This window comes from Aristolochia californica, unplaced genomic scaffold (genome assembly GCF_029961685.1).
Source record: "Aristolochia californica isolate CCGP_79_NKW_82.1479 unplaced genomic scaffold, dmAriCali1.0.hap1 SCAF_8, whole genome shotgun sequence".
NCBI classification, from domain to species: Eukaryota; Viridiplantae; Streptophyta; class Magnoliopsida; order Piperales; family Aristolochiaceae; genus Aristolochia; species Aristolochia californica.
The window spans coordinates 1,883,331-2,020,333 of NW_027182279.1; the positions used below are offsets into that span (position 1 = coordinate 1,883,331).

At 38.4% G+C, this 137,003-nt stretch overlaps 20 protein-coding genes and 1 long non-coding RNA gene across 28 annotated transcripts; 11 read left to right on the top strand and 10 right to left on the bottom strand.

Moving 5' to 3' along the window:
• The first annotated feature begins 1,303 nt into the window (after positions 1–1,303).
• Positions 1,304–6,419, top strand: LOC137939192 (uncharacterized). The gene is made up of 3 exons (XM_068784409.1): positions 1,304–2,376; positions 4,934–5,282; positions 5,991–6,419. The coding sequence occupies exons 1-3, from the start codon at positions 1,349–1,351 to the stop codon at positions 6,255–6,257; spliced, it is 1,644 nt and encodes a 547-aa protein (XP_068640510.1). The 5' UTR covers positions 1,304–1,348; the 3' UTR covers positions 6,258–6,419.
• Positions 6,420–6,951: 532 nt separating this feature from the next.
• LOC137939010 (26S proteasome non-ATPase regulatory subunit 4 homolog) lies at positions 6,952–15,011 on the top strand. 2 transcript variants are annotated; one of them, XM_068784167.1, is made up of 11 exons: positions 6,952–7,040; positions 7,130–7,243; positions 7,434–7,539; positions 8,378–8,492; positions 8,586–8,798; positions 8,902–9,208; positions 10,921–11,056; positions 11,209–11,312; positions 11,390–11,458; positions 14,264–14,348; positions 14,709–15,011. In XM_068784167.1, exons 1-10 carry the CDS (start codon positions 7,029–7,031, stop codon positions 14,306–14,308), a joined length of 1,221 nt encoding a protein of 406 aa, XP_068640268.1. In that variant the 5' UTR covers positions 6,952–7,028; the 3' UTR covers positions 14,309–14,348; positions 14,709–15,011. The 2 variants fall into 2 exon arrangements, with proteins under 2 accessions (XP_068640268.1, XP_068640269.1); XM_068784168.1 differs by having other exon boundaries at positions 8,589–8,798.
• Positions 15,012–16,014: 1,003 nt separating this feature from the next.
• On the top strand, positions 16,015–17,362 carry LOC137938736 (actin-depolymerizing factor 5-like). Its single transcript, XM_068783759.1, has 3 exons — positions 16,015–16,517; positions 16,607–16,866; positions 16,953–17,362. Exons 1-3 carry the CDS (start codon positions 16,497–16,499, stop codon positions 17,101–17,103), a joined length of 432 nt encoding a protein of 143 aa, XP_068639860.1. The 5' UTR covers positions 16,015–16,496; the 3' UTR covers positions 17,104–17,362.
• A 1,323-nt stretch (positions 17,363–18,685) lies between these two features.
• Positions 18,686–19,150, top strand: LOC137939403 (uncharacterized). Its single transcript, XM_068784670.1, has one exon. The coding sequence runs from the start codon at positions 18,686–18,688 to the stop codon at positions 19,148–19,150; it is 465 nt and encodes a 154-aa protein (XP_068640771.1).
• A 3,620-nt stretch (positions 19,151–22,770) lies between these two features.
• On the top strand, positions 22,771–24,651 carry LOC137938770 (E3 ubiquitin-protein ligase CIP8). Its single transcript, XM_068783804.1, has one exon. The coding sequence runs from the start codon at positions 23,076–23,078 to the stop codon at positions 24,090–24,092; it is 1,017 nt and encodes a 338-aa protein (XP_068639905.1). The 5' UTR covers positions 22,771–23,075; the 3' UTR covers positions 24,093–24,651.
• A 103-nt stretch (positions 24,652–24,754) lies between these two features.
• On the bottom strand, positions 24,755–26,657 carry LOC137939404 (uncharacterized). The gene is made up of 8 exons (XM_068784671.1): positions 26,579–26,657; positions 26,337–26,470; positions 26,181–26,252; positions 25,785–25,820; positions 25,438–25,483; positions 25,205–25,295; positions 25,048–25,105; positions 24,755–24,839 (listed from the first exon to the last, which is right to left on the bottom strand). Exons 1-8 carry the CDS (start codon positions 26,655–26,657, stop codon positions 24,780–24,782), a joined length of 576 nt encoding a protein of 191 aa, XP_068640772.1. The 3' UTR covers positions 24,755–24,779.
• Positions 26,658–27,260: 603 nt separating this feature from the next.
• On the top strand, positions 27,261–41,074 carry LOC137938769 (DEAD-box ATP-dependent RNA helicase 28). Its single transcript, XM_068783803.1, has 19 exons — positions 27,261–27,566; positions 27,703–27,885; positions 27,997–28,065; positions 28,152–28,258; positions 30,388–30,466; positions 30,820–30,993; positions 33,151–33,299; positions 34,568–34,663; positions 36,374–36,476; positions 36,807–36,869; positions 37,385–37,446; positions 38,280–38,376; positions 39,077–39,195; positions 39,278–39,320; positions 39,410–39,511; positions 39,742–39,837; positions 39,940–40,023; positions 40,573–40,853; positions 40,949–41,074. Exons 1-19 carry the CDS (start codon positions 27,324–27,326, stop codon positions 40,965–40,967), a joined length of 2,169 nt encoding a protein of 722 aa, XP_068639904.1. The 5' UTR covers positions 27,261–27,323; the 3' UTR covers positions 40,968–41,074.
• Positions 41,075–43,360: 2,286 nt separating this feature from the next.
• On the top strand, positions 43,361–45,933 carry LOC137938768 (subtilisin-like protease SBT1.6). Its single transcript, XM_068783802.1, has one exon. The coding sequence runs from the start codon at positions 43,454–43,456 to the stop codon at positions 45,746–45,748; it is 2,295 nt and encodes a 764-aa protein (XP_068639903.1). The 5' UTR covers positions 43,361–43,453; the 3' UTR covers positions 45,749–45,933.
• A 2,193-nt stretch (positions 45,934–48,126) lies between these two features.
• On the bottom strand, positions 48,127–51,932 carry LOC137938771 (uncharacterized). Of its 2 annotated transcripts, none has more exons than XM_068783806.1 (4): positions 51,880–51,932; positions 49,966–50,454; positions 49,533–49,777; positions 48,127–48,770 (listed from the first exon to the last, which is right to left on the bottom strand). In XM_068783806.1, the coding sequence occupies exons 2-4, from the start codon at positions 50,412–50,414 to the stop codon at positions 48,535–48,537; spliced, it is 930 nt and encodes a 309-aa protein (XP_068639907.1). In that variant the 5' UTR covers positions 50,415–50,454; positions 51,880–51,932; the 3' UTR covers positions 48,127–48,534. The 2 variants fall into 2 exon arrangements, with proteins under 2 accessions (XP_068639907.1, XP_068639906.1); XM_068783805.1 differs by having other exon boundaries at positions 51,875–51,914.
• A 125-nt stretch (positions 51,933–52,057) lies between these two features.
• Positions 52,058–64,375, top strand: LOC137938772 (DNA-directed RNA polymerases I, II, and III subunit RPABC5). Its single transcript, XM_068783807.1, has 4 exons — positions 52,058–52,191; positions 52,685–52,743; positions 63,925–64,019; positions 64,129–64,375. The coding sequence occupies exons 1-4, from the start codon at positions 52,156–52,158 to the stop codon at positions 64,152–64,154; spliced, it is 216 nt and encodes a 71-aa protein (XP_068639908.1). The 5' UTR covers positions 52,058–52,155; the 3' UTR covers positions 64,155–64,375.
• Positions 61,398–62,105, bottom strand: LOC137939320 (uncharacterized). The gene has a single exon (XM_068784601.1). It carries the CDS (start codon positions 62,103–62,105, stop codon positions 61,398–61,400), a length of 708 nt encoding a protein of 235 aa, XP_068640702.1.
• A 1,435-nt stretch (positions 64,376–65,810) lies between the features above and the next one.
• Positions 65,811–72,882, bottom strand: LOC137939063 (uncharacterized). Of its 2 annotated transcripts, none has more exons than XM_068784236.1 (2): positions 72,687–72,882; positions 65,811–69,304 (listed from the first exon to the last, which is right to left on the bottom strand). In XM_068784236.1, exon 2 carries the CDS (start codon positions 69,185–69,187, stop codon positions 66,164–66,166), a length of 3,024 nt encoding a protein of 1,007 aa, XP_068640337.1. In that variant the 5' UTR covers positions 69,188–69,304; positions 72,687–72,882; the 3' UTR covers positions 65,811–66,163. The 2 variants fall into 2 exon arrangements, with proteins under 2 accessions (XP_068640337.1, XP_068640338.1); XM_068784237.1 differs by having other exon boundaries at positions 72,678–72,882.
• A 4,468-nt stretch (positions 72,883–77,350) lies between these two features.
• Positions 77,351–85,092, top strand: LOC137938643 (alpha-mannosidase). 2 transcript variants are annotated; one of them, XM_068783612.1, is made up of 29 exons: positions 77,353–77,647; positions 77,790–77,873; positions 78,269–78,357; positions 78,470–78,644; positions 78,795–78,914; positions 78,995–79,084; positions 79,169–79,240; positions 79,372–79,485; positions 79,689–79,789; positions 80,212–80,305; positions 80,397–80,564; positions 80,657–80,746; positions 80,989–81,054; positions 81,185–81,241; positions 81,378–81,597; positions 81,690–81,820; positions 82,241–82,306; positions 82,452–82,511; positions 82,822–82,893; positions 83,055–83,102; positions 83,225–83,344; positions 83,430–83,495; positions 83,698–83,810; positions 83,893–83,977; positions 84,081–84,191; positions 84,257–84,352; positions 84,432–84,479; positions 84,590–84,658; positions 84,751–85,092. In XM_068783612.1, exons 1-29 carry the CDS (start codon positions 77,438–77,440, stop codon positions 84,940–84,942), a joined length of 3,027 nt encoding a protein of 1,008 aa, XP_068639713.1. In that variant the 5' UTR covers positions 77,353–77,437; the 3' UTR covers positions 84,943–85,092. The 2 variants fall into 2 exon arrangements, with proteins under 2 accessions (XP_068639714.1, XP_068639713.1); XM_068783613.1 differs by lacking the exon at positions 84,257–84,352 and having other exon boundaries at positions 77,351–77,647.
• Positions 85,093–87,203: 2,111 nt separating this feature from the next.
• LOC137938861 (kinesin-like protein KIN-6) lies at positions 87,204–100,985 on the bottom strand. Of its 2 annotated transcripts, XM_068783936.1 has the most exons (20): positions 100,130–100,985; positions 99,800–100,002; positions 99,578–99,719; positions 99,404–99,498; positions 99,083–99,218; positions 98,553–98,618; positions 98,394–98,456; positions 98,227–98,277; positions 98,043–98,125; positions 93,172–93,286; positions 92,260–92,308; positions 91,935–92,131; positions 91,584–91,715; positions 90,631–90,702; positions 90,334–90,442; positions 90,089–90,201; positions 89,311–89,468; positions 88,226–88,298; positions 87,513–87,580; positions 87,204–87,373 (listed from the first exon to the last, which is right to left on the bottom strand). In XM_068783936.1, exons 1-20 carry the CDS (start codon positions 100,607–100,609, stop codon positions 87,352–87,354), a joined length of 2,427 nt encoding a protein of 808 aa, XP_068640037.1. In that variant the 5' UTR covers positions 100,610–100,985; the 3' UTR covers positions 87,204–87,351. The 2 variants fall into 2 exon arrangements, with proteins under 2 accessions (XP_068640037.1, XP_068640038.1); XM_068783937.1 differs by having other exon boundaries at positions 87,204–87,580; positions 99,578–99,701.
• Positions 100,986–102,106: 1,121 nt separating this feature from the next.
• LOC137939405 (pentatricopeptide repeat-containing protein At1g11290, chloroplastic-like) lies at positions 102,107–104,113 on the bottom strand. The gene has a single exon (XM_068784672.1). It carries the CDS (start codon positions 104,111–104,113, stop codon positions 102,107–102,109), a length of 2,007 nt encoding a protein of 668 aa, XP_068640773.1.
• A 1,519-nt stretch (positions 104,114–105,632) lies between these two features.
• LOC137939290 (receptor protein kinase CLAVATA1) lies at positions 105,633–109,131 on the bottom strand. The gene is made up of 2 exons (XM_068784558.1): positions 106,504–109,131; positions 105,633–106,198 (listed from the first exon to the last, which is right to left on the bottom strand). The coding sequence occupies exons 1-2, from the start codon at positions 109,076–109,078 to the stop codon at positions 105,852–105,854; spliced, it is 2,922 nt and encodes a 973-aa protein (XP_068640659.1). The 5' UTR covers positions 109,079–109,131; the 3' UTR covers positions 105,633–105,851.
• An 8,643-nt stretch (positions 109,132–117,774) lies between these two features.
• Positions 117,775–121,719, bottom strand: LOC137939197 (uncharacterized). The gene is made up of 11 exons (XM_068784420.1): positions 121,600–121,719; positions 120,418–120,695; positions 120,233–120,316; positions 119,866–119,999; positions 119,681–119,778; positions 119,198–119,286; positions 118,914–119,028; positions 118,667–118,821; positions 118,502–118,572; positions 118,248–118,362; positions 117,775–118,116 (listed from the first exon to the last, which is right to left on the bottom strand). The coding sequence occupies exons 2-11, from the start codon at positions 120,658–120,660 to the stop codon at positions 117,955–117,957; spliced, it is 1,266 nt and encodes a 421-aa protein (XP_068640521.1). The 5' UTR covers positions 120,661–120,695; positions 121,600–121,719; the 3' UTR covers positions 117,775–117,954.
• Positions 121,720–122,377: 658 nt separating this feature from the next.
• Positions 122,378–123,535, bottom strand: LOC137939535 (protein RGF1 INDUCIBLE TRANSCRIPTION FACTOR 1-like). The gene is made up of 4 exons (XM_068784817.1): positions 123,485–123,535; positions 123,214–123,399; positions 122,862–123,077; positions 122,378–122,715 (listed from the first exon to the last, which is right to left on the bottom strand). Exons 1-4 carry the CDS (start codon positions 123,485–123,487, stop codon positions 122,521–122,523), a joined length of 600 nt encoding a protein of 199 aa, XP_068640918.1. The 5' UTR covers positions 123,488–123,535; the 3' UTR covers positions 122,378–122,520.
• A 4,792-nt stretch (positions 123,536–128,327) lies between these two features.
• Positions 128,328–131,881, top strand: LOC137938757 (protein EARLY-RESPONSIVE TO DEHYDRATION 7, chloroplastic-like). The gene is made up of 4 exons (XM_068783786.1): positions 128,328–129,524; positions 129,943–130,109; positions 131,243–131,327; positions 131,471–131,881. Exons 1-4 carry the CDS (start codon positions 128,527–128,529, stop codon positions 131,655–131,657), a joined length of 1,437 nt encoding a protein of 478 aa, XP_068639887.1. The 5' UTR covers positions 128,328–128,526; the 3' UTR covers positions 131,658–131,881.
• Positions 131,882–132,802: 921 nt separating this feature from the next.
• On the bottom strand, positions 132,803–135,832 carry LOC137938897 (amino acid permease 4-like). Its single transcript, XM_068783993.1, has 8 exons — positions 135,743–135,832; positions 135,490–135,625; positions 135,046–135,279; positions 134,838–134,931; positions 134,249–134,463; positions 134,023–134,162; positions 133,710–133,937; positions 132,803–133,629 (listed from the first exon to the last, which is right to left on the bottom strand). Exons 1-8 carry the CDS (start codon positions 135,788–135,790, stop codon positions 133,213–133,215), a joined length of 1,512 nt encoding a protein of 503 aa, XP_068640094.1. The 5' UTR covers positions 135,791–135,832; the 3' UTR covers positions 132,803–133,212.
• Positions 133,765–136,127, top strand: LOC137938898 (uncharacterized). 3 transcript variants are annotated; one of them, XR_011109912.1, is made up of 3 exons: positions 133,765–133,853; positions 133,979–135,339; positions 135,415–136,127. It is a non-coding gene; the product is annotated as an uncharacterized lncRNA (long non-coding RNA). The 3 variants fall into 3 exon arrangements; XR_011109911.1 differs by having other exon boundaries at positions 133,979–134,201; positions 135,075–136,127; XR_011109910.1 differs by having other exon boundaries at positions 133,979–136,127.
• Positions 136,128–137,003: the final 876 nt, after the last annotated feature.

The window sequence follows — 137,003 nt, forward strand, 5'->3', positions numbered from 1 at the left end:
GGCAGACTAGGGGAGGAAGAAATCGAACCGACAGCGACAAAGGCGGTCGGCGAGCAACTATCGACGGCGATAGCAACAGACGGGAGGGGCTTAGCGGTGACGAGGGGAGGAAGAATTCCCCTCCCACACTCTCGCTCCCGACTCAGCTAGTTAAATTAATTTTATAAGAAATTAATAATTGGCATCAATTTTAGTCAATTATTTTATTATCATATTTTTATTTACTTTTGAATAATTGAGTAATAACCACAACAATCTTAATTATTAAAATGTCTAGTGACATTTAATCTTAGTCGCAAAGTTAATGATATAAAAAATCATGATTAATCATAAAGATATAATAATTTAACCTCATAGGGTAAATATTATATTTAAGTGATTAATCATGAAGGGATAAAAATATTTTAAAAAATAATCTAATTGACCACATACCTAAAAAATTCCATTACAACAAATTTTGATCACATCATAAGGTGATATAAATCACTTATGTGTTATAATCTAAGCCCAAAGGAAACATTATAAAAACATGTTGATTAATTTGTTTGAATTTATTTACATAGATAAATATTCAATATTTGACTTCATTGCCTATTTTAGTATTTTGTAGTTGTTCAAACTTTATATCTTTGTGGTGCATGGAAAGGGAAAATTCTTCTATAGTTGGGGTACATGGACCTTAACTTGTCACTTGAGTGAATGAACTTCCAATGTTTACATAATCTAATACCCAAATCGAGACATATATTTTATGCAACATTTTAAATGTAAGTTATAGCTCGAACCTCGATTCCAATTTTATGTTGGAGGCTTGGCTAGAACTCAAGTTCAAAGAATTTAAATCAAGTTATATTTGAACATATATATAAATTCAAGTTCAGTTCGACTGGATGCCACCCTAGTCAAGACCCTTATGTGACCATATGTGGTATGGTAAGGAAATTTTAATTAACATAAAGCGTAGCATGTCACGCGCACCTGTGCAGTCTTTATTAATAATCAAATAACGATCAACGACAGGACTTCTCTCAGGACCTCTAGAGTCGTGCCGCCGTCTCACCAAGGACATTTAGAATACATTCTTTGATCAAAATACCCATGTTGGATAGTCTATTTACCAAGGAGTCTCGTCTAATTACTCTTAATATGTGGTAGTGATCTTGCGATGTTTAATGGGTACAGCAATGAAGAAATGGGAGATTTCAGAATTGTGGTTTGGGTATTATCGTAATTTACCTTTTGTCTTCCTCATCGCACTGCGCTGCTCAGTTTGTTAATCATTTGATTGTCTTTGTAGATAGAACTGCCGAATTTTCTCTGATCCTCTGTTTCTCTGTTTCTCTCTTCCATGGGCAGCAGTAGCGCAGGAAGCGAGGAGTCTAAACTGCCCAATTTTCACGACCCTTCTTCTTCGCCTTCTCGTCCTCTTTTGTCCAACCCCCCTGAACACGAGGCGATCGAAGCGGATGCGCAGGATTACCCACAAATTACTTATAAGCATGGGTCGAGGACCTTTCAAGACCTCCCCTTTCTCTTTCTATTCATCCTGATATCGTTAGCCACCTTTGTGTTAGGCATCTTTGCTGCTGCCCATCACAACTCCAAATCTGGTGAACTCTCATCTTTTTATTACAACCAGACCACCAATTCGTGCCAGTTAGAAAATTCAACGGGTTACGGAGAATCCCTCGTTTCCCTGTCGTCGTCTTCTTCCTCTGTACTAGTGAAGAATTTGGTGTGGACCCTTGTGATTACTTTAATTCTCTCGGGTCCGGTCGCGTTGTTTGTACTTTGGTCTCTTAGACATTACACCAAACAGATCGTTTACGTCTCTCTTCCTTTCTTTGTCATAATTCCGTCCTTCTTTAATGTCTTTTGGTTCGTCACATGCACTGTCTCCTCCTCTTGCCGGGACGCCTTCCCCTTTGCATACCGAATCTTCGTTCTCCTGTTCATTTTCCTTGTTATTGGGATAATTGTGTGGATAATTATAACGAATTGGCATCGGATAGAATTGACTATTAGAGTCATACAGATTGGGGCTCACGCGCTTGCCAAAAACTTGGGCTTATTAGCTGTTCTTCCGGTTTTGAGCTTCGGGCTCTTGGTCTACTTTGTTCCGTTTGTTGTATTTTTGGTGTTTACGCCGAAGAACGGAAAGATCGTGCCGAAGTTGCACTCACATGGCGAGTATCACTGTGTATGGAAGCAAGACAGCTGGGTGCCCGCCTATTTTGCTCTGGCGATTATTACAATGGTCTGGTCTGCAGCCAGTATGGTGGAAGCTCAGGTGTATGTGATCAGTGGGACTATTGCACAATGGTACTTCTCGAAGGAGGGCTCTCGCCCCAGCCGTGGCATAAGGACTTCAATTAGGTGATTTACTGAACTTTTCTCTGTTTAGGTTCTTTCTGGAGCAGTTTTGCTGCTGAATTGTGAAACTGTGTTAAAGAGGCTGGTCTATGTAGGGGGAGTGGTAATTTCATGCATTTAGTCTAGCTGGTAACAGGTCTTAAGGGGTATTGAGTTGTGTCCTTAATTGGCCAAGCTACAGTGCGTTTATATCTCAGTTACAGTTTTGTTCTTAAATGGCCTGGCTACAGTGCTTTTAAATCTCCTCAGTCTTCTGCTATAAACATGTGATAGTGTTCTTGATTAGCCTGACTAAATCGCATTTACATCTCCTCAGCTATCCGCTTTAACATCTTAGTCGTGTTCTTAATTGGCTTGGCTACAGTGCTTTTACATCAGAGTTCCTTTTTTTTTCTATAAGCATGTGAATTGTGTTCTTAATTGGCCTGACTAAAGTGCTTTTACATCTGCTCAGTTTTCTGCTATAAGCATGTGAGTTGTGTTCTTAACTTGTCTGGCTTCAGTTATTAGTAATTGCTTCTACACTTGCCAAGCTGAATTTATAGAAGATTTCAGTCTATTAAAAGTGTAGAATAGATAGTGGTAGGGACACCACTCGTGTGCCCCGATTACTTGAGTATATGCTAGGAAGCATCGGACTATAGCTTGACCCACCACATTGTGGTTGGGTAGTGATTCATTTAGGATTAATTAGATGATGTTTTGTAATTTTATTATTCACATTTTGGATTGTTCTTAGGAGTAATTATTTCATGTGTTCAGGGGTATTTTTGTCATTTTGAATGATCAATTACGGTTTTGAGTTTCTATTTAAAGCTTGTAATGTTTTGAAATGAGGGAGAGTGGAAAAAAATTCCCTGACTACTCTCTCTTCTCCCCTCTCAGCCTTCGGTTCCTCCTCTTCTCCCTTTCGTCTTCTTCTTCCTCTTCCACTCTTCCTCCACTCATCAGATAGACCTTAAGTTGAGTTGGTCCTTCCTCATCAAGAACAAAGTCCTATCTCTGACTTAGTTAGCAATGTTGACTGCTTTGGAAGTACAAAACAAGAAAAGAGAGTGCATAAATAGAAAAGGTTGCCACTGCTTAAAATATATTACTTGGCCTCTTTCATTTCAAACACGTGGAAAAATTACAGTATCTCCAGCTGCTTGTTATCCCCTCATTAGTTTAAATAAGAAGGGAGTATTTCTTAATAGAGGTTAGAAAGTAATTGGCGGGTTATATTGCTTAGACTTAATATGCCGTCATCTTATGAAGAAAACAAGGGGTACCTTGGAGAACATTAGTTTTAGTACCTCATCAGATGTTCTTAAGGTGATTTTGTGAGATTGATTTTCTGGATGTACTGGTTTTACTTATCTTTTACTGAAGAAGAAAGGTAAACCTGGTGTAGAATGGAATAAGAAAATAACTGGGGGTTGCATACTTTATCATTTACACAGTCAAGTTTTCTGAAACATGATATATAGGTGCTTGATTCATGTAAGCTTTAAAAAAACTAAAAATTTATTGCACATGTTTTTTTTTTTAAATAAATGTGGTGCTTCTTCCTGACAGGATCTGATTGACAAGGCCAAGTTCAGGGATGGTGATTAGTTAAGTGCAGAATTCATCCTTCTTAAAACTAAGTAGAACTAGTGCTTGATCAGGAATTGTAGTTTAGTCTAAGTTTTTACTTTGATTCTCTTGTTGTCACCTTTCCTCTATAGAACGGAATTAGAGACTGTTATATATTTCAAAATTTAAGAGGTTTTGGGTTTTGGTGTGTAGACTTATGTTGGTGTCAGGATGTAGTATATATTGGTCGAGAAACATCTGACAGAAAAAGTGCTTGTATTATATGAAGAAAAATAAAAGATAGATGAACACAATAGGTGATCAGTATCTTCATTTTTTAAGACATTTTTTTATTATCTAAAAATCTTCTTTCTACATTTTCCACAACAGATGTCTTTTTCATCACGTCATCATTGGTAGATTAATGTGGTCCATTTGATTGAAGCAAGGGGAAACTTCCAAGTTAGATGTTTGGGAAGTGAAAAGGAGCATACCCATTTGATTAGGGTCTTACAGTCTATGTTCTAATCTGGGAGTCAGGCTCCAGAAATGAAGTAGATGTTAAATGGAAGTCATGATACATGATGAAATAGTTATTCCTTAGGAACCTTGGGTTGATAGGATGTCAATTTTGTAGGTCATTACAATATTGTTGTTGTTGTAACAGATCATACTGAGGCTTGTTGTTATTAAAGGTGGTGCAGATTTATATCCTCTTGTTGACTCTCCTGCTTTTTGTTTGCCTTCTTAGTTCTTCTGGGTTTTCATGGAATTGCAGTGGCCCTTCTACTTTCCCATATATTGCAGATAAAGGCTAGAAATGCTTGAGACCTGTTTACAAATCATATGATGAAAGAGAAAAGACATTTTTCCTTGTTTCTTTCTTCTTTTCTGAACCACATGACTCCATGTTCACTTGTTATGATTCTATTGGGTTTCTTGCAATGAATCTTTTTGTTTATCTTTTCTGATCAATTACTAATGCCTTGTTAACAAATAACAGAAATGCTTTTGGCCCCTCCTTTGGTACTATATGTTTTTCGGGCTTGATAATGGGTGCAGTCCGATTTGTGAGGGCTGTAGTTGATAGTGCTACACGAGAAGATGCTGCTCAAGGAGTGGTGAACCTCATAATACGGGTTTGCGCCGGTTTCCTTTTATCAGCAATTGATTTTCTCAACAAGTTCACCATCAACTTTGCTGCAATTACCGGTGAAGCCTACTGTTCTTCTGCGAAGATGACGTATGAGCTTCTGAAACGTAACCTGCTCTCTGCTGTCTTTGTGGAGACCATTTCTACTCGAATCCTCGCTGGAATTATTTTTATATTGTCAGCACTATATGCGATTGTGGTAAGTAAAACGGATCAAGACAACTTCTCTTCTCAACATAGTCTGCACAATTGATTAACTTGCATGGGTATGGCATGTAATGTTGAAAGATTCTGGACTTGTAATACGGAATTTCTTTTTCATTGCTAATGTGAAGTAAACCATCAAGTCTTCAGTAGAGGTTTGGATAAGCACAAGGTCACGCTGTCAGTGCCTGCCTTCATCTCTCAAGGATCATTAGACTGCTGATTGGATATTCTTGGCACTGCTTGCATAGTTTAAGGCCAGTCGATCAGTTCAGACTATTTTTTATTCAATTTTGGATACTGGTGTCCATCATTTACACACCTTGTAGATCTGTGGATGCCAAATAGTACATTTGGTGCTAAATCATGGTTAAGCAACTTGCCAGGTTGGCCTGAATTTGGGATGGAGCAAGGGGGGAGGAAGTGTACCTCCCTACTAGCCCCAAGTGTAGCCTATGGCCTTAGGAAAAGCGACCAGACTTGGGCAAAACCTGACCTGGATTTCACCGTTGCCGAGTTGGATCCTTGAGTCCATGTCACTTGGCCAAAAATGGCTTTTGCATCTCTTTTTATCATCCATTGATCCTCTTGACAAACGCAGATCATAGTACTATCATTCAGATCAGTTTTCCAATTTGCTCTGTTTTTCTAACTTATCTTCATGCCTCTAATTGTACTCTTATCTGCTCTGCAATTTGAACAGGCCTGTGTAATCCTTAAAGCAGCTAGTGCTCTTGGAGCTGAGGCATACGTCGTGGCAGCTCTTGCATTTGTATTGCTAATGGCAGTATTAGGTTACTTTGTGCATGTGCTTGAAAATGTCATAGAGACAATCTATGTGTGTTACGCAATAGACAGGGATAAAGGGGATGTCTTTAAACAAGAGGTTCATGAAGTTTATGTTCTTCTTCCCATCAGCAGACAGGATAGACATAACATACCTCCCGGCAGAAACCCTTTACTAGTGTGACTGTAACTGCACCTCTTCTGTAATTTATATAAACTCTTCCCTCCCAACCTCCAAATCTTTTGTGGGCATGAATGTTTTCAGTAGTTTTTTATTAAATTTTCACTTTGTAAAGAATCTGTATCATTTAGTTTTCTTTTACAAAATGAATGGAATATTTTTTTCTCTTTCCTCTTGAGCCAACAATGGCCGTTGTTGAAGACCAGATGGGTCTAGTTCTCAGCCATTTTGAATCAGTTCTTTTCTTCATCCCGCATGTCTGGAGCTCCGTGGAATCTACTGGGTGATGACTTCTCTGAATTTTGAAGCTTGAGGAGCAGGGAGGGTTCTTCCAATTGAATAACTTAATACATGGCCTCCATATAAACCCTTACAAAAATTCTAGTTATTAGCATGTTTACTGATCAAATATATGGTAATTCTAGATGTAAGTTTTTCTAAAAACCCTGGATAAAGAATGGGAAATCATCGAAGTATGATGGGGTGATCCAAGATGAAGAAGTTCTTATGGTTGTCCTATATAAACATTGATCAATAAGCTATTATAGGAAAAATAAACCAAAGAAGCATTAAAGTCTCAAGCAGTGATTCTGGGCCCATTTGACGAGACTCAAGTCTCAGGCCCACTTTCCTAAAAAAAAACCACTTTCTCCGCGAGTTTTTGAGAACAAATCGCTGCCCTCTCTCTCTCTCTCTCTCTCTCTCTCTCTCACAAGTAGACGTTCAAGACTCGTTTTTCTTCCTTCTACCTCGTTCCCTCCCATCACTGCAGCCATGGTTCTCGAGGTAAGCGAGCAATCGCAGTTCTTTCTCTGCAATCTATTCCTGCATCGAGTTTTCTGATCAAGACACTGTTTGCTGGTTTATGTGTTTAGGCGACGATGATCTGTATCGACAATTCTGAGTGGATGAGAAATGGGGATTATTCACCGACAAGGTTTCAAGCGCAGGCCGACGCTGTTAATCTTATTTGTGGAGCTAAAACTCAGGTATCTGGCCTTCGTTTTAAATTCGTTCTTTTAATTTTTCCGGAATGGATGAACTTAGGGTTTTAAGACCGTGGCTATTCTAGGCTGCGTTTCTCTGGTTTTCTATGTTTATGGTGCTTTGAAGTGTAGTGTAGGTTATTTATTTTGTACATCTGTATTCTCCTAAAGGAATGTAGTCGATGTTATGCAGTCTAACCCAGAGAATACCGTCGGTGTTTTGACAATGGCTGGTAAAGGAGTTCGAGTGCTGGTCACTCCCACTAGCGATCTCGGGAAGATTCTGGCGTGCATGCACGGTATTTTCTTTTGCTTTTTCTTTGTTGAAAACCTCCTTCGAGCGTTCCTATTTTATATTTTTATGCGAATAATGCGGGCAGTGGCAGTTAGAATTTTCTCGGTAGTTATTTTCCATGTAATTTATCTTTCATGTAGTCCTAATCCTTTATGTATTGTTGAGCGTCTTGGAGCTTGCCTTTATTGTGTATGCTCTAATTGATTGGTGCTAAATTATACTATACCTGTTAGTGTTTTTTAAGTGGATTTTAGTTCGATATGTTCCCTTTGTACTCTGGGCTGCTCCTTTTGCAGTTTTTTTAGGTTTTCAACTCAATGTTTTTTCTAAGAACAAAGGCAGTACCATCCGTATTATCAAGAACCCTAAACCCTATTAACAAGAGCGAAGGGGAAAATACCACTGATTTGTTATTTTGGATCAGTGGGGTGGTTAAAATCATCAAATAGAGGCGCCAAATTTATTTGTATTTTGTTTATTTTATTAATGAGTAGAATGGACTCAGGGAACTGAACTAGTGAGTTGAACTACATCAGAGAACAATTTAGGTATATTTCTTCTTAAGTGAATCAATGACCATGTAATGGACACTGCTAATTCTAGTATGACTTAGGTTTACTTTTGATAGGCCCTAGTGGTTTCTTTAGCTATATTCACAGTCTGAGGTATAAATATTCTTCTTTTTGGGCTTAATGTTGTAAATATGTCCTCAAGGGCTGCTGACATGCATATATCATTTAGCTAGCTTTTGAATGTTGAGCTATCTCTTTTCTATTTGCTTCCTTGTCCTACTTATGGTGGGGTTATCTCCATCATGAAGATCCTTTTCTTCTTACATGTAGGCTTGGAAATTGGTGGTGAGATGAACTTGACAGCTGGAATCCAGGTTGCTCAGTTAGCTCTTAAGCACCGTCAGAACAAAAAACAGCAGCAGCGGATTATAGTTTTTGCTGGAAGGTAGGTGTACTTTTCAAAAAATATTTTTCTGCCTATTGTATTTTTCATATCCTCTTAGGGCTGCAATGCTTAAATTTCTGCTTGTCCTTGTAGCAGTCCAGTCAAATATGACAAGAAAGTATTGGAGACAATTGGGAGAGAGTTGAAAAAGAATAGTGTTGCCCTTGATATTGTTGAATTTGGTGAAGAAGATGATGGGAAGCATGAAAAGCTGGAGGCCCTTATTGCTGCTGTGAACAGAAATGACAGCAGCCACATTGTTCAAGTCTCTCCAGGCCAAAATGCTCTTTCTGATGTTCTCTTAACGTAAGTGATACTAATTTCATTTGCAGTTTAATTTAGACGTTTTAGGTGCTTTTAGTTTTACTGCATGTCCTCTACATGATATTTTTTATCTTTTTATGTGCAGTACCCCTATATTCACCGGAGATGGGGAGGGAGGAAGTGGTTTTGCTGCAGCTGCTGCAGCTGCTGCCGCAGGTGGTGGTGGTTTCGATTTTGGTGTGGATCCAAACTTAGATCCTGAGCTGGCTCTTGCTCTTAGGGTTTCAATGGAAGAGGAGAGAGCAAGGCAGGAAGCTGCAGCAAAAAAGGCTGCAGAAGAAGCTGCAAGGGAGGAAAAAGGAGGGGAACAGGCTTCGAGTTCTCAGGATGCCGCCATGGCTGAACCTGTTACTACTTCAGATCCTGGGGATAATAAAAGAAATGAGCTAACGGTAATTTCTATGGTTACATTTTGTCATGGAATTTTTACTCTTTTCAGCTATTTGGATGCAGCATGGTTGATTTGCGCGCGTGTTCTAATGAAAATGATTTAGCTTGATAACTAGATTAGTAAAGAATATATATATTCACGCTGATCTGATTTTATAGAAAAGCGTGTATAGGGACTGAATTTGATTAAAAAAAGGGAATGAAGCATTAAGTCAGGAGATTATTTATAAATTGAAGTTTGTGAAAATTTAAACTGTGAAGAGAAATGATAATTTTTTGATGGATTATGCTGTCATCAAATAAGTCAGGTGGAAGAAGAGGAAAGAGAACTAGGATATGATCAGTTAAAATAACTCTTCCATCAATAATCAAGGATACAAAGAGCTAGATACTGACCATCATATGATGGAACCTGAGTTGTATATTACCTGTTATTTGACTCTTTAGTACTAACATAGCACTGGGCTTTTACCTAATGATAATTCTGTGGCTGACTCCTTTGCTAAGAACGGGGTTACCCTTCAATCCCTAGTTGTCATGGGAAACCCGCTAGCTTAAGGTTGCTTTGTTGCTCTTTTTCTTTGCCCTAATTTAATCGAACTTTTTTTTCTAAAAAATATCACTGGTTTTTTTTTATGAAAGTTTAGAAAATGGAAGGGGAAGTGCAATTGCATCCAGTGGATGATAACACATCTGGTGATTGATATGCACATGTCATCTTTTGAACAAAATTACAGAATATGAATACTCCAGCAGTTGCAGATCTGTGCTTTTTAATTTTAACTTTTTTATGAAAGTTTCTAAAACACTTCTATCAGTGCTTTTCTTTGTATTAAATTTCCATGGTGAAATGTTATGTTCAGTTCTTCTTTGCACAACTACATTTTCAAAAAGTTTGTTCTGCTGAGAACCAATTCTTATTTATTATTCATTTTTATTTAAAGAAAGAGACAATAACGACGGCACTGGCTAAGTCTATACTATTGTTTTTTTTTATTGTTGTTTGGAGGAGTACATGGTTGTTTCTTAAACAGTTGAATATTCTGTTTTAAATTCCACTATATCTGGGTAAATCAAACATCAATCATCAATTTCAAATGTTCACTGAGAAGTGAATACAAGTTTGTCTATAATTTTTGCACTAGAGTTGGTTATTTTGCCGATTGAATATTTGGCAGTAAATTTTGTTTAATTCTTTTGTGTTTGTCTAATTTTCTGAGAGTGCAATCTGTAGTAATCTTGTTGTGGTAATATTGATGAACATGTTGATATTCCTAAGGTTTAGAAGAGCACCCACCATTTTCCAGAAATTATTTTAGCCAATTTTCCTAGAAGACAGGTATAGCATCGGAGGTTTTTTTTTTTTTGCCAGTAGTCTATACCTAGAACAGATATTTCTATATGTATTTTTTTTTTCTTAAAAGGTTAAATGTTTCAATAGGAGATCAAAATAGTTGCTTTTTTTTTTTTATTTCTCCTGTTGTATCAAGGCAGAACAGATGTCCTATAAATCTTCTGCAAGTAATCTTTATGTGGTGACATAGAGAGCTATGGATGGATTTTTTTTGACAATTCTGTTGTAATAAGTTTGACCTTTGTCATGTAGTGGTCATTTGATTCATCCTTTGAACATGTGTTTTCTCCCATGCTAAAATCAATTATTTCTATGTGCAAGAGCACAATTCTTAGTTAAACTTTATTGAACATATTGTAGGATTACGAAACAGCCTTACTAGAGCAGGCCCTTGCAATGTCAATGGATGACCCTAGGTCTAATCAATCTGGGGGTGCTGCTGTGGGAGACACAGATATGTCAGAGGCTACAGCAGATGATCAAGAATTGGCTTTTGGTATGTTTTTATGCTCCTCAAATGGTTCATGTATCTGATTTATTTTCATAGCTTGAATGATGTTTAGAAGGTGACTGACTTATATGTATTAATGTACACTGATGTCTTGAAATTTTTGTAAGTGCTGATTTATATGTGTATCTTTTCTGCAGCCCTTCAGATGTCTGTTCAGGACACTGCAAAAGATCAGCCTTCCCAGTCAGAAATGAACAAAGTCTTGGGAGACCAATCTTTTGTATCATCCATTCTTGCCTCAGTATGTATTTTGCCTATAATAATCCAGCTAATTCTAACTTCCAAACTGGTACACACTGATATAATATGCTATTGCAGCTCCCAGGAGTTGACCCTAATGACCCATCAGTGAAGGACTTACTTGCTTCTTTACAAGGTCAATCAGAGGTGAGTCTTTTGAATATCTACCAAGTAATGTTAATCTTTACTGCTTTACATGTCACCCAGGTATACAAAGAATGTCCCAGTTTTGCAGATTGTGGGATGAGACATAAATGTGAGGCTTTCAGCTTTTTGTGGTGTTAGTGACGTCATTTTTGATACACTGAATAGTAAGGAGACATATGAGCCATGCCCTACATGGTCTCAGAATCTCTATATGAATCATTCACATGTGGGTTCCTCCATATTGACAGGGAGCACCATTTTTCAGTCCCCTCATGTTATAAACTGTAATTGTACTACCAAGTTCATTTATCTCATGAATGAAAATTTTCTACTGATGAAATATTCCTATTCCTTCTATCTAAAAAAATGAAAAAAAGAAATAATATGTGAATCATTCACATGTGGGTTCCTCCATATTGACAGGGAGCACCATTTTTCAGTCCCCTCATGTTATAAACTGTAATTGTACTACCAAGTTCATTTATCTCATGAATGAAAAGTTTCTACTGATGAAATATTCCTATTCCTTCTATCTAAAAAAATAAAAAAGAAAGAAATAATATCCACATTGCATGGCTTCGTTCTTCTTTAAATAATTTCTTAGCAAAAACTACCATTTGGAACATATCACTTGATGGATTGTTGTTAAATTCTTCGTTTTTTTGGAAAAAAAGTATTAGTGCATACTGATAAAGAATCAATATGCAGTTATGCTCTTTGAGTTTCTACAATCGGTTTCCGTAGACAGGAGCGGCCAATTTTATCGTTTTGAAGAGTGGATATTCCACGTGATCAAGATTATGCTATTTCTAAGAATTGGTTGAACACGGCAGTGGAAGATGGTTATGGATGCTGTGCTCCTCTACTGCTTATTAGTGTAGACCATTAAGTTTTTTTTTTTTTCTTTTCTTAAATGGTGGTTAGCTTTTATTGCTTTAAAAATTACATGAAGACGGACAAGATTAAGATACAACAGGAAGGAAGTCTCCAACCAATATGGCTGGACACACTCTCCTTAGCCAATACGTCCAAATTACTATTTTACATCTCTCAGTGCATGCTGCCAAGAGACAACTAGTGAACTTCATAAGAATTTCAAAATTCATAAGTGTAACCAAACTGCCAGGGGGGAGGGGGGGCTTCATCCAATGGATTACTACAGCTGAATTGCCTCCCATTAGCTCTAGGATTGAGAAGTTCTGCTTTTATGGTTTCAGGCCTTGAAGTTGTGCCTTAATTTCTTCAGCAGAGTCGGTTATCCTAATAAGACCTGAAAATGATAGAAGAATAGTACTCTCATGGTCTCTAATAATTCCTCCTATACCTGTGGGACCACGATTGCAAAATGAGCTACCATCAAAATTGATCTTAAGGGAGCTAGGCAAGGATGGTTTGCCAGTGAGTGAGATGAGATAAACTTGAGGGGAGAAAGTGGCCATTAATCTCCATTGCCTTTTTCTCTAAAAAAAAAAAAGAAAAAAAATCCATTGCCTGCTAATGGTTTAAAGGGGGAGGGTGGAGCAAGGCCTTTATATTTTTTGGCCCAAATAAATTTATTTGGAAGAGGTGGTGGTGGATCTGTTAAAAGTCTTGCTGTTACAATCTTTGAAAAGAACCAGGGGACAGCTGCAATTGCTTTTTTCCACTGGTCGTACTTGCAACCGGTAAATTCCAAGTGAATTATTGTGCATTGTAATCTGGTAAGAGGAGGGGGAGTAAATGTGGACACCAAATTTATTAAGATTGAATAGCTGAAAGGATTTTGCAGCATTAAGTGATCTAGAGTTTCTTCTTCAGAATTGCATAACTTGTAAAAGGGTTCGATGAGGCAGCCTCTTTTTTGGCAATTCATCACAATTTTGGACTTTTTTATGGGCTGCTGTGCAGATGAAGTGGAGAAAAGGCATGTTCAAAATCATCGTGTTTGGTTCCTGGATTCTACTGGCCTTATTACCTCCGCTTCTCTATAATACCACCTGTTGGAATTCTCTCCTCATGCCCAGTGTATCCTGGGTATGGAAGCTTTTGGGCCACAAAAAGTATTTCATTTCTTATGCACAGCAGCACACATGTAAATACTGACATGTGACAAATTACAAAGGCACAGTTGCCTGATTGTTAATTCTGCAGAGAAAACAGTAGATTCCATGATGCTTCACTGCTCCTTTAGTTTCTCAGTGTGGGGGGCGATTTTTTGCAAATTTCGAGTTCCGAGATGTGTACCTTCCTCCTATCTGGGTTTCATTGCTCAATGATCTTCTTACAATTTGCCAGTATTTGGCCAACACCAGTGGGAGGCTTCTTCCATTGATGATGTCCTGTATTTCTTATGGGATGAGGAAACAAGTGGACCTTTAATCAGAGCTCTTCTTGGACTGATGGTCTTATGGAGAGGCTGTTGTATAACATACTGATTTGGACTGGTATCTTTAAGGGTCTTCCTCTTAAACTGAATTTTGATGGTTGTTCAAGGGGCAATTTGGGCCCTGTGTATTTGGGGCCAACTGTTCACTCTCTTTTATATGTTCTTGAAACCTCGTAAAAAAATGCCATTGAAAAATTTACGTTTATAACATTTTCAAAATAAAGTTCTACTTGTGTTAGGAACAAAGCCCAAGAAAGTTCCATTTATGTTTTTAGATTCCATCAGCATTCTGTGAGGCAAATACTACCTGACATTTCGATCATTCACCAGATTTGACCTATTTTCAGATCTTATATGAGGCTCATGTAGGTTTTAATGCCACAATGTCTTTGTTCTTCATACTAAATGATACTTGGTTTCTTTTCCTTGTTTAATACCAGCAAAAGAAAGATGAAGATCAGCCACCTAAAGAGGAAGAGAAGTGATGGTATACTCAGCCTGCCTGCACATGGATTGGATTGAATGGTAAGTTATATTGAACACCTCAGGACCGTAAGTTATATTGCAAATCAGTAGTTACACACGGAAAAGTGTTATCCTATGTCTAGCTTAGGTTCTTCATTCAGTTCTAATTTAACATAAAAAGAGTTTTAAGGGTTATAATTTTGCTTGCTTGGTCATATTATGGATCCTCGAGTTCAGGGCGCCTGTATGTCCGTTGCTTTTTCATTGCTACGTTCATATCTTATGCTTTTCACAAAATTTGACCTATTAAAGCCAACCTATATAAAGAAGTAAAGAAAAGATAATATTCTTCTGTCGGTGGATGCAGTTTCTTATTCATCTTGGGATCCATCTCAGCATTTTATCCTTTTGTTTTGACAGGTCTGCTCTAGCTTGCAAAGAACTTGGGAGTTATGGAACAATCTGAAGGATGGATGTCCGATCAGTCGAGGATTGGAGGCATGGATTGAATACAAATGTTTGTATGTTTTCTATTAATCCCCAACAAGATTTTTCTTGTTAATTATACTCTTGTTCTGGAGTCTCATAGCAGGTGATGGCGGACAATGCTTCTATGTTTAAGCTTATCACATTTGTTCCTAGTTTGGGATATTAGATACAAATATTTGCATGATACTGAAAACAAGTAATCAATTTCAACGGGTATTTCTTGTCAGTGAGAGTGTGAATTGTGGTCTAATTATAAAGAAAACCTAAACCTGACGTAGTTATTGGATCAGGAGGTCTCCGGCTTCTTATAAATAGAAAAAAAAACAAAAAATTAAAGTAAGCTTTCCATGATTATTCTCCACTAATGTCAGGTCAAATGTATACTGCAGTGATATAATTCATGTAATTGTCTATATTATGATGAACTGTTTGGGTCATATAGTCTCTATCTACTTAAACAAATCAGAGAAGAGATATCGTGTGATCCTAGGCACCTTCCCAGCGCGAATCCTCGCAAAGCTCCACCCACTTGGAAACAGCGAAACCAGATCAAATTACGAAGCAAGAAAAGCCGCGCTCGTCTCTATCCACAATCAACAAAGTCAAAAATCTCATGTTCCCGGCACGCATTCAGGTGGAAGAGCCAGCATGTCTCCTCACTCTCCCTCATCTGCTTGGACTTTTCCGACCAGTTTTTGAGTTTTAGCGTTTGTAGAGACCCCCCTGACTCCTTGATTCTCCCGTCAAACTCACCTGTCCAGAAATCTTTTCATTTTCTTCTCAATAATTTCTCTCTCTCTCTCTCACTCTGCATGTTCCGAGGCTGGATTTAGGAGTTGAGAATTGGGCTACGAGCTAGCGTTTATCGTCTGGTCGTCTCAACGTGGGTAATAAGGGGATGCTTGTTTCTTGGTATTAAGAAGCTTGCAAAGGTAGCTACATCAACCTTGGAAAACCCAAGTGATTACTCTGCAAGAGGTGAGTCTTGCTACGTTAATTTCACATGTTTTCATGATTAGAGTTACATGTGGCTCCAAAATATGAACTTTATATGGCCTCAATGAATCTATCTGAAGGTTGCACTCGGAGAATTGATTCATCATTTCCAAAAATCTTAGTTGACTCAGTGCCTTACTTGAGTGAGTTCCTTTCTTCTCTTTTTTCTAATGCCTTTTGAATATATATATAAGGTGTGAAGGCTCTTTCTTTCCCTTCCTTTTACGCAAAGGTATAAGAGATAAAGATCAGCGGATGTGATTGAGACTCCAGGTGGGCTCATTCTATGCTGGGTCCATACATAAAAGGGATAGTGATTGGATGCTAAATATGGTTCTCCTCCTCATACCCTACCGAAGATGCCTTTGTTTATGACCTGGAGCTGAGCTGAATCAAACGAAGGGCAGCAGGTCCTACAGCTAACAAACATCCTATGATCTAAAAACAGAGCAGTTGGGTCAGATTGTCACATTTGCACACTCCATCAAGGGTGAATGGTGCAAAGACAAAAGGGTCTCACCCTTCTTCAAAGTCACCCTACCCTCCCAGCAGGGACCGGCCGGGCATTTCATCAGAGAACTTGGGCCCTTCTTTCACATTTTTCAATGCCTACTTTTTCTTAATAATCCTATTTTTAATGCATGTGTACTTGGGAAGCTCTTCCTATATATACAGCTCCAAGTCCGACACTCTGCAACACAGAAACACCTCCGATTGACGATCATGGCGATGGCTTTCAAGATGGTAAAAAACATCAGTTTCAGCATCGGGATGTTGTCTTCCAGATGGGGTTTTTCTCCTTTCACTGATTTATTGGTTCTTTATGTCTTTAGGCGACTACGGGCATGAGCGTCACCGACGAGTGCCGGAACTCGTTCATGGAGCTGAAGTGGAAGAAGGTGCACAGATACATCGTGTTCAAGATCGACGAGCGATCCAAGACCGTCACGGTCGACAAGGTCGGCGGACCAGCGGCGAGTTACGACGATCTCGCCGCTTCCCTCCCCGACGACGACTGCCGGTACGCCGTCTTCGATTTCGATTTTGTCACGGTCGACAACTGCCAGAAGAGCAAGATCTTCTTCATCGCGTGGTTAGCCCTCCAACAAACTTAATTCCTTCAATCCCACTCTTTTCTTTATCGTGGGAGAAACATAAATCATGGGTTTCGTTTTGCAGGGCTCCGAGTGCTTCCAGGATCAGAGCAAAGATGCTGTATGCGACGTCGAAGCATGGGTTGCGGAGAGTTCTGGATGGAGTTCACTATGAATTGCAGGCGACTGATCCAACTGAGATGGGTTTCGAAGTCATCAAAGACAGAGCCAAATAGTTTCGATCTTCTCACTGAATTTAATAACTTTTGTCGGTTTAGAAAAAAAAGGGGGAGTGGCCTCAGATCCAAGCCTTGAAAAGAAGCTCGATCGATCAACTGTTTCTTTCTTTTTCTCTTTTTCTTTTTTCAGCTTAAACTTTACGCACTCCACTAATCACCTGTAATAAAAACTGTTCTACTGTGTTATCTCAGAATTACATTAACAGCGATCGAGTAGGGTGAGGAAGATAGGTTTTCCATCTTCTGTATTGGGATATCTACGTAATTTGATCTTCTATTTATTTACAGTTGATGTTTGTTTCGGTCAATATTGCTCCATATTTACAGTTTATGTTGATCAAATACAAGTGAAGCAAAGTTTAATTTCTCCTCATCTAAACCTTCATCTTGATCCATAAAAAAACAAGAATGATAGAAAGAGGAAGATTGAGTAGAATGAGAGGCATCGTCAATCTTTCACTATTCTTTTCCAATCTTCAGAGATTTTAGGCAGAGAAAGACTCTATTATTGCTTCCACTAGAAAGCTTCACATCGGCCTCTATTTGTGGGTGATGATCATGTAACCTACCTTTTTATTGATCATTTCCATTACCACCTCTACACTGATCATCGTTGACTTGTAGCTCCGATTAATTCCATCATCTTATCTCCTTTTAAGAGATTAGCCCTCCTATTAATTTATGAGCTAATATCTTCTGTTTTCTTAGGCCCTCTTAGTGTACTTGATTGAAAATTTATGTCCTAGAAAAAGCTAGAATATGATAAAATCCTATTAGTGTCTTACTAGAAGGAAAATTAAATGGACCTGTTAGTGTCTTTTCCAAGGAAATAAATTGAAATTAATAATCAATCTCATGTATTACCATACTTATCCGATAAATTTTTAGTAAAATAAAATATTAAATACAAAATTGTTTTGTGCTGAAAATATCACAACGTTAATCGTCAAATACTTATTCAAAAAAATTTCATATGGTTTTCTGGCCCCATCTCGGGAGGATGGTAAGAATTTTCAGCTAAAAAAGTATTAAAGAACATGAAGCACTAATGGTCACTAAAATCGTATTTTCATTAGAAATGTCGTTCCAACTTTTTTTGGGAAAAAGGCACTAACAGTGCCTTAGACTCTCACTTTTTCAATTTTAATAAACTTCAGTTTGTCCTATAAGAATAAATTGAGAAACATGAATCGAACATTTAGTTCTTGAGGGATTTGGGTCATTGTAGCTATTAAATTGTGACCTTAAAAGTTGTATGGGTTCAATCTCTAGTAAATTCTCACATTCCATCTCCACTAGCAAGCTTTGAATAAGTTTGTAGATGAAGTAAGAAATGAATTAATCTTAAATACTTTTATTAGGCCCCTGCAGCGGAGGAAGCAATGTTCCCGCGTCACCTTTGAAGACATCAAATTTTCCCCAGGGTTTAGGGTTTAGGCCCCTTCAGCGGAGGAGCAAGTCCGCTTCTGTGCCCTGCAACCCCCCGTCTCTTCCATGCTTCGTCCGGGTTCGACCATTAACGAAGATCTACACGCATTCTGAGTGGTTTCACCCTTGAAGACTTTTGATCACTCTCATCATGTCATCGCCATTGACTGACGACCCCAAATCAGGAACCCTAGAAGAGGAGGCCGCAGCGACATCAGTACCTGCTTCTTCGGACCAGTCCGATACCGCCAATAGCGAAGCGGAGCCGAGGGGCGATAGGGTGGGGGAGGAAGAGGAGGAGGAGGAGGAGGAAGGCGAGTGTGGGTTCTGTTTGTTCATGAAAGGCGGCGGTTGTAGTGAAGTCTTTATTGCGTGGGAGAATTGCGTCGACGAGGCTGAGAAGAACAAGGAAGATATGGTGGAAAAGTGCTTCGAGGTCACTGGTAAGCTTAAGCAGTGCATGGATGCACATGCTGATTACTACGAGCCTATACTTCGCGCTGAGAAAGCTATGGAAGAAGAGGCTGAGCGGCAGGTTAGGGAAGAAACAACTCAGAAATCAGGGACTGAAGCGGCCAGGGAAACGGAGAAGAAGCCAACTCTGGGAGAGAAATAAAGGATGTCTTTTTTTGGGAAAAAATTGCTTTTACTACTATCTAATTACGATTTTTGAGGATTCGCGAGGTAACCTGTGAGATCCCAAACCTTTTTTGTTGTTCTCTGTAAGGGAATAAGCGGCTGATGATTTGTAGCCATCAAACCTGTTGTTAAAAACCGATTCATTAGTTTGGATACCTTCTTTTATTTAGAGAAGAAGGTTTAAATCTGTTATTTAAGGTTAAGATCTTTTGTCTTAACCTTTTGGGAGTGTTGACAAATTATATCTTGTACCCTTTATTCGTGGGATCAGCATGTTGATCAAGGTTAATACTTGAAGCTGCTGTCAGTATTATGTGCTTAGAATGTTCAGATTAAACTGCTTGACATCATTCTCCTGATACAGATTTCAGGGAACGTTCAGGCTTGCCACCACCCATGTTATCCTGCTTGTTGATAAATTCTGGTTGTTTTCATTCCTTATGCAACTATTTCTTTCTTACCACTAACAGTTAAAAGTTAGACAACTTAGAAAACTGTATTTAGTCAGGCCGACCCTCACGCTAAGGAAGGGGTTTTTCTCCAATACCTTGTTGTGAATGTCCCCCCTTCCTAGCTCTTTGTTTCTTTCTTTTTGAATAAAATTCTCACCAAGAAATGATAATTTCTGTCTTGCATCTTGGTGTGCTTCTAAACTTAGAATCTATAGTTGATGATTGATGGGAGCTGCTTTTGTTTGTCTGAAACAAATCATCTTCCCTGAAATTTTTTGTCCAGTGTGTGTTAGTTGTAATTTCTTCTATGAAATTTTTTGTCCAGAGTATTCCAAGTTCAGCTGCTCACAACTCAAGAGGAGTCTGTCCTCAGTCTCATGTCTTGGTCCAATGATTGACATTCCTTCTCTTCATTGCTGGGAGAATAATAAGATCCATTGTTTGTTTGATTCAACATCCTGGTTTCTGTACAAATTTGACTCACTGCAACAAAATCCCAGATCATCTGCTGCTGCAGACGACGAGGCTTTCTCATATAGTCTGCCTATTCATACCAAGTTCGCATTGCACCTTGGTGATTGATTCAGTTTCAGTGTTTATTTTCAAATTTGAAAACTGAAACAATTGAGGTCTTTTGTTCATCTGGCTTATGCAGTGCAAGTGGTTCATGGTGATTTCACCTTGATGAGACAACCAAACCTTTAAGCCAGACCAGTGGTTGTGAAGTATAGAGAGTGCTTAAACATTCAGAAGGCTCTCATTCTCTGGTTCTATGGCCGGAGTCATAGCCTGCTCCATTTTTACAAAATGCATCTGACCCTACAACTTTGATTAATGAAAGTGGATGGATTAATTAGGTCTGTGACCCAGTTCCTCTTCAGGATAAAAGGAACTGGAAGATAGTGGATCTGGGTTTTTTCCTGCGTCACCTTTATATTTTACAAACTCCTCTATTGCCTCTGAGTTTGATTTATCGTGATTGACTCCAACAGAAACCAGCTGATCAGGTTCTAAAACATCAAAGCCAGTGATGGAAGAAGATGTTTCAAGCTAAGAAAGTTTTGGAACTCATGTTTGGTAGCAACATCATAGAGTGGAGAGATGAATGGTGATCGCTTTCACCGGAGTGTGGGGAACCCTGAGCTGGTGCACTCCATAAACCTCAAAGGAAATCTTCTAAAAAAAAAGGTACACTCCACTATCTCCAAAGACACCTTTCTACTTTCTAGTGCCAACAGTTGGGAGGGTCTTATCAGATGTTTTCATATAAGCATTAGGAGTCTAGTCAATTTTGATTAATCTGAAACTTAGTGAAAATATAGGATTTTTCAAACCAAGCCTGGTTTCACAATTTAGAACTGATCCATTCACTTTGAAGTTTCTTTATATTTGTGAGAATTGTTATTTAATAGTTTCCAATGATTATAAACTACGAGACCAGACCTCGATCGTAAGACCAGACACCCTTTCTTAATAACAACTCATTGTCGTTCTTTTCTGATGAATTTTTCTGGTCATAACCAAACTAAGTCTTCAAACATTAGATCCAGTGTCTGCATTATCTATTCATTAATTTCACTGTTCAATTTTAAATTAGGATATAGTATTAAACTAACAAAACTTGAGCCATGACACGTTTGGTACTGAAATCCTTCTTAATCGAGGAAGTGCATTTGTCTAGAGATTTTCTATCAGATACTGCCTAGGCTTAAGAAGAAACTGAACCAGGGGTGAAGCCTTCTCCATGATATGCTGAACCTTGCTGCTCAGAGAGGAGGATGGATCCTTTTACTCGATGAACACATGAAAGAGTAACTCATATATGTTTTTGGCTATAAGGCAATCAATGGAGACTTGGAGACATTCATACTGGTTATACCCTTGAACTCTTGATTGTTGCGATTGACCGGGGTCCCCTAGAGCAGGAAACCCAGCAGAGGATGCAGCAACTTCCAATGGGGAAAGGGAGATGATCAGGGGAGTGAACTGTGACCGGGGAAGGGGAGGAGGAAGAGGAAGGCGAGTGTGGATCTAAAGAAGAGTGCTTTGCGTGGGAGAATTGCCGACAAGAACAAGGCCGACACGATTACTACGGGCCATAACTCCAGACGGAGAAAACCATGGCAGAAGAGGCCGACCGGCAGTTGAAAGAAGAAAAAGCCCAACAGTCGGGGACAAACACGACGGGTACAGACATGGAAGAAGGCGTTGAACAGCAGGTGAATGAAGAAAACACACATCAGTCGGGGACACATGCAAGAGAGGACTGGGAGGAAGAGACAGGTCTGGAGATGGGTCTTTTTCTTTTCTTCTCTTGAAAAAAAAAACTGCTTTTCTTACCATGAATTATACTCTTTCTGAAAACTAGTAGCAAATCCGTAGAGGTAACTTACGAGACCTCAGATTCTCAATTTTCAGAAACAAAAATGCCAGTAAGGCATGGAAACGATTGAAGTTCTTCTCCTTTCGTTTTCTTTGATAAAAACAACAAGAAGAAACGGCTAAAGATTCAAATCGGTAGAGGGAGAGAGACCTCTATTCCATTTTTATACAAGGGTTCAAACCAGAAGCTTAGTCGTAGCAACAGATTAGCTACACAGCACGCTCCATTATTAGGTTGATTTACTTCAAAGGAACCTCTCATCGTGGGTCTTATCAGGTGCTATCTCTTGACCACAAACTATTCTGAAAGCCAAATAATTTCTTCAAAGACTTCTATTTTCAACTGAGTCGGACCAAATCTATTTTGAGTCTATCTCTGCCCTCAACCTGAGTCACATTGAGATTATTCTTTCTTCCAAAAATCATGATGTGGGTGTTCTACTCACGCAAGTAAACTCGCCTTCGGAGGTCCAAGCAGGGTGGAACTGCCCCTTTTGTTTTTGTGATTTCAATCCTAATTGGTGATCCAACCCCGATTCAGACCAATTCCCCGACTCAGGTGATCCAACCCCGATTCAGACCAATTCCCCGAGTCGAGTCCAAAAATTGAAATATCTGGGAATTTTCTTTCTTTTTAATTCTAACTTATATTTATCAAAAAGGGGCAAATCACTTTTCTAATCTTAATTAATATTACGAAATTTTAATTAAATTTTTTGAATAAAGATATTTTAAGCTGTCTGTTTGGTAAGAAACCTGCTTAAACAATAATTGCTTTTGACGTGTAGCATATTAAGTGTCTTATTATTTTGTTAAGGATCCGCAAATAGCACGCTGATTAGAGGGTGTACAAATTTCTTGGGACTCGTCTCGAGAGTACGAACTCCCACTCTCTTATTTGAAGCTTTTACAAGGGGCCCACACAAACGGAGAAAATTGTGGGCTGCTCTCTGTCACGTCTTCTAAAGTCCCGTGGGCTACCGGAACCCCAGAAATTCTCATTTGTCTACGGAATCTCGCTGCGTCGACTTCTTTTCTTCTTCGTCCCGAAGCAGAATCGCCTCCGTTATGGCCGAAACTCCTCCTCCGGTGGCTGCGGCGGTCTCTGAATCGGACTCTTCCACCGCCACACGGTACTGGTGTTACCACTGCGAAAAGCGGGTCTCCGTCGAGAACGTCTCCGATCGGCCGGATGACATCGTCTGCCTCGAATGCAAAAACGGCTTCGTTGAAGCAGTCGCTGGCGTTGCCGCGACTGGCACCGGGACCGAAACGGGAGGCGACGCGTCTCCGGTGACGTCGCCATACGACGGTCCCATGTTCAACCGGCAGTTCCTCCAGGTCCTGCGGTTGATTGCCCAGGCCGCCCGTGAGGAGGATCCACCGATAAATCCTCCTCTTGAACCCATTCCGGACTCGGAGGATTTTCTTCGGATCGAGTTCGATGATTGGGGAGTCCAGGACGAAGACGAGGAGGCGACGGGGGAAAACCGAGGGGAACAGGAAGAGGAGCGGAACGATGCGGCGGAGGAGGAGGAGGAGGAGGAGGAGGAGGAAGCGAGGAGCCGGAGGCGGCGCCGAGATCTGCTGCGGTGGAGAATCAGGGACTTCACAGGAGGTCGCGCCGCCGGGCGGCGGAGGCTGGATCTGGACTGGTCGGAGATACTTCTAGGTTTGGAGGACAACTCGATCGAGTTGCGCGTCGAGATGCCGGAAGGATCCAACCGATACGTTGGGAACCCCGATGATTACCTGGACGCAGCAGGATACGAGGTGTTACTGCAGAATATGGCTGAGAACGACGGTGGGTCCCGGCGCGGGGCTCCACCGGCGGCGAGATCCGCCGTGGCGGTGCTTCCGACTGTAGAGATCGGAGAGGGCGAGAATTACGTCTGCGCGATCTGCAAAGAAGGGATTTTGGTGGGTGAGAAAGGAAAGAAGCTGCCGTGCGAGCACGTCTATCACGGTGACTGTATCGTTCCGTGGCTTGACGCTAGGAATTCGTGCCCGGTTTGTCGGTTCGAGCTACCGACAGACGACGCCGAGTACGAGGAGGAGAGGGGACGGAAGACGACGACGGGCTGAGGCAGAAATTATACTATGTAGGAGGTTACTTTGGGAAAGGCAAGTAATAATGGAACATGTTCTTTTCCTCCTTTTCTGTGGTTCCTGTTTGCTGGTCTATGTGAAATTGTGAACGCTTGCCTTAAAATTGTCCTTAAAATTGTCCTCAAATTTTTTCTTCCTGTAAATATTTAACTTTTATCATCTTCTAATCTCTCTCTCTCTCTCTCTCTCTCTCTCTCTAAATACAAAAACAAAAAAAAGGAGAAACAGAAGAAACCCCCATCTCTTTAATTTCAGAGAATTTTTCTCAATGGTACTGTCAACTGTCAAGACTGAAAAACAAAAACAAAAAAACTAAAGAGTAGGGCAGAAAATAGTGTTATGCAGGTATTTCGGAAGAACTTGTTTTAATCTAGTTTTATAATGTTTTTGTACATATTTGAATGCATAATTGCTGTGTTTGAGCTGGTAATAGGTGTAAGTCGATAAGAAGGTTGTGCACTCCTGCTGGGCTTTGCTCGAGGGAATGCTGCAATCTATTATTTACCTGGGTTTTTGTTTTTGATGATTTCATTTGTGTAAATGCTATATTTCCCTCAAATTACTGTGTAGATTTATGATACACTGTTCAGTGTATATTCAAAGTTCTATACAAAATACAGAAGTGATAAACTATTGAGGGAAGGTTCAATATCAATGAGGGGATTAATCAGCATCAACACTGACTGTAATAGCCTGCCAAATAAAAGCACCAGATAGTAGAATCTGCAGTAGAAAATCTTTCACAAGTCATGGTTTTGGACATGTGAGTGCATTTTAATGCATATTTAGACCTCCAATCACCATTATCATCCTCACCAAGCCTAAGATAGGCTTTGACTGCTGCTATCCTTTTGCTCCGTTCTTATTTACCATTTAGCAGTGCAAATATACTTCAGGAAAGAGTAAATACAGATGAGATGGGTAAGCAAACCTTGATAATTCGATATTCTTTAAGAATGATAGTCGCCCAACCAAGATATGGCAGATAGCTGCATGATATTTTTAAGAAGACAATCAGATTTGATAGAGGAAAAATAACTGAGTCAATAAAGAGTTAAATTCAGACATGAAGAACCTCTGACACTTACCCAGCAGCTCTCCCTATGATATCATTTCTCTGTAGCCATACATGACCATCAGCATATATCCCATATGTGTCATCTTCACGATTATTATCCCCTGAACATATCAAAACAACCAACCCTATGATTTTCAAGCATAAACGATAACAGTGAACAAATCCAAGTGCGCCAGTAAAATTGAAAAAAACAGTTAGCCTGGAGACTTGTGATGCATTCATACATCTTACATAGATCTTAACCTTTTGTAAGGATTTTAATTTCACCGGTGTCCGCATGTTCATGTACCTAAAACAAAAACATATTCAAAAATGAAAATAAAAGAATGAATCTAGAATAGTTTCTTGCACAAGAATAGAAGTGGAGATAGTGGTCAGTTGTAACCATTCCCTCTTTTGATGGCTATTGCGGCTGGAGGTAAGCTTTCTTCCATTTCCATTTTGATTATGAATTTCATGTATGATAGAAATTCGTGTTTTTCTTACAGAAATATGTAATTGAATTCATCACACAAGTCGATCAACTACTTCCCGAGTAGCGAAAGCAATAGCTTGCAAAAATGTGGCTATAACACAAGTTTGGTTTTTACCTTAATTACACGATGAATGATTGGTATGTCCCGTCCCTGAAATGATTACACAGAAGTTATTAGCATGTAAATTTTTGAAAGCAATGATCTAACTTGTAACCTAAAAACATGAACTTGATGGACAAAAAGTAATGAATTATACAAGGGAACTAAGCCATTATCTATACTTTTCAGCAAAAAAATTCATGGGTAGAAATCCTCTAACCAGATAAGATAGCTTGCTAGAGCAATTCTCTGAAAACGGATTTGAACAAAAACATGAGTAATGACAAGATACTAAAAATCACGAGGGATAAAGCTGGTTAATTAGATAAATAGCAACAAAATCACTACTACCGATTCTGAGTTTGTTCATATCAGGAAATGCAAGTAACGTAGGACGAAAAGGCCACTAACCTCGAGATTAAAGAGGACAATTTCCCCTGCACGGATAGGTGCATCGTTCATATGAAGAAGCAGAATATCGCCCTAAAAGAGGAAATTAATCTCACTTTAAAGGAAAAAGTTAAAAAGCAAAGAGCCTCAGATCAGCATAAATTGTATTCTATTTACCCTCCTAAAGCCAGGTTCCATACTCCCCGATATTACGACTGTGACAGGTGACTGGATGCCCGTTAACCAAATTAAAATTTTCCAGATGATCCATGCTGTGCTTATCGCCATCGCTGAAACATTGAAATTCGATTATTTACTGATCACATACATGAAGCACGAGGACAAGTAATTGGAATGCCGTATTGTCTGTGTTGGCACAAATTTGAATATGAAAGGAGGATCAGTGACAAAATCTATACCAAAATTGATCGTCTGAGCTGCAAACCGCCGGGACAAGAATGAAGAGACGGAACCTGCAGCTCCCCTGAGCAATCTCATGTTGCCCTTTTCGTTCTTCGAGAGCAAAGCTCTTTGTTACGAAAGTGAGATGAGATCTGCGTCTTTCTTAAGTAAGGAAGAACAGTGGGACAAGATGGAAGGAAAAATAGGCGAGAGAGACCGGACTACCGTGCGTTGGGACTGCGCGCCTTCGTGCGTAGATGCTTTCTCTTTTGGTTTTTGAACAAGGTTTATGTTCTGACTTCTGACTGCTGCTCGCGGTCATCCGCCCTCGCGCCAAGTCGCCTAGCCAATGGGCACATGCCGCGTGTGTTACGTACGTACTTTAATTTGGACCGTCGATATTGGTTAATTCGAAAACGAGATGAGCTGATATGTCTAAAAACCAGTGTCCTTTAACCGGGTCCGATAACTTATTAACCCGGTAACCGAACAAAACCGGGTCGACCTAGTGGGTTTTGGTCGATCCGACCTATTTCATGTATCCAAGTTGAGTTCCGAGTCCGAATGAGAAAGAAAGCATTCATCATCTGTAGCAGAGCCGGGTTCATGGGCCAGGCGTGATTGAAAGGGAAGCCTAGGCTTGGCGGGATAAGTATGGTCGTTATGATTTATTCAGTGGCTTTTGCGTAAAATCGTCGATTAGGTTTTTATCTTTCTCAGAGTGAAGCTCGTTTCCCTCCTGTCGGCCTGCTCACCGCACTCATGGACCGAAATTTCAAATTCGACGACGGGAGCTCCGACGACGAGATAGAGAACGAGGAAGAGAACAAAGAAGCTCAGTCGCCTTGGGAGTTCGCCTCTTACTATGAGTCGGTCGCTGAAGAACATGCGAGAAGAAGCACAACTTCCATTGATACCAAAATTTCCAAAGCACTTCAGGAGCGGCCTCTGTCATTGCAGGAAGACGCAGATGTAGAAGATGCTGACGATGAACCAGACAAGCAAGTAAATAATATGTTTGATTTATAGTCAGGGAGCCTTTTTTATTTTTTATGTTTTTTAGAGAATGGATCAAGATACTCGTCGTTCAGATTATGGAGGTCTGATAGATATTCATTTGATGTTCTGTTTCAATTTCCAGGAAAATTATGAACCAAGAGATGCTGATGGAAACGATGGAAGTGCAAAGGAAAAGCCCGCCTCTTTCTTCGCCTCGGCTGAGGGTGCTTCTTTTCATGCAAATTCATTTATGGAACTCAACCTTTCCCGACCTTTGCTCAAAGCCTGTGAAGCTTTAGGATATCACAAGCCGACCCCAATTCAGGTTTTTTATTTTGCCTTTTTTTTTTTAACCTCTTGTAACTCTATTCCGTTGATATTATATCTGTCGACACTTGTTTATCTAACCATCATCTTATGTTTATGTATTTTTTAGGCAGCATGTATCCCATTAGCCTTAACTGGACGAGATATCTGCGGGAGTGCCATAACTGGTTCTGGGAAGGTATAGAGTTGATTTTTAGAAACTAATTTTCTTGGTGAAACTTCATGTGACCATTTTTTGTATGTTGTCTTTCCTTTGCTGAATAGACGGCTGCATTCACTTTACCTGTTCTGGAGAGGTTGCTATTTCGTCCTAAAAGGATACCTGCAATCCGGGTGTTGGTGCTTACTCCAACAAGGGAACTGGCTGTACAGTAAGTTCTTAGAGTTTTGGGTTATCATTCGTTTTTATCCTAGTCTGAGAATATGATACACTTTATGACGGGAAATATGTCCAAATATGCAATGGCGACCAATAGGAACCCAAATCTCGACCAAATGAATTTGTAGCCAAAGCATGAACAATACCACACAAGACACATGCATACCCACCAAAAATATGGAAGCCCTTCAATGTGAAGAGGAAAATCATAGGGCAAATCTGATAACAAACCCAAATCCTGAGATTTACATTGTCCAGATAAAAATGTGAATTGGCATAGAATTCTGAAAAATGAGAGGATAAAGTTACTTTGAAATAAAACTACAAAAAAAGGAATAAAGTTACCTAGCAACCCTTGAAGTAAAAACATTTCTAATCTCATATCAAAACCCTGCTAAATCCTTCTATTAGCTTGTTGGAAATAATCGGACATGCACTGAGATCATTCAACTCTTGCTTTCCATCAATTGGCTCAAGAGGGGGTTTCTCGGCTTCATCTTATTGCTGAACCTTCCTTCCCTTTGTAAGGCTATGCATTTTTCCTCCTTTTGTTGTATTCTATATTACTTACTAATAAAAATTCCAAATATAAAGTTGGAATACAAGTAAGAAACCTAATACAAAAACAGAGTTAGAATACAAAGAGGAAGAAGATTTCGGGAGGGGTGGGGGTGGGAGTGTCACTTGATTATGTAAGGGACCAAGGCGGCTCTTGTTCTCTACACTGTTGTATGACAGCAGGGGGGGCGGGACCAATGGGAACCTGAATCTCAACCAAGTGAATTAGAGGCCAAAACATGAACGAAACCACACAAGGCACATGCATACCCACAAAAAATATGGAAGCCCTTCAATACGAAGAGGAAAATCAATGGGCAAATCTTATAACAAACCTAAGTCTTGAGATTAAGATTAAAATGTGAATGGAAATATAATTCTAAAAAAAGAATAAAATTACCTTGAAATAGAATTATAAAAAAAAGAATAAAGTTACCTAGCAATCCTTGAATTTAGAACACTTCTATACACCATTCCAAATATAAAGTTGGAATATAAATAAGAAATCTAATACAAAAATAATGTTAGGATACAAAGAGGAGGAGGTTGAAGGGGATGGGCATCAGATGACATAGGTGGGGTCGGCTCTCGTTCTCTTCACTGTTGTATGATGACAGGGAGGGTGGGAACAATAGGAACCTGGATCTCAACCAAGTAAATTACTAGTCAAAGCATGAATGAAACCACACAAGGCACATGCATACCCACAAAAAGTGCAGAAGCCATTCAATGTGAAGAGGAAAATCATAGGCCAAATCTGTTAGCAAACCAAATCTTGAGATTTACATTGTTCTGATGAAAATGTGAATGGAAATAGAATTCTAAAAAAAAAGAGAGAACAAAGTAAACTTGAAATAGAATTACAAAAAAAAAGTGAGAATAAAGTTATCTAGCAACCCTTGAAGTAAAAACAGTTCTAATCTCACATGACACTACTAAATCCTTTTATTAACGTGGAGAAAATAAATCAGGACGTACACTCAGATTATCCAACTCATACTCTGGTCGGTTAGCTAAGGAGGGGGTGTCTTGGCTTCATCTTATTGCTGAACCCTCCTTCCCTTTTGTAAGGCTATGGGTTTTTTCCTCCTTTTGTTGTATAGGCTATTATTTACTAATAAATATCTATACACCATATCAAATATAAAGTTGAAATACAAATAAGAAGCCTAATACAAAAATAAAGTTAGAATACAAATAAGAAACCTAATACAAAAATTAAAGTTAGAATACAAATAAGAAACCTAATATGAAAGTAGAGTCAGCCAAAAAGGAAAACCAGTCCTAATCCTATACTCTGATCAAACAGAGATCCTATTGCATGCTTACAGTAAAGTAGGAGGCCAGTGAGTATAACGTAAAAAATTTTTAAGCTTAATCAGCAATTAGAAGTAATAATACTTAATAAATATGGACTAGACTCTCTTGCGGTAGCAACATTTGTTTATTTCTAATATTTATCAACCATTTCATGTCTCAAATAAGCACTTTTTGTGGAATGGAGGTGGAAGTCTGATGAACGCCAACATCAAAACTCTGGATAACTTTTCTGTCTAACTGCAGGGTCCACAGTATGACAGAGAAACTTGCACAATTTACGGACATCAGGTGTTCCCTTGTAGTTGGTGGACTTTCATTGAAGGTTTGCGTTTTGTATTCTTTGTTCATGTACACCTGACAATGGATATAAATGTACTTCTTGTGGTTTGTGAAGTTAGAATGTCATCTTCATGTCTGCTGATGTTCAGAAAGGTCCTTTTTGGGTGCTTTACATCTAATGCCTGTGATGCTTCTTGTTTCATGCTCAAATGTTGTAATTTTTCTTGCTGCATGAGTTTAATGAAATTTTCCCATGTATTTTTTCTTTCACTTCAATGGTTTGAGGGGGCATAAATATTTTCTGGGGAACTGTATTAACGTATTAGCATGCTTTTTACTGTCTATGCTCATTTTTATCAATCAGGCTACCTCAACATCATGTCATGTATGTTTCAGGTGCAAGAAGCTGCCTTGAGATCCATGCCAGATATTGTGGTAGCAACACCGGGGCGAATTATTGACCATTTACGCAATTCCCAGTCAGTTGGATTGGAAGATCTTGCTGTTTTAATTCTTGATGAGGCAGATCGCCTTCTGGAACTTGGTTTTAGTGCAGAGATACGTGAACTGGTATCCGTTAACTCTTCCATCACTTTAAGTTCATTTTAGCGAAACAGATATTCGCTTACTTAAGTCGTTGTAGGTTGTTTGACTTTTATTTGCGTTTGGTAACTTGTATTTTATAGGAGTTGCCTATACACCCTTGAAGTATAGATTAATTGTCTACATATTTCTTGGTTTTCAAATTAGTGTGTACATGTCCATGTAATATCACAACTGGCATTGAAAATACTCAGTTGACATTTTTTACTTTTTCATATGAAAAGACAAAAATACCCTCATGAAACACAATGCAATTTTTTTAAATATTTGTGTATGAGTGGCTTTGTGTAGCTCCCATAGATCATCTGGGCCCTGCATAAATAAATTTAGGGGGGTCTCACTTCATTTTTTTAAGAACCCACATTAAAGTGTGACTTTATTTGTATAGGCTCACATTGGACTACTTATAAGCATACTTGAGGGATGAGATATGACATCATTGTTCTAAGGGTCTTTGTATCTTTTAACAAACTAAAGTTAGTACTAATTAACTTTATTTGACAATAAGGGTGGGTGGGCAATTTTGTTAATATTTAGTATATAGCAGTATTTCAAAACCTGGACTGGACCGTCCGGTTGAACTGGGTAAATCAGACCTGGTCGCTAGTTTGTGTCATTAACTAGAAAGACCCAAGTGTGGGTTAAAACCTGACTGATATGATCGCTTTTTCTGGTTTAACAGGTGAACTAGGTGACCTGGCCGGTCAACCAGGTTTGCATTGCATGGGGGAAAATTTCCCCTGCACATAGCATAAAGGGGACGATCGCTCCCTCATTCTTTCACAAAGGTGGGGTAGAGGCTCCCATCATTTTGTGACAGTGGGGAGGGTGGGGGCTCCACCATTGCTGACACCAAAGTAAAGGGGTGGGTTTAGCAGTCCCTTCCCTCTCCTTCTCTTTGTAAAGCTCGAGTCATTACATAGAGGAGGGAGGTTTTGGGGGGTCCTTGTTCTCTTCACTGTTGAACAATGACAGGGAGGGTGGGAGATTCCTCCTCCCCTCTTTTTTTAACATATTGAAAAAAAAAAAACAAAGATCCCTTCCTTTATAGTACAAAATGGGGAAGGGGGGAAGAGCCTCATTCCTGTTTTTCTGCTGATGGGGGAAGGGGGGGCAGGGCATGGCTTTGCCCCTTCCACCGTCTTCCTGGAGATTGGGTGAGACTTCTCCCCTGATAATTTTCATTTAATTTTATTTAAAGATAATGTCATGCTGATGTCAGCAAAGGTCAACTGGTGGTCAAACCCGGATGACCCAGATTCAACTGGACCTTTCTGAGTTGATGACTGGATCAGTTTTTGACATTGATATGTAGGCATTAAAATCAACAGTTATTTAGGAAATTACACCAAGTTTGGGGGGTATGTAGGCATTAACAATATTCTACATTATCCTTGTGGAAGAGATGACTCTTATTTTTTGAGTTTTTTGTGGAATGTGAGGATGCTATCTGTGAGATGAGCCATGTAGGGCCTTGAAGAATATGATTTAGACATCTGCCTGTTCAACATAGATGAGCATATGGCTAATTTGGGTAATGAAAATCCATAAGTTAAAACTCTGCCTTTTCAAGTTGCTTCCTGTTTGATGAATAAAGGTGAATTTTTCTTTGAAATAAATTAAAGTTGAATTTTGATGGAAGCTCTTTTAAAAATCCTGTCCTAAAAGGACTTGGTGGTGTTATTCTTGAACATAATAGTAAATGTATGATATGCTTTTTAAAGGCCTATTGGAAGGTGTAATTTGGTGGAAGTTGAGAGTAGGGTGGACTTAATTTGCGTCAAGCTTTATAGCTAGTGGTTTTTTTATTTGTTAAAATTATAGCCAGAATTTTTATAGTACACTAATTTGTTGAAGAAGATTCATCAATTGCTAAGTTTGTTATTAGGGAAAGCTAATCCCTTGTGGTGTTTAAGGTGATTTTATGATGAAAACGATCAATTTTATCTAATAAAATGTGGAGTAAGAAGAAAGTCTATTTTAGTGTATTTGCATGTTTCATTCAATAATTCTGTTCTCTTTTCTTGGGAACTATTACGAGAGATTTTTAATCTTGTCAAAAGTCTCTAGTTCTTTACTTTCTAGTTCCTCTCTTATAAATTCCATATTGTTCAAAAATTGTAGATTCATCTATGTCCAAAACGCCGACAAACCATGTTGTTTTCAGCCACAATGACAGAAGAGATTGATGAACTTGTGAAGCTGTCTCTAACCAAACCTCTTCGTCTGTCAGCTGATCCATCTACTAAAAGGCCAGCCACTTTGACGGAAGAGTAATCTCCTTTCATAGTTTTCTTTTGGTCTAGCATCATTTGCTCTTTTTTATTAATTGTTTACTCTTAGGTGGTCATTCAATCTGTATACTTTGAAGCATAGACTTAGTGTATCTGTCTTTATTTTAGAGAATGTGTACTATTTGAACATGTAAAATCTCGTATTTGGATGAATTGTTAAACCTTAAATGAAATCTCTTCCCTCCCCTCTCTTCATAGAAAGATTTCTTGGCATACAAATATTTTACTTGGAAGGTTTAAGTGAAGCAGACAATCTTTTGTTTTAGTGACTTTCTTCTAGACCCTACTTATGCTTGAGTTCATGCCTTTTTTTTTTATAATTAGTGAGAATTTCATTGAGGAGAAGAAAACAAATCCATAAAACCTAGTTCAGACATAATTCCAACCAGGTAATTGTCGAGATGCAGGCTTGCATAATAGGATTACTAGTATCTTAGTTGTCATGCTTGTCTGGGTTAGGGAAATTAGGAGAAATTTTCTGTGAGAGGTGAGACTGGAAATATCTGAACTACAGTAGCCTGATTTCTTCAGAAAATTTTTTCTTGTGTCACCCTGTGGGCATCTACCATCTGCCAAACGATATTGATTTTGTTTCTTTTCCTTTTTTGCCTGCAAGGAGTTCTACTTCATAAGCTTGTGCAACAAGTTTTTTGAGTATTCTTGTGCTTATATTTAAACTCTTCCTTGTAATGTTCTTCAATTCTATCAGTGTTACTTAATTCTCCTTTTGACTTCCTGCTGTAAATGTAGAGATGTTGTATCAATTATTTGACTTGGGTGGCTATGTTTCTCCTTATGTATATGTTTATTCTGTGACTTATTGATCACGTTGGTTTATAACTTTTCCCAGTATGGGTTTGCTTAATAGAAGGATATTTTTTTCTAGATATCATGGATATTGTCTCCTCTAGTACTTGTACTTGGTCTTATGTACTTAGATCAGCCAATGCGGCTGCTGACTCTCGTGCTAAATTAGGTCCCTCCCTTCAATCTCTTATTGTTAGGGGATGCCTCCCTTGATGTATTTTCTTTTGTTCCTCTGAAATAAAATCATCACTGTTTCAAAAAAAAGTAGAAGGACATTTTACTTTCTGTTCTAATTGGATTACTAAAATATCAAATGGTTTCCATATATTAATATCTTATAGATAGGGTGATTTGCAAAACAAAATTAGTTGCTTATGAATGTTCACTGGCATTGTATTTTAATTCATCTTTAACCCCTTAATATCACAATGCTCTTGCAGGGTAGTTAGGATCCGTGCCAACCGTGAAGGGAATCAGGAGGCAGTTCTTCTAGCACTATGCACTAAAACCTTCACAAATAAAGTGATCATTTTCAGGTTGTTAAGGAAAATGACCATTATACTTCCTTCATTAGCTTAATGTTCCATTCTTTTGCTTATCTTAACTCATTTTTCTTAAAGTTTGCCTTTTTTCTTTCTTATAGAATTACAAAAAAGTCAATAAACCCCCAGTTCATGTGGTCAATACCTTTTATCTCTCTCTCTCTCTCTCTCTCTCTCTCTCTCTTTTGAGAGCAATGAAAATGGGGAATTCATTGAGAAAGTCCCAAAAGGGCAATTGAAGACAAGAGGTCAAATGCCTTCTCCATGTCCAATTTTATCACCATATATATAAACTATATATATATATATACGTGGCTGATCCAATACAAAAAGTCATTTGTTTGCGAAACATGCGAAACGGCTATTAGCATAGTGAGGTACTTGGTACCCATCTTTCTTCAGTCATGAGGTGGAATTTCATCAGAGAGATAGCCTGGCCTCCAGAGTGATTTCCTTTTTTTTTTTAAAATAGTGAATGATTACTGCGAAAGAGGATCGTAGCCATCCATTGATGACATTGATTGAATTTCCTTCAATCACTATTAGACTGTGGTAATCTTTTTAAAAACAATCTTCAACCTGAGATACGGGCGGATTCAGCTTCTGTTGAGTCACAATCTCCAGCTAGACCAGAGAAGAAGAAAGTTCCACTGTGGTGATGGTCCCTACAGTTTTCTTCTGGACCTGGTTTACCAAGTGGGGAGCTATCATTTTCATTCCATACAGCCTAAACCCTTAATGCAGACAGCCTTCTGGTGGAGGCTGCCGTGGAGTGATGATAAGGAAGATGTAATCCTTACTGATTTGATCCTTTAGACATGATCCTAGAAAACAACCATGAAATACCATTATAGAAAGATATTGGCCTCTTTGAAAGGCAAGCTACTCTCGCATACTGGCCGAGTATCCTAATGAACTTCCCTTTTCAAAAAAAAATCCTACTGAACTTCACTGTCTTGGAACTGCCCAGTCACTTCTTCTCATTGATCCCATGTCCAGCAAGTGTGGCTAACAATTAGGATGATTTAGAGGGTGTTTTATGGTTGTGGGGACCCTCCAATGAATTTAGGTATCTGCTAGTGTGTCGGAATCTGTTTGCAAGAAGAAAGTTGATGGAGGACTGGGCATCAATGACCTAGTCTAGTGAATCATTCTTTACTGGTCAAATTGCATGGAGCTGCAGTTCAGAGTAATATGCTGTTTGGAAATGGGTGCTGAATGGAAAATTGCATACTAAATTTTCTTGGGTCTTTGCTTTCAATAAATTCTCTTGATGGGACGAAGTTTTCATATTCTTCTTTAACATTTGGAGTTTTTAAGGAGTCAGATTTCCTCAGCAAGGTCAATGGAATGAATTTTCCAAAGAATGGCACCTTCCATTGTGGGATAATTGCCATAGCTGTTTTCCTTCTGTTCTTAATTTGTCAAACTGATTCAATTTGGAAAATGGAAATGATGATTATTGAAATTAATTAGGTTATGTAGATGACTTATAGCAAATTGTTCCTTTTCTTCTCTGTGCAGATTTTTATTTGTATTTAATTTATTTTATTTTTCTTGAGAAGGCTCCCTGCTATATAGTTTTTAAGATTTGCAAATATATTGAAAGCTTGTCTCATGGCCAATTCATATCACATGTTGGGTAATTTGTAGTGGACTTGCAAGTCAACAGAAGATATATTAACTTAAACTTTTCTGTGCCAGTGGAACTAAGCAGGCTGCACATAGGATGAAAATCTTGTTTGGCTTGACTGGATTGAAAGCTGCTGAACTTCACGGTAATCTTACCCAGATTCAGCGTCTTGATGTGAGTTATTTTATCCTACTGAACTTATAACTTAATTTCTCTTTGTGCTTTCATTTCATTTTACTTTTTATTATTTAGGCTAATTGTTACAAGGATTTGGTTGAAACTTCATTTGTAAATGTATTAACAGAGCACAATAATTGGTCTAATTGTAAGCGTATTAGATGTAGATACATACATGTGCATACAGCTTAAATTTTGTTGTAAATATAACTTTGTGGGCAAACTTTACTAACCATTCCTTGTAAAATTTTGTGAAGAGTGAACTGCACATGGTTTAAATCTCGTCCCAGTTATATCTGTAAGCAGTTGGGTTGCTTGTTTTTGTAGGCACTGGAGCTGTTCAGGAAGCAAGAAGTGGATTTTCTTATTGCTACTGATGTTGCTGCTCGTGTGAGTCGAAATTCTCTTTCACAATTTTCCAAGCATCTCCTCTCTCTAAATCTTAAGTGTATAAATGCTATTCAGGAATTTCTGCTATGCGTTTATTGGCTTTATTAAGTTTTTTTTTTTTTTTTTTTGTACTGTTGGTTAGAGTTTTGTTGCTCAAAGGGATAATTACAAGAGAAGGGAAACCCTCAGGAATAATAGGGAAGAAATCACCCACAACCCATTGAAGGGAGAGAGATTCCTTCAAAGAATCAGAAGCATTATTGGCAGCCCTAAGCTTATTCTGCCATGAGATCAGAAATGAATTACAAATATCTTTAGTTTCCTCATAGATATATCTAAAATGCCATGGAGCCTACATTTTTTTATTCAGCATATTGTAATTGCTGTTTCACTGAAACAGTTGAGATCTTTGCTGCCAAAAAATCCCATGGGTGATTCTGTTCTATGTGGGTCAATTAAGAATTTTCAATTTTTTAATAATTTTTGGTACTTCTCACTTTGTGGTGGCATTTCAGGGACTTGATATAATTGGAGTTCAAACGGTTATAAACTTTGCCTGCCCACGAGATATTACAAGGTTAGTGTCTTTTGTGACTATTAAAAATAAGGCTTCCATCTCTTTTCTAAACAAGAAACATGTTGAGTAGGAAAAAAACCCATATTGAAAAATGAGAAGAAAAGTTAACGAGTTATAAGGTTGAGCAATAGGTCTCTTTAGTGCTAGTCATTGTGGGATGGAATTGCACTCAACCCAAAAATCCAACATGGTATCAGAGTAGGTTGTGTGTGTGGGCCAATGCTTAGTTTGTGTTCCCCGGGTTATCTGTGTTGTGGGCTCTATGATAGAGTATGTGTACCCCACTAGAGAGTTTGTGCCCACATCTCTAGCCCGTTATATGTAAAGCCTGGACGTGAAGGGGAATGTTGAGTGGGAAAAAGTCCCATGTTGAAAAATGAGAAGAAAAGTTAATAGGTTATAAGGTTGAGTAATAGACCTCCTTAGTGGCTAGTCATTATGGGATGGAACTGGGCTCAATTCAAAAATCCAACAAAACACCTTATTAAGGGTTTTGGTCCCCTGAATGACCTTGACATTCAAATTCCTCTTGTTTATCTAGCTGATGGGGAAAATCACTTTTTTTGGTATTGTTAAGCTATATCTTTCCTCATTTCCCTTCTAGCTTAGAATTTCTACTGCTGCTGTATATGGTCTCATAAACTGCCTGCAAGATTTTACATAAAATTTGTCAGAAAAATGTGTGTAATTGTGGTTTGACTTCTTTTCTATTAGATGGGCTGTAAATTGTTCTCTTTGCTCTCAATGTAGCTTTGAGCATTTTGATGACCGAAAAGTGCTCATGAACCTTCTTTATTGTGTGATGTGATTTATTTTGGTTTTATTAATTGCAGTTATGTGCATCGAGTGGGTCGTACAGCAAGAGCTGGTAGAGAAGGATGCGCTGTAACTTTTGTCACTGATAATGATAGGTCACTTTTAAAGGGTATTGTGAGTATCATATACTTATTTGGTTCATATGTATTTTTTTTTCCCGAGATGCACCAATTGTAAACATTAAAAAATGTAATCAGTTTGATTTTTTTTAAATGGCCATTAGCTTTTTCTTGAGAAATCAAACAAGTTAAGAGTACAACATAGGATACAAACTAGACCAAATCTTAGTAGAAGTTTAGAGATGGCCCAAAACAAAGTGAAACTTTGGATATACCCTCTTTAGCAAGGAAATCAGCAGCTAAGTTGGCTGATCTAGGCACGTGGCTCCTGGCAATACACCAAGCTGAACTGAGATCTGAGATTTCATCAAATATCTGCTTGAGGTTCCATGGGGGTGGGTGGGAGTCTTCTTACTTGCCCAGCCAATAGCCAAGGCTGAGTCACCTTCCACAATTAACAGTCCTTTGAAGTTCTGTTTGAATAATTTAATACTGCCAAAAAATATAATCTGTTTGTTAACATTTCCTTGTATTATTCTTTCTTTTTTTGGAAAATGTGAGTAACTTTTAGTTAAAAAAAAAAGGTAATCTTGTCCCTGCCCTCTGTATCCTTATTTTTGGTATTTACATAAATGTTACAAATGTTTGGGGAGAATAAATTCCTTAATTTTTCTGTGAAAGGTTTTAGTTTAGGTAAATAAACAACTAGCTTTTAACAGTTATAGACAAATTGGTAATCAAGGATGTATCAACAGGCAAAGAGAGCTGGTTCAAAGTTGAGGAGCCGAATAGTTGCAGATCTGTCTATAGCTAAGTGGATCCGTACAATTGACCAAATGGAAGAGCAGGTTGCGGCAGTCTTGCAAGAAGAGAGGTTTGCTTGTGTCTTTAGCACTTGATTTTTCCACTCATTTTCTTCTTACTCTGTCTGAGAAAGCTATTTCAACATTACGCAGGGAAGAGAGGGCACTAAGAAAAGCTGAGATGGAAGCAGCCAAAGTTTGTTGTTCATTATCTATGGTTTATTCTTTCCTGTAGTTCTAGTCTTCCACATTGTTTGTAGGTAATACCTTCTCATGACTTGTCAGGCTGAAAACATGATTGAACACAAAGAGGAAATTTTCTCACGACCTAAAAGAACCTGGTTTGCCACGGAAAAGGAGAAGAAGCTTGTAGCTAAAGCTGCCAAGGTAGTCTCGTCCGTTGCAAGTTACTCTGCAAACTTTTCATCGTGAACTGTTTTTTTGTTATATCTATGATCACTCTCTGAAATTATTAAGCAATAAATATATTTATAAATGGGCGTGGGGAAGTTGAAATATTTGCCTGACAAATATTTTGGTGCATACAGCTTCTGGTTGTCTGGCAATTACTTTACATTATATTCTGTTGTGTTTATTAGTGAAGATATCTTCTGTAGGCATCTAATGAGAGAGGCGATGGGAAGAATGAGGTTATCAGTGCAGAGAAAGCTGAAGAACTTAAATTGAAGGAGAAGAGGAAAAGGGAGCGTGAGGTTATCCCTCATCTCTTATTCTTTTTCAGATTATTTTGTATATAGTAACTTTCTTGTGAATGCTGACATACATTTATTCTCTGCCTGCTTTGTAATGATCAGAAAAATATGCCCCGTAAGAAACGTAGAAGATTACAAGCAGCTCGGGAGATGGCAGAAGAAGATGCGTTTTCAAATGATGAGCAGGTAAGTGGGCTGGGTCTTTTCTATGCCTTTTATGAAAAATTTGTGGGATGATAGTGACTGCAGTTAGGGGTGGCAATTTTACCTGATTAATTGTTCTAACTTTTGTGCCATCCATTTAATGAAGGATACAGAACATAATCTTTGCCTGTGTAAAAATTATCCATGTTTTCACCTATTGTTTATCAAATGGAACGTATACATATTGTGTCCAATAACCCGCATAAAGAGAAGGATTATTTAGCCCCTCCATATGTAAGTATAAGAAAAAAAGTCCCTCTTTAGGATGTCGTTATGTGAAAAATGTGTAGTTTAAAGATAAACTTAATTACATACATAATTAATTTTTAGATTTTTATTGTATTTTTATGTTATATTTTAGGTTTTTTTTTTATAATTTCGTCATGTATGAAAACCAGAGCACCTTTTTATCTGTTGCTATCCTTATCTCCGGAGCTTGGCTTATTAATTTGCTGACTGATAGTTGTATATTTGTAATGAAAGTTATATAGATCCATATCAAATAATGTTAAGAATGTATTTGGACTACAGGAGAGTAAAGATGATACGAAAGGAAAAACCCTGGTTGAGCTGGGCTATCAGCGTGCAAAAGCAGCAAAAGCCATAAACAAGGCAAAAGAAGCTGGTTTGTTTGTCAAGAAGCCAGTGAAAAAATCGAAAAGCACCCATGGAAGAACTCAATCAAGAACCGAGGAGATGAAGGAACTATTCCAAAGAGATATGAGTGAAGTAAAACAGAGGCGGGGTCTTAGGAAAAACACTTCAGGGCCAGTGCGGAAGAAACCTAATCATTCATTCAAGAGCAAATCAAGGTAACAAACTGAATCCTAGATTTCTTGAGGTGCTTTATTTTAAGGTAAATTAGCCCAGAGTGGATCCCCTTACTTCTGGTTGAACTTTCTTGCAGATACAAGCGCAAAAGATAGGATCTTGTAAAAGTTAAAACTTTATGAAGCTTGCCAGAGGTGAAATCTTCTAATTTACATCAATTTTTGTCAAACATTATTATATAATGTAGTTCAGTTTCTCTCTCCCTTCCTTTTTTCCCTCTCTCAAAACCGCACCCAGAATGGTATTGATGCCTCGGTCCACAAGAACAGCACTCCCAATATCACAATTAAGGCTGTGGAAAAAAAAACGAAAAACCTGATTGCAAACTTATCTTAAACTAACAGTGAAAATGCTCGCGGATGAGACATGGACTTACCAGGATTTGGAAAAATCCGGGATACTTCAGGTTACTTCAGAGGTAAAACCAGAAGTCCTCCACCATAGTTGACGGCCTCGAAGACCTGGAGCTTTTAGTTTACCCGTTTCATATAAAAACGGTTTAGTAAGGGAGAAATGGAGTTGACATAAGAACCCCACATCGGAGCTTAGCAGTAGTAGTAGTTACCATATAGTTCTGTCTAGGTTAATCGTTGTTGGCGATTTCCGTGGCCAGAAGATATCACTTTAGACAAAATCTGCATAAGAATTGAAGGGTAAAGTCCAAGGGAAGATCAACGATGGCTGCAAAAAGGAAAGAGAGAGTAGACAGTGCTGTCTCGTGACGATAATCAAGGATCGTCTTCTCCGGGATTATCTGCGAGATGGGGGAGCTCAGATTGGAGTTAAATTGACATTCCTCCGGGATTATCCCTTTTATGATTTCTGTTCTTTAGTCACCGGAATATCAATTTTTGTACTCTCTGCCATAAATCGCGCTGAGTCCATCCGTCACTGCTTTCCAGCTCTAAAGTCAAGTGCGAGTGAAATAAAAAACCAGAGGGCAAACCACTAAACCAAAATAGGCTAAGAAAAAGAACAAATCATCATTATCCTTCATAACTATCACCGTCACCATCATCTCTGTTAATACTCGAATCTCCCTCCGTGTCCAAGTGGGCCCTCATTCAAAAGCTGCCATAAACTTTTGTAGATGAGACTCTACTTGTCCAGACTCCAAGTTAGGTATCTGACCTGACTGGGCCCTCGTAGAAAGCGATAGGGGCGAAAACTTAGACCATAAAGCACTGTGGGCCCACAGATGGGCTCAACCATTGTGGCAGTGGATATCCTACATTCAAGGTCCGTTGTGGCAGTGGATATCCTACATTCAAGGTCCGTTAGTCAATATTGAAGTTAGACTTTGAAATGATTTGATTCAACTTAACTCCTTGTTAGGTGTTAATAGTATAGACGAGTTAGTGCCCCGAAGAGAATGAGTAATTTTTTATTAATATATTAAATTATAAAATATTATATTATATTAATTAATGATTACTGTTTATAATAAATTAATATAATAATTATGTGTGACTAGAATAAGTTAAAAAAATAAATAAATAAAATAAAAATAACAAGAGTGAATATAATAAATAAATAAACTATTTTTTAATAACATTAGATATATATTTAACATTAAAAATCCCTAATTTAATTATAGTAATAAAAAATATAATAAATAAATAAATAAATATTTTTATTAATAACATAATATATATTTTTAAGTATTATTAAATAATAATATATTGCCCCAAAATTTAAAACCATTGGTTTAATTACTTATAGCAATGGGATAATTGAACCAAAATAATTGATCATGTGTTTACTTTAACAATATTTTAATTATTAAATTACTAATTTAATACAGTAATTACAAAATAAATATACTAAGTAAAAATATATTTTATTAATAACAAAAGATGAATTATTTTATAAAATAAATATAATAAAATCATAACTGGTTTAATTTTTTATAATTTAGAAAAAATTAAATCACAGTATCATCTTCCTTATGATGCCGATAACGGTGGGAGACAATGGTAGACTAGCAGGCAACAATGAGGGAGGCAACGCTCCAAATAAGAAAAAATATTTTAGTTAGGGGAGCCGATGACGCCTCCGGCACGAGGATTCAAGCGAAAGATTTGGAAAATCGAAACCCAATTTCATGAATTTCATTTCAAGTGTATTGTTGTCTAACCCCTCAGAAACCGACGCCTCGTGCATTGTCGACTAACCCCTTCGAAACCGACGCCTCCGCACTTGGCTTCAAGCCAAAGATTTGGAAAATCGAAACCCAATTCCATAAATTTCATTTCAAGTGCATTGTTGACTAACCCCTCCCGCACGAGGCTTCAAGATTTGGAAAATCGAAACCCCATTCCATGAACTTCATTTTCATTGTCGACTAACACCTTAGAAACCGTGTTGGGTCGAGAAAAAAAGTGGCAGCTGAGTCAGGAGTCTCGTCTTCTTTGGAAAAGTATCCGTTTTCCAACAACGGTTAATAAAATGGAAAAATGATAATTTAAATATTCGAATTCCTCTGAACATGTGCCTCGGATGTCGGCACTAACCACAACCCTTGCGAAAAGAAAAACCCTCGCCGCTTCACTCTGCTTCCACTCACTCTGAGCTCTCATCCATGGCGTCTTGCCTCTTCTTCTTCTTCTTCTCTGCTCTGTCTCTGCGGGCGATTGCGGAGACCCTACCGCCGCCTTTGGAGAAGACTTACATCGTCCGCATAGATGAGCACTCGAAGCCCTCAGTTTTCCCCACTCACTACAACTGGTACGCCACCAGCTTTGTCTCTTCGCCGGTTCAGATTCTTCATGTGTACGATACAGTGTTTCACGGTTTCTCTGCGAGGTTGAGCTCGGTTGATGCGGATAGTCTCCGTGACCACCCTTCCATTCTCGCGGTCTTTGAGGACCGGAGGCGTTACCTGCACACTACTCGCTCGCCGCAGTTCCTTGGCTTGAGGAACCAGCAGGGTCTTTGGTCGGATTCTGATTACGGATCTGATGTTATTATCGGGATTCTGGATACCGGAATCTGGCCGGAGAGGCGGAGCTTCTCGGATCATAACCTCGGGCCTGTTCCGTCGAGATGGAAAGGCGTTTGCGAAGCTGGGGAGCGGTTTTCGGCTAGGAGCTGCAATAAGAAGCTCGTTGGCGCGAGGTCGTTCTCCAAAGGCCATATCGCAGCTATGACGGGTGCGATTAATGGGAGCGTAGAGTTCCGGTCGCCGAGGGATGCGGATGGGCATGGGACTCATACGGCTTCCACTGCCGCCGGCCGGCATGCGTTTCAGGCGAATATGGCCGGGTATGCTCCCGGAATCGCGAAAGGTGTGGCGCCGAAGTCGCGAATTGCGGTTTATAAGGTCTGCTGGAAGAACTCGGGGTGCTTCGATTCCGACATTCTCGCCGGATTCGATCGCGCTGTCGCTGATGGTGTGAACGTGATTTCTATCTCTATCGGCGGCGGTGATGGAGTGTCCTCGCCGTATTATCTCGATCCAATCGCGATGGGATCGTTCGGGGCTATGGCAAAGGGCGTCTTCGTCTCATCTTCTGCTGGAAACGACGGTCCTTCCGTTATGTCTGTCACGAACCTGGCCCCGTGGCTGACGACCGTCGGCGCCGGGACGATAGATCGGAACTTTCCTGCGGTCATCATCCTCGGCGACGGCCGGCAACTAGCCGGCGTTTCGCTTTATGCCGGTAAGCCTCTTGCTGGTAAACATTACCCTGTTGTGTACCCTGGAAAGACCGGCGGGTTATCGACCACTCTCTGCATGGACAACTCCCTCGACCGGAAGCTTGTAGCCGGAAAAATTGTGATCTGCGACCGTGGTAGCAGTCCACGAGTCGCCAAGGGAATGGTCGTCAAGAAAGCCGGAGGCGTTGGAATGATCCTGGCAAACGGTGTCTCTAACGGCGAAGGTCTCGTCGGCGATGCCCATTTGATCCCCACCTGTGCCGTAGGCGCCGTAGAAGGTAACGCTGTGAAATCCTACGTCGCGACCTCACCGAATCCCACAGCCACCATCGAGTTCCGCGGCACCGTCGTCGGAGTCAAGCCTGCTCCGGTTGTCGCCTCGTTCTCCGGGCGGGGCCCCAACGGGCTCACACCGGAGATTCTCAAACCTGACTTGATCGCGCCCGGTGTTAACATCCTAGCGGCATGGACCGACGCTATGGGACCAACTGGACTCGATACTGACATGAGGAAAACGGAGTTCAACATCCTCTCCGGCACGTCTATGGCCTGTCCTCACGTTAGCGGCGCCGCTGCCCTGCTTAAATCGGCGCACCCGAACTGGAGTCCCGCGGCCATTCGGTCGGCGATGATGACCACGGCGAGCCTAATCGATAACAGGCTTCAACCGATGACCGACGAATCGACCGGGAAACCATCTACACCTTACGATTTCGGCGCCGGTCATCTGAATCTCGACCGGGCAATGGACCCTGGTCTGGTGTACGATATGGGAGTGCCCGACTACGAGTACTTCCTCTGCTCTATCGGGTACAATCCAAAGACAATTCAGGTCATCACGCGAACGCCAGTGACTTGCCCGAGGAAGTCCTCGCCGGAGAATCTCAACTACCCGTCATTCTCTGCGGTTTTCGATAGCACAGCCGTCGGGAAGGCCAGCAAGGTTTTCATCCGAACAGTGACGAATGTGGGATTGCCCAATTCAGTCTACAGGGTAAAGGTGGAAGCCCCGAGGGGAGTGGTGGTGAGCGTGAAGCCATCCAAGCTCATCTTCTCTCCCAAGGTGATGAAGCAGAGCTACGCCGTGACCATATCAGCCGACGCGAGGAATCTCAAACAGGACAAATCTGGTGGGTTGTTCGGGTCATTGTCGTGGTCGGACGGGACGCACGTTGTCCGCAGCCCCATCGTGGTACTCCGCATCGTCCCATTTTAATCGAAACAGGGGGACTGCCGGTGGTTGAGGTGTTAGCGGGAGAGTTTGTTCTGGTTTGCTTTTTACAGCTTTTTACCTCTTTCTTCTTCTTTTGATATTCCGTTACATCCGCCATGTGTATTATAGAAAGCTTGTGTAATACACCTGCAAGGCTACAAATGGATTCCGGGTTCGTGGGAAACTAAGACAGATTATGTTATCTTCTCTGACCCTCGTTTTCTTATAAAATTCAGACCCAGAGAGATCGTTTGTTAGCCCAAAATTGCAGTAGATTTGAACCGCAAGCGTTAAAGCTAAAACAGATGAAGGTGTCATTGGCAACCATGATTTTCTCCAGTCGACTGGTAGTTGAGGCGTTACTGTGGGGTGCTTGGCCTGACTCGCTTCCTTGCTTTTAGTAGATATTCCCTCACAGAGAGCTTGTGTCAAACACCTCAAAAGCATGGTTCTCATATTCTCTCACCTCAAACTCTGTTAAGGTTGAAAGCTGTTCTTTGGTTCTTCTTTGGATCAGTAAACGAGTGACGCGCAAAATTGGAGAAGACGAAGTAAATCGGAGCTTCCCTTGGAAGTAAAGAGCTAATACCCATTTTGTCATTCATCTTTCCACCAAATTCGTGGCTTCATCTTCCCCATTTCACCCAGAAACTGGATTCGCTGGAGCTTCCCTTCTTCCAAGAATGATACAGAAGTCAGTTAAGTTTAACATCTCTGATCAGTTATTTACAATTTCCAAGTTCCCAGGACTCAACGGTCACTGAACATGTCTTTTTACTACTAATTAACTAAAAGAAAGTGACCCTAAATCTCGAGGAAAGCAACTTTGATTTCCAGAATAATGAAGAAGCTCCCGAATTTTTAAAAACAAAGCACTGTTATTAACATCTGCAGGAGGACATGATCCTATTAATGAACTAATTAAATTGTGGAGATGAATGTCAATTTGTCTACTATTCGAAAAAAATGCCTTTAGTTTAAGTAAAAAACTAAATTATCTTTAGACTAAATTGTAGCTTTCCTCGGTTGCCTGAGCAGGCAGGAGGGTGAAGGAGCCCAATCCTCCCCCTCCCTTCCATAGGTGGGGATTGGGCTCAATCGTTTAATGACTCCACAATTGTACTCACTGAATTTAATTAAAATTTCAATCTTTTTTATTATGACAAGGGTTAACTTCAATATTTTGGCTGTAAGGATTCGAGTAGAAGGGCTACGTTAGCTTTTATGTGGATTGAATTGCAGGGACAAGTTCATTTAGAGTTATTGCAGGCCATATACTGCCATGAAATTGTAACAAGCACCACAGACATCTAAATTATAATAAACCCATAATCCAAATCTAATGGAGGGGAAGAAGCAAATGAGAAATCATAGGGAAGGAGATTTTATGGCAAGTTAGAACTTAAAATTCTGAATGGAGAATCTCTGCCATCTTCATGGTTGTGTAGATGAAGGGAGGAGAAGGAGAGAACACACAAAGATGGGGCTCGTGAAGAAGAAAATATTGAGTGGAGAGAGAAGAAAAATAGTGAATCTTCTCAGCTTGCTCTCCAAAACCTCTATTGAGCACGGATTTGCTCATGGAAGGATGGAAATATATTAGTTCTGAAACCATAAACCATGCAAATTTAGAGTCTTTTGAAGAATTTTTTTTTTAATAGAACAACAACTGCACACGAATGAGAAAGGAGCTTTCTACACTTGATATTACAATATGCATTACAAGATGTTGTAAGAAGTAAAAAGATAAAAATCAACATATATGTTCGAGATAGATTCAAACTCAAACTCTGAAGAGTTATAATTAACCTACAATCTCTATTATAATTCTATAAATAGTGTACACCTGATCAATGATAATCACGATGAATATTATTCTAAATTCCTAAATCCAATAACTTTTACAGGCATTGAACATTGTCTTCATTTCAATTTCTGTAACCATTTTCCAGTAAAGAGGTCTGTACCACTCTGTCAAGATGTTTTCCTGATTTGGCTACTTGGAGAAAGCAGGGTAAAGTCTTCATTTCAATTTCTGTGACCAGCTTCCGGTAAACAGGTCTTTAACCTTCTGTCAAGATTTTTCCTGATTTTGCTTCATAGCAAAAGCAGGATAAATTGTCTGTGAAGTGGCTCTTCTAAACCATCTAAAAGCCCAAAAAGGGTCTCAATTGACCCCATCAGTGCCTCCATTAGGATAGTTCAAAAACTCCATCACTGCCACCATTCCTTGATCATGAATCGGAAAACCAGGTTTCACATCCATAATGATGCTGTTTGAACTCCAGATCACCCAGTCAGCATCCCTGGCCATCTTTTACATTCTTAGGTAACAGAATTGTCAAGCACAATTGCTAAATTGGATTCATCAAAAAAATACATTCTCTTGTATAAAGATGGGAGAAAAATGGGTGCAGTGTCTACCAAGACCTGGACTCACAATTTATTATGTGAAAAGGCAGTTCAGAAAAATCAAAATAAATTAAGAGCATTAGAGATAAGCAAAATTTGAATTTTCACTATCACATCAATACTCTCTTTCGCCATCCCAAATTCGAACTGGAGTTTTGAGTGGATGAAGATAGCTTCTGCTTCCTACTTTATCCACATTTTCAATCTTTAGCAGTGTTGCTGGAGGGATATGAAGCAGTCCAATCATAGACCATGCTTCTACTTACATGGTCCTGAAGAAATGAAAGCTGCAGTTGTTCTCAACCGAACATGCTCATAATGGCTAAGACTGAAAATTCTAGTCGCAACAGCAAAACCAGTGATCGATTTAGTCCTCATTAAAAGTATTTCAGCCTCGCAAATGTCAAATAACCAGTGTGACCTTTGCTCTCACTGCAGGGCCTAGCCATGATAGGAGTCGACTCTTCTGTTCCCTTGCTTCTTTGGTTTGAAGAACAATGTCTCCTTTTATGCGGGAGAGAATTCAGAGAAGCTCCTACTTCGACTCCACCACAGCCCGTTGTCCCCTCTTTGACTTCATACGTGCGAAGAAGAACCTCAAAAGTCCTCAAATCTACACAAATAAGTAAAGGAGTTACTGATTGCACATGAATGAACAGATCTTTCAACAAATAAATTTAAGTCAGTTAATGTATTCTGCAACTAGTCGTCAAAATGATCTAATCCCAATGGTTACTAGTTATTTTGAAAACTAATTATCAGATATGACAAGGATTCATGCCAACCAGCTACTGCATAATGAGGAAATAAGATGACCTTGCACCCCAGAGATGAATTAATACAGTAACTTATTGTTGATTATCTCAAGCATCTAAACATAGAAAGTAAGCTACTGATACAGTAATACATCAACAGAAAAATGACTCTTAATTGTCTCCAGGCCTTCTCGCTGTCAGGGACTGCTTCCTCATTGCGGAACAACCTTTTCTCTACTCTTGTATCTTTTCTAAGTAATAAAAGCCAACCACCATCTAATTTTATATTTGAAAAAAAGGGACTCTTATTGCGGGGGCAGAACCAGGATTGCTCCTGAACGGGTAACCTCATATGGCATATATTTCCTGGCGTAGTAGCATAAGGTGGCCCAACTTCCAAGCATTGGGAGCTGCAATGGTCCAAATAATTAAATGATGAGCTTATTGTCTCTTTCAGTTCAGGCATGATAAGCTTACATGTTCAAGGAAGGTGAAAATTTTGGCTTACTTTCCACTTAATTAGCAAGCTTTTTGAGATTAACAAAGACCCTAGCAACTGTAGCATTATCCCCTTTTCTGTGATCAAGATTCTCTCACCTTTAAGAATTGAAGAAGCATACCTGTAAAATTTGATCTCATAGTCTCACAAGAACGCTGAACTTGCTCAATGCATGGAGAAAATGAGCAGAGAACTCCATCTGGCTTCAACATTTTAGCAGCTGAAGGTATAGCCAACCATGGTTGAGGCAGGTCAAGGAACACTGAGTCTGCTCTCTTGGAGAACTCCTCAGGAAATCCTTCACCTTGAATATCTCGAACACCAACTGTGATCAAGCTACTCAAACCAATTTTCTCAAAATCCTCCCTATAGAAAAGACATGCAACTTAAATCACCAATAGTCTTTAACATTGATGGCAGAAAAAATCTGGAAATTTGTTTTATAATTCATAACATTTTTGAGCCATTAAAAAATCTGAAAACTTATTCTAATTTTATGCATCTATTAGAACAGAAAATAAAATTTCTGACCCCAAAGTTGTAAATGAGGTTACCTGGCTAAGGAGGTTCTCTGCTCATGAAAGTCAAATGTATAGACATGGCCTTGAGGTGCAACAGCTCTAGCAATAGAGGTAGTGAGAGAACCACTTCCAGTCCCTGACTCAAGAACCAAACACCCTGGGACAATCTCTAAATATGAGATAACAAAGCTGATATCTGCAATATATAGTATTTGAGTTCTATGGCTTAAAACCAAGGTCCATAGCTCGGGGCTGGGAGCCAGTAGGTAAACAAATCCTCCCTTGTTGCTCAGCACTTTTGACCCAAAAGGCTTCCCAATCCAGTCAGAATGCTTAAAAAACCCAAATCGATTTTGAAGTTCTGAACCCTCACATACTTTTACAGCCTTCATGCTGTCATGCCTCTCATAGACAATAACTAAATCACCATCACAGACTGACCGCTGAAAGGAATTCTTCTTTGTGGGGTCAAGAGGCAACATTACTAACTGCCCTTTTACAAGATCAAATATCAGCACACTTCTGTATGAAAATTAAAATGTAATTAGTGAAGATCAGAAGAATATAAAAAAGCAACAAGACTAATATTAGTAGAATAGCAGGCAATTGTCCCTTATTCCAAGAAGTTTCTGAAGACTCCCAATGAAGTTATGAGACGGCAATGCTTGCAGCATTATTTAAATTCCCAACTGATATCTTTTAAACCATGTATGCATGGCCAACATCAACTGTTTTCTTTGTGGTATGAAACTATAATATTAAACTAAAAGGTACATATACAGGGGCACAAACTCACCTAGTTAGATATTCAACATGCAAAATGGAGTTGGAGAGCAAGCTGCACTTTCAGAATATAGTCTTTCTAGGTTCCAAAAGCATTACTAAATCTCAGATTAAGAAAATATGAAGGTATTTATTGTCAAAAATACAAGTGCTGGAAACAGAAGCAGATATGTATTCTAATACATACATTGTCAGTGTGAATAAGATTCAATCCACTAGCTTAAGGATTTAGCCTCCTGCTCCTTCACCTTGACATTTTCAGCAGGCCAGCTCTACCCATCTACCAACTAACAATAGATTCTGTCCAACTACGACAAGATTTCTCAAAAACAATAGCTTGGTAGCTGGATTTGAATGGCAACAGCTAAATCAATAGGGAGTTTATACCACTTTCTCTTCCATGCAAAAGGCTACTAGAAAAAGCACAAAGGATTTTAGGAAGCCTCAAACTCTTTTCAATGGGAAGAAAGGGATATGTGAACAATGAGTGAAAGAGGTATCAAGAGAGAAAAAAAATAGAAGTCAACTACTTCTCCTTCCATGTAATATACCACAATGCAGGTCCCTCTGTTAGTAAGACTAGTTCCATCAACTTCAAGACAAGAAATTACTATATAAATTTATATGCCTCAAAACTGAATATATAGGTAGATTAACTTGAAAACATCAACTGTGAAGCATAGAAACGTCCAACACATTGTAAGCTCTTACACTAGCCAAGTACTTGGCAGATGAATCTTGAGCATGACCATCACAATAATAGCAAAAGTAAAAAAATATAAAACAACGAAGCTTATTCCCTCTTCCAAAACGCAATGCTTGTCTTCTTTGCGAAGAAAGAGAACATTAGCACTTCTCGGAAACTACCTACAACCATGATGCGGTAGAATTTATTGGAAATATCCATTATGTCATTTTTTTTTCAAGTTACACTTACCTCAAAAGTAAATCAGTTTCCAGCTACAGAGATCAACATCTAAAACGTAAAAGTTAACAAATAACAAAAACTGTTATGGCCCTGTTCAGGAAAGTCGTCAATTTCAGTGAACCATCTCACACGGTGATTCTAAACTCCAAAGAAAACCCTAACTAAATAGTCACCCAGAGAGAAAATATCTCCATAGTAACTCGCTCATGAGAAAACAGGCGAGGGTCATACCTAACCTTATTTACCCAGGAAGACTCCCGCCAGTGCCGACTTACTTCTCCACGATCTGAACTGCCTGGGCGACGAGGGGTCCTGAGAAGAGGAAAGAAAAGGGAAGGCGGGAATTATCAGGGGTGTTTTAGTAATTTACTAATACCTTTTGTCCCGCCAATATATAATGCCCAGCTTTTTCAAGTCTTATTACTGCTCGAAGGTTGCGCATTGAAGGCCTTGCCGGTCGAAACTTGGACTAGACGAAGAGCGGTGAGAAACGCAATTAGGGTTGAGGAAAGATGATAATTCCAGTACGCTGTTTCACCTGTGGAAAAGTAGGTATCTCGTAAGGGTTCCTGGATTTTTTGTCAGAGCTCGAATATGGACAATATTTCTACATTTTTCCGCTATCCTCTACTCTGTGCTGATGTCTTCGAGGAATTAGGAAGATCGTAATCTCTAGTGTTCTAATTTTTTTGACCGACTCTTGAGAGCGAGGTTGCTGTTAAGGCAATTTTCAACTCTATTCTTGATTCTTTTAGTTTAACAGTCAAGAGCCTTTTTCCAGGCAATTTTGTAGCGACGTTGAAGTGTGAGAGTCTGATTTGCATCTGGATGTTAGGTCTCGAAGCATTAATTTGTCTGTCTTTTCTCTTTTTAGGTCATCTGCAGCGTGTGTGTTTTTTGTCTCTTGGTTTATTTTCTATCATTATCCACGTTAAAGTTTTAAGGGGCTTTTCTTTTCTCTTTGTTAATTCTTTCTACCTTGTGATTCGTTGGTTAAAACTTGTGCATTGTGGTAGAGCAGCTGATTTCTTGTGTTTGTAGGTCATTGGTAACAAATGGGATACATATTTGGATCTTCTCCAGGCCGATTACACTGAAGGGTAAGACCTACAGATAAGTTTTCGAAAAAACTCTTTTTACGTTTGAAACCATCCATTGAATGATCAATAAAATATTTTATTAATGGGTCTAGAAAATAATATGGTGTATTTTCTTTTTTATGGTTTGCTGTAGAGTATATTTTCTTATACTGTTCCATGTTGTATTACCTTTCATATTCCTCTAAATAAATTTACTGATATATGATTGCGCCTGCTGAATTATCTCATGAGGCAACTTTCAAACATATTGCTCTTGACTTTCTTTCTCAACGATTCTTCATTTAATAAATTCAAGACTTTTGGTGGTATCAGAGCTGGTTGGAAATCCTTTACGAAAGGAACTACTACCAAGATTCCGGCAGAAGACGTCTCCGATGGAAGGATTTTCTGGCGAAAGAAAATCCAAAAACAGAGACGACGACGTCTCTGTTTTTTTAGCAGCATGAGGAAGACGAACAGTACTGGTGAGTTTTTAAATTTTTTCACTTAACAGTACTGGTCCCGATTTCCGCACGTTCGACTTGTCCCGCACGTTCAGCTCAACTCGTCCATCTAGAGTGCCAAAGTTGTGCACGAACAGACTCGTCCAACCCGGTTTCAACTCGCTGAGTTGACTCAGTAATATTCTGGAGGATTGTAGAAGCTCATCCGATGTCCGATCGGGGTGATTTTGGAGGCGTTGGATTCGTATTTTCGAGAGCTTCGATTTGATAAGGTAGAACCTTTTCAAAAACTATATAAGTTTTTTTCTTTTTGAAAAATGGCAAATAGTGTGACATCTTTCCAAGTTCCGATTCTCAAAAGTGATATTTGTGATAACTGGAGTATCAAAATGAAAGCTCTTCTTGGAGCACATGATGTCTGGGACATCGTTGAAAATGGCTTAAGTGAGCCAGAAAGAAAAGATGCTCTTACATAAGAGCAAAAGACATCTTTAAAGGATTCAAGAAAGAGAGACAAGAAAGCTCTCTATCTCATCTATCAAGCATTAGATGATGATGGGTTTGAAAAGATTTCAAGTGCAACCTCCGCCAGAGAGGCATGGGAGAAGTTGCAAACCTCTTACAAAGGAGTTGAGAAGGTGAAAAAGGTACGTCTCCAAACACTAAGAGGTGAATTTGAATCCTTACATATGAAAGCATCCGAGTTTATTTCGGTTTATTTCTCAAGAGTAGTAGCTGTTTCTAATCAATTGAAAAGAAACAGTGAAAAATTAGAAGATGTGAGAATAGTAGAAAAGATATTCCGTTCATTGGATTCCAAATTTGAGCATATCGTCATGACGATTGAAGAAACAAAAGACTTGGAAGAAATGGCAATAGAGCAACTTCAAGGATCGTTGCAAGCCTATGAAGAAAAGCACAAAAAGAAGCAAGATCTCTCTGAACAATTGTTCAAGACACAGATTAAAGAAAATGATGAAGAACAAGGCTACGCAAGAAATGAGCGTGGTCGAGGAAGAGGTCGAGGCCGTGGACGTGGAAGAGGCCACGACTATGGATGAGGTTGGAATAACAATTTCAACAACAGCAATGAGAGAGGTGAAACCTCAACAAGAGGTCGTGGAAGAGGAAACATGAATTCCAGGTATGACCAATCTCATACTCAATGTTATAATTGCCAGAAATTTGGGCATTATGCTTCAGACTGTAGAGCTCCCAAGAACAAGTTCGTTGAGCAGACAAATTATGTTGAAACAAAGACAGAAGAAAAAGAAACTTTGTTATTAGCATACAGAAACAGCAATGAAGAGCAAGAAAATACTTGGTATCTTGACTCAGGGGCAAACAACCATATGTGTGGAAGAAGAAGTTTGTTTGTAGATCTCAATGAATCGATAAGTGGAAATGTCTCTTTGGGAAATGATTCCACCATGGCGGTACAAGGAAAAGGTAACATTCTTATTCGTGCAAAAGATAGTAGTCATCAATTAATTTCAAATGTCTACTATGTACCAAATATGAAAAATAATATCTTGAGTTTGGGTCAACTCTTATAAAAGGGCTATGACATTCATATGAAAGATTATAGCCTTTTTATAAGAAATGACAGAGGAGATTTGATAACAAAGGTACATATGTCAAAGAATAGAATGTTTCCTTTAAATATACAAAACGATGTTGCAAAGTATTTACAGGCTTGTTATAAAGATACATCGTGGCTGTGACATCTAAATTTTGAAGTTTTAAAGCTATTGTCCAAAAAAGATATGGTGAGAGGCCTACCTCGAATGACTCACCCGAATCAAGTGTGTGAAGGATGTTTATCAGGGAAGCAATTCAGAAAAAGCTTTCCCAAAATATCAAAATCAAGAGCCAAGAAGCTACTCGAGCTAATCTACACAGATGTATGCAGACCTATCAAGCCAAACTCTTTAGGTAAAAGCAACTACTTTCTTCTCTTTATTGATGATTTTTTAAGAAAAACATGGGTATATTTCTTGAAACAAAAATCAAAAGTGTTTGAAGTCTTTAAGAAATTCAAAGCTTCAGTAGAGAAGGAAAGTGGTAAAGAAATCAAAGCCATGAGATCTGATCGAGGAGAAGAATTTACTTCCAAAGAATTTCAGGAATTCTGCGAAGTCAATGGAATTCGTCGACCACTGACAGTTCCTAGATCTCCCTAACAAAATGGAGTGGCAGAAAGAAAGAACCGAACTATTCTCAATATAGTTCGGAGTATGCTTGAAAGCAAGAAATTACCTAAAGAGTTTTGGGCAGAAGTTGTAGCGTGTGCGGTTTATTTATCAAACCGATCTCCAACAAGAAGTGTTTGGGAAAAAATACCACAAGAAGCATGGAATGGAAAAAAGCCTGATATCTCCCACTTAAGAGTCTTTGGGAGTATAACTCATGCACATATACCAGATGAAAGAAGGACCAAACTTGATAACAAAAGAGAAAGTTTTATCTTCATTGGTTATGATGCACATTCCACATGCTATAAGTTGTATAATCCAGACAGTAAGAAGACAGTAATCAGTCGAGACGTGGTGTTTGACGAAGAAGGATCATGGGATTTTGGATCTCATAACAGTGACTTCAATATCTCCCCTCCATCTGAAGATGGACCAATATCGGTCGAACAAAATGGAGAAATGCAACTAGAGCCTACGACTCCATCTATTGCAATTACACACGAAGATGAATCACCTTCGTCACATTCGAGTGGGAGCCAAAGAATTGCACCACGAATACGAAGCCTTCGAGAAATATATGAAGAAACCGAGCCATCTGGTAATCTCACTCTTTTCTGTCTTTTTGTTGATTGTGAACCAATAAGCTTCCACGAAGCCATTTCATGAGAAGAAATGGCAAAATGCCATGGATGAAGAAATTAAGGCTATCGAGAAGAACAATACTTGGGAACTAGTTCCACTCCCTAAAGGGCATAAACCCGTTGGTGTTAAATGGGTGTACAAGACAAAGAGAAATGCCAAGGGAGACATCGAAAAACACAAGGCAAGATTAGTGGCAAAATGTTACAGTCAAAGAGCCAGCATTGACTATGATGAGGTATTTGCCCCTGTTGTTCATTTAGAAACTATAAGACTAATCATTTCTCTTGCAGCACAAAACAAATGGAAAATACATTAAATGGATGTAAAGTCTGCATTCCTAAATAGAATTCTCGAAGAAGAAGCTTACATCGAGCAACCTTTAGGGTATAAAGAGAAGGGAAATGAGGACAAAGTTTTGAAGTTAATTAAGGCTCTTTACGGGCTAAAACAAGCACCAAGATCATGGAATAGCCGGATTGACAAGTATTTCCAAGAGCATGGTTATATAAAATGTCCATACGAGCATGCCCTCTATATCAAGATCAAAGAGGAAGATGTGCTGATTGTGTGCCTATACGTGGATGATTTGATCTTTACAGGTAATAATCCAAACCTGTTTGATAACTTCAAGAAAGAAATGGCCAAAGAATTTGAGATGTCAGATATCAGGTTTATGGCGTATTATCTTGGCATCGAAGTGAAGCAAGAAGAAGATGAAATTTTTATTTCACAGGAAGGCTATGCAAAAGAACTCTTGAAAAAGTTCAAGATGGAAAATTGCAAGCCAACCAACACACCGATGGAATACTGAATCAAGATATCCAAGCATGAAGAAGGAGAAAACGTAGATCCAACTTTTTTCAAAAGTTTGGTAGGCAGTCTACGTTATCTAACTTGTACAAGGTCGGATATTCTTTATGCAGTTGGACTGGTTAGTCGGTACATGGAATCTCCAACAACCACCCATTTCCAGGCCGCAAAGAGAATTCTTCGCTATTTAAAAGGTACTATGCACTTAGGCTTGTTTTATTTAGTTTCTAAAAATTATAAGCTTATTGGATATAGCGATAGCGATTGGGGTGGAGACATAGATAACCAAAGGAGTACTATTGGATTTGTATTTTTCATGGGAAATATTGCCTTTACATGGATGTCAAAGAAACAACAGATTGTTACATTGTCGACTTGTGAAGCGGGATATGTTGCAGCTATTTCATGTGTTTGTCATTCTATTTGGCTCAGAAATCTATTGAAAGAAATAGGCTTAATACAAGAATACCCTACCAAAATCTATGTCGACAACAAGTCAGCCATTGCTCTAGCAAAGAATCCAGTATTCCATGATCGAAGCAAGCACATCGACATTCACTACCACTATATACGGGAGTGCATTGCAAGAAAGGATGTGCAAGCTGAATATGTGAAGTCACAAGATCAAACTGCAGATATTTTTACCAAGCCATTGACAAGTGAAGACTTCATAAGATTAAGGACTCTACTTGGAGTTACAGGATCAAGTTTAAGGGGGAGTGTTGGAGCACAACCTTGATCCATGAAGCCCAGCAAAAAGAAGCTTCGGATTTTCAGTGTGCTAGCACAATCGAGGTCGACAAGAGAGGTCGACAAGAACCATGCGTTGGCAAGTAAGTCGGCAAAGGAGGTCGGCAAGCACAATGCGCTGGCAAGGAAGTGGGCAAAACTAGTAAACGTGTTCGACAAAGATGAGAGGTGTATGTGGTGCCGATTAAATCTAAATGTCTATAAATAGGACCATAAACTATGTAATCTAGAATCTATAAATAAGAGAAAAGTTCAGAGAGCTTTGTTGTCCGAGTGAGTTATAAATTTCTGTGAGAGCGAGCGTCAGTAATATTTCCAACCAAGGTTATGTTCATGGATCAAGGTTATTTTTGGATTCTAGATTACATAGTTTACGGTCCTATTTATAGACATTTAGATTTAATCAGCACCACATACACGTCTCATCTTTGCCGAACACGTTTACTGGTTTTGCCCACTTCCTTGCCAGCGCATTGTGCTTGCCGACCTCCTTTGCCGACTTAATTGCCAGCACACTGAAAATCCGAAGTTTTTTTTTGCTGGGCTTCATGGACTAAGGTTATGTTCCAACACTCTCCCTTAAATTTGATCCTGTAACTCTAAGTAGTCCTTAATCTTATGAAGTCTTCACTTGTCAATGGCTTGGTAAAAATATTTGCAGCTTGATCTTGTGACTTCACATATTCAGCTTGCACATCCTTTCTTGCAATACACTCCCGTATATAGTGGTAGCGAATGTTGATGTGCTTGCTTCGATCAAGGAATACTAGATTCTTTGCTAGAGCAATGGCCGACTTGTTGTCGACATAGATTCTGGTAAGCTCTTCTTTTATTTAGCCTATTTCATTCAATAAATTTCTGAGCCAAATAATATGACAAATGCATGAAGTAGTTGTAACATATTCCGCTTTACAAGTCGACAATGTGACAATCTGTTGTTTCTTTGACATCCATGTGAAGGCGGTATTTCCCATGAAAAATACAAATCCAGTAGTACTTCTTTGGTTGTCTATGTCTCCACCCCAATCGCTATCACTATATCCAATAAGCTTGTAATTTTTAGAAACTGAATAAAACAAGCCTAAGTGTATAGTACCTTTTAAATAGCGAAGAATTCTCTTTGCAGCCTGGAAATGGGTGGTTGTTGGAGATTCCATATAGCAGTTAACCAGTCCAACTGCATAAAGAATATTCGGCCTTGTACAGGTTACATAACGTAGACTGCCTACCAAACTTTTGAAAAAAGTTGGATCTACGCTTTCTCCTTCTTCATGCTTGGATATCTTGATTCTGTATTCCATCGGTGTGTTAGTTGGCTTGCAATTTTCCATTTTGAACTTTTTCAAGAGTTCTTTTGCATAGCCTTCCTGTAAAATAAAAATTTCATCTTCTTCTTGCTTCACTACGATGCCAAGATAATACGCCATTAGCCTGATATTTGACATCTCAAATTCTTTGGCCATTGCTTTCTTGAAGTTATCAAACAAGTTTGGATTATTACCTGTAAAGATCAAATCATCCACGTATAGGCACACAATCAGCATATCTTCCTCTTTGATCTTGATATAGAGGGCATGCTCATATGGACATTTTGTATAACCATGCTCTTGGAAATACTTGTCAATCCGGCTATTCCATGCTCTTGGTGCTTGTTTTAGCCCTTAAAGAGCCTTCTTTAACTTCAAAACTTTGTCTTCATTTCCCCTCTCTTTATACCCTAAAGGTTGCTCGACGTAAACTTCTTCTTCGAGAATTCCATTTAGGAATGTAGACTTTACATCCATTTGATGTATTTTCCATTTGTTTTGTGCTGCAAGAGAAATGATTAGTCTTATAGTTTCTAAATGAGCAACAGGAGCAAATACCTCATCATAGTCAATGCCGGCTCTTTGACTGTATCCTTTTGCCACTAATCTTACCTTGTGTTTTTCAACGTCTCCCTTGGCATTTCTCTTTGTCTTGTACACCTATTTAACACCAACGGGTTTATGCTCTTTAGGGAGTGGAACGAGTTCCCAAGTATTGTTCTTCTCGATAGCCTTAATTTCTTTATCCATGGCATTTTGCCATTTCTTCTCGTGAGCAGCTTCGTGGAAGCTTACTGGTTCACAATCAGCAAAAAGATAGAAAAAAGTGAGATTACCAGATGGCTCGGTTTCTTCATATATTTCTCGAAGACTTTGTATCTGTGGCGCGATTCTTTGGCTCCCACTTGAATGTGACGAAGGTGATTCATTTTCGTGTGTAATTGCAGTAGATGGAGTCGTAGGCTCTAGTTGCATTTCTCCATTTTGTTCGACCGATATTGGTCCATCTTCAGATGGAGGGGAGATATTGAAGTCACTGTTATGAGATCCAAAATCCCATGATCCTTCTTCGTCAAACACCACGTCTCGACTGATTACTGTCTTCTTACTGTTTGGATTATACAACTTATAGCCTGTGGAATGTGCATCATAACCAATGAAGATAAAACTTCTGCTTTTGTTATCAAGCTTGGTTTTTCTTTCATCTGGTATATGTGCATGAGCTATACTCCCAAAAACTATTAAGTGGGAGATGTCAGGCTTTTTTCCATTCCATGTTTCTTGTGGTGTTTTTCCCCAAACACTTCTTGTTGGAGATCGGTTTGATAAATAAACCGCACACGCTACAACTTCTGCCCAAAACTCTTTAGGTAATTTCTTGCTTTCAAGCATACTCCGAACTATATTGAGAATAGTTCGGTTCTTTCTTTCTGCTACTCCATTTTGTTAGGGAGATCTAGGAACTGTCAGTGGTCGACGAATTCCAAATTCTTTGGAAGTAAATTCTCCTCCTCGATCAGATCTCATGGCTTTGATTTCTTTACCACTTTCTTCTCTACTGAAGCTTTGAATTTCTTAAAGACTTCAAACACTTTTGATTTTTGTTTCAAGAAATATACCCATGTTTTTCTTGAAAAATCATCAATAAAGAGAAGAAAGTAGTTGCTTTTACCTAAAGAGTTTGGCTTGATAGGTCCGCATTCATCTGTGTAGATTAGCTCGAGTGGCTTCTTGGCTCTTGATTCTGATATTTTTGGAAAGCTTTTTCTGAATTGTTTCCCTGATAAACCTCATTCACACACTTGATGCCACAGCCACGATGTATCTTTATAACAAGCGTGTAAATACTTTGCAACATCGTTTTGTATATTTAAAGGAAACATTTTATTCTTTGACATATGTACCCTCGTTATCAAATCTCCTCTGTCATTTCTTATAAAAAGGCTATAATCTTTCATATGAATGTCATAGCCCTTTTCTAAGAGTTGACCCATACTCAAGATATTATTTTTCATATTTGGTACATAGTAGACATTTGAAATTAATTGATGACTACTATCTTTTGCACGAATAAGAATGTTACCTTTTCCTTGTATCGCCATGGTGGAATCATTTCCCAGAGAGACATTTTCACTTATCGATTCATTGAGATCTACGAACAAACTTCTTCTTCCACACATATGGTTGTTTGCCCCTGAGTCAAGATACCAAGTATTTTCTTGTTCTTCATTGTTGTTTCTGTATGCTAATAACAACGTTTCTTTTTCTTCTATCTTTGTTTCAACATAATTTGTCTGCTCAACAAACTTGTTCTTGGGAGCTCTACAGTCTGAAGCATAATGCCCAAATTTCTGGCAATTATAACATTGAATATGAGATTGGTCATACCTGGAATTCATGTTTCCTCTTCCACAACCTCTTGTTGAGGTTTAACCTCTCTCATTGCTGTTGTTGGAATTGTTATTCCAACCTCATCCATAGCCGTGGCCTCTTCCATGTCCACGGCCTCAGCCTCTTCCTCGACCACGCTCATTTCTTGCGTAACCTTGTTCTTCATCATTTTCTTTAATCTGTGTCTTGAACAGTTGTTCAGAGAGATCTTGCTTCTTTTTGTGCTTTTCTTCATAGGCTTGCAACGATCCTTGAAGTTGCTTTATTGCCATTTCTTCCAAGTCTTTTATTTCTTCAATCGTCACGACGATATGCTCAAATTTGGGATCCAATGAACGGAGTATCTTTTCTATTATTCTCACATCTTCTAGTTTTTCACTGTTTCTTTTCAATTGATTTGAAACAGCTACTACTCTTGAGAAATAAACCGAAATAGACTCGAATGCTTTCATATGTAAGGATTCAAATTCACCTCTTAGTGTTTGGAGACGTACCTTTTTCACCTTCTCGACTCCTTTGTACGAGTTTTGCAACTTCTCCCACGCCTCTCTGGCGGAGGTTGCACTTGAAATCTTTTCAAACCCATCATCATCTAATGCTTGATAGATGAGATAGAGAGTTTTTTTGTCTCTCTTTATTGAATCCTTTAAAGATGTTTTTTGTTCTTGTGTAAGAGCATATTCTCTTTCTGGCTCACTTAAGCCATTTTCCACGATGTCCCAGACATCATGTGCTCCAAGAAGAGCTTTCATTTTGATACTCCAGTTATCATAAATATCACTTTTGAGAATCGGAACTTGGAAAGATGTCACACTATTTGTCATTTTTCAAAAAGAAAAAAACTTATATAGTTTTTGAAAAGGTTCTACCTTATCAAATCGAAGCTCTCAAAAATACGAATCCAACGCCTCCAAAATCACCCCGATCGGACGTCGGATGAGCTTTCTACAATCCTCCAGAATATTACTGAGTCAATTCAGCGAGTTGAAACCGGCCAGGTCGGACGAGTCTGTCCGTGCGCAACTTTGGCGCTCTGGATGAACGAGTTGAGCTGAACGTGCGGGACGAGTCGAGCGTGCGGAAATTGGGACGAGTTGACTCGATGACCCGAAAATTAAATCGGGACCAGTAGTGTTAAGTGAAAAAATTTTAAAACTCACCAGTAGTGTTCGTCTTCCTCCTTCTGCCAAAAAAACAAAGACGTCATCGTCTCTGTTTTTGGATTTTCTTTTGCCGAAAAATCCTTCCACCGGAGACGTCTTCTGTCGGAATCTTGGCAGCGGTTCCTTTCGTAAAGGATTTCCAACCAGCTCTGATACCACCGTTGGAAATATTACCGACGCTCGCTCTCACAGAAATTTATAACTCTCTCGGACAACAAAACTCTCTGAACTTTTCTCTTATTTCTGGATTCTAGATTACATAGTTTACGGTCCTATTTATAGACATTTAGATTTAATCGGCACCACATACACCTCTCATCTTTGCCAAATTCCTTGCCAGCACATTGTGCTTGCCGACTTACTTGCCAGCGTATGGTTCTTGCCGACCTCGATTGTGCCAGCACACTGAAAATTTGAAGCTTCTTTTTGCTGGGCTTCATGGATCAAGGTTATGTTATATTCAATGGGGGGGGATTTCAGATTGAGAGAACTTGAGCGGAACTAATTGTTTTCCTTTCTCATTTGTCTTGATTCTTCTTCCCTTGGACTAAGCTGAGTTATTTGTGAAAGCTGATGGAAAGCGAGAAAGTTTCCACACTTACATTGTGATTTTAGATTATTTGTTCTACCATCACATAGTTTAGGTATCTACTTGAATCCTTGTCCATTAGTTGCCATTATCAATTGCAGGCTTCCTTGCTAGGGAACACCAAGTACGCTGAAAATAAATGATGAATACAAGAAGCAAATTACCCAGGTAGGTAGATAAATGGACCAATCGGCGAATTCCAAAATAATCCTTGTAGACCCTTTCTCTCTTTTTTTTTTCCCTCTTTTGGAATAACTCAAAGTAGACCCTTTTTTCCCTCGCTGTTTCCAATTTTGATCTAGAACTCCCCTGCTTTCCTTCATTCCCTGTAATTGTAATGTGGTATGTCGGAGATCCCCCCTGCAAATCTACAATCCAAACTTCTTATGGAGATATAGTGCCTTATTCCTAACCTCTGAATTTCCATTTAAAAGACTTAGGGAATAATATACTGTCAGAAATACCTGGAGGATAAGCACTGATTATGGATTCACTAGGTAGATTAGTTATATTTTTCTTCTCCTTAGTGTGAATTTCAGATTAAAAGGTCAATCATCCATGGCTGGTTGGATTTTCCATTGAATAAGCTTATCAAGGTCACCCATTGGGTTGATTTGATCTCTAGTCAATGCTGTTAGATCTCCAACTTCAGTGAACCATATAGTTGTCCTTTCTTGCAGAGCTTATAATCATGTATAGGGGAAAACATTTATCCAGAAAGAGTTCTGGATTTGGTCTCTACTGAATCAGCTACAACATCTTTTTTGTGGACATAACTGGGATGTATTCAATTTCCAATTTCTTTTGCTGCTATTGCATGGTCTTGTTGAGGAAAACAATTAAGAAATAAAATTTATGCTAAGCAATGTCTGGATGATTACTTCATTGCAGAGATGCTCTGGATGCTCTGGGGTTGGTAAGATACTGCTGCAGGCGTATGCTTATGACCCATGTTGATCTCATCGAGAAACTCCTTAACTACAACAGTAATTCTTCTCATCTCTGACTCTATAATGTCATGTTAACGCTGGAACTCCATGTGGTTTTAGTTTTTTAAGCCTTGGCTGCTAACCTAGGCCTACTTTTCGGTTGCAGCTCTGGAGAAAAATGAGACGAGTTAAAGATGCTGTACTGATGATAATGAATCTAGTGGTGCTGACTGTTCGCAAATCACTTATGTGAACCGAGTTAAATGAACGTCTCATATTGTGGAATATTTCTTTGTTTTGTATCCATTTATATCACTGGTTTATGATCGCGATTACTTAAAAAGAAACTCCCATACACATTTTTTTGGAAGAGCTACTTGTATTTATTATATCTCTCACAGATTTTCTTAGCACTAAGACGCGAACTTGGAAAAATCTCAGAGAATCGAGTCACATCTGCAACAGCTATTTTGCAAACTTGAATTCCACGGGGAAAAGAGCTTCAGTATCAGGACACCATTCAGCAGATTCACTTCTAAATATCATCTTATAATTGTTTCCATTTACTTCAAGAAAACAAGTGCGAGCAAATACACCTCAACACTTCGATTCATCCGAACTCATTCATGGATGACAAGAAAACAGAAAACTCATGACCTACCTCTTCCAAACACATTCCTCGAATACTTTTGGTTGTGCCAACAGATACCTCCTCTGCAACTCTCTCCCGGACGCGGCAGGTTTCTTTTATTCGTCACAAAAGATGCGATCAAGAATCCAAGAAGAAACCAAAGACACAGGAGAGCAGCAGAGAGGACGAACATCTTGATGCCGGAGCGTCTTCAAGGTCAGGATATTTACGTCCACAGCAAAACAACTGCGCCAGAAAACCTTCTGCTCCGCATCCCCCCGCCAACTCTGCTGATGTCGCGTCGAGACTTCTGATGATCATCAACATTCATACCACGATAACGCTTCTTTGTCCCTTTGACACGACGTTTGACATTGAAGTATTAAACGATGGATTATAGAAGATCTCCGAAAACTGACTGTGGGTTTTGAATTGTACTACTTGGGATAAGGCGGCATCGGATTTTGTGAACGCACCTGGACAGCGGAAGTACGACTTTAGGTCCAGCGGTAGAAAACATCTGCACGTCTTGTTCTTTCAAGTTTATGTAATTCTATTATTCTTCAATGGGATCACAATACGCAGCGGTTAAGGGTCCTCTTCGCCGCCATGGGACGATGACGAGAAACCGACAAGGGTCTACAGTGAAAAGTGAAAAGTGAAAGTAAAAAGTACGAGTGAATGATCCGGTCTAAAGTAATTTCTAGTGTTCAAAAAGAAATTTTAAGTGAAAAAGAATGAATTTATTAATAAAATACTTTGGATAAATTTAATTTAATTTAATCTAATAAAATAAGAAAAAGAATTTAAATTAAAAATAAAGAAATTAATTAATTACAAAAAATAATATATCTAAACACGGTTATTTTTATGATCTCTTAATTATCACTCTTAAATTAGTAATTTAATCTACTATTAAAAATATTAAATATAATAAATAAATAAATAAGATATTTTATTAATAAAATATTGTTTCACATAAATTAATACAATAATTACAAAATAAAAAATATTAATTTAATCGATTATAAAAAATAGAGTAATTAAAAAATGCTTAATCAAATTCTTTCTTTTATGTTATCTTAATTATGACTCTTAAAAAATAAGTAATCTTTAAGAGTCATGAATATATTAAATAAATAAATAATATTTTATTAATAAAACAATATTATCAACTTATAAGAAATACGATTGAGACTTAAAAAACGGTTAAGTCGTGATGCAGCCGATTATGGTAGCGGCTATCAGTCTTGAACTGTAAGACTCTTCCTTCATTCGGTGTTAGAATATTTTTTATGACAGATTTACAGACATGAACCCATCATTTTAGCGGCTGCAATCGCCTTTCTATAAAACAAGAAGAAAAAACCAATTAAAACCTACTCCTCCTTTCTGGCACTTCTAAATAATTTACCCCTCCCAGCCTTATTCACTTCTGTAGCAAGGCGCCCCCTGTCATTCATTGCCAGTGGCCCCTCTCCTGTTGGGTGAAGCTTCCAATACTTTCCACCTTCAAAAAAAAAAAAACAAAAAATAACGTTGACCCACTGGAACCCTGGGTTTGATAAAACTACCGATGCCATGGTGTCTCCTGTTTGTAGCCAACCATGTTCAGTTCCCACCCACAATCAGGTTCCTTCCTTTTTAGACTCATTCCAGCCCCGCTCGGCTGAAATCCCGGTTTAATCTGATCTTCCATTAGAACACCATGTCTCTGCACAAATAGATGCCTCAACCCACCCATTTCACGGCTTTCTCCCTCCACGGATGTCATCCCTGAATTCAAGTCAAGGCCAGAGGGTGGGGGTTCAAACCCATTCATACCTGACGGGGGACCTGTTACACTCATAAGAAATGGTGGCCTGGAATAAGGTTGAGAAGCACCCGCAGCAGAGCCCATGATCTGAGGTATAACTGTGCCTCCTCCTCTTGGATCTACCATGTATGGGGATGAGGCAGGCCCATACATCTGAGAGAAGGACATTGAGGGTGCCATGCTGAGACCATTATATCCATATGTAGGTAGAGTGCTAGGGTATGCAAGCATGGGCCTCACCCCTACACCACTGCCGCCACCTACTCTCATCATGTTCCCAGCAAAGGAAGTTTCTGCTCCCTGTCCATTTGGAAGCAGGCCTTGAGTTCTTTGGATAAAATCTTTCCTTTCATTCTCTTGTCTAGAACCCATGATTGAGACGAATGGATCATCCATGCGAAAGCCTACATAAGGTTTGTTTTCTTGAGTTGACAGTTTACCAAGGTCCCTTCGAGAATCCTGGAATCCAGAGGCATCAAAAAAAGAAGGGTTATCATTTAAGTCAAAATCCCTCATGGAAGGCTGCCTTGAAGAGGACGAAGAAGCAGGAGATGGACTCCTGTGTCTATTTTTGTGAAGCTGGTGAAATAATCTCCCTTCCACTCTCCTATCTGACACGGGGAATGGGTTGGCTTCTTCATTGTCACCAAGGCGGTTAAGATCCAACTTGAGCCTCTCTCCCTTCTTAGAACTGACTTCAACAGAGGACTCCCCCGATGGAAGGCCAGAGGATACTGGGGCTTGTTTTATTGACCCCAGATCAACCACTGCATCTTCATCACTCTCAGCCACATTGAGGTCAATCTTGAGAAAATTATGCCGCTGTTTTGACCCTTGACTGCTATTATCACCCAAAAAAGACTTGTCTCCATCCACAGTTCTTCGAGGAGATGGTGCCCGAAAAGCACTTGTTGCAGCAGAACCCCTCCACCCAAGTTCTCCTTCAAAGTCAAAACGTGTAACAGGAACATTGGACACTCCTTTGGAAGTTGGAATAACTGGAATAGGTGCAGATAAGGTGCTGCTTGGCTGATTAGTCACTTGTTCAACTGGCCCCTCAGTTTCTTCAGTTAAAAAATCTTCATTGAGATCAAAATCACATTTACTCTTATCAGCATCCCCAATCAATTCTTCTGCGATCCTAGCTGATTGAATAGATTCAAGATCATCATTACCATCTACAGGTTCAGTGTCAGTTTCATTAGATAACCTTAGATGCTTTATCTTGGATCCACCTTCATCAGAAAGTTCCTCCCTGACAGGGGATTCTTTAGGTTCTTCTTGTTCCAAAATGGTTTCATCATGTTTATCGTCATCAGAATCAGGGCTACATGGCTGTGTAATCTCACCTTCTGAATTCTTCTCAGAAGAAGAGCCACAAGACGGTTCCCTATAATCCACAACCTCTCGTTCCACTTCCTTAGCAACCAAGCGAACTACTTCCAGTGCATCCTCGCCATAATCAAGCTCCATTTCTGATCTTCTCCTCTCTATCTTGTCTACATCTTTACTGTCCACCTTTGAATTGAAGCTTCCGCTGAAAAGAATGGAATCCATGACCCTTGTCCCTTTCAAATCTGACCCACTAACAAGCACCTTAGCACCAGCACTGGTTGCAAGGACTTCATTGCTCTTAAAATATGAGTCCCCACCTTGTCGAGAAGTCTTGAGCTCCATCCCATTAGCTGAATACTTTTTCATCATTATATCAGTATTCACATTCTTCAGTTGATGCTCCAGCATAGTGTGCTCACTGCCAGGATCAGCAGATGATGTGCCGCTCCTTGCACAAGACTCGGTGCCTTTAGAATCCGGCGGCACCGAACCCACACATATTTCTTTCTTGCTAGACCTACATGAACTACTTTCTATTGTCTGCTTCTTGTCATTACTTACATCTTTGAGTTCGGGAACCTCAACAGTTTTGTTACCGTCCTCTCTGTCAATGGGGGTAAAGGAACTGTTAGTTACAGAAGAGGCTTTACTTTCTCCATCATGTTTTGAAGATTCTTCTGCCACTATAGACGAACTTTTTTGAGAAGAGTTAGACATGGATGTGGAGCTCAGTAAATTCCCATCACCCAAGAGTGTATCTGCTTCACATCCTTGATTAGATCTAGAAACCTCTAGATCCTTGATAACTGCCACTTCAGATACATTTGAATCTCTTATGATGTTCAAATGATGGATTTTATTTCCACAAGGATCCTCCTGACAACTTCCACCATACCCTTTGTGAGCAATTTTGGTGTCAGGTGAAGATCTCAAAGTTTCATCACAACTGGCCCCACTTTTCTCTCCCGCATCCTGACATGAGCTGTCTTTGCTCACATCCTGAACCCAACTGTCACACAATGCCTTTGCCCTTTCCTGGACTTTAAAATCTGCACAACCAATAAGATGCTCAACAGTCACCCTGACCCCAGAGACATTTATTCTTTTACTGTCCACAGGCAACTTCTCTAACACTCCTAGAACGGCATCAATTGATTCTTCAACAAAATTCTTATTGGAATCATCACTACACTTTTGGGTTTCTTGCAGCCACAAGCTGAGAAACTGGAGTCCATCCAACTGGATAAAGTGATTAAGACAATTTTTGTTCTCTGTAGCAGCTAGAACACCCGCAACCGTTGACCATTGCCTCGCTGCATCTCCTATGTTCTTTATGGCATTACCATTCTCTTTCTGCATAACAGAGATCAGCTCTTCTACTCTAGCAAGGGTTGTGAGCCCACCCTTAATCTCAGTTAGAGTGAAGAAATCTTCGAGAGTCATATTGCAGTCAAACAATACTCAGAAGCTCAAAAATTTCAGCAGCATGTACAAAGGACCTAGATAATGCTTCCATTATCTACACGAGTCAATTCTGTGCGAAGCTCATATGGTTCCAATCTGCAAAAGAGAACATAAAACCCAGCTTAGTTACTTGAAATTGAGATTACCAACAGAATCTTAATTAATTGATATTAATACAGTTAGGTCAGAAATATAAGGATTTCATTTCTCTTTTTTTTAACTGAAATTGTCCAATTTCAGGATAACATGCCACATAAGGTAAACGGAAATTATAGAGATGATGGATTAAAAGACATGGGTAGGAGCAATAATTAACTCTTGCTAAACCAAGTAACGTAACCTCCATAGATGAAACCATCCTATAAAAGAGCTCCTTCAGCAGTTCTATTTTCACAGGAACTGATAGAACTGACTTAGAAGCGACTAACAACAGCTACTAGGGAAAATTACCAGCATAACATTATCTCATAGTGGCAAATCATTGTAGAACAGAACTTAACCCAGTCATATTCACCATAACTCCAGAATAGAAGTTCTGACTCAACTATATCTAACTGTATTTTGTGATGATAAATTAACACTAAAAGGCTAAATAAAGACAGAAGTATCCATAAGACAATCATCACACTATAAAATAATAGCATTTCTACTACTAATTAAATTTACAAAATAAAACTTACTTTCATAATAGTGGTTTTGTATGAATTCTTCCTAGAAATTGCTCCAACCTCAGAAACTCCACATTCATTTAAAAGGAAACACATATAGGGACTGACAGTAAGCAAAATTAAATTCGCACACAAGGCACTCCGGAACAAGAACTCTGTCTCTTCTCTTTTTGCGAAGCAGCAATCAGTACTATAAACAGAAGAAGAAAATACAAAATTGAAAAACTAAAATTGCATCTAGAAGGATATAAGAGAAGAAAAATCAAGACATTAGATCCAACTGATAAGAGTCTACACAACAAGATTTGATAATACTCATCTTTGCAACTAAATTAATCCAACTAAGAGACTATCAGGGTAGAACGGCCTAATTCTTCACATTGAACAAGAAGAAACCAGTCCAATGAAATAGTCAAGTTCTTTCAATTGCTCAGATTTCCCTACCACTATGAACCAACTTCTTCAATTTTTTTTTTTCTTTTTTGGATATTGATCACACAAGGACCTGATATACCCTGAGACTCGTAACCAAGACCTCCCATTAAAGAATTCCTAGTGTAGCTATTTAAAAAAAAAAAACTCTGAATCCAAAAAAGGCACTTTTTAAATGATGGGGACAATTGACAGCTCGAGTGTGTTAATACTCGGAAACTGGGAGTAAAGATAAATAATATCCTAAACACTGAAAAGACGGCATTGAACAATGCATGTACCCTCATCTATTTTATTTTAAATTTTTTGAAATAGATCAATACACGTAATTCACATCTATGCTCAAAGTCAATATTTGAGAAAACCTGAATGACTCTGTTTTTCTAGAACTAGACAGGAAGGAGAACGGAAGGTTAACATATGACCACCGAAAGAGAACACTATTATATAAGCAGTCGTTATTATAATCTTACCTTTTCGAATGAAAAATAAATGGTAGACACACATTAAATAAAAAATAAGTTCAATTGCATTTTGATTTTTTTTTAATGTTGATTACACTACACCCCTTCTCCGGTGAAACTTGTACCTAAGACCTCACATTAGAAACCCCACCATGTGGCCATTCAGCCAAGTGCCAAGCCAATCAATAAACTGTTCTTCGAACATGAACATATCATTAAACATAAAGAAAGAAAGAAATATGTATATAAATATAAAAATGTATCAATTCAGGCTACAATTGTAAATCCAAACAACAGAAGACAATAGGATTATTTTGAAGAAATAAATAAAAACCAAAAAATAATGTAAATGTAACTAGATTGAAAAAGTGAACTCTACCTCAAATACCAACTCAAAAGATTTGTTTAAAATAAAAATATAGAAACTATAACTTAGTTTCCCCAATATCATAGTTTAAATATAGACAATTCATCTTTAGGTTGGCCTGTGGCAACTAATAAAGTCATATAGGCGAAGATGCATTTATCTAAATAGAAATCAAAGCAAAACCTTTTTAAATCAATGAAAACAATCACAATCTCCAACTATCCATGCTCATGAATGAGGGACGGTCTTGATAAAGTAGAAGATAAAATAACATAAAGATACACCAGATAGTGAGATACTAACATAACATTACTAATAACTCTACAATAAATAAATAAATAGACGACCGGATTGAGCATCACTCAATTATGACTGTACGATCCAAGGTCCAGGTTACATTACCTCCAGACACTTTCCTATTACCTTCTAATAACGATAATAGTAGTAGTAGTAATTAGCGCGTGTTGAAAATAACATTTTGGATGTATTGGCTAAGGAAGGAGTTTCTAGGTATTCCTTATCGGTAACATATTCCTCCCCGGTTGTACCCTCATGTTCTCTATCTTTTTCTTTACGCAATAAAAGCTGTCGGCCATTTCAAATAAACCTGTGGTAGTAATAGTAGTGAATAATATTGAAACATTAATAATAACAATCATAACGACAAAGCATAGCAAAAATAAAAATCACATTAACATATGGTAAACAGAAGGATCAACAATAATTTCCAAAGTAATAAAATAGAAATAGTAAGTTATATACCAAATCTGTTGATACAACAGAAAAAGTACAGTCCTTCAAGGGGTTCAATATTTAATAAAACTCAAAGTAGTTAAATAAAAGCTAAAAAAACGTTGTTAAATAAAGATGCACTGAATTCTTGACTCACGTTAAATTTCCATACATACTTTAAGACAGGACTAAATTAAAAGTGGGAACTTCATAGTTAAATTCTCCTACAATTCAGATAAAATCCTACCAAAAGTTGTTCAACAGAGAGAAAAAAAAAAAGGGAAAAAAGGTCGACAAAACACAAAACCCTAAATGAACTACCTGATCAGAATAAATCCCCCGAACAACAAACCACTCATGAAATTGGAGCTAGATTTGAACCGAAGCAAACATCCCCAAACATCACACCAAAAAACACAACCCTCGCAGATCCACCAAACATAAACCCCAGAAAAAACAGAATCAAGGAGAAAACAAACAAAGAGGGAAATTGGATGAAATCACACGAAACCGAAACTAAAACCTCGGAACCAAAATACGAAACATGTCAGCAACAACCCACAAGCACAAAACACAAAGCTGAACAAATAGAGAAACCCACCTCGTTTCCCTGGACGTCCACTAAACAAAAGCGAACAAAAGAAAAGTAAAAAAAACACAAACAAAACGCTGATAGATACACGTTTAACAACAAAGCAAGCAAAAACCGTCCGGAATATGACAAAAGAGAAGACAACCACGAAGCTTCAGTGAATCACATATATTTAAAAGGCAAGCTCAAATTCTAAGGGTACAAAATTCCGTACGAAGCGTACTTTAGTTACACCGCCGTGAAACCCTAGACGAAGATTCCACAGCAGCTCAATCTACAGCCTTCCTCGCGGTCGAACCAACCCTCCCCGACTCTTCTCCCTCTCTCTCTCTCTTCACAAAACCCTCGCTTCCTATCTATCGTCTCCGCTTCAAACGACCCGAGCGTAAACTTCCTCTCCTCTCGCCATTTTTTTTTTTCCCTTTGATGAGAGAGAATGGTATTGGCATCGGCGCACACGCGGAGAGTGAAATGCTCTACTGTACCGTCGGGCCCGCCTGCACATGACATGTGTCCCGTAAGATCAGGTCTGTTTCTACGGCAGCGGGCAATTCCTCGTCTGGGCCCCATGAGTCCAGAACACCCAAAATGTCTTTAAAAAGGCGGAAAGTTGCCGAGATTCTACGAACCGATGGTCCAGATTTCTCGTACTTGGACCAGTAAGCTTCAGCGGGGAGGGCCCGTCCGCGAGTGCGAAAGGAGGTTCGGATGTGTGTAAGGCGCGCGGAGGGGGTGGAGGAGTTGGCCCGGTCGCTATCGGTTGGAGCAAAGTCTTGTGTGGGCCGGGTCGGGGTCTGGGTTTTTTGGTTGGATTCAAGGTTGAAAAGAGTGAGGGTTCAAAAGGGAGATGATGAGCAAGATGATGCCCGTTTTTTTGTTTTGAGTTGGCAGCTGAACTGCTTTGAAGCTGAGTTCATTAGATTTTATTATGACACAAGAAACCAATTTTTTACTTTGATGGGCCGAAAGAGGGCAATTTCGTGTGCGGGCCCTTTCCTGAAATAGAATGGACCCACTTTAGTTTTAAAAAAATTTCAGTTATGCCTTCACTTTTTTAAATTAATTTTTAATAATTAATAATATAAAATATTTATTATATATATCATTTTTATTTCCTAAATTACCCTTTGCCTATCTTTTGTATTTTTATCTTGAAAGCCTATGATATTAAGAAAAACAATGGGCATATATGTAATTATATAAGGCTCACAAATTAGGTCAAGTAGAATTTTAATCTTTGCCCCCACCACACAAGGTGAACATGGAAACCCATAAATAAATAAAATAAATAAATAAATAAAATTGTGAAGCAAAAAATTACTAAATAAGCCTCCATAAGTTCATAAAAGCAGCTTGTATTTTTAATCGATTTAATATTTATTTTGGTGCAAGCACATAAAAACCATACCATGTACCAAATATGTTTTGTGCTTTGAGCCAACACGATCAAAAGGAATTGATTTTAAAGATAATTAATCAATCAAAAAATAAACAACAGATCTTGGAAAATTTTAATAGACTGAGAAATTTTTTACCTAAATTTCCCTTCCCACGAAGTATTAAAAAAATTAATTTCATGTTGCTCCAATAGAAAATAATTAAAAAAAATAAACTAAAAAAAAGTGTAAGCTCAAGAAAACCGATCAAAAGGAATTGGTTTTAATGACAATTAATCGATCCAAAAATAAACAACCGATCCTGGAAAATTTTAATAAATTGGGAAATTTTTTACCTAAATTTCCCTTCCCATAAAGTATTAAAAAAATTAATTTCATGTTGCTCCAATAGAAAATAATTAAAAAAATAAACTAAAAAAAAAAGTGTGAGCTCAAGAAAACCGATCAAAAAGAATTGGTTTTAATGATAATTAATCGATCAAAAAATAAACAACCGATCCTTGGAATTTTTTTACCTAAATTTCTCTTCCCACGAAGTATTAAAAAAATTAATTTCATGTTGCTCCAATAGAAAATAATTAAAAAAATAAACTAAAAAAAAAGTGTAAGCTCAAGAAAACCGATCACAAGGAATTGGTTTTAATGATAATTAATCGATCAAAAAATAAATAACCGATCCGTTTCGATTAAAAATTAATTTCATACTAGGTAGTTAGATTTAGGTGAGCAACAAGATGCATATCCTTCACATTACCGTGTTTCAATTAATAATTGACAAAGGTGCAAGCTGTACCTTGGAAGAATTGTCAAAGGGAAAAGAAAATTGGTTGAACTACCTTGGATGTGCCTTGAAAAGGTTTTCTCAATCAAAATCATGTCTTGATACTTTCAAAAGGGACTAGAGCACACTAGTGAAAGTGACTGAAAAAAGTGGATTCATACGTGATAGCAACAAAATTGGATTACACATTGGACCACTCCAACCCGTGAAAGGTGCCTAAGATGTGGAAATTGAACTAGAATTGGAAGTTTGTTCTTTATGTGTGTATGGATAAAAAAGAAATTAGTTTCAAATTGAATTGTGGGTGTCATTTTTTTAGGGTTTGTATGACATAATTTGAGATATTTTTTTAGTTGACTATCTTTTTGGCATATTTTGGGTATTTTATGGTTTTTTTAAATCTCAATAAATTATTTTTTTATTGGGTATTTAGAGTGTATTTGTTAGCTATTTTTTCGCTTCCAAGAACTTATCATTCTATTTTTTAAAAATATATTTATTTTGAAAAAATAAGAAAATGACAGTTAAATTTTAGATATAGTAACAAAAAAACCTGTCAAATAAAAAAATATTCTTATATAAATTGATATTTGTTAACTAATTACACAATATAATATAATATAAAATTGTTTCAATAACTAGTCCAATAGTTACCACATTGATACATTGTACTAATTGAATCAAACCCAAACTAGTCATGTGGGTCAAGAAAAGTCCCTAAAATGCCAAGATCATGGCCCCATGTCCAAACTTAGCTAACCTTAAATGGACCAAGCTAAGCACATGACCCATCTCACCAACACGAAACCCTACATCACCCAAAGCCATAAAAGGCTCAAATGCCAAATAGTAAAATCTTTTGTTCTTCCATTATTTCATAATCCTTAATCATGGCCAAAACCAAATGGATAATATTTCCCAAAATTTTCATTTCAAAATCTTATTAGTGCCCTAATAGGAAATTGGTTAGAAATTTCATAAGATTGTCTTAATAATTATTAGTATATTTTTCAAAAATAATATTAAAAAAATATGTATTTGTGTATCAGTAAATTGGGTTGAATTCGAGTTTGGGCAATACAAGTTATTGGATTAATTAGGTTAAATACTATATGCAAAAGCTCGACTTGAATTGATTAGACCATTTTTTGTTTAGAGTTATCAGATTGATTATTGTTCAACCAAATAAGGTCCATACAAAATCCGAAAACTAGAGGACAACAAATAGAGATAACCTTGGCAAGTGACATATTGAATTTATTAGGACATCCCATCTTGCCACTAATATGGTATAAAAACGATACGAACTATGACATAATACAAAAATATAAAAATACATACGTATTCTATATTTATAAATAAAAATATTTTAAAACAAAAAATTAAAAACATATTAATATGATATCATGTATATAAATTTAAATTTTTTAATATTATAAAATAATCTAAATTTATTTTATATGGTAATAAAAGTGTAAAATATAATACAATATATAATTTATATAAAATATGTGAATTTATATATATATATATTTAAGATTATTATCCAAAATTTAATAAATCTATTATTTTTAAAATTAATAATAGTAAATATTTTGTAAAGAAAAAGTGAACAACTTCTTCTTTGCCCGACGTAGAGGGGTCCCAACAAAACAACCAAGGTGAGTGGTTTGGGGACCACTAGCCCATTCCTCCTTCCTTCTACACATGCATGTTGCACTAGTACGAGGGCAAAGGACCCTCCCCCACCACATTAAAAGAAGGAGAATGGCTCTGGTCCCCCTCACCCTCTTCACTCTAAGTTGAAGTAGAGAAGAAAGAGAAAAAAAAGAGCTCTAGATGATTTTTCTTAAGAGTGATTATGACCTTTCTTGGCTTGGAATTCTCTATAGAAACATTAAGGCCCCGCTGTCCCTGGTTGGAAATTTATATCCCAGGAAAAACTAAAAATATTTTTCCTAGGATATACATTTCCAAGAAAACTTTAGATAAATTTTTATTAGGGATTTACTAGGAATTTTCTAAAGAAAATTAAATGGACCGGTTAATGCATTTGATAAGGAAATAAATAAAAATTAATAATCAATCTTATACATTACCATACTTATCCGATAATTTTTTTTTAAAATAAAATATCAAATAAAAAATTGTAATGAAAAATTGCCGAAAGTATTACAACATCAATTGTCAAATACTTATTAAAAAATATTCTATATGGTTAAGAATTTCTAGTTAAAAAAATATTTATTATAAAATATGAGTCATTGGACACGTATTATATTAGAAATGTCTTTTCGGCATTTCCTAGAAAAGGCGCCGACAGGCCTAAGTACTATTTTAGGTAAAAAATTTCTAGGAAATAATGTTTCAAGAAAAACCAAAGGGCACTAATGGAGCATTAGGATCATGGAGCTGGGTCAGACTGCCGATGACGCCGTGAAAGTTTTAAAACCGATTATACGTAGCGGCTGGGTCAGACCGCCGATCACGCCATGAAATCCATTGTTACGCTGTAACTGACTCTCTTCACTACTAGCCAGCTCCATTGGAGCTATAAAAGGCCACGGAAATGGCATCGGTGATTCTCACAGAGAATTTCAGTAAGAAAAAGCTCTGCAAAGCTGGTAAAAACCTCTTAGTCAGGCCGGCTGGCAAAGGACAGAAGAAGATATCGAAGCCGACTTGTCTGTACTCGCCATCTTTGTCAACATCAACAAGCCCACACAACTCGACGATAAATTTCTGGGGAAACCGAGAGACTTTGAAGTCTACGATTCCGGATAAATTGGCTGGAAAATGGAGAGACTGGCTGCCATGGCTTCTCTCTGCCTTTTGGTGCTTCTGTGCGGTATTAATGGAGTTCTCGGCGCTTATATCAAGTACAAGAACGCAGCTGGACCGGTCGAGGGGAAACTGAATATCCATTTGGTTCCGCATTCTCACGACGATGTCGGATGGCTTAAGACCATCGATCAGTACTATGTCGGATCAAATAACAGTATTCAGGTAAAAATAACAACTGCATTTTTTTCCGATTTGCCTTTGATTCGTTTTTCCAGTAGTGTGGGTGATCTGCAGACTTAGCACTTCGTTTGTTACTCGCATTTAGTTTAGTTGTGATCGAAATGTGGTCTGTTTGTTGATGTAGGGTGCGTCAGTGAAGAACACACTGGATTCAGTGGTGGTATCATTACTGAAAGATCCAAATCGGAAGTTTGTATTTGCAGAACAGGTATTTATTACTGGAGTTTTGTCTGTTTCCATGGGATTTGACGCTCCTTTTTTATGATAAAGCAACTAATAGTGATTTCGTTTTTCCTGAATATGTACGAATTAGTTGTCTGGTTAAAGTAAATGACGGTAACTTAAATTAAGAGACCGTGGACTTCAATCACTACTAGAAATTATCAGCTGCAGTAACCGCGTTGACATACATTGACATAAATAAGTCTTGCTTCCATTAAAATCCGGAATATAGATATGAGTTTGCGTAAAAGTGTTAACTTTTCACATCATTCTAACTTTTTTAGTTTTGAACTTCTTCCTTTCTTAGGGAAGTTCCGAGTTTCTTTTTTTTTTTTTTTCTTCTTTTTTTTTTTTTTCATAAACGCCAAAATGTTCTTATAGGCCTTTTTCCAAAGATGGTGGGAGGAACAAAGTCCAGAGACACAAATGAAAGTGAGAAAACTGGTCGACTCTGGCCAACTGGAATTTGTGTAAGGAGATCACCCCGTCCCATTACTCGGAAATAAAAAAGCATTTCTTATTTCATTTCTTAGGCCTGTGTTAAAACAAGATTTAACAAATTGTGTTAACATTTTGGGATAGAAATGGCGGTTGGTGCATGCATGATGAAGCAGCCACCCATTACATTGACATGATTGATCAGACAACTCTTGGTCACCGCATGATAAAGAAGCAATTCAACAAGGTTCCTCGAGCGGGATGGCAGATTGATCCTTTTGGACACTCTGCTGTGCAGGCATACTTACTTGGAGCTGAGGTAACACAATTCTTGACATGATATTGTGAAGAGCATCATCTTTTATCCAGAAATTTCTGTTATTCAGCTTGTCTGATAATAAATATGCATGTAATCTTTTGCTTACTATGCTAGCTACTTATGTTTCAACTAGTCACATTGTTCTTGCAGCTTGGTTTCGATTCTTTGCATTTTGCTAGGATTGATTACCAGGACAGAGCTAAACGCAAAGCAGACAAGTCTCTGGAAGTTATATGGCGCGGGTCTAAGACCTTTGGTCCTTCTGCTGAGGTTTTGCCTTCTACTTGCCGAGAATTGCTTCTTTCTTAAAATGCTTCAGCGTTCTGATATATCATACTTCTTTCCACCAGATCTTCACTAATGTCTTTCCAGTGCATTATAGTGCTCCAAGTACTTTTGGTTTTGAGGTTAATGATGATACTGATTGTATTCCTGTCCAGGTATGTATACATTTGTGAGAGAATGTGTCTTTAATTGTTACGTTTCTTTTTCTTTCCCTCTTGTTGATAACAACACAATTGCAGGATGATCTTCGTCTACTTGATTTCAATGTTCAAGAACGTATTAATGATTTTATTAATGTTTCCAAGACACAAGTATGGCAAAACTCTTTTCTATTTTATTCTTTTGAGCTATAATTTTGATGATATTTTTCATTATCTTTCCTGTTGGAGCATATGTGCTGTCAGATTTCTCCTTCTAACTTATGGTTGATCTCAATTAACAGGCTAATGTGACACTAACAAATCATATCATGTGGACAATGGGAGATGATTTCAGATATCAATATGCAGAATCCTGGTTCAAAAATATGGATAAGTTAATCCACTATGTTAACAAGGTATTGTCACTTAAAAAGATTAAATCATCACTGTTGCAATCTGTACCTATCAAAACACCAAGAAACTTGAAATCTTGTTTCTTCCATGTAAAATCTCAACATGCTTTGGCTCTTTTAGTGTAAACGAGACTCATCTACAATTCTCTAGATGCATATTTTGTCTTCATCTTTAGAGATGTTGCTTATATCCCTTACTCTCACAGGATGGCCGGGTAAATGCATTCTATTCCACTCCGTCCATGTACGCTGATGCCAAACATGCAGCAAATGAGACATGGCCCCTAAAAACTGAGGACTTTTTTCCGTGAGTACACTTTCTTTTCTTCCAACCTGAGTGCATCCTCTAGGCTAAGTTCTACTTCTCATAAGGCTCAGTCAGCTGGGTTGTCAACAAAGATAGCAGGCTGAACTCAACACTCTTCAGGTCCTGTCTGTGGTTGAAATTTGAGAAAGACTCTGGCCAAGAGCTATATGCTAAATGGGTTATCACAGACCACAATTGAAGTCAAAATTTATCAGTCTTTGCAATCTTTTTGTTTATTTCCTCTTTTCTCATTTTATTTCATATCTGGCTTATCAGAAACAAACAAACCTTAGCTATGTAATAAGTTCACACTACTGCATTTTACTCTTTTGAACCAATTTTGTACAGTGTTCCACCATTTGACAACTCTAAATATTATCATCAACTTTTATAAGGCTCATAAATATTTATTCAATACACAGATATGCAGATTCACCAAATGCCTACTGGACTGGTTATTTTACTAGTCGACCATCATTTAAGGGATACGTTCGCTTCCTGAGTAGCTATTATCTGGTACCTGTTAAATTAAATCAAAATTCCATTTTTAACAACAAGGATTTTTTATTGAAATCGTTTAAAAAATTTATATTTTCTTGTTTAATAGGCAGCAAGGCAGCTCGAATTTTTTGCTGGAAGGACACCGTCAGGCCCATACACATCCCCTTTAGGGGATGCACTGGGCATAGCACAACACCATGACGGTGTAAGTGGCACTGCTAAACAGCACACAACAAATGACTATTCCAAACGCCTTGCTCTTGGAGCTTCTGAAGTTCGTTGCTAGACCTTACTACTTCAATAACTTTTTTTTTGGTGCATCATTTCCTGATTTTTACAAGTTGCTTCAATGATTTAAATTTGTAGGCTGAAAAGACTGTGAACATGGCTATGGCGTACATTACTGATTCAAACTCAAGCAAACAGAGTATGAAACCAGAAGTACAATTCAGCCAGGTAACATATTCCATAAGATGTTTCCTTTTGTTGTCATTATGCTGATTCCGTCATGAGTGTCCATTTGGTGCAATTGTATGTCTGCATGAGTTTTGAGCCACTTCTATGACCAGTTGTTGATTTTGTTTCAAGTATTTATAGACCTAAGCAACATGCACATCTATTTAATGCTCTATATTGATCTCATGTGTATACTGAGATTTATTTGCCTACTTACTCTGGATTTGCTTTGTTCATTGCAGTGTAACTTGCTTAATATAAGTTATTGTCCACCAACTGAGAAAGAAATCCCTGAAGGAAAAAGCTTAGTAAGTCTTCTATCCACATGTTTAATACCTTCAGAACATGCTTTAATTTTCTTTTTTTGGGAAACGAAACATACATTGATTTTCTGTAAGAAAAATTTGGGAATATTTACTTTATTTGGTTACCGTTCAGGTTGTGGTTGCATACAATCCTCTGGGACAGATTCAAACTAATGTTATTCGAATTCCTGTAAGCATGAACCATCATGTATTCCTAACTTGCTTCTTTTTTAAAAATGTCACTTATTACTGTGAAGGATTTGTACATGTTTTGGTTCTGTGACATTTCTCTCTGTCTTCTTCACTGATTTAAGCCTCTCTTTCAGGTCAACCATGATGATCTTGTTGTAAAAGATTCTAATAGTAATACAGTGGAAGTACAATACGTGGAGGTGGATGACATCACAAGCAACCTCAGAAGCTTTTATACTGAGGCTTATTTAGGACTATCAAGTGAAAAGGCCCCTAAATACTGGCTTGTATTCCAAGCATCAGTCCCACCTCTGGGATGGAGCACTTATTTCATTTCTAAAGCTGGTGGTGAAGGTCAAAAATGCCATTTCCACTTTAGACAGTAATTTGGTTGTCTGTGTTCCAATTACTTATATAGTTATGTACTGTTTCCTCGCCTAAAACAGGAAAGGGAGGAAAAAGATCTGTAGCGGATACTCTACATAATGACACTGTTGTGGTGGGACCAGGGGATCTCAAGATGTACTTCTCAGTATCATCTGGACAACTGAAACGCATGGTCAATCATAAGACTGGGGTGAGATAAGTTTCTAAAAGATAATACTAGAACAATTTCTGTCTTTGGATGTCAATGTGTTTTAGCTTATTTTTAAACATGATAGTGTGGAAAATATTTGAGAGCATATGTTTGTATGCTTACCACCTACTTGATTTTTAATTTTGCACCAATAATAGCCAAATGATATGCTGAAAATTCATACAATTTCATCGTAATTATCCTTCTTATGACGACATACTTTTTATCTTGGAGATATGTGCTGGCTTATCTGGCAGCAGAAGTAAGGCATTTAGTGAATAATGTTATGAACTTTGTGCCTTTGAAATGCAAGCTTGTTTTGTGAAGTTAGATCCTTACTTGCATGGTACCAACTATATCATTATACAAACTCTTTCAAAGGATTATATTGTTTAATGAAGTGATTTTGTGAGGGATCAGATACAACTACCTATACAGCAGAGCTACTTGTGGTATAGTTCAAGCACCGGTGACCAGGATCCCCAGGTACCTTGTTGACTCTACATGAGGTTGAGTTAGTTGCTGTTTATTTCTTATTCATATTTTCTTCCTTTATTTATTTTTATTTTCCCAGTGCTAAAAGAAGGCAATTTTTATCTTCTTCTCATGTTGTTTATCATAATTTTTTAAGGCATCTGGTGCATACATTTTCCGGCCAAATGATTCCCCTCCAGTGGCTGCTGCAATATCGGTAACTAGCTTACACTTTTTTTGTGACTTTTTGTAGCTTATCTGGGCACTGGGCGAGTCATGAGCTTTAAATTAAATAAAGCATAACCAATTTCTCTTTGTGATCTCATCACATGAAATTTTCTCCACTGACAGACAGAATACCACAGAAATTTAGCAAGAAATGTCAATTGTCTATACTTGCATGTATTTCCTATTGACAATTGCTAAAACTTGCTCAAAATGAGCTGCATGAGCTGCCGGTGGAGGGAATGCCACTTTAGCTGTTTGTGAGTTCAAATTTAGGTCCACTAACAGTTTCTTCACTATAGATACCCTTGAACATCATGAGGGGTCCAGTCGTTGATGAAGTTTATCAGAAGTTCAACCCATGGATATATCAGGTTATTTATTTCTGGCATCATTCTAAGGTTCTATTTTTTATAAATGACTAATCCATACTTTTATCTCTGCCACCTTGGTTCAACAATGCAATACACATAGCTATGTATTCTAAGAATCTAATTGACTTTTAGTTCTGAAATGTTTCATTATAATTGTTCAGGTGACGAGACTTTATAAGGATACTAATCATGCCGAAGTTGAATTCACTGTAAGTCTTTCATCTGCATTCCATGATAAACAAGACAGGACTTCAATCTGCCAGCTAACTCATAAAACTCTATCCTAAAGTTTTTCCCTTTTTAGTAATTTTGAAGATATCATAAATTGCAGATTGGTCCCATTCCTACTGATGATGGAGTTGGAAAGGAAGTTATCACGCGCATGACAGCAAACATGGCCACGAACAAGACATTCTATACAGATTCTAATGGAAGAGATTTCATCAAACGGGTAGAGATTCACTGAATACAAAATCATTTACAACAAGCTTCTAAAATTATTTAATTCACTCCAACAGAGGTTTTTAACTTTTCAGGTAAGAGATTATAGAGAAGACTGGCCTCTAGACGTTCATCAGCCTGTTGCAGGGAACTATTATCCAGTAAGCCTTTTCTTCTTTAAATAGGTTTTCTCTGTCTCTGTTTCTCTCTCTCTGTGTACCCATGCTTGCCCCTAGTTTCTAATTGTTCTGCTACTAAAAGACTTAATTTAAGAAAAATATGCAATTACCACTGGGCTCAGTAAGTGTACTCTAACAACAACAAATGGTTCATTTACGATGAGTATTTGTAAAAAAATTTCAGATTAATCTTGGAATATTTATGGCTGATGAGAAGTCAGAATTCTCTGTCTTGGTTGACCGTGCTGTTGGAGGTGCCAGCATTCAAGATGGAGAACTTGAAATGATGCTTCATAGGTTTGTTATGTAATGTTCAGCTTTTTATGTTATTTTGTTCTCCTCATGGGAAAGCTAAGCTTACTTCTCTGATCTAAACAAGGCGTATTCTCAAAGAAGACTTTCGAGGTGTAGGTGAAGCCCTAGATGAAACCGTCTGTGCCAGCAGTACTTGTGAGGGACTCACTGTAAGTTACTCTACTTAAGACATATATTCTTTCCTGATTGGACACCATAATATTAACAACTTAAATGCATTTCCTGATATTAATGTCATCTCATTATGTTCAGATTCGAGGTAAGTACTACATCAGTGTTGACAAGAAGGGAACTGGGGCTCGTTGGCGCCGATCATTCGGTCAACAAATTTACTCTCCACTTGTTCTGGGTTTCACACATGAGGTATGGAGCATATTTAAGTAAGGCAAAATGCACTTTTCTCATTAATTAAAACAAATCTTCTGCAGGAAGAGAACAAATGGAAAGCAAACCATATTACACATTCAACTATGATGGATCCCAACTACAGTGTACCCCCTAATGTCGCAATTATTACTCTTGAGGTGAGAGTCATATCTATTGGGATACCTCATAGTCATATCCTCAAGATTGTTTCTGTAACATTTTTTGACTTATTTTCAGGAGCTGGATGATGGAAGTGTGCTTCTTCGACTTGCACATCTCTATGAGGTTCAACTGTTGACAAGATGTTTCTCACATTTTGCCTTTTTATAACTAAAAGAAAAATATCTAAGTTTGCCTTTGCTGTCCATTCATCTTTGGAATCTGGATTTATGTAGGCTGATGAGGATGCTCAGTATTCAAATATGGCAACAGTGGAACTGAAAAAGATATTTGCAAGTAGGAGGGTAAGTTCCAACTGCCACCTCGACTCTCATACTTGATCTCTGTTAGTAATTAGGATTGCTTTGATTGCTTACATCTTGTTGCTATGGAGCAGATTAAAGAAGTGAAGGAGACCACCTTGTCTGCAAACCAAGACAAGACATCGATGAAGACATTAAAGTGGAGAGTTGAAGGAGATCAAGGAGTAACCTCCAACCCACTAAGAGGCGCTCCCCTCATCGTAACTTCTCTAATTGTTGAGCTCGGCCCGATGGAGATCCGCACTTTTGTGATTAGATTTAGATGAAGCAAGGGCTTTTAGTTCCACTTGTTGCTAAGCACTTTTCTGATTAGAATTAGGTGAAGAAAGGGTTCTTAGTTCCATTTGTGGCTGAATCAGAAATAATAGCCAAATCCTTGAACAGTGAGACAATATTACATGGCCTTTTCCGGTGTATATTCCTCGTGCTATTTTTTTCTCAAGAAAAAGAAAAAGTGCCACTTCAACCTGCCACATTTATCTCAAGAATTATGAGGGGAATTAGAAGAGGTCGTCATTTGAAATCTCTTAATGCTTTCATTTGTATGAACTCACGCCCGGTATTGATACGTGACCCGTTTCTCTAATTCCTTTTGGCCAATCAATCATTTTCATATAAAAATCTCCCCAAGGTCACCAGTTCACAACAAATAAATCTTTGAGAAGAGAGGGAGCTTGAGCTATTTTAATAGCTCACTTAAGTCATATTTTACAGTAATTTCAAAATACAGTTCTCTTAGGTCATCAAGTTTGGCTTAGTATGTTTGAGTTTGACTTGGCATGAATACTTCGAATTCGAGTTCAGCCTCAAACCTAAATTTGGAATTGAGCTTGAACCCAAAATTTTTAATCAAGCTGAGTTCAAGTCCAAGCCGAGTTCAAACTCTAAACTATATTTAAAACAAAAATATTTAAAAAAATAATAAATAAATAAATAAAAAGATATTGTGATGAACTTAGTACCATTGAACTGTAAGTTATCACATAGGAGTCCAAAACTTTGAAATGGAGCATACTAATGTATAATAATCAACTTAGTAGACCTAAAAGAAATAGCAAATACTTTCATAAATATTATTTATTCTATTGGCAAACAACAACATCAAATATAGAGGGACCCAAAAGGGCTGAATGATCGATCATCTTTGAAGTTTGAAGTAAATAATAGCAACTATCAACCAATTAAAGAGGAAATTGACGAGAGAAATTAAAGTAAAGGGTAATTTCATAAAAAAAAAATATGTTAATGAATCAGTTCACAAGCTAACATGCCAAACTTGGAAAATCTCGAGTTTGGTTTATTATACAAACCTTATTTCAAGTTTGAATTTGAGTCAAGCTCAAGCAAAAAATAAACTGAGCTGAGCTCAAACGGTTTGCGAGCCAATTTGGCTTGGTGCCACTCTTAGGCACGACCAATCTAGATCCTCTTTCAAAAGAAACAAGCAAACAAATGAAGCTATAAATTTTCTATTGTGAAAGTTATTTTTGTCATTCACATCGGGATCGGCTTACTCGTGCTAACTTAAGTCCATGTTTCAATTATGCAATTACAAATATAAAAGGACCAGAACCATCTTGCAGATGACTGACCCCAAATAAATTTTCATGATGTAGTTTCGCCAAAAGATTAGCTTAACTCATTTTAGGGTTTACAGAGAATGCTGAAGACACTAGCAGATAAAATACAAAACAAATATGAAATAATTTTTTGGATCTGATATTGCAATAACAACTTTATATTAGTGCAGAATGTTGTAAATGCTACTCTATAGTAAACAGCACAGAAATTATTTGAATTAATGCTAAGATATGCTTCCAATGAACTGTTTGAATCGTATCAACTGTCAAGTAAGAGGATGAGATAATTCTATATACGATACAAACTTCTCTACAACGATTCCGATACTTTTCTCATTACTGTTGAGCTTTATTCCAGGTAGAAACAGTAAAAGTTGACTTCCAGATATCCTCTTAACCAACGGGAACCCAATGCTAATGCAACGAGACATGCAGGTTGATGATAATGGTGCAGATTCAATGGAAAAGCCATCCTTACCCAACTCACTTAATGCAGATATGTGTTTCCCATAAAAAAGTATGCAGGTCAGGTTTCGATCAGGTTTTGAAAATCCTTTTCCAACCCTGGAACTTGAATTGAAATCTATCTAGGCAGAAACCCAGTTCAGAAATCTAAGCTTTTCACAGGATTTGGTTTCAGGTCATGATCATGGGTTAGAGATAGAAAATAATAAACGTATAAATAAGTACCAATCATTTGGAAATATAGAACAGAAATCGTTACATGTGTGTCACATATGACAAATTGTTATTTGTTGAACTGAACCATGAATTTTCCATTAGATTAGAATCATATATATACTACAGATTTACAACAAGAATCAAAAGGTTGATTCAGAGGAGCACTATTCTTATGGAAGACTCAACTAATTTAGCTAACCATAAATGAAAACGAATTTATACAATATTAGAACAATTTAAACTACAAAAACTCATCTACTCTTTATCACATAGTGACACTCGTACTGAACTTATAAAATTTCTGAATGCTCACCATTTTCCTACGATGATTAATGAAACACTTGAGCAAATAATAGTAGACTAAGAATTGGACAACAGTAACAGGTCTCATTCTTATTGTTCCCCTCAGGTATTTTATAATCTGATTGATGTTTGTCTGAAACTTGTCAAAGCACAGACTAGCATTAGACGTCCATTTATCATAAACAGAAAGACAACTAGATTCCCCAACAGAATACACCTTAGTAGATGCCCATCAAAAGATGTTTTAAAGATGAAGGTTACCAGTCAACAACCTGACAAGCGAAATACTACCTTGACTCTTTGTCCCATCCGCCATATTTTTCTTTTTTCCTCTTTCGTTCTGTCAATGAAATCAAGGTTCAAAATAGTTAGAGAACCCCAAAGAAAAATTGGGAGATACATATAATCTGCCCTTTTGAGAAAGTGATAGTGATGGAAGATAATTAAAAGATTATCTGGTGCGCAATGGTATATGCAGCTACATACATATATTGATAATAAAGAATAGGTTCACATAAAGATTGGCTCACCAAAAAAATGGTCTTTATAGACAATAACATAATACATCCTACAAAAGCAGTCCTAATCATGCAATATGAACTCAAAATACATTTAGAAGAGAAAATTCTACTTTATCTTCAAAGCATCTCTTCTGTTTTCCTTTTTTTGCCAAGAGGCCTATCGTGTGGTGCACAGACATTATTGCCAAACAAACTAGATGAAAAAAAAGTAATGCCATGCAATATGGGACGATAGAAGCCCGATATTCCATGTTTTTTCAAGTTCACAACTTGTTTTTAGACAAGAGGAATGACCAGTCAAATCAACCATCCATGAGATGATGTGCACTGTCTGAAAATGAATAACGGCCTACTCCATCCACCCCATTAGAAATAAATCCAATGCGTTCCATAACATTTTACTAAAAAGAAAAATAGAAAAGTTAGAGAAGAAACGACTTTCAAATAAGGTAAAGAGACTTCACCTTTGAGCACTCATCTTCCACACCCAACTCACTGATTTCTTTCAATAACATGGATGAAGCAGGCAGCAACCGCCTAAATAAAAGAATACAAGATCTAACACACCTTAAAAGTGGAACCCAGCATATAGAAAATGGAGAAACAGCAGCCCAGATGCAACTGAAACCAAGAGTCAGTGGTTCAATATAAGCATATCAAGGAATTGGCAAACATGGCCTAAATACACTACCATAATTTCCCACTATGGCCGTCCGTATCTAATAAAAACAGAAGGTTGGATTGGTACACAGTAACATCTAACAGATATACAACCACTAGTTTTCCCCAATACCAAAGTCCAGGATCACATTACATACCAACCTATATGCAGTGTCTGCAACATAATATATTATGAGCGAATGTGGTGTCCCTCTTCAATTTCAGGGGGGAAAAGAGAAAGAGAAAGTGCAGCATATGAACTGCTCCTGGAACATATCCAAGCTACACATCAACTGTTTGGCGAGCTGTATAACGAGACAACATTTTTAACAACTTGATTCAATTGCATGTACTAAGGGCAATTCTATCTTTTTAGTGATCTTTTAACTTCAGTGATATAATAAAGATATTAGGGATCAAATTGATCCCTAATGGCTGCTACTCTCCACACAGCCTTCTTCTCCCTCTTTTCACCCTTTTATTTCTTCTTCCTCTTCGCTTTCCTTCTTTATCATACAATTTTACAGTTGCAATAGCCAAACAAGGTAATTTGAATTAAAAGAAAAAAGAATAAAATATCAACAAAAACAATAGAGCTTTTTGAAATCTGATGTGTTGACAGAGTTCAATACTGCATTGGACGGAAGGTTTTAATGTCATTAGATAAACCAGTAAGAAATAGAAGATAAAAGAAGACAATATCAGAGGAATGTCACTTGGAGAATGCCTGTCAAACAATGGGTTTTTCAGATAACGTAGCAAAGTGGATTCATTTGGTCAACCCCAACACGGTTGGGATAAGGACCTTTGGTCACCCAATCAAATAGGGGAAAAAGCACACTTTGAGCTGGATCAGAAGCAGCAGCAAATAAGACTGTTAGGTAGTTACCTTCTTGGCTTTACGACAAGTGAAGATTTACTGAAAGAATTAGGTTTCCTTTCCATTTCTCCAACCTCCTTGGTCTCAGGTCCTTCATTACAGCAGATTTCTTCATTCACAGATACCAGTGGTTCTGGCAACTGTAACAGCGAAGTTGAACCAGGCCGCTAGTACAAAACAACAACCAAAAGTCTATTAATACCAATGCTAGGGTATCAGTGTCTAACCTATCAAAATCAGATGAAGTACAACTCTAACATCAAGTTCCACTTGCTTAAAATGTTCCCTCATAAGGTCATTACTCAAACTTGCTAAAAAAATTCCCAGTTGGCACAACCCATGCTTATTAGGGTCTGGGGTTTAATTTCTTCATGTTGTTAGATCATTCTTACTTCTATACTCTTCAAGGTACATTAACTCAACTGAAGCATATATGAATGCTCTCTAAATATAATTTTATTCTCATTGCACTAATATTCAAGGGAAAAAGACAAAAGATAAGTTGAAGCTCAAGCTCAATTTAAATGCCTCAGGCAGCCAAATCCAATCAATATATATAAGGTTCATAGCTTAGACGAGGTTGAAGAAAAACACAATTGACCTACTCCATTTTTGGGAATGGGTCAGAATTTTCATATTGTCCTGTTCAGGTTAATTCCTTAAACTTAAGAGTTAACAAAATCCGAACTAAATACCCAACTCCAAACACAAAAAGGAAGCAACAAACAAAAAGCATTTAAAAGACAAAACAATAAGAATGCATGTTGACCAAGAATCTCACAATTACCTCTTCCTCACATGATGGTTTCCTGTTCACACAGGGATCTAATAAACAGCAGCCATCACCCAGTGAAATGTCACTCTGAGAATGGCAGGCTACTGGATCTGACTTCTCATTACCTGTTGGTTGTCCACATTTAGTTGACGAGTCACTGGCAAGATAGTCATGGTTTTCTAACAAGTCTCTTATAAAGATTAAACAATATCAAATGCAAATAAAAAAACAAAGACATACAAAGTATGAAATCATACCAGTTACTTTCTCAACAGACGAGATTTCATTGGCTTCAGAAAGCATTTCTTTCAAATATGCAACATCAGAAACAGTCTCATCATCACCTTCAGTTTTCTGATTGCCAGACTGGCCCGAGTTAAGTCATACAGCGGAAACAACATACAGAAATAGTACATATATAAAATTAACGTCACTGCTTAGATTTCAAGATTCCTCTGTTCACCCCATTTGTTCAAAAGTCTGCATATGGGTAAATAGCAGTGATCTGTAGATTATAATAACTATATATCAACTTAACCAAAAAAAAGAACAACCTCACAAATTCTGCTTGCACTCGCTTCTTTGGAATGACTTGTATCAACACCAACACTATCAGAATGATCCACCTAAGGAAGTTACAAAGAAAATGATGTAACACGTCTCTCTAAAAAGCAAAGAAATGCAGGACTTTGTTATGAAAAACAGTTTCTACATCAAGGCTAACTGTTCCCCTATCCTCACATGTGGAGGTGTCCCTTCTGCTTAAATTATTATTAACACAAGATTCCTTCAAAACATGATAAAGGGACATTCTACAGAGATTGACCTTTTTTTTTTTTAAAACAATGAGAAAGGTGGATTCCAATAAGAAATCTCCCAAGGGAGAGAAAAGTACAAAGTTTACGGATACAATGCATGCATCTTTAAATAGTGGGAATGTTAAAAAATTATATTAGGGGTATTTTGGTCATTTTACCTAGTCAGTATGAGTCTGTAGAAGTGTCACTATGTTTGGGTAATTGTTAGAGGACTACAGTCTTGTTTTCTTATTGTTATGATGGGTAATTTTTAAGATATGGGTCATTAAATCGTAAGGGCCAACTTTGTAAATAGAAGAATGGGGCAATCTGAAGCCCTAACCACTTCAATATTGGCATCATCAGAAAAATTTGCAAGTGAATCTCTGCAAACTGGGTCCTGTAGACCATCTATTGAATACCATGTTGAAATCAGAAATGATTGTGGGACCAAACAAAACGATCATCAACTGAGTCAACTGCAAACTAGAAAACAATTTTGAGAAACTATCCCAATCTTATACATGTGCGACTAATGATCAGCCTTGGTACTATAAACACTACAAGTTAGTTCAAAAGGAGTTAAAAGTTCATGTCAATAAAGACAAATGCTCGTCCATTGTAATGATGTTTATCTAGCTGTATTATCAAGAAAGTCAAACCATCCATTAAACCCCACAATGCTAACTAAGTCACATGTTGGAACCCACCATTGGGTTATGATTCCCTTCAGCAGCTCCATGCATGATTCTCAACTCTTTAAGTTCTTTCTCTAGTTCCACAACTCTTGTCTTTTCAATTTTAAGACTTTCCCTGAGAGCAAGTACTTCATTCTCTGAAACCTGTCACATGCCCATAGATCTTAATAGCTACACAATGCAATATCCATCAACTATGTCAAGAAAAATACATAACCATGCAAACAGAACTAGATCACTAATCTTTCTGCTTGAAGCATGTCTTCAACCTATATTTAATAGGAAAAAAACAAAGCCTCTCATCCTTATATTCCTCAAAGTATGATAAGGCTTCTTAATTCATCCTTTTTGAGGCAGTTATACCTCAAACTTTTGCTTATATTCCTTCAAGACATTCCATAAGGCCCTAGAGAAATCTCTCATTATTTGACCCTTCCTTCCCATTCCTGGATTCTCAATGTTATCACCTCCAGTTGGTAATGAACACTCAAGTGTATCTGAATATGTACGAGCTGGAGATGAATTCATGGGCTTTGCACGTTCAGGATTCAAGGATATTTCTGAAAATAATAGGACAACAAATAAAAAATGCTACAAATCACATTTTTGCAAACATAAGCCAAAGAAAAGAACAAACTTATCTAACAACACAGTAAAAACTAAAGCTAAAATGTACATACTATACAACCTGTTGTTGGAATTAGATGCCCATCAGCAATAGCTTTGCCCGTGTCAACCTGAACAAAAAAGCCAAAAAGTGAAGGAAGTTTAGTACATAAAGATCTTCCTCATCTTTCAAAAACTTCACATGGCATTGATTGCATCATTATAGAAACCTGTTAAACCTTTACCAAAATACAGGGCAACAGTACTTTTCTTAGAAAACAGTGATAAGCTTTTAAAAGCCATGTGAAATGATTATATAACCCTTATCCACTTTTGAAATGAAAAATTATATTTGAAGAGAGAGATGGACCTACATCCCCTTCATCCTATTGCATGGAAAGAGGTGAGTCTTCCCCCTCCTCTTAGATGCAAGGAGAGCCCCCTTTCCCATTCTCCTTCATAGCATGCAAGGAGAAAGAAAATGGAGACAGGGAAACTCCTTTCCCCATTTTACTTCCAGTGTAAGAGATGTCCACCTCCACCATTGTCCCTCAACCTCACCCCCCCCCCCCAACCCGGATGTTCAACAGTGGAAGATGGGGAGGGAGATGGAGCACCTCCTATCACCTTCTCTTCTGATGTCTGAGAGACAGCTAATTTGGAAGCTCCCACTAGCCTCCCTTCCCTCCCCATCCTGGGGGAGAAGATTAGAGTAGGCCAGGAGAGAAGGTTAGGAGAGGTCAGTCTTCATTTTCTTTATACAATATATTTTAAAATATTAATTGAAGATAAAACTACTTTACTGTTAAATAGGTATATTAAGGGTGTCCTTTCGTATTTGAAAAAGGGGGTTCTAAGAAAGGTTTGATTGGAAATTAGCCTTGATTTTTTACTTTTCTGCAAGTGCAGTGATCAAAACAAGAAAAGCACATAAATCTGTTCAAACAACAACGACATGGTTACTTAAATATTCTAACCAAATAAAGTGAAATACCAGAGTCTCTGTCATTTCATTGCACCTCCTTCTTTTAGGCTTTTCTGCTTGTGTGAGCATGGCAATGGGCCTCTTTTGGTGAGGCATGTCATGAAATTCCTCAACGCAAGTATACCTAAAAATGAGAAGAATATGAAAATTTGGTCAAGTTCACTAGACAATGCTGCAAAGTTTGTGAAGATATTTTTTAAAGAACCAATTTCTAAGTTGAAATCCACGAAATTTCTAGGCCCACAAAGCAATATTGATCAATAACAGGAGAGCAATCTCTAGTGAAAGATGAGGCTGACAAACTAATTTTATCACAAATAACAAGGATTCCTGTGATCATGAATTCAAGATCTCTGCATACATTTATGCATATACACATTTTTTTAACTAAAAAAAATATATCTGCATATACATATTTTTTAACTCAAGAAAGGTATCTGCATATACATATACATGTAGTTGTTCTGTTTATATGATTATTGTTATAATCACACATTTTTGTCATTGACAAAAGAAAGGCCTCTGACTGGGACAGACCACATAGTATATTAGTTGGATAGCAGAGGTTATCATTTATTTTACTCTTAAAAACAAGAGTATCTGAAACAAAATTACCACAACATTAAAACCTATTAGGAATAATTTTTGAATTTTGTCCACTCAATAGAAGAAAGAAAAGGCTGTTATCATGTGTAAGAACTAACCAAATTAAGGGCCCCAAGAAAGAGTTATTCTTTCCTTTTTGCTTTAGAGAGAGAAAGAGAGAGCTGCTCGTAGGAAAGCAGCCTCAACGATGAGGTGAGTAGAAGGGGATTCAAATAATTAACAATTTATGCAAATTTTGTGGGATACCAGAGGAAACTATTCATGCATATTCATCCGCAGCCCCATTAGATTCTCGGTGCAGGGAGCCATCACCAGCAGTTCAAAACCAAGTTATGCTTCCCAGCCACATTCGCTGGCCTAACAGAGCAATGTTGTGAGAAAATGAGAAATAGAAGATTAAGAGAAGAGAAGGAGAGGAAAAGGAGAGAAGAAGTTGCTGAAAAAGAGAGCCAGAGAGGAGCTGTCATTAGGGATCAGAATTCGACACCTGATCCTTTTATTCACTTAAGAGAGAATGAGGTACAATCATATATCTACCCCTCTTACACTTAACTACTTATAACTCCCAATCTACACCTCTGAATTACATACAAATTGGACCATAGAGACATCTAAATATGCTGAGTAAGATGATACCTCACTAGTAAACACAGACTGTGTGAAAAGACCAAACTGTCTCTTATATTATTTTCTAACAATCACCCTCAAGTTGAAGTATAAATGTCTAGAAGCCCTAACTTGTTACAAAATTCCCCAAATTCACATCTACTCAATGCTTTAGTAAACATATCACCAACTTGATCACGAGACTGGACATAGAGGGTAACAACTTCCTTCCGCTTTATTGCATCTCAAATATCTTAGACCAAATGGTAAAATCATGTGAAGCTCTATTATTTTGATGATAACAAAATAAGTAACTCGAAAGTGTACTACTATCAGTATTATCCGTGTATTTCAGATGGAAGCCTTTCAGCACATATATTATGAGATCAATGGCAAAACCTCAAGACAAAAGAACGATCGATCACGTTGCCAAGTCAAGAGCTGAAGTAAAAACACATTGAACATTGTAGCTGAGAAGAAGAATTACCAAAAAAAAAAAAAAAAGATTGTATCTAAAGTCAAAGTCAAAGTCAAATAAAATATTTCAAGAACTCTAGCATGTAAGTAGATAGCCAACCAAACTTTAATTTTTCAACACGTTTTTGTTATGAAGCTTTAGGGCATAAATGTTTCAAAATCATGTTTAGTCGATGCATACTACTGGTTAAAACTTGCTAGAACATCTTAGGACAATTTTTATCATGCTTAGAAGCCTTTTATAGAAAACTGGCAATTGGCATGATCGATCATTATCTGGTAATGATCGATCATCCCTTGTGCAATCTGGCAAAAATATAAAGCATGATTGATCATACCCACAATATTGATCAATCAGACATAACTATGCCAAAATGAGCTATAAAGCATGATGGATCATCCCTAGTATTGATCGATCATAGCTAGTCCAGGCATTGAAAAATATAAGACACGATCAATCATACCTATATGGGACATAAAGCATGATTCATCGTACCCATTGTATTGATTGATCATACTAAACTTTTGCACAGCTAAAGCTTCAATGCATGATTGACTAATCAAGTACGATTGATTGATCAACTTAATATTCTAAGAGCTTGAAAATGCATTGATTGATCAACAAGCCTAAGGAATCATAAAAATATAATCTTTAAACAATTGATTGATCATAACTTTTCAATGATAGATCAATGTGTTAGTCAACTTTTTGGTGACAAGCAAAAAACAACTAGTTTGGCTAAAAAACTTATAAATAGGGTCCTAAGTAGGTACGAACCAATGAGCTTATATTGGAGTATCAAACCTTTGAAAAAGTTTTTTGTGCTTTAGAAGTTGCATTTTCTCAGATCCCTCTTCTTCTCTCAATTTTGCTTGCATACATAGTTTCATCAATCTCGAAACAATTTGTATCATGCGCTTAAAGATATGAAGGCTTGGATCTCACTTGGAGAAGGCTATATCTCCAAAAGGAAGTTGTAAGTTTGATTTTCTCTTTTGTATTTTCATACACTTTCTTTGTATAGGTTCTCTTGTACCTTAAAGCCAGAACAATTGGCCTTCTAGAGCCTGTAATTTAGAAAGGGAGTGCCCACTAGAGTCAGAATCTAGTTATGTAATTTAATCTCTAAGGGAGAGATCAATTTGTGTAATTGGGGATTACATGTAGCTTAGAGAGAGACTGAAATCTCTTTGTATTTCTAGCTAATAGAGCTATTAGTGGAATTTTCGCGAATCAAGGGTTCTTGGATGGTGAATACCAATAGGGGAACATCGATAACAAAAACTATGTGTTCAAATCTTGTGGTGTGTGCATGTTTATTTAATTCTTGTTTTAATTTTTATTTGAGCACTAAATTTTGAATTGCAATGTCCCAATTACCACCCTCTTGAGAAGCTACCTGGGCCAACAAAATAAAATGGTAGTCAACTACTATATGTTTGGTTCTCTCACGAAACACTGGATTCCTCGCAATGAATATAACTGTTTGATTATCAATAATAGCAACCAGTGGATCATCCCTAATAAACTTTGACTTCCATTTGGCTTTAAGATAAATACGAATTGATTTGGACCAACTAAGGTAGTTCTGTCTAATCAGCCTTTCTGAGGTAATCAGAATTGTATCTTTTACCTTCCAAGCCTCCAAATTCCCTTGAGGGGGTGATAATCTCACTTGAATCAGCCATGGGCACAGATAGCACCCAAAAGAACCAACCAAAGGCCTCACCAAAACAAGATGTCCGCACAAATTATGTGGGTGCCACTTCACAACATGCATGACTTATGAAATACATAGAAATCCACCCTTTAAACAGCAAAAAATTGCATAAACTAGGCTAACGCAGGTTACAAGCACAGTAATGAGTCTGCACACCAGATAGATGGGATGATCACAAGTGAAAAGGATCCTTTGGGGCTCTAATTAGACATATAACTGCTCAATAGGCAGTAGAGACCATCAACCCTAGGGTTTTGCCAGAAAAGGAGCTCAAAAAAATCAAACTTTGACTCCCAGTCAATATCAAAACCTGAAATCCCCTTTTTCTGAGAAGATATTGTGTTCAAAGAGGAAGTGTTTCACATACTTGTAATCAGGATCCTATTGCTTTGGTACCATGTGAGAAAATGAGAAATAGAGGATTAAGTGAAGAGAAGGAGAGGAAAAGGACAGAAGAGAAGTCTCCGAAAAAAGAGAGCATGAGAGGAGCTCTCATTTGGGATCAGAATTAGACACCTGATCCTTCTATTCACTTAAGTGAGATGAGGTAAAATGACATATAAACCCCTCTTACACTTAACTACTTATAACTCCCAGTCAACACCTCTAAATTACATACAAGGCAAGATCCAATGGAAAAACAACGATGGCAGCAATTCCAGGGAAATTATGGTTGGAGCTATAGAAAAGAATATTGCAGCACAAGACAAGCTCTTTGGGTTTGTAAGAGAGGCAACACATTACACTGACCAAGCTCCCTTCAGAAGAAGTCCCCCTTCCCGGCTCTCTCATTTGAAGGCATTGGAAGACCATCATCAACTTCCATGACCATCAGCCTCCATCAATAGCATCTTGGTCCCCTCCTCTAATCAGATGGCTTAAATTGAACTTCTGACAGCTGTTTGGCAATCCAAGTCCTGCAGGCTGGATGGTGTCATCTGAGATCACAGTGGACTGATCCTCTTAGCACTCTCAGGGCCAGCAGGTGCATGTGATTCAGTAGAAGCAAAACTCAGATCCCTTTATTTAGGGTAAAGCTATTCACTCAAAACTTTTTCGTACTTGGTCATTATAGAAGGTGATTCAGCCACTGTCATCTCTTGGATGCCCAAGCCTGCGAACCTCCAATGGATTTGGGCAACATTGGAGATAAAAGCTCAGCAATATCTTCTTCATGGAATATAGAGTGGAATCATGTTCTTATGTCATCAAGCACAATTGATCAGCTTGTGAAGGAGGGTGTTTCCTGGCAGCAGATTACTATTGGGCACTCTCTGCCATTGTCAAACAGATTTGGGGCCCTCCCCTTCGTACATTTGAATATCATTAATGCCAAACAATTCAAACATTTCAGAGAGAGAGAGAGAGAGAGAGAGAGAGAGCAATATGAGCAAGGAGAGTAGACGATTAATAACAGACAAAGGAATGACAAGAATTTTCCAACTCCTCTTTCTAGAAGGTGAAAGTTACTTGATTTTCATATATGGTGAAGCCTGTCTCAGCATAAAGGAAGTATCATTGTAGTCCTCCTCTCCTGATTTTACGGTTAAGATCTGCCAAGCAAAAAAATGACAGTCAAAAATGTCCTTAGCCATATTTCTCCAAATGTATTAGAGATATGAAATGGAGTCTATAACAAAGAGTAAGAGGATACCAAAGTCATTCTTTTCTTGCCCTCCAGATAATCTCTTAAATACTGGGTTAGCTGCTCAATAAACAAAGTATACTTTTGTTAACCAAAGTTTTGCATGTGCTACTCAACCAGTTAGAGTAAGGCCAAGACCAACCAGTGACCACAAGCCAAGGGAAAAGCAGAATTACCAAGGAGTTTTGGTAATGTTTCTGCAGAGGCCTTTTTGGATTTTTTTGATGTTCCAACAAAGACTGAGAAGAAAATAGAATAGCACAGGAGAGTTACAAAGGCCATCGCCCAAAGAAGTAATGTAAATCAAATAATCAAGAAATTAACACATTGAATACCCTTAAGCAAAGGCCAAAGACCATGGAGGTATTGTTGATGAAGTTGCTTTCCAGCAACCTTGCTCCCTGAGCAAACACTAATAGTTGTAAGACAGATGCTGCTCTATATCAAAGTGCAAGAACAGAGTGCAAGGATGAAAATAAAGTTTATGGAAACCATGAAGATATTGTAAAGAAGAAGTATAAACAGACTTCAGTACATATTGTATGGTCGCAAAAATACAATGACACTTTCAGACTGCCAGACTCAGACATTCTTCAAACTTTCATAACACTTTCTGTTATGCCTTTACCTTCTGTGTGTTATATTTTATATTTGATTTTTTTTTTAATTATGAAAATAACCTTTATGTTTGATGAAATCTCTCCATGTGGAAATAAACAACTCAGCAAAAACTTTGGAGAGCAAATATTCATGCATTTGGTTATGTATAACCTAATAAAATTTCAGATTGCAGATTATTGCAATAATGGAAAAAAAAAATTAAAAGGTTCTTCCTAACGGGAGCAATTCTGCTGTATAAAAGAACCTGGTTTCCAGTTTTTCTTTCTCTTTCAGCCCCAGCAAGATCAACAATAGTCAGAACGGGACTGCTGGTAGCAACCTCATCCTCATTGTCTACTCTCTTTGTTTCTTTACGAAGAGTAATGATGCATTGGGATCGGCTGCAGGATCAAAGTACTATGAGAAATAGTTGGTATTAAATTTGAGCAGCAAACTTCAAAGCTTATAGAATGAAAAATAACAAACAGAAAGATTTAATAAGATGTAACTACCAAAACATAGAAATAAATGCCCCAAAAGTGAAAGTAATTTTATTTCAGTGGTCATCTTATTTAGGCAAGCCAACCTTGATTGGTTGTTTGCATTGGTCTCAGCAGTAGCACGTTTTAACATACCACGGGCAATTACACCCTCAGCTTCAACAACATTTGAAACTTCTATCTACAAGTGGGAAAGTAAATTGTATTTCAGCCCCTGGACACAGTTAAGTAAAAATACCAAAAAGCAAAGGAGTATCTACCTCCTGTAAACCTTTTATAGATGATTGATGAAAGGACAAATCAGCCCCATCTGAAGATAAATCACATAGCTTTTCTTTTTTCCCCCCTTCAGAGTATATTTCGAACATAGACAAATAATATGACCTGAAATTTTTCACAAACCTGAATGGGGAGCAGCGAAATAGAAATTTAATAATTTCCTTGGCATAAACTGCCAAGTAGTGGACATGGATAGTAGATACCTAGAACACTCAGAGGCTTCATTTGGTTTATTGTTGTTAAATATTTGCCGGAGAGCACGAGGCACTAAACCTGGTTCCCTGGGAGTTCCAAAAACAGTATGTGTCTTCCCTGAGCCTGTCGGACCTACTGCAGCCAACAGGCCGCTCTTTCCTCCAATAAAGTCCTGAACCAGGGGATCCATTACGGCATTGTAAACGTCTTCCTGGAAAGAATGAGTTCAAACTTGCACAGCTCAAAACCAATAATAAAAATCTCAAACAGTATTCAGATAAAAAAGAAGACTAAAAGAAAACCAAAAAAGAAAAAAAAAAAAAAAAGAAGAAGAATACCTGCACGGAGTTTGGGGGGAAGACATGACTGAAACCTTCATACACCACATTCTTGACACGCTTGGAGCCCAATGATGGTGGCACCATAAGCGTAACAGTGGTCGAGTCATTGACCACCAAACATAATTCATTAGACTTATTTTTCTTCTCAACTTTCTTCTGTACATTCCCTCTAGATAGCAATTTCTTATTGACCCCTCCGCCATTTTTATTTTTCAACGGTTTCAGATCAAGAGGTTTAATTCGGAGATAGACATGAAGACTTTCAGAATTTACAACAACCAGTGAAGGCTCCGGAGCAGAGGGATTAGCGTCAGATTCAATTAAGCCCTGAAGAGGAAACGGCGGGATTTCCTTCAAACGAGCTGGATCGGGGACGGGTCGATCCGGGACAGTTGATGGGGTATCTCTGACTTTCCTTCGAGGGTTCCTCCTAACCGTGACTGTTAGAGGACAAGGAGAAGGGCTTACAAAGTCCATTTTCAGTTTCAAACCTCGATCTACTCCTTCACCTCCGGATACCACCAATCAGCCAAATTGCGTGAACAAAGAATAACAGGGGGCAAAAGAAAAGAGATAATGAGACTGTGATCAGTAATCAGGATTTCATAGCTGCTCACTGGCCAAAGAAAAGAGAGGCCCTAGTCCTCCAGTGTAAGCGGGAACCACTAAAGTTGGGGGAGGAAAAGGAATACGAAGATGAGGGAAGAGACTAGCAAGAGATCATTGTAATGCTGCAAGGATGGCGAGTTTGTTTCTGAACAAAAATGGCTGAAAGCTGCGAGCGGTGATCTCAAGCAGGAGACGATAGAGAACTGGAGGGAGAGGATGTTATTTTTTTCAAATATTTCTCGGCTATTAGATGGCGCCATTCGCCATACGATGTCAGGGTGTTGTTAAAGTGAAAGTTACGCTGAGGTATTTCACTTTCACCTTCTAGCCTCCCTCTCGCCCTGATTCTAGGGTGGCCATGGGTCGGGTTTTATGGAAATCCGACCCCATAAAACCCGACCCGATCTGACCTGAAAAACACAGGTTCGGATTTGTAATTTCACCGTGTCAGGTTTTGGGTCGGTGACAGATTTTCCCAAACCCGACTAACATATGAGAAAGGTATAAAATAGTATTGAGACAGGTAAGATTTTACAAGGATGGGGCAGGGACGAGTCGGGTTTAAGTCGGGTTTACGGAAACAGGTTGGAAAAGGGGATACAAAAAGATGGTGATCCGGACAGGTTTAGGTTTGTAGGTTTTATTATGCCATTTATCCCTTGATTTGATGCTTCCATGGAATCTGAGAAAGGATAGAAGCTCTTCTGAAGTATTGGTCTTCCAGTTTGCTGTGCTTGTTTTCTCAATATGCACATTCTTCCCTGATTACAGTGGCGGAAAGTAATGATATCTCTTCTTAACTTCTTCTTTTGGATCGTGGTGTTGGAGCAACAAATGATTCATGGACCTGGGTATTGGATTCCATTGATTGTCACTTATTTTGGAATTCAATCCTTGCCTCTTCCAGATTGAGCTTCAATGGGTTTTTAGTACTCATCTCTGTCTCAACTTTTGACTTTTAACTGGGTGAAGTTGGCTGTACACTGATAGCTTCGGAATCGTGCATCTATGTTATTCTTGTCAATGCAATTGGTTCTTTTCTGCTAGATCCTCGTATGTCATCAATGCATGAGCAAGGCACTTTTTGCAGCAAGCAGTAAAATGAAGGTGATCTACATGGCCGTTTCACTCTGACATCTACCATACGTCCCTTCATGATTCAGGTCTTTACGTGTGCTGAACCGAGTTGACGAGAGAAGCATTCAGGTTCTAACCTTTTGGAGGCAGACCCTCAAATGTAATAGTAGGTTGGGTTGCAACAACAAAGAGAGCTAGGTTCAGCTAATTGAACTTGCGTCTATCTCTAATGCTATGCACAATATGACCCTTTCATGCAAACCACATAAACAGAGAGTTTATGTCTTTCTAACCTGAATCATGGGTTACCACATCAAGCAAGCTGAGCCCCTGCTTCTTCATTAACCCTTTCATTTTCATCTTCAATCTTAAAGACTCAGCATCCTCAAACCTTCCAATAGACTTGCAAACATTTGAGAAGAGCACTAGATTACCTGCATCTCCATCTTCTAACTCTAATACCTTCCTTCCTGCAATTTGTGCTAATTTCACATTATCATGGACCCTACTACCCCCAAGAAGAGCCTTCCAAACATGGGGACCAACTTCCTCTGCCACCGCAACCGCAAACACCCTTGCCTCTTCCAAGCGCCCTGCACGTGCCAACATATCTACCACACATCCATAATGTTCTCCAAACACTCTAATCTTCTTATCTCCAGCCATTTGATAAAAAATTGCCAATCCGTCATCCACCAATCCTGAGTGGCTACAAGCATGTAGGATACTCAAATAAGAGATACAATCTGGTTCTTCCCCACACCTCTCCATTTCATGGAAGAGAGCAACTGCAGCTCTGCCATCACCATTAATACCACATCCATATATAATTGAATTCCATGATACAATATCCTGATGAGCCATTTCATTAAATACTCTGTATGCTTGTTCCATATCTCCACATTTTGCATAACTTGTGAGTAGATTATTCTGGACCGAGTTGTGAGACAAAAAACCAGCTGTGAAAACATAGCCATGAAACTGAGAGCAAAGTTCTAAATTAGCTAACTCAGCACATGCTGCTATTGAACTGACCAGTATTACTGAATCAAGATTAAACCTCTGTTGCAACCTCATTCTTGTTAGATACTGCATTGCTTCTCTAGGCTTACCATTTTGCACATGTCCTGAAATTATTGCTGTCCATGAAACCAAGCTCTTGTTGGCGATACGGTTAAAACTAGTTACTGCAGAATTCAAATCCCCACACTTAGAATACATAGTGGTGAGAGAGTTCATTATGGACAGCTCTGACCAAAACCCACAAATTATGGTCAAATTATGGAGTAATCTCCCTTTAACCAGATCACCTAGTAGAGTAGAAGCAGATAATAAATTAAGGATAGTTACTTCATCTGGCTGAATTCCGTAGCTCCTCATTTGAGAGAATATGTCCAGAGCTTCATTTGGATAATTATACCTGACTAAAAAGCCAATCATGGCCGTCCAACTAATAACATCCTTAGAAGCCATTCTGTCAAAAACCTCTGTAGCAATCTCTACATCTCCCAACCTGAAATACATATCAAGAATATAATTTGCCACTGGAAGATTTGAATCGATGCCAACCTTAATAACGTACCCATAAAGACACTCACACAGACTACAAGATTTTATTTCAGCGACTGCTCGGATGACACTCAACATTGTCACAGAGTTGGGCGTCAAACCCAGTGCTTGTAATCTCTTAAACAGAGAAATAGCTTCTGGAAAGAGCCCACGTTCAACAAATCTGGCTATCATGGCACTGAAAGAAACTAAACTTGGATCATTCAGCTTATTGAACAGTTTACTTGAAGCCCCAATATTTCCACATTTAGCATAGATGTCCAACAATGCAGTCCCCACATGCAAGTCTGCTTCAAATCCAGACTTCACAACTCGCCCATGGACAGATTCCACTAGTTTTGTGTTCTTTGTGTTTCCCAAGCTAACAAGAACCGCGACCATGGTGAAAGAATTTGGCAGCAAACCAGAGAGCTGCATCAGAGAAAATAGTTTTTGCGACTCTCCACCACATCCATTCCTCGCATACCCATGTATCATCACAGACCATGCGATGACGTTCTTTTCAGTCATTGTATCAAACAGATTCTGTGCATCAACGATTCGTCCGGATTCAAAGTAAGCCTTCAGTTGTTTCACCTCAACCGCAGACTCCTGACCAAGGACGAGGTCGGCTCTGCGGCTTTGAGTAATGGAAAGGCTAGAGTAGAAGGCAATGAGATTCAGAGGAAGATAAACGACCGTTGGATATTTGAAAAAGGGGTAATTGGCCGTTCGCCAAATTAACATACCGGCGGGAACCCGTTTTCTTTAAACAAACAAAGAAGCTTGCTGAACCCTGATTACTTAATTCAAAATTCACTAATTCAGTAATCATATTCGTGCATCATCGCATGGGCATCTCACTAAATATAATTGATAGTGCATTCGACTAGAGTAGAATCTGAGTTAACTTAGCTGAGTTAGTTGACTCGGTGAGTCATATAACCATCTGGACGGAAAATTAAATATTAAAAATTATTATTTAGATAAGTAAAATTTTAAATCTGATATTTTGATAAACGTACGAGTATTTCGTTGTTCCAGTTGACAGTTGTAATATCCTCCAAGATCTCAATTGTTTTTCACACCAAACCTGTCCAGATTAAACCTTGTGCTGGATCATTGCCCTGTAGAAACCGATTCACCACAGACAGCTTCAGCTTCCAAAGAGATGGCCATGAAACATTGCCATCGGTTCTCAGACTAAAAGCCAAAAGTTCTGCTTAGTGCATCAGAGCTCCCGAGTCGGTGAAATCATGTCCTTGGAGACGAGACAAACCTCCGGATGCACACGTCCTCGGCGGAGACTGTAGGCCTACCGGAAGACCCTCTCTCCTTCGTCCATTCACGAGAGCATTAATTACTACCAGTTTGTCTTCAACGTAAACAACATAGCTAACAGCCATGGCTGCTATCAGTGGCAGCAGAGACCACCCCGGAAGGAACCGGAGCGACAATGAAAAGCAGTCTGCTCAGCTCTCGAACATGTTCTCGTGTCTCTGTCACTCTTCGCAAGTCAAAGGGGGAGATGGTCCACCCCCTTGTCGTCTCTCCCTATGGAATTGTCCCTTGTTTCCCAATTTTTGTTTTGTCAATGATGAATCACCATAGAGTAACTCTGCAAGTCAACCTTCAGAAATTTCTCGGAAGAGAGCTCATTCATCATCTTTGATGATAATTTAAAACTGACGAGGCCTCAAAGAGTCTCCAGTAGATTCAAATACTGAAGAATATGAAGCCATTGATTTTATAAGAGAAATTCGTACTCTTGTGCGAAGGAAGAGTCGCTAGCCGAGACCATTCTGCATCATTCGTACTCATCGCTTGATTTTACTGGCTTTATTTCTTTCAGACTTCGACTGTTGAAAATGCTGCGACTGTAAGAGACCCAAAACCTGCAAAAGTCAGCACTGCCATATGTTTGCAAGAAAGAAGCTGTCGTCGCTTTCGCCTTCTTTTCGGGCATTTCTTTGGAAGATTTCAGAGCCTCTCAGAGGCTCAGAGCCACGGACTCGCTGTGGTATCAATTCCTTTTGAGACTGCAAGAAGTACAGAGCTACTGCCTCGTCTTTTGAGCAAAACTTGAAAGAGTCAAGCAACTTGGTTGACTCTCTAGCTTCGCTCCAGGGCCCTTCTATAGTGGTTACTTAGACAGGCATTTCGCAGTAGGTTGCCCGTGCCCAGATTTCACTCCAGCCATGCAAATAGGGAACAGATTACATAAAAGAGGAAGACAAGAACAGTGAATTTGAAACAGAGTCGATTACTTTCTTCCAAAAGAACCAAGAACCCTGCAGTTTTTGATTTAGGAGTAAGGACTGATCTTTGTTACAGAGATTAACATGGCTATCAAAGTTTAAACTTGGAATCTCGAAAGCTGTATTGGGTGTTCTCTCAAACCACGAGAAACAACGACAGACCAAACTATACATGTGCAGGCTTTCTAATTTGCTTCTTGTGTTTCATTAGTCCTGCATCTCACAAGCTAAATGGTGAGGAGGTTCGGCGGTGGGGAGGGAGGGTTAGTGAGCAAGTGGACGACCTCCCTCATGGTAGGCCTCTTGGTGCTCATCTCCTCCACGCAACGCATCGCCACCTTGAACAGATGCTGCACGCCGCTTAGAGGGTAGCCGCTCAACCTGGGATCCACCACCGCCAGAACCGCCGTCGACTTGTCCGCCACCTCCGACGTCGTCTTCCGAACCCATCTCACGATGTCGACTCCGTCTCCAAATTCCCCGACGGGCTTCTTTCCAGTTATTAATTCCAGAAGCACCACACCAAAGCTGTACACGTCGCTCTTCTCGTCCACCCGCAGCGTGTACGCGTACTCTGCACAGAACAAAGCCGACAATCAACGAGAGATAAAACGACAAGGTAAAAAATCAAGCTCTGAAATTCAACACAGTAGAAAATTAAAGCGGAAGGAGAACAGCCGCTGAACGACCCTGACATGATATATTATTTGTGTTGTCATTATTAAGTCGCATTCTGGTCCAAAATTGCCTAATTTCAGAACATCTCTCTCAGAAATAATCAGAAGACGATTCTTTTCCAGGATAGAAAAAAGGCAACAGGGAGATTTTTAAATTACAGGAGGGTAAATTCGTCAGAAAACATTAAAATATAATTCAAACCTGGGGCGATGTAGCCGTAGGAGCCAGCGACGGCCGACATGCACTCCGACGCACCGGCGTCTTGAAGAAACTTGGCCAGTCCGAAATCGGCGACGTGGGCCTCGAAATCGGAGTCGAGGAGGATGTTGTTCGACTTGACATCTCTGTGGATGATCAACGGCGAGCAATCGTGATGAAGATAGCACAGCCCCCTCGCGGCCTCCGTGGCCACACGATACCTCGTGTCCCACTGGAGGTGGGCCCCCTTTGATCCATGCAGCCGCTCCCCCAAGCTCCCGTTCGGCATGTACTCGTACAGCAGCAGATTCTGCTCCTTGTTCGACACGTAACCAAGCAGCCTCACGATATTCCGGTGCCGGATTCGGCCCAGCGTTTGGATCTCCGCCGAGAAGCCGTGGTCGTTCCGGCCTGTTGGACCGACGAGTCTCTTGATTGCCACGTCTACGCCATCCGGCATGGACCCGCGGTAGACTATCCCGGCGCCGCCCTTGCCGACGATGTTGTCGTCCTTCATGCAGTCCAGCACGTCTTCCGCCTTGAAGTCCAGCCGCTGGAAGGCTGTCAGCTTCCAGGTTTTCGATTTCCGGTGGCTCTCGTAGGCACGTTTTGCTTTAACAAACGCCGCGAGGAAGGGGATTAGGATGATCAGCAGGGAACCGAGGATGAGGAGAAGCTTGGAGAGGAAGGAGGAAGTGAGATTTCTGTGGCTTGAGGTATTTCTGTCTGAGCAGCGTAATCGAAGCGGCGGACCGCAGAGATTCGGGTTTCCAGTAAAGGAGGTCTCATTGAAGATGCGGAACTGACCGCCGTCTGGAATCTCGCCGGAGAGGTCGTTTCGAGCGAGGTCCAGGCAAGTCAAGCTTCGCATCCGTGACATCGCCGGCGGGATTTCTCCCGAGAGGTGGTTACCGGACAAGTTCAATGTGTCGAGGTCCTTGAGCTTAGTGAGCTCGGTTGGTATTTCCCCTGTGAGATTGTTCTGGCTGAAATCAATCGCTGCTAAGGAGGAACACCTTGCAAGTTCCGTGGGGATCGCACCGGAGATCTGGTTGCTGCTGAGATTTAGTTTTGATAATTGCTGCAAGTCTGCAAATTTGGACGAAATCCGTCCGGAAAATCGGTTACGGTCGAGAACAATACTTTGCAAATGTGAAATGTTTCCGATCGCCGGAGGAATGCTTCCGGTCAAATTGTTGTTTGAGAGTTCGATGATCGCCATCTTTCCACCGGACATTTGCGCGGGAAGCTCGCCGGAGAAGAAATTGTTACTAAGCTCGAGCATGTCAGCGAGAGGCAGATTAAAGAATCCTGGAGGAATCGTTCCGTTCAAGAAGTTATTGGCAATTCTGATTCGTAGGAGGGATTTGCACCAGCCGAGTTCCTCGGGAATCGGTCCAAAGAAAAAATTGTTCATAAGCATCAGCGTCTCCAAGTTGCCTCCATAACAAAGGTCTCGAGGTATCGTCCCCGTGAGTCGATTGTACCCCACGTCGAGGTTTTTCAGCTTGCCGCTCCGGCCAAGCCCCTCCGGCAACTCGAACGTGAAGTTGTTCCCCCACACCTGCAACACCTCAAGTTTAGGGAGGTCGGCGACAAACTCCGGTATCCTTCCTACGAAATGATTGCTAAAGAGGTTCAAAAGCGTCAGTTCCTTGAGCTCAGAGAAACTTTCAGGAATCCCTCCGCTCAGCTCGTTTAACGAAAGGTCCAGTGACTTCAAACTCTGCAGGCCCGAGAGCTCCGCTGGAATCGTACCATAAAGATTATTAAACTGCAGAAACAGCGAGTCAAGCTGCTTTAAATTACCCAAACTGGCCGGAATCACACCCGTGATATTACACGACGCTATATCAAGCCGTACCAACACGCTAAACGACCCAAACTCAGGCGGAATTCCTCCTTCGTACTTGTTGAAGTATCCAATGTACAATTGCCGGAGATTCTTTAACCGGCTCAAACTCGCGGGAATCTTCCCGGACAGTTCGTTACCATTCAGGGCCAAATACTCCAAAGATTCGATTTCAGAGAAAACCTCCGGTATCTCTCCAGAGAAGTAGTTCCCACCGAGATGCAAATGGCGCAGTTTTTTGAGTTTCACAAATTCAAGAGGAAGACGTCCGCTGAAATTGTTATTATAAACGTCGAGCACTTCGAGCACAGGCAACCCACCAGCCACTTCAGCTGGAAACTCCCCAGACACGGAGTTGTTGGAGACGTTGAGCAACCGCAGGTTCTGCAGTTCCGATATCCCCGGTGGAAGTCCACCAGTGAGTTTACAGCCCGAAAGCGTAAGATTAACGAGAGACTTCAACATTCCGATTTCCGGTCCCAGATGCCCCAACAGAGGAACAAAGGACACATTGAGAGATACCACGCGCGCATCGTTGTCGCAGGTGACACCGGAGAAGGAACAATGCCACGACGTCGCCCGCCAATCTTCCAGACCGGTGCCGCCTGGGCCGAGCATGGCGGCTTTAAGCTTCATCAGCGCATCGTGGTCCGGCGGGAGGGGTAGGGACGAGGAAACGCAGAAGAAGATAGAGAGAAAGATCGCGAAAGGGAGGAAGACTTGCATTTTTCGTCAAAAACTTTTTCACCTGCGCTTCTGTTCGCGATTTTGAAAGGAGAGGGGAGTACGGCGATGATAAAAAAGCGTTCGCTGGATGCCTCGCGCTCCAGCTCTAATCCCGGATACTCCCGTAACCCGTCGAATTACTCTTACTTATTTTGCTTCGGTCGAGTCACCGTGGCGCGCTCGTCACTCGCTGCTATCGTGGGCCCCTGGCCGTACTCCGGTCACGTGATCAAGGTAACGGAGTCTAACGGCAACCGCAGAGGTGCCAGAGAAGCAGCGGTCGCCGTCGTGTGTCAGAATGGGTCAGAACGTGGACAGACTGAGAGGGTTTTTGTTGACGGCGGAAAGGTGGCGTGATAGTACTGCCGTAGTTTCGCTCGTGCGAGACCATCGCTCGGACCCACTTGGACGTGTCAAATTGTAAGTGGTAGACATTTCTCCTCATTTCATTTACTGAAGGCTCTGTTTACGACTACCGATGTGGATTTTTATGCTAGGCGATGTAAAGATCAGGTGGGGCCACCCCGTCTGACTGTCGTCGTCTTTTTGGGGGGTAGGGTGTCCTAAGGGGGTTTGTCAGTGACGTAGAAAGGGCGTTATCTTTCCCCCGTTTCTTTCATCGACCCTTTCATGAGTTTCTGTCAGTTTGTCTGAAAAGTATCGGAAAACAAAAAGGAAAAAACTTTCTACCCCGTTATCATGACCCTAGACTAGGATCGACGTACCCAGTTCATCATCTCGCCGTCCCTTATGGAACGATGGGGATCCAACGGATGAAACCGGATAGGAGGTGGCCCCGGTTGTCCCGCTGCGGACATCCGATTGAGATATTCTTGGTTTAAACAATTGAGATTACGAAAGGGTCAAAACCTGACACGTGTCGCACTAATCAAGGCATTTGTTCCCTGTTATTCCCCTCTGATAGAATATTATATAATTAATCATCAAAAAATCTCCTCCAGTAAATGCAGATTCCCCAAAGTGGGAGAGTGAATAAGGAATAATGGCAGCGAGTGATTAGGAAAATGGGTTTATCTTAAGTTTGATCGAAGTCAATGGAGCAGCTTCTGGGTATTGCTGAAGCTTGCCTAAAAGTTGGATGCTTTTCAGCTTTTGAAGAGAACCTCAGGCCCTGATTAGTAGGTTTGTTATATTCCATTTGAACTATAATAAGACAGCAAATCTGCTTTGTTTGTGGATATTATTCTATTTCGTTTCAGATTACAAAATTTTGGAAGAAGAGATGATCTGTTGTCAGTCAAAAACCATTCCATTGAAGCATAGACAGTGGCTCTTCTGCTACAGATAAGGAATCCCGATCAAAAACCATTCAGCTTTCAGGTCACTTCCTCCTCTTCCTCCTGCTTTGCGATTTTCGTTCTTGGTTAGTTGGTCAAACTCAGATGCAAAATAGAATAACAATCACTATGTGAGAGGCTTAGCTGAAAATGTCAAACTCAAACAAGCAGAGTGGAATAGATTTCCTCGAAAGGATGAAGTATTATAATGGATGATTAAAGTGAGTTTATGTCTTAAAGATGCCAGGGATGGTGCATCATGTCGAATAGAAAGAAGCGTAAGGGGGAAGACAAAGAGATGGTGAAAGAGACGGCGAATCGGCACCGCCAGCTCTAGTTTTGAAAAGACAATACTAGATTGATTTGCTAGTTGCGTCTCTCTTATTCTCGGCATCCTGCATCTTCCAGACGGAGAATCATTGGGTTCTGTTTTACTTGTGGGGGTCGCTGTAATGGCAGACATTCACTTTTAAATCTCGTTTAGTCTCTGGGCCGGATACATGTTAATATTATAGTTTGTCGATTTTTTCTTTTCGATCAGATTTTGGATTTGCCGGAATTCAGCCTCGACGGTCACCGGAGCTCTAACTCCTTACCGGACTCGTCGAACTGATCTAACTCGAGTATCGAAAAACTAAGGGCCCCAAGAGAGATGTAAGTCTTCTTCTTCTGCTTCTTCTTTGTTTTTGAAATTTATTATATAATTAAAGGCAAGACTGCCTCAATTAGAATAAAACATGCTTACTAGGAGGAAGAAGGTGGATTACTAGTTAATGCCCTTTATTATTGGGGCTTATATTAACTCTTCCTTCTTAATTAAGGGCCAAAGTTGATGAAACAAAGGTGAACTAATAAACTATGGTTTAAAGTTTAGATTGACCCTTAATGCTGAGTTCCTAAAAGGGGCATGATGGATTCATAAATAATCAACCTCAATTTGATGCTAACATCCATACAATCCACCCTATAATGCTTTTGCTTTTGGACTGAGTAATTGTTTTGATTTAATTAATACTCTTTAGTGCTAATTTTTCTATGGGCATTACTTGTTAGATTCCTAATTATTGGTCATATCCCTAGTTGGGCCATGCAATTTATACAATGGTTACCTACAATATGAGGAAGAATAAGCTCATAAACTTTTCAAAGTACTAAAAGTTTGATGATAACAAACTTGCATATTTGATAATTTTATTTAAGTGTAAATATATTTGTTGAAATATGAAAATTTAGTAGGAGATGACTCTAAGGCCCTATTAGTGCACAGCGTAAGTGAAATGTATTTCACTTACGCTCGGGAAATAGAGGCAAAACCTGTTAGTGCGCAACGTAAATGACGGGGAAAAGTGAAATACAGATGAATTTTGCTTCCCCCTGTTTTAGGCATAAAACGCTAGTAAGTGAATTCAGAGGGGTCGAGCTCTGAATTCACTTACCATCACTCAATTACATCTCGGGCTCAGGCTGTCGGGAAGGAAGCAATGTCGAACGAGATTTCGGAGAAATTTTTTTTTCTCTCTCACTCGTTCACGACCATCAGCTTCTCTTCTCTCTCGACCTCCCTCACCTCTCCCTCTCAACCTCCGTTGCAGAGCACGGCCTCTCGGCGTACCGTCGGAGCACCGCCTCGTCGCTGTTTCCTGTTGGCCTATCGCCGTTGCCCATTGGCCTGCCACTGAGGAAGACGACGTGCGCCGTGAGGAAGACAATGGTTTAATTTTTTCTAAGTTAGGAAAAATTAAACTGTCGTCGTAAAAATAATAATTTATATTTTTTATTTATTTAATATATTTATTTTATAATTACTATATTAAATTAGTGATTTAATAGTCATAATTAAAATATTGTTAAAATAAATATTTGATAAATTATGTTTTAATGCCACTAAATATTTTTTGTGTTGTACTTTTGTATGAATAGATACAATTTTTTATATTAAAAAGGTGATTGAGTTATATTTGTATTATTTTTATTTTTATTATTACGATATTTGTGTAGTATGCTATATAGTATAATTATTTCATATTTAGATATTAAAAAATTAAAATTTGATTATAATTTTAATAATATAAAAGTAAGCATTTGTTTAATTATTATATTTAATATATTTTATTTATTAACTAATATTAATTTAATTTTCTAATAGTCAGATATATCAAAATATTTTATTTAATAAATAATCTATATGCACTTTACACCACACTTTCCATTGTGCACACTAACACAAACAAGTACTTTACACTGCACTGTCCATTGTGCACATTAACATAAACAAGTATTTTACACTGCACTTTCCATTGCGCACGTTAACACAAACAAATACTTTACCCTACACTTTTTATTGCGCACACTAACACAAATAAGTACTTTACATTCCCTCTCACTTTCCCCAGGGAAAGTACTTTTCATTGTAATCCACTTTCCTTCCGCACTTACATTGTGCACTAACCCCCCCTAAAAGTCATCACAAACAATGATAGGAGTCGATCCATACTCATTTGGAGTAGAGTACTTCCATATGAAGTTGAGCGCATGCATAAGGAGTAAAGTCAAAGCTCAAAATATTTAATTTTCAAATTATATCTCAGCAAAATCTCCAGGAGGTGTCAAGCTTGTGAAAAATTGTACAGTGTGAAGAGGAGGAAATTTACATGCATCAACCACCTAAATTGTGGGTGAGGGGGAGTCAGTGTGCAGATTGAAAAAATCTTTGTATGGTTTAAAACAATCTCCTCGTGCTTGATTTAACAATTTTAGCCAAGCGATGCTTCGATTTGGGTTTAACAGGTGTTTAATAGATCATTTTGTATTTGTAAAGAATACCTTAAAAGGAATCGTATTACTAGCAGTTTATGTGAACGATATTGTTTTGACTAGGAGTGATACAAATAGCATAGAGGAAGTCAAACAAAAGATATATAGTGAATTCAAAACAAAAGACTTTGGACTTCTTAAATATTTTTTGGGTATTGAGGTCTTCTAGTCTAAGTATGACATTATCTTATCTCAGAGGAAACACGTTTTTGATCTACTTGAGGATACATGAATGAAGGAATGTCGACCGACTGATACCCCTATGGATGCTAATACAAAGTTATGTACAGGCTTCGTTGATGATGTTGACGTGGGTAAATATCAGAGACTGAAAGAAAACTCATTTATCTCATTGTGAAGATCAGACATATCATATGCAGTAAGTGTGGTTAGTTAGTACATGCGTAAATTGTAACTTACTCATTAGCAAACTTTGGAGACGATTCTCAAGTATTTAAAAAGAGCTCCAAACAAGAGTCTCTTATATAAATGTCACGGTCATTTCAACATTGAAGATTTTATGAATATAGATTGAGCAAGATCATTTGGTGATAGGAGATCCACGTCTGGTTATTGCACTTTTGTTAGAGGCAATTTGGTCACACAGAAAAGTAAAAAATAAAATGTTATTACAAGGTCCAGTGCTGAGGCAGAATACAGAGATATGGCCCATACACTTAACGAACTTCTATGGATGAAATCCCTCTTTACTAAATTAGGGTTCCACAAAAAAATATATATTAAACTTCATTGTGACAACTAGGTAGCCATCCACATTGCTTCCAATCCTGTCTTCCATTAGAGGACAAAGCATATTGAGGTAGATTGCAGATATCATTACAAAGTCGATCACATCTAAGGTTCAGACTACTATAAGTGCCATGCAATGCATCTATGATGTTTTCTCTCCCCCAGCTCGAGGGGGAGTGTTGGAAGATGTAATCTACATATAATGGTATTAATGTAAAATCTCTTCTTTTCTTGTTCCTTTTCCACCCTTCTTAGGGTAAAGGGTATTTGATGTAATTATGATATTTTTTATTATTATAAATAGATGTTAAGGGGGAGGATTAGGCACGTCACTCACAACCCTAATTCTCCTTTCCTCTTTCTCTAATTCTCTCCAACTGTCCCTCTCTCTCATTCTCTTTCGCCCTTTCTTCTCTCTTTTTTCTTCTTTCTCTTCCGTTTCTTCTCTACTTTCACTTATCAATTTACGTTATTTATCATGGGATCCTAAATCCAACATAATTCAAATCAAATAGAGGATTTGAGCCTCAAAAGAGTGGTTGGAGCACAAAGGACTAGAACCCAGAGCAAAGAACTCACCTCGAACTGTAGAAATGGATATTTAAGATGTTTAGGAAGCTATAATTTTGGTTATATGTCTCCAAATCATGTAAGTGACTATCAAAATAACATGCAACACTAGGAGAATTTAATAAGTATTTTTTTACAACTTTTTTTGTATTTTCTTTCAAATATTTTTTATAGCAAGTAGTTTTTGAACTTGGATTTTGTCCTACAACTACCCCATTCTTTTCTAGAGTAAAGAACAACTTTATCCCAAAACTTCCAAAGTTTCTCTACGATAACCAAGTGGTTTCAAATGGCTTAAGTTTAAAATTTGAGATTGGAGTCTCAATTCAATCTTTGACCCCATGTGTTTTAGTATTTGATTTTCATATCTCTTGAATACTATCTCAAAGTTATCTGAAGTTTTGATTATTATCTTATTGAGCTTGTATTTTCAATTCAAAACTTCTATTTTGATCAGCATGAATTATTTTATATTTGCAATAGTGTTGTTAATCAATTTTGATAGTTTCACTTAGGATTTTTTTTTTGGTGTAGCTTTATCACTTGTTGATTTCTAAGGCCAACACATAAGTACAAGAGATCTCAAGTGAAAGAGAGAAAAGATGAATTGTAGCTCTTGGAAGAGAGGAGAAAAATAAACCAATGACTATAATGCCCTTAGGGTTACACGCTTCAAAAGGGAAAGGACAAAATAGGACATACTCCAACTTGCATAATTACAATTCTATGTCATCTCAATCGAAATTATCCTTGTTTACTAACCATGCCACCCCTACACACATGGGTATCTTTTAACACTTCCCCTCAAGCTAATGTCTGTAACTTCACCTTTGAAAATAATCTTGGTCAATAACTTGTGTGCTTGAAAAGAAATTCTAATCTTGGGCAGTTTGAAAATAAAATTTTAAGTGCCTTGTCATGATTCATCTTGTTCATGTTCACATTTTACTTGTTGTCTCCGTCTTGTTCTCATTTTGTTATCTCCTTTACTTGGATGTTTTAGTCACATAAAATTTGATTACCTCAACACGTGAAATTTTTCATTATTGGTTACTTCTTTTTTGTATTTTTTTCTTCTACTTTTCCCCCCAAGTTGGGGATCTATTTGTTATTTACCAAGAGATCCAACTTGTACAACATAATGGTGAGAGAAGAAAATTCACTTCTAGCCATACAACAAAGCTCTATACATTAGTAAAAAAATGGTAAGTCTAAAACATACTTTGCGCAATTTCAATGGTGGAAAAATAACCCAACTTTAGAACACAACAAAGAGATTATTCACTTTTTAAGGGTAAATCAAACACAAATCACCTCTTGGGTGAATAATAAAAGATTTGACTCAAGTAGGATGATGGAGACACTCCTGTATTGTTAGGTAACGGTCTATAGGCATTGTTTTGAAGTTATTTTAACAAACATAAATTGAAGAAAGTATTTTGAGGAATTAACAGTGTGAATAAAAATATAGTATCTCTCATACTTCCAAGTGAGAAGGAGGCGCTTTTAGACCAACAGATGGATAAAAGTGATCAAGTTTGACTCATGATGGAGGTAAGAAAAGAATTCCTCCATGAACATGATAATTGAAGAAACTTTAAAAAAATCAATAAGAAAATTTTGAGACGGAACATAATAATGGAAACTTTTTAAAAATAGATTTCTCATATAAATTAATTATTTTTTCACACAACTTGACCAATTTGGAAAGAAAATATTCAAAATATAAGTTCTTTAATAAGGAAAATTTAAGACACTAATATTTGGAACTTAAAATGAGGAAACAAGAATTTCTAATTCAAAATTTTCAGACTTTGTTAAAAAGGAAACTGAACTCATTGTGGAAAGACTTCACTTATGGAAACTAATGTAATGTGAGATAAAAAAAAACTTTTAAGGAAAGAAAGATACTGAAGTTGGTAAAATCTTGAATAGGTTTTGAAAACAAGTAGGAAACTTAACCAACATTAGCAACTCAAAGAGTGAAATAAAAAATTCGGCTTAAATTTGGATTTCCACATGCAATAGGATACCAACATGACCTTTCATTCTTCCATTGCGGATATCTCCCTCTAGAAAAACCATTTTGAGAAATGGTTTATTGAGATAGAAAGTAGACTCACATAGATTTATTTTGAGATATGATTCTCAATATAAATTATCAATCATGTTGGTACAAGACGTTCAGAAAGTTGCGATTTTTTGCTAAAACACAAAACTTTTTTGCTACTTGACTTTTGCTGCTTCAGAAGTCGATTTATCTTTCTAGAAAAATCTAATTCAAACAATTATTTTTGAGTTGAAAACTAGACTCAAAGATCTTTTCAATGGTATATAATTTTCTATATAAAACATATGGTAAAAGAGTGGAAAATCCAATGAAAAACGAGACACTACTATTTTTTCTTTTTCTTTTTCATCTTCTTCTTCTTCCTCCCTTTCTTCTCCATCTTCTTATTTTCTTCCATCTCAGATTTTTGCCTGCTCTGATACCATGTTGATTTTTAAGGCCAACACATAAATACAAGAGATTTCAAGGGAAAGGGAGAAGAAAGGAACTCTAACTCTTGAAAAAAGGAAAAAAGGAAAAAAGAAACCAAGGGAGAGAAATAAGAGGAAAAGAGAGAGAGGTGTAAGGATGTGACTCTATGGAAGTTATCCGTATTTATTAGTCATGCCACCTCTCCACACGTGGGTGTCTTTTAACATCATTATTTTGAAATTGTTTATCTACCTTTAAATAAGATCTTCTTGCTCTTAAGTCAATTGGTGTAGGTTAACTTGCTATTTTGTAGTAAATCTATTTGTGGCCTAGAGCTATTGACTATAAGTCCCAAAGTTTGATGGGCAACCGTTGTAAACGGACCAATGAAGTTCAAAGCTATAGATGTTGTTTGACTTATCATAGATCATTTAACTCTAGAGTAATATTTCCCTTTTTGATTGGGGTAGTAATCTGAAATAGTGATTGTAAACCCTTGACACCAAAGAAGAGGTGAATAGAGGAGATTGCCTTGCTCCCTTGATAAGTCAACTTTGGGAAATAATAGGTCATCAGTCAAGACTTGCCCCTTCTATTCTAATGATTTTCCTCCAACTCACCTTGAGTTCACTAAATCTGGATTCGACTTGGGGTAATGTAACTCGGAATTAGGGGTAGGCACTAGGTCGGTTTTCATGAGGAACTCGACCTGATCCGACCCAACCTGAAAACCCAGAGAGCATGTTTTAAGTTTCATCCAATCAGAATTTCAGGGACTCTGACTGTGCCGTGCCCACCCCAAAACTGGGAAATTAAGCAACACCAGGAACATTAATTTACAAGGTCAAGACTTGTCCGGTTATCAACAGGCTTTACTTCAGCCAAAATAAATATTGAATTTGGACTACCACCACGACAAAATTTTGAACCTAAGTAAACCCGTTCAAACATAAGGCAGGGAATCACATTGCTGATGGAGATGACAGCTGCACCCAAGTGAACTCCTCTTTGTAACTTACGCTCCCTTCACATGAGGCCGCACAAGTATAGACAGCTATAGTAGCCCAGTCAAGAGAATCTGGGTCGTTTCTCACGCCAAAGTAATAAAGCAACTGAGGTAGAACCTGCAATAAAAAATGCCAAGACAGTTTCAAAAGTGCCCCTGAAAGTTTTCAGAAGAATCTCTATTGGAGTCTATCCAGGAGTGCATAAGCAGTAAGGTGAATCCAATGTGAAGATATGTCCTTGTACCTACCTGAAACTCAAACAACAAAGGCCCACTGCAGTAGTTGCATGTGGGAATATCTTCTTTAGATGGTCGACCACTTGACATGGGCCATAGCGGTTTAGCCTTCAGATCTCTACAGTATCTGTAAGGGATCCAAACATAAACCTCCATAGCATTGATGAGCTACCAAAGATCTTAGAGAAAGGATATGGCTGAAATAAGAGCTTTTTGTTCAATATCTAGATACAACAAATAGATAACAGTATAAAGTAAGCACCCACCTCAACACCTGCTGAGGGGCTTTGCCTATTCGCTCTTGAAAAGACGCCCAACTTTTCCTATCATCATTTCCCTACAGATAGATCATTCCATGTTCAAAAAGCATATGAGACAATCCTCCAAGTAACATTGTTTCAAACTTTGTAAGTGAAGAAATGGAACTGTACCTCAAACTTGTCCAATAGAGAATTAAATGTTTCATCCACTTGGCTCTTCGAAAACAATGATGTCACAGAGCTACCAGCTTCAGGCACATCGGTATCATACATGCTTTCCTCCTCGTTTACAATCTCAAACTCAGGCCACAAAGTGTTGCTGGCAACTGACACCCATGAATTATTTTAGTCTCATTCATAACCAAAAACATGTTACTCCTTTCCTAGTTGGTTTTTTAACTTTTATAGAGCCTACTACCTCTGCAAGATGCAGATAAATTGTTTTGGCTTTTGTTCAGCAAAGAGTCAGAAGATGGAGAAGAAACTTTTATCCTCGAGCAATCACTCTTATGCCCCAATCGCCAATGCAAAACCTGGAACAACCAACAGACTGCCCATGAATCTTTTTCTTTTCTTTTTTTTAATGTTGATTAGACATGAATAAACACCCCTTAAATCCTAGTGAGATTTGAACCCAAAACCCCCATGTGACCATTGAATCTGTTTTTAATTGATGAGAAAACCAAATGTATATCAACAAACCTGGTGTTTCTCACAGCAATAACGAGCTTTCCGGCAGTTACTACAGACTTTCTCTCCTTTCCATGTACCACACCAAGAACAAAGCACAGCTAAAGCAATAGAAGGATCAGACAACTGAAAAAGAACACTTACAGTGTCCTATAGTAAGGATAGCAATTCTCAGCTTCTATAAAATACATAACAAAAAGAGATAACAGGAAAGCCCAACTTCTGTTCTATCACTAAATATAAGAATGAAAAATAAGCTCCAAAGAACGGGATATAAGCAGAGAAAATATACATGCATGCAGATATCAAATCTTTGCTACTGTTAGGATTAGGACTACAAATGATCCAATAGGTTACTGGATTGGACCAATACAAGAGAGCCTAATACTTTAGACACCCATAATAAAAAATAAAAATAAAAATGAAAATCAAAGATGAAGCTATATGTTGGTTGTCTACCTCATCAATTGACTCTACATTTGCATCAGAACTTACCTCCACAACCAGAGGATTTGTCAGTCCCATCGTATTTTGGAGGTTCGCTTGAATAGAAAGGATTTGAGTGACACATCTGGGAACGAAAAATCTTCACACTTGAGAAACAATATGAATGTCAGAGCATAAAGAGTTTTAGAAACAAAGCAAACAAGATGATGTTTATTTAATGACTCAGTAAATACCTTCGATTTGGCTTTTCAGGTTTACGTTTCCATTGCTCATGTTGGTCTTGGAGTAGACATGTCATTGATGAACACATAAACAAGAAGAGTGTACGATGAAATGTGGATTCCTTCTCAGATAATGGTGCATAAACCTACAAAATCATAGTCATATGCAACCAATATAGTTTGTTCATTTCCATTTGGAAATAATGCAAGTTATTAAGGATCAACCCGTAACTATCTCACTCCCTAATGCCACAATTCCTTGTAGACATCCACATGCTAATACTGCTAAGAGTTAATGTGGATTTGAAAGAAAAAAAACAACAATATGTAAAACACTATCAAATATTTAGACTTTCTGAAAGAGATAAAGCTCAAGTACTTGAAGCAAGAATTGCAGAGGCTCCCTGCAGATATCACAAACACACGCTTGTCCAGAAGGGAGGCCAACTGGATCCAACCATGCCTGTGGGAAATAAGTCAGACATGTAGGTTTTAGAAAGTAAGCCAAACAACAAAATTGTGACAAAAAGAAAAAACAGATAAAAGAAAGAAATGATGGTTCACCGGCACTCCTCCAGCCTTGCTTGGAAATAATTCCCGTAACAGAAAGAATGGGCTTTTAGGCTTTTCAACAAAACCAAGAGTTACAGGTACTTCCACTTCTTCTTCGTCTTCTTCATCTTCTTCTTCTACTTCTGCTTCATCATTTCTTTCTTCAACCTCATCTTCTTCCTCCAAAGAACTGATGCAAAGAGAATTGAAATCATGCAAATCGTCTGTACCTTCAATCTCCATTATTTTGGGCATATTTCCTCTCTTCTATATCTAATTCTCAAACAATTCTGATAAGATTGCAAAAAACGCCAAATAGCAATACCAAACAAGAGTCAGCTTGCAAGAAATCATAATCAGCAAATAACAAGATTTCCACTAAACAATACACAGCATATTATAGATGCAAATGACTTCTGTACAAACAATTCTATACATTAACTAACACATCCAACATAACAAATATCCAAGCTCTTATGCCATCATTGAGATAAATAGCCATCAATACAGGCTCCACCTCGCATGATAAAAGCGATAAAAAATGTAAATCTTTGACATGCTAATAGTGATCTCCCTTAAAAACACATTTTCATAGGAAAATAAAACAGTGAGAGATGGTTGGGTAGCTCTCGTGTCATGCATGAAATTCAGAAAGAAAGTTAAAAAAGTTCATTAAATGGATTTATCTCCTGGTAAGTACAATGTGGATGTCAAAATGTGGCCCAACAGAATGTGCTAATATAGTAAGCATATAAAAAGAGAAGGTTGGATCATCAACCAGCAGCAGAATGGACCCTAGAAAATGATCACCATGTTACCAAGTTTTATTTTGCTTACTAATTATAATTTGTGAGGATCACCATGTTGAAAATTTTGCACATATTAGTTAACATGTTATTCAGATTTACCTACCGAACACGTATGCATGAACTTTTAAGTTTCGCTTCGAAATGTTTAAGCATTATTTCACTGCTTAGCATAAAATGGAGATGCGCTGATTAAAAATTGTCTTTTGCATTTTGAATTTTTAGTGATTTGGCTTTTGCAAGAGCAGCAATGAAAAATACAGAGGTGCATCTTTTTATCATTGAGGAGTGAAAATAAGTTGTTATCCTCAAGCCCTATGAACGGAGAGAGTACGAGAAAAAAAGACACATAAAACCACAAATTAAGTGTGAGAAACAAAACTCTTACTTTACTGCTTCTTCGATTTTTGCAAACCCGCCGACGGTCTTCTTCGGTTCTCTTCGTCTTAATATACGGAGGGAAGGAAAGAAAGAGAGATGGATTTTTGATTTCTGAAGAGTCGAAGACTCACCGTCGTCCCCGATTCTGAAGACCCGAAGTCGAAGACATTTAAGGTACCGAGCCGGATCGCGAGCGTACGAACCGAACCGAGGCTCGGTCCAACTCGTCTCGTCTAGTGTCATCACATAAACAGTTCAATTCCAACTACCAACACAATAAAAATTATTTGCACCCACTCTTATTATTGAGAAATCACATGAATCTTCACCCCCTAATGAGATTCTTTCTTGATGCTACAAAAGATACACCTCATTAGTTTAATTAATAATAAATCGATCGATTACGATCGACGACGAGATCGTTTTGTTGCATATCACATTTTGTACCATACGTCTCACTATGTACATCCCTTGGTGTATTTTTTGGTAGAATTTTAATATAAATATTTTATAATTTATTTATTTTTTAATATAAATATTTTATAATTCTATAATAAAACTTTATACCGGCCGTATAAAAAATTTAAGTATTCGATTCTAAAATACGTGGGTACGTCTACGTGATGGACCCCAGACAGCCTGTGTTGGCCACCCACGTGATTAGGAGGAGGAAGCAGCTTACATAAAGACTTATTAAATAAAAGGGCCCATGTGATGGGTGGGCCCCCACGAAGCCATGTAACAAACACCACTAAACACAATTGCTTTTAATAAATGAAGCCAGTGCGTACATTGCGGCTGCCGATAAATAATAATTCAAACCAGTCCAATCCAATTCAATTATTGTTTCCTTCCTCTGAAAAACAACTTTTTGATTTGGTTTTTCATGGCGGGTTTAATCAGTAATCCGTTTTTCACTGTACGTTTACTAGGATCGCAAGGGAGCTCTGTGGGGGACGCCTTTCCTTCGCCTTGGGTTCGAAGACGGTGGAAGAGACGTGATGGGGTAAATGCCGTGCTGGGCTCCTTCACGCAATTCCGATATCCCTTCCCTCTTCTCCATCTTTGCTTCGTGGGTCTCGGCGACGAATGTCGTGTCTCCCTTTCGCCGGATTCCGACCACCTGATCGTTATCGTACATTGTGTCAACAGGCGGAAACAATCGAATTAAATCGAGTCGGTTTCGAAAAGAAGTGCCGATGATTAAATCGTACACAGTAAGGTGGTTTAAGCAATAGTGGAGGAAATTAATGGAAATGCGTTACGGACCTTACAGCCTAGTGAGCAGAAGCGGAAAGGATCCAGGAGGCTCCTCCCGCATATCTCGCATGTATGGGCGACGCCTTTGCCTGTTTTGGGCTGAGGCCGCTCGTTCAGGAACATGACTCTTGCGCTGTTGATCACGTAAGTTTGGACGCCGCTGATGTCCAGGAGGTTTTGGATTTCGGAGACCCTTACCACGTCGTGGTAGGATGATCTTCTTATCTGAAACACACCCATTTTGTGTTTTTTTGTTTTTTTAATTCATCTGTTAATCAATCGATAAAAGATGAAACTGGTGAAGGAAGAACTACCATTTCATCAGTTTGTCAATAGTTCTTCCCGTGCATTGTCAACCAACCTGAATAATTCGATGGCTCTTATGGTGATTGTCTCGGCAGTAGTAGCAGAAAGCGTCGCCGCCGGCGCAATCCAGGCAATACATGTTGCATTCGCTGCGAGTGGAGTCGCCATGAGCGCGGCAGATGGAGAAGAAAGAGGTGGAGAGTAAGGAGTCCAGCCATGGAGGCACTGACGTTGATTGCTCCTGCAATACCCAGAAACCAACTGCATCAATTCGATCCATGACAACAAAATCCTCAATGCAAACAACGTCCTCTACCAGTATTTACCATTAATTGTTCCCGGCAGAAGGTACGAAAATGCAGCTTTGTGGGTGGTGACTCTGCAGAGAGAGAGAGCGAGAGAAAAAGGCGATCGAAACTGTCGACGGAGGAGGAGGAGGAGTGACCGATGAGGAAGGAGATGCCTGACCGACCTGTAACTTAGAATTCAACTACAAATGAAAGCTTTGAGAACAGACAAACGAATAAACAAATGCGCAGCGCCTTGGCGACGGCACCGGGGAGACGGAGAGGGGATGGACTCTAGGGAGGCCTTCTCGGCCGTCGGATGCTGTAGACGAGATGGGAGATGATTTTGGCTTACGCTATTTGGGCTGTTCTTTGCGTCTCTTCATAGGAAGGAGTCGGACGTCGGCAACAAGGCTACGGCATCGGAAGAAATTGACTTGAGCTTACATGGAGTTGCAGACATTCTATGACGTGCACGATCATTAGCCGATGATTCAACTACCCTCTGCTCTTGCTCATCGTTGGATTAGGTAATCTAAGAATCTCATCGAATCTACTACAAATAAATACTAATCTTGCCCTAACTTTGTCACAGGGATAGCAACGGATAAGAGAGTGAAAAAATTACCTAAATCTCTTTTACTACATGCTTTATTCGAAGTATAGGGTATTTTATTATCCATTTATTTACCTAATTACTTGCATTTAATCAGGTAAATTGGGTAAAAAAACGAGAAAATACAATTTCAAAATATAAAAAATAATAGCATAATAAAATTTTTAAAATAAATAATATAAGGAGGGATTTTTTTTCTCATTTACATATAGATGGGTTAAAAATTAAAAAGATAACTCTCTCTTTGTTCACATAATCGGGTAATTGAATATTAAATAACATTTTTTTATATTTATTTCATTTAATAACACGGTATAAAGTAAACAAGTAAATGCTTACATTGGTAAACATTCTTGATGGGTAGAGTAATAGAGCAGTTAATCGAGTAAAATTACCAGCCTTACTTCTTAATTTCATTTAAATTTTATTTAATTTTATAATTCTTATTGTATCTGTACTATGTAAACTCTAAATTTATTCATCATATAGATTATGTGGGCCACTTAAGGATTAAATATATAAAATAACTAAAATTATTGATTTTGTTATTCTAATTCATAAAAAATCTAGTTTGATCGGTATAAATTCTAAATTTCTTTTCTAAAATTTAATATAGGCGAACACGAGGATAAGTATTTAAATTATGTAAAATCCTAAGTTTTATATTATTTCTTAATTTTGTATCTAATTGATATTTATTCATATTCGAAGAAAAAAAAATATTTGCATGAAAATACATCCATCTATTTCAAAATAAGACCAAGATCACCTATATAATCTATGATAGTTATATCTAACTTTGACAGGTGTAATAGCATAAATATCCTCATGCAATGATATTATGATTGTTTTATGATTTGTCAGTGTGTTATTCAATGTGAGCAAGTAATGCCATTGTAGGACCAACATAACACAAGCCTTTTAGAAGTGTTGTACTACACAACTACTTGGTTATTAAGAAAAAAGTTAAGTGGGCACTAATGTTTATTTTATATGTTAAAGTTAGAGTTAATTGGAGTTATATGGTAGTGATCGTTTTAGGTTTCATAAGGTCGGCATGTGCTAGGAACAGGAGATCATGAGAGAAGGAAAAGATAAGAGAGAGAGAGAGGATAAAATAATCACAAGAGAGGAATGAGATAAAAGAGAGGCTAGAGTTTGATTCTCTTGTGAAACTTGTCTTGCAATAGATTCACCCTAAACTCCATGAAACTTGAGATATACTTTGCATGAGACTTATCTGTAACTCGTTGTTATAGCTTCTTCAGTAAGCATGTAACTAATTTTGATGATCATATGGATGTAAGGTAATTTGGCATGGCTAGGGTTCTAAGATTTGTTCCAGCTACGGGAATGGGGGGACAGAGAGCGGACACTCTCTTGGGGATGATGGATGCAGCAATTAACCAGGAGGTTCAATGGTGGTCGACGGTTCCACATTGACAAGGATTTTTTACGTTAGAGAAAGCCAAATTGTTTGAGAGTGTCTCCGGAAATTCCAGTTAATGCTTTCAAAAGCTTTATGCGAGTCAATTTTGAGATCATGAGGCTTATTTGATTTTATTTTTTGCTCAAATTGTGAATGCTCCTTGTGTTTTATCTCCCAAAGACGAAGATGCCTTACGTTGGGATATTAGTTTAGGCATAACATTACAGAGACTTGTCTATAATCGGTCAAATGAAAAGGATGGGCCACTTTTGGAAGGAAGACAATGACCGTTTCTTTGATACATGACTTCACTGTGGCCAAGAAGTTCTCTGAACTACATTAAATAAATCGTGTATAACTAGGGAACACTAACATTTGAAAGACACGGATTGGAAGCTATGGGGCTGGACGCTTTATTAGAATCCATAGAGAAGAGAGCTTGGTAAACCTCTCACATGGTGACGGTCACTGCTAGATTTCTCTATACTCAAGGTTGAAGATGGAGATGAAGAGAAATGTTATAGGGAATACATTGTTCATGAGTTCGAAGGAGCGAGTGATGACAACGGTGTTGAGCCATGGAGAGAAAGAGTTTTCATATTTTCACTAAGTGTAGTGATAAAAACTGTAAAGTCGTCATTGATACAAACAGTTGCATGAATGTTATCTCCACAAATGCCATTGAATGACTAGGTTTGAAAGCTAAATGACATTCACATCCTTACAAAGTAGCTTAGGTTGACCAAACAATTATTACATTCAACTATAAATATAGCTTCAAGGCATGGGGTAGAGTATTCAAGTCTCTTCTTCTTGGCTCAAATTCGTCCACACACCTCTCTCTATTTTCCTCTTCTTTATCTCCTTTGGTTTCTTCTCTCATCTCTCCCAAGAGCTATAATTCTTTTTTTCTCTCATTCCTTTAAGATCTCTTGTGTTTATGTCTCGTCCCTAGAAATCAATAGTCACTCATTATGGGTTGTCAAATACTTATATGTTTCTTTATGAAGGGTAAAAGATAAAGTTTAACCACTTGAAACCTAAGGAAGTAAAAAACATCTCAAAGAAACCTAGTGAACTCAATTATGCACACAAAAGTTTCTTCATGTGCTCAATCGTAAATCATTTGAAATGGAAGCAAACGAGTATGATGTACTATTGATATTAGTGGCAAAGGATGTCCATGAACCTCAAGATAATATTGCCCATGATATACTTGAGGCGGTGAGTCAAATTCTCTCCCAATATTTTGATCTGGTCATAGAAGACCTTCCTAATGAGTTGCCACTAATGCTTGACATACAATAGATGAATTGTTATGTAAACGTTCCATTTTGGAAAGTTCTAATCCTTGTGCAATACCTGCCCTTCCTACTACCAAGAAAGATGAGAGTATTTGGCTTATGTGTGTTGATAATCCAGCCACTATCAAGTACAAAGTCCCAATTCCTTGACTTGACAATATGTTTGACATGATAATAGTATCTAAAATATTTTTTAGTATCAATTTAAAAAGTGATTCTCACAAGATTGTATTTGATCTAGTAACAAGTGAAAGACGTTCAAGGCGAAGGATAGTCTATATGAATGACTAGTCATGCCCTTGGGTTGACTAATGCAACAAACATAATCATGAGAGTTATGACCCAAGTGCTTCAGTCATTCATTGGTTAGTTTTAGGTCATCTACTTTCATGACATTCTTGTTTGTAGCAAAAACACGAGAAGAACACCCTGTACATTTGGAGAAGATTTTTGAAGTTTTGAGATAAGAGGAGTTTTACATAATCCATAAGAAATGCACCTTCATGAGCTCTCGATTAATCTTCTTGGTTTTTATTGTGTTTGTTTCAAGTGTATCTATCAACCCTAAGAAAGTCAAAGCCATTACAATCCATTATGACTCCCATTAGTGAGAGTAGGAGACTTTGAATAGTCTAAAGCAACATCAAAAGCTTTATTGAGATAAAGAAAAGGATGACTATGGCACTTGTACTTTAATCCCTGACTTTTTAACGGTACTTAAAAGATCGAGCAACGCCTCTCATGTAGACATTAGAGGAGTCCTTATTCAAGAGGGACATGTCGTTGCTTATTTTAGTGAAAAATTAAATTATGCAAAATAACAATATTCTTCTTCATTCCATCCCCAAACTGATGGGCAGATGGAAGTGGTTAATAGGAGTTTAGGTGATCTTTTGCAGTGCTTAGTTGGTTAATATATCAAAGTTGGGATCAAGTTCTCCATATGGTTGAATTTGCTTATAATAGTTCCATGGGACTTGGCCCATTTGAAACTGTGACAAGATACCATTCTAGAAAACCTATTAGCCTTATTCCTCTACCTTTAGAATCCATACCTTCTAAACCAGACGAATTCTTTGTTAAATATATCTGTGATTTACATGCTAATATTAGTACAAAAATCTCTTCAAAGTACGGAAATTAAAAGCTTCTATAGATATGCATATCAGGTATCAAGTGACCAAAAAATAAATTTTTATTTGACTAATTTTCTCATTGAAATTATAGAAAAAAAATCTTTTATTGATTTTCTTGCATTTGTGCTGTCATAGAAAATAATGAAAAATTAGTCATAGGGTTGATATTAAAATAAAATTAAAATAAATTATAAATTATTTTATTTTGTATTATTCCTTAATAAATTAATATAAAAATCATTTTCGACGTTTTTAAGTGTTGATATTTATGTGGGAGTAGGACGTTAGCAGTCGCTGGACCGAACCGGGCCCACAATTTCTCTGCGAAGCGGTGGCAACTTGCACGAAACTGAGTTTGACGGGAGAAATATCCCCCGGGAAAGCGCGGGACGCAATTACGATCGCGCTGTCCCTTCCGCGGATCTGAGTTTCCTTCGCGTCGACGCCGTGTCGGGCCACGTACACTCTGTAACTCCCCCACCCATCTCCGTTTTCTTCCACCTTAAGAAACTAAACACTAGAAATTCCTCCCTTTCCCCTTTTATCCATCTCTTGTCTGCACTTATCACAAGCTTTGTCGAGAGAGCTTCGAACTAATGGCTTCGAATCAGAGTGCGAAGAATCCGAATTCCCTGTATCCAGTAGTGATCCAATCGAATCCGGACTCGAATTCACCTTTCATGTCAAAGCCCTCTTCGAGTTCTCTGTATCCGTCGTTGGATTCGCCTCCGAAGACGGAACGGAGAGGCGGCCCTTGTCAGTCTTCTTCTACTTCGCTCTATCCATCCGTTGACATGACGGACCTGGCAGAGAGTCTCTTCCCGGAAGTCAAGGCGGACGAGGCCACCGGCAATCCTCCGACGGCCGCGCCGGAGAGCTACGAAGAAACCCTTGTCAGTATCCCTGGCGCCATTGTTCACCTTATTGATAAGCAGTATAGCGTCGAGCTCGCCTGCGGGGACCTCGTTATTATGCAACTTCGGCAAGGTGATACCGTTGTCGCTGTATTGGCTCGCGTTGGGCACGAAATTCAGTGGCCTTTAACGCAAGATCAGGCCTCTGTCAAGCTTGACGAGTCGCACTATTTCTTCTCTCTGGGTGTGCCCTCTACTCATTCGGTTGATTCTTGCGACGATGAGGCGGGGTCATGCAAGGTTTCCAAGGATGATGTTCTGAGTTACGGTTTGACATTCGCGTCTAAAGGGCAAGAGAAACTCTTGAAGAAGTTCGAAGGGATTCTGGAGAAGTATAGCAGCTTCTCGGTCCAGAAGGTTAAGGCGAAATCAGAGGCGCTGGATAAGTTGGTGGCGAAGGAGATTTCGCCTTCGGATTTGAAGGCCGGGTCGAATAAGGAAAAGCTAGAGGAAAGATCAGCAGCGTACTGGACGACGCTTGCCCCCAATGTGGAGGATTATAATAGTTATGTTGCAAAAGGCATTGCTTTGGGCACTGGCCAGTTAATTAAGGGGATTTTTTGGTGTGGCGATGTTACGGTAGATCGCCTGAAATGGGGCGATGAGGTCCTGAAGAAACGTATGGATCCGAATGCGAAGAAGACCAACATTAGCCCCGAAACTCTTAAGAGAATCAAAAGGTATGGGAATTTGGTGGATAATATACTTTTTTTCCTATACTCTATTCATCATTGAGTGCCACTGTTAGACCTCTTGACTGTGACAGTGTTTACCTCCGGAGTTTACATTTTCTTCTTTCCAGTTAGTATTCTTAACATGGATCATGTATATCCAAATGAACTTAGGTGCTGGTTACTGTTGAAAAGTATCTCTGGAACGGTCATTTACTCATTTAGGAGTTCACTTTCATGAAAATCTGTCTTTTGAAGTTTCCAAGTGTTTTATTGAATGTTGAGCTAGGACATTTTTAAGCATTCCTGAATTATATTTTTTGTTATTGTGTTTGCCTTGTTTGATTGGTATATAATTCTTGTTATCCTTTTATCTTTTTCCTCTATACTATGTTGCTGATTGGTGTTCTCAATGTGAAATTTTCAGGGTCAAGATGGTTACAAAGATGTCAGAGAAGGTGGCATCTGGAGTTTTGTCAGGAGTTGTGAAGATTACTGGGTTTTTCACAAGCTCCGTTGTAAACTCCAAAGTAGGCAAGAAGTTTTTTAGGCTTCTGCCGGGGGAGATCGTTCTTGCTTCCCTTGATGGATTTGGTATGCTCATTTTGTTTCTTCACTGTTTTTTTTTTTTTTTTGAAATGGTGGTTTTTATTAAGACTAGTACAGCATAGGATACATCATACAATACAACAGAAGATACAAGAACATGGTCCTTTTTAGAGATCAAGAGAGACCCTGATACAAAGGATAGCTTTGGAGAGTCTCGATTTAGCGAGTTTGTCTGCAACCGAGTTGGCAGATCTAGGCACTTTGCTCCAAGCAATGTGTCACTCAAAGGACATATAAAAATCTCATCATAAAATTTCTATCCAATGACCAGAGCTGAGTCACCCTCTCTGACTAGACGGCCACTGAGTCGATGCTTGATTAGCTTGAATAGCTTTAGGCCTTCCAAGAGAGCTAGGGATTCTGCTTCATTTGATGTGCAACAACTGGCTGGTCCAGAGTAGGATTACTTCACTGATATGAAAAGACGAACTACTTTTAGTTTTAGGTTTGGAGGAAATCTGAAAAAATTAACATCATATATTTCAAGATGGAAGTCTGAAAGAGCATGTTTGTTAGTCTCTTTCATCTATCTTATTGCAAGAATATAGTTAACAGTTTTTAGGTTCACCAGATTTGTGGAAGACCGTTTTGATTAGATAAAAAGAAACAGGAAGACTGCCATATTCGTGTCATTTCCTCCATTCCACAGCATCTGTGCATCTTATTAGCCCCTCTGCATTCAGTGTTTATCTTTTGAATCTGGAAAAATGTATATTGCCTCTGAGTATAACTACTAATTTTCCTGTTATTTGGTTTTGTCATTTCTATAAGATATTTTGGTTTTATCTTTACTATGAAGCTGTCTCATTGAGTATGCATCGCTACTGTTTAGGTTCGATCAAAATGAGACATTACAATAACCATTAGAATGCTAGGAAAACGCCTTCCTTCTGGTGAAGAACATAAGAGAAAGAATTGGTCCGGCCTATGAGTTTTAACCATTTTTATGATGTTTTACACTTATAAAAGAACTCTAGTAGAGCAGGCAGCCCCAATGTTTTCTTCTGTGTTTTCTGCTATTTCATGGATGTTTTTTGCACATTTCTTACGAATTCTATGGATGTTTGGTTGTGTTTTTCACATCTAAACCATTTGAAATTCTCATTGTGATATAACAGGAAGAGTATGCGATGCTGTTGAAATCTCAGGGAAGAATGTATTATCGACCTCATCAGTTGTCACAACTGGACTTGTTTCCCAGAGGTAATACTGGAATTCCATCAAAGTTTTCTGGGTTTTGATCAGAGACTTGATTCTTTTCATGTAATCTGCATTAGGGGGGAAGTTCTTGTCTTACCTTTGTTCCTTTGTTCCTTTGTTCTCAATTACATTTGATTTCCGCGCAGGTATGGAGAGCAAGCAGCTGAGATAACAAACGAAAGCCTAGATGCAGCAGGCCATGCTCTGGGCACTGCATGGGCTGTCTTCAAGATCAGGAAGGTATTCAACCCGAAGAGCGTCCTCGGCCCTTCGGCCTTAGCAAAATCTGCTGCTAAAGCAGCTGCTGCTGAAGCAAAGGCCAAACGAAGGTAGTAACCTGTGCAGCAAAGTGTCAATTTGTCAGTGCCTCCTCTGGCGTCTGTACATTGTGTGTCGGACTGTAACTGAAAGAAAGATCTTGTGACTCACACCCATTAGAGTTAGCTCGATGCGTTTGCATTTGCTGTACTGATCCTTTTCTGTAACTAAGACGCATTACTTCTCCAGGATTCTAAAATCCTTTTCTTGAGTAGGACTTCACCAAAGAGCTCTCTCTACATGAAGACATCTTTAGGAGAGGAAGTATTATTCGACTACTATTTCGAAAGTGTGTGTTACATAAGACATCATTTGAAAATTAAATTACTAAAATTGAATTTTGTGTATTTTATGTTTTATATTAAAATAAATAGCTAGTTTGAAACATAATTTATTACTTAAATACCCTTTATACCCTTTAAGGTAAATTATGACTGAAACTCATAATCACCTTACCACTCAAATTACTTCTTCTATGTTGGATGAGTCCAATTATATGGAATATGCAACTTTTGTTCATATATTTTATTTTTAAGAATGGAAAAAGGTCACCAAAGGTAAGAAACTTGAAGGTTGTAAGTGGGTTTATACTATTAAATATAGATAAGATGGGGGAATTGAAATATATAAGACTCGATTAGTTGTTAAGGGTTTCGTTTAGAATTATGGGAAGATTATCTTATTGTCTCAAACTCTTAATTTTGTCGGAGTTTACATCAACTAGATCAGTAACCTGAAGGTTGTAAGTGGGTTTATACTATTAAATATAGATAAGACGGAGGAATTGAAATATATAAGACTCGATTAATTGTCAAGGGTTTCGTTTAGAATTATGGGAAGATTATCTTATTGTCTCTAACTCTTAATTTTGTTGGAGTTTACATCAACTAAATCAGGAAGAAGTGTATAATGAAAATAAAGTTTTTAGACTAAAGAATATTTTTTTTTTTATGGTTTTAATAAGTCTCCTCGTGCTTGGCTTGAGCGGTCGGGATTGTTTATGGTTAAAAAAGGGATTCATTAGAGCATTGGACAAGATATTAGCCAAATAAGCAAGCAATTGAAGAGTTCAAAAGATGTCTAGCCAAAGAATTTGAAAAAAGACCTTGGGTATTTTAAAGTATTTTTTTGGTATTTAAGTGAGTAGAACAAAATCCAAGAGAAAAAATATGTTTTAGATTTACTCAAGAAAACTGAAATACAATGATGTAAACCCCTACCACACCTTTGGAAATAGGACACAAGTGTGAATTACAGATGGAGAGCCATTGTTAAATAAGAACATATTTAAGAGATTGATTGGATAACTCTTATAGAGTTGTGCTTGACTTAGTTGGACATTGCTCATGATGTCAATGTTGCTAATTAATTTATGCATGCTCCAAGAGTTCCTCAGATATTTGTGGTTGAGTGAATTCTGCATTATCTTTAGATTTAGCATAATTTATTTATTTAAATTGTTTGTCATCTAACGTGTAGAGAGATTCATATCGTCTCTCATTCTAATATTTTCTAGAAATTTGTCAGCCACTGCATCTCCGTCGGGTGCATATCTGAGCTGCAAGGTTGGTCATCCGCTGAATGGTTTATAGGACTTGAGGTCCAAAACTACTCCGGCGATAGACCCACACCCGGCAGCGACTGACACGATCAGACAAGCGAAGCTCAGCAACTGAAGCCCCACCCATCTGCTTCTCCACTTCACGATCTTTTTCTGCGAGATGTATATTTCGATAGGAAAATAGACAGTTAAGGGCCAAAACCCGAAGGCCCCGAGAATGCCCACGACGTCGTTGAAGAAGGGCAGGAGCATGGAGATGACTGTGGTCAGAATAACAAAGGCCGTCCTCCAAATGAGACGGAAGAGGTTGATTTTGTATTTGAATCCATAGAAAGATATCTCGTATTGGCGGCTGATGAATTCGCTTCTTGGCCACTTATGTGCGCTCCATTTTTCTATGAATGCGAAGAGAGGCTGGCAGAAGACCTGGAGATGGTATTGATAGCTGAGTAAGTTCCCGTTTGCTAGTTATATGTAATTATGCCCCAGAAAAGAGAAATGGGTACCTGATAAGCTCCAATTAAGTGAACTACAATAGCGACGTTCGCTAGGTCGACAAGCCAATAAGGGCTGTAGAATCCGAATCCTGTGAGGAGATTGCCAGGAGCTAAGTCTCCGAAGGCGGCATAACCCATGCATCCACACAGAAGGTAGAACACTGTGGTCACAACGATGCTTATTTTGGTGGCCTTCTTCATGGTTTTGTACTCCGCTGGCGGAGATTTTATGGTGTCCTGTAAGCACAATATTGGTAATTTAGATTCAACTGATACAGGGGACATGAGGATGAAGAAAGGAGGTGTGGAAACTGGAAAGTACCTGAATTTCTATGAGGATCATGGCATACGAGTAAGCAAATGCAATATCACCAAGAGCCTGCAAACTTCTCCACACTTTTTGAGTTGAAGTCACTTGACCTATGCTGATACCCGTCAGATTTCCCTTGAAGCTACCATTCTCTACAGTTTCACAGAAGAAAGAATGGGAGCTTATAGCTGGTAAAGTAAACATATTTTTTTTCATGGCTTGGGCTTGAGCTTTTTACCTGCAACTTGGGCAATGCCTACGCTCAGGCCAACTGATGAGTAAGTGAAGGACATGACTGCTGCAACTATGGACAGCCACCAAACTTGATCGAAGTCTGGAATCTGGGAGAATATCACCTCTATAATTCCAAACATTATCATATAACTATTGCTTGACATCTGACATGGAGCCTTTTTTCCATTCGTGTGATAGCAGTTGGACTTCTTTACGGCCCTGTAGTGGAAAGTATTATTTAAGAAGTAGATTGAACTGATGTAATGGACTAGTTAACTATTTGCATGCATCACTATGTTTAAGAAATGTTTTAGGATCTTGATAGGCTTCTTTTACCTTTTCTTTTCCTTGGATTAGTAAAGTAAGACAAAAGTGGTAGTAATCTTTAGTGCTAAAATATAGCCTTTTTGAACTTGATAGGATCAGCTGGCATCTTGTAAAAAGTATGCCGTAAATATAATTCTATTTCTTTCCATGCGTGGAGGGTAATTAGTACCTTCTGCCTCTCATAAAATTATTGGGGCTAATAGAGCACTTAACTATTTTCTCACTTGAATCGCAAGGACAAGTAAATGAAAGAGTTGAGATCTCACATCATGCTAATTGAGGAAGCAATCGTGTACCCAATTGCAACACCAAACAGATTCACATACTGAATCCATCCACAGATTTTCACCTGTGCTCCTCCTGCCCAATAAATGAGAAAAGGGAACAGTAAGATTAGTTACTCATTATCATCTACAAGTTTAGACTAACATGATTGCTCTTTCAGCAGATGGGAACAAATGATCAGTCCTTTACCTAAACTGGCCTTGACTGCATCTGTGTAGGTGTAGTTTCTCTTCCCAGTGTCTGGATCACCAGATCTGTAGCATTCCGACAGGAGGTTGGATGTGTAGAGGATGACAAAAGCAAACATGACCATGATCAATGGTCCGGCTACCCAACCGAGCTGAGCTATTGCCCATGCCAAAGAGAGCACCCCAGAGCCAATCACTGCAGTGATTATGTGTGATGTTGCAGTCCAGATGTTGCCTGCATATACCAAATCATGCAAATTTGAGTGGGAAGAGCTCATCGTGTTCAATATAAGTGGTGATGCTACTTTAATCTTTTATTTTAGAAAAGAAAACACATTTAGCCATGCATATTTGATGCTCTTTGTTACAGACAGGTTATCTTATTAGCAATTTACTGTAAGGAGGAAAGAGGGCCAAGAGTAAGTGGCCTTTTGGACATTTTTACCTGTTCTTTTGATGCGACCATCATCATCAAAGCACTTGGAGTACACATCCTGAGCATTGATGGCTTCAGTTTCTTTCGGGGCTTTAGGTTGCACTTCAATTTGCAGGTACTGCCTTGGATCTCTATTGTCATCAGTCTAAAAAACAAGGAGGGCAGTATCAATGTTATCAGCAATAAGAATTGGAAAGGAATTGATCAATAAACATATAATGAAAATGAAATGAAACAGAAATAGAGGTTTATGAGAACTTACTACAGCATGGTGGATTCGGGTGGGAAGTGTTCTACTTCTGGCCAACATTATGTTATTTCAAATTCAGGCTCAAAGTAAAATAGAAAATGAAGAAAGTAGAGAGAAGAAGAACACAGACATGAAGACCTCAAGGTGATGATCCTTCTCTACCCAAGTGGTCTTTATAGGGGGACAACACACTTCTGGTGTGTGTTTCACGTTGATGCAGAGTTTTACTTCAAGCCTTTCCGGCAGCGAATACAGAGATGACAGCATTTGACTCTTTCGACATGTAATATGATGCCAATCAGGTTATCAGATCTCTGGGTGAAAAATGTTTGTCATTATCAAACTGGAAATAATGTAAAATGTCCTACTCTTGGTTTCTGTTTAGGGTTCTAAACAAGTTGGTTTTTACCTGAAACAAACTTACTCTGTGGTCTGTTCTGATCTGTTGTTAGATAGGAGGGCCATATAATTGTGGCCAGCTGAGTACCCACTAAGATATTTACTGTTGTCAGTCCCATCCAACCTTCAAGTGGGAAAGCCGAGAAAAAAATCTTTAGTCCTTATTGAAATGAATGACTGACCATCATCTTGAGCTAGCTCATGTCGTGTTACATGCAGGGTAGTGCTCCTTCTCTTTCCAGCAAATGAATTTTTTTTCTATTGCAGGTTTAGCAATTGCTTGCTGACTTCACCAAACACAACAAACAGGAGATATACTTCTATTTCTCTTCATTAGGTATTTGATGTATTCTAAACCTCTGCTACAGGCATTAAGGCTTGCTATTCTACCAACTAGGGTGTTCTGAAAACAAAGCAAACGTAAAGAAGAAGAGTTCCTTTGAAGTGAAAACCACTGAGGTTGCCTCTTGGATTAACAGAAAAAGCCTGTTCTCATGATTAGCAAAAGGGTAACCAGTTTCTTTAAACATTATACTCCAAAACAGGTGGAAGGATGAAAAGATTGCTTCTTTTCTTTTCTTATAGTGCAGAAAATCATTAGGCGGGCCTCCCTTTATTGAATACTCTCATTGAGGCCATGTCCATATCACCAGGCACCGAGGCTTGGGCCCACGACGCACCAGTCCTCACTTCTGTTTCTCTGAGGATGAAATTCCATTGGGTCAATGAGGCCGTTTTTGAATATAGGTATTGGTGATGGTTATTTAATATATATAATTAGACGATTATCTGATTTTTTTATACATAGATAACTCAATTATATTTTATTTCATATAAAAAATTAATTAAATTAAGTTTTATTTCAGCTTCCAAA

Excerpts from the sequence above, each read along its gene's own strand:
- LOC137939192 (XM_068784409.1), top strand. The coding sequence starts at position 1,349 with ATGGGCAGCAGTAGCGCAGGAAGCGAGGAGTCTAAACTGCCCAATTTT. Across the intron at positions 2,377-4,933 it reads GGCATAAGGACTTCAATTAG|AAATGCTTTTGGCCCCTCCT; the intron begins GTGATTTACTGA and ends AACAAATAACAG. Across the intron at positions 5,283-5,990 it reads CAGCACTATATGCGATTGTG|GCCTGTGTAATCCTTAAAGC; the intron begins GTAAGTAAAACG and ends CAATTTGAACAG.
- LOC137939010 (XM_068784167.1), top strand. Across the intron at positions 7,244-7,433 it reads TTTGTGGAGCTAAAACTCAG|TCTAACCCAGAGAATACCGT; the intron begins GTATCTGGCCTT and ends GATGTTATGCAG. Across the intron at positions 7,540-8,377 it reads GATTCTGGCGTGCATGCACG|GCTTGGAAATTGGTGGTGAG; the intron begins GTATTTTCTTTT and ends TCTTACATGTAG.
- LOC137938736 (XM_068783759.1), top strand. The coding sequence starts at position 16,497 with ATGGCGATGGCTTTCAAGATG. Across the intron at positions 16,518-16,606 it reads TGGCGATGGCTTTCAAGATG|GCGACTACGGGCATGAGCGT; the intron begins GTAAAAAACATC and ends TTATGTCTTTAG. Across the intron at positions 16,867-16,952 it reads AAGATCTTCTTCATCGCGTG|GGCTCCGAGTGCTTCCAGGA; the intron begins GTTAGCCCTCCA and ends TTCGTTTTGCAG.
- LOC137939403 (XM_068784670.1), top strand. The coding sequence starts at position 18,686 with ATGTCATCGCCATTGACTGACGACCCCAAATCAGGAACCCTAGAAGAG.
- LOC137938770 (XM_068783804.1), top strand. The coding sequence starts at position 23,076 with ATGGCCGAAACTCCTCCTCCGGTGGCTGCGGCGGTCTCTGAATCGGAC.
- LOC137939404 (XM_068784671.1), bottom strand. The coding sequence starts at position 26,657 with ATGAGATTGCTCAGGGGAGCTGCAGGTTCCGTCTCTTCATTCTTGTCC. Across the intron at positions 26,253-26,336 it reads TGGAACCTGGCTTTAGGAGG|GGCGATATTCTGCTTCTTCA; the intron begins GTAAATAGAATA and ends TTCCTCTTTTAG. Across the intron at positions 25,296-25,437 it reads AATTAAAATCCTTACAAAAG|GGGATAATAATCGTGAAGAT; the intron begins GTTAAGATCTAT and ends TGATATGTTCAG.
- LOC137938769 (XM_068783803.1), top strand. The coding sequence starts at position 27,324 with ATGGACCGAAATTTCAAATTCGACGACGGGAGCTCCGACGACGAGATA. Across the intron at positions 28,259-30,387 it reads ACAAGGGAACTGGCTGTACA|GGTCCACAGTATGACAGAGA; the intron begins GTAAGTTCTTAG and ends GTCTAACTGCAG. Across the intron at positions 39,838-39,939 it reads AGAGGAAAAGGGAGCGTGAG|AAAAATATGCCCCGTAAGAA; the intron begins GTTATCCCTCAT and ends TGTAATGATCAG.
- LOC137938768 (XM_068783802.1), top strand. The coding sequence starts at position 43,454 with ATGGCGTCTTGCCTCTTCTTCTTCTTCTTCTCTGCTCTGTCTCTGCGG.
- LOC137938771 (XM_068783806.1), bottom strand. The coding sequence starts at position 50,414 with ATGTTGCCTCTTGACCCCACAAAGAAGAATTCCTTTCAGCGGTCAGTC. Across the intron at positions 49,778-49,965 it reads CAGAGAACCTCCTTAGCCAG|GGAGGATTTTGAGAAAATTG; the intron begins GTAACCTCATTT and ends TCTTTTCTATAG. Across the intron at positions 48,771-49,532 it reads TATGAGATCAAATTTTACAG|ATTTGAGGACTTTTGAGGTT; the intron begins GTATGCTTCTTC and ends TTATTTGTGTAG.
- LOC137938772 (XM_068783807.1), top strand. The coding sequence starts at position 52,156 with ATGATAATTCCAGTACGCTGTTTCACCTGTGGAAAA. Across the intron at positions 52,192-52,684 it reads GCTGTTTCACCTGTGGAAAA|GTCATTGGTAACAAATGGGA; the intron begins GTAGGTATCTCG and ends TTGTGTTTGTAG. Across the intron at positions 52,744-63,924 it reads CAGGCCGATTACACTGAAGG|AGATGCTCTGGATGCTCTGG; the intron begins GTAAGACCTACA and ends ACTTCATTGCAG.
- LOC137939320 (XM_068784601.1), bottom strand. The coding sequence starts at position 62,105 with ATGACAAATAGTGTGACATCTTTCCAAGTTCCGATTCTCAAAAGTGAT.
- LOC137939063 (XM_068784236.1), bottom strand. The coding sequence starts at position 69,187 with ATGACTCTCGAAGATTTCTTCACTCTAACTGAGATTAAGGGTGGGCTC.
- LOC137938643 (XM_068783612.1), top strand. The coding sequence starts at position 77,438 with ATGGAGAGACTGGCTGCCATGGCTTCTCTCTGCCTTTTGGTGCTTCTG. Across the intron at positions 81,055-81,184 it reads TCCCTGAAGGAAAAAGCTTA|GTTGTGGTTGCATACAATCC; the intron begins GTAAGTCTTCTA and ends GTTACCGTTCAG. Across the intron at positions 83,496-83,697 it reads TTGCAGGGAACTATTATCCA|ATTAATCTTGGAATATTTAT; the intron begins GTAAGCCTTTTC and ends AAAAAATTTCAG.
- LOC137938861 (XM_068783936.1), bottom strand. The coding sequence starts at position 100,609 with ATGGACTTTGTAAGCCCTTCTCCTTGTCCTCTAACAGTCACGGTTAGG. Across the intron at positions 98,457-98,552 it reads TCTTTGGCCTTTGCTTAAGG|TCTTTGTTGGAACATCAAAA; the intron begins GTATTCAATGTG and ends TTTTCTTCTCAG. Across the intron at positions 87,581-88,225 it reads TGGAAGATGAGTGCTCAAAG|AACGAAAGAGGAAAAAAGAA; the intron begins GTGAAGTCTCTT and ends TTTCATTGACAG.
- LOC137939405 (XM_068784672.1), bottom strand. The coding sequence starts at position 104,113 with ATGTTAATTTGGCGAACGGCCAATTACCCCTTTTTCAAATATCCAACG.
- LOC137939290 (XM_068784558.1), bottom strand. The coding sequence starts at position 109,078 with ATGCAAGTCTTCCTCCCTTTCGCGATCTTTCTCTCTATCTTCTTCTGC. Across the intron at positions 106,199-106,503 it reads CTACGGCTACATCGCCCCAG|AGTACGCGTACACGCTGCGG; the intron begins GTTTGAATTATA and ends TGTTCTGTGCAG.
- LOC137939197 (XM_068784420.1), bottom strand. The coding sequence starts at position 120,660 with ATGCCCAAAATAATGGAGATTGAAGGTACAGACGATTTGCATGATTTC. Across the intron at positions 120,000-120,232 it reads CTCTGCAATTCTTGCTTCAA|GTTTATGCACCATTATCTGA; the intron begins GTACTTGAGCTT and ends ATGATTTTGTAG. Across the intron at positions 119,779-119,865 it reads CCTGAAAAGCCAAATCGAAG|TGTGAAGATTTTTCGTTCCC; the intron begins GTATTTACTGAG and ends TTGTTTCTCAAG.
- LOC137939535 (XM_068784817.1), bottom strand. Across the intron at positions 123,078-123,213 it reads AGAGCCATCGAATTATTCAG|ATAAGAAGATCATCCTACCA; the intron begins GTTGGTTGACAA and ends GGTGTGTTTCAG. Across the intron at positions 122,716-122,861 it reads TCTGCTCACTAGGCTGTAAG|GTGGTCGGAATCCGGCGAAA; the intron begins GTCCGTAACGCA and ends GATAACGATCAG.
- LOC137938757 (XM_068783786.1), top strand. The coding sequence starts at position 128,527 with ATGGCTTCGAATCAGAGTGCGAAGAATCCGAATTCCCTGTATCCAGTA. Across the intron at positions 129,525-129,942 it reads ACTCTTAAGAGAATCAAAAG|GGTCAAGATGGTTACAAAGA; the intron begins GTATGGGAATTT and ends TGAAATTTTCAG. Across the intron at positions 130,110-131,242 it reads TGCTTCCCTTGATGGATTTG|GAAGAGTATGCGATGCTGTT; the intron begins GTATGCTCATTT and ends GTGATATAACAG.
- LOC137938897 (XM_068783993.1), bottom strand. The coding sequence starts at position 135,790 with ATGTTGGCCAGAAGTAGAACACTTCCCACCCGAATCCACCATGCTGTA. Across the intron at positions 133,938-134,022 it reads TGATCCTCATAGAAATTCAG|GACACCATAAAATCTCCGCC; the intron begins GTACTTTCCAGT and ends TTGTGCTTACAG. Across the intron at positions 133,630-133,709 it reads ACTTAATTGGAGCTTATCAG|GTCTTCTGCCAGCCTCTCTT; the intron begins GTACCCATTTCT and ends TACCATCTCCAG.